This window comes from Sarcophilus harrisii, chromosome 1 (assembly GCF_902635505.1).
Source record: "Sarcophilus harrisii chromosome 1, mSarHar1.11, whole genome shotgun sequence".
In the NCBI taxonomy this organism is placed as follows: Eukaryota; Metazoa; Chordata; class Mammalia; order Dasyuromorphia; family Dasyuridae; genus Sarcophilus; species Sarcophilus harrisii.
Window position 1 is genome coordinate 123,701,878 of NC_045426.1, and position 144,179 is coordinate 123,846,056.

The window sequence follows — 144,179 nt, forward strand, 5'->3', positions numbered from 1 at the left end:
GGTTGATAGTGAATTTTTTTTTAAATCTCCAAAGGTCAAATTGAGTCAAATTTAAAGTGATAAAATTTAATGGGGATAAATGAAGTTTTGCCTGGGAGTTTAAAACATCAGCTTCACAAAACTAAAAAGGAAGAGGCATAGCCAGACAGCAATACATCTGGAAATACTTGTGGGTTTTAGTAGGCTACAAGTTCAATATGAGCCAACAGTGCAATACTGAGGACAAGAAATCTTTTTTGCTTTTTTTTTTTTTAAACAATTATTATTCTTTAAGGGAAATCAGAATAGAAATAAGCTTTTAGATAGATAAAAATAATTATGCCATGGCATTATGTTATTGCTTCCAAATAAATGCTTATCTGTTTTGTGCTATTGTTTTTTATATATTCCAAGTAAAAAGCCCTGTGAGTGATTATTTCACAATAGTGAGATAAACTTGGTAGATAACAAATCTTAGGCTGCTTTAAGAGGCAGTGTCCAGTAGATGATGGTCCCACTAATGGTCCCACTATACTTTGCCCTTCCAGGCACACATGAATACAGTATTCATCTATGAGTATCACAGTGTAGGAAGAGCAATGATAAATTAAAGAGGACCACTCAAGATAACTAAATCCTTGCCATATGAAGTTTGGATGAAAAAAATTGTAAAAGAAAAGGTTGAGGGTTAGGGAGACATAATAGTGATCTTTAAGAATTTGAAAGACAGTTGTCTGGAAGAGGTATTAAACATGTTCTCCTTGGCCCCAGAAGATAAAAATATGAGAAATGGGTAAAAGTTGCCAAAAAAGCAAATTTAAACCAGGAAAAAAAATTTTTCATTTTTTTTTTTTTCCTGAGGCAATTGGATTAAATGTTAAATGACTCGTCCAAGATCACACAGATAATAAATATTAAGTGTCTAAGATCAACTTGAACTCAGGTTCTCCTTACTTCAGGGGCCAGTGCTCTCTCCATTGTACCACCTACCTGCTCCGATAAATTTCTTAAAAATACTATCCCAAAATGGAACGGACTATCTTGGAAATCAATAGATCATCCATTACTTGAAGTCTTTTAAAAAAAAAAAAAGGCAGAACACCATTTGTTGGGTAGGTTGTTGTAGAAGAAATCCTTCTTAAGATACAGGCTAAATTAGATGTCCTCTGAAATCCCTTCTAATTCTGAGTATCTGAGATTTCTTTATTTGGAAAGTTAAGTGCCACAGAATATTGCTCAAGACCCCAAATCTTATTCTGCTCTGGTCCACTACACTCCACCCCAACCACATATACACATATACAGCTGTGTGGCTAGAGGACCTCTAAAATGAGATATGATTGGGTAATTAAAATTGCCAAGATTCACTCCCCAAAAGGAAGTGGGTAGCATTTACATTCATCTGCCAACCATATTCTTGTTTAAAGTCACTTATGACTATCTATTATCCACAAAATAATTCAGTATTATCCCAAACTGACAAGACATTTGCTCCATCCAAACAGCAAGAGGCCTAATATGATCCTATATACATCCCTCAGTGTACCCCTTGCAGCCCCACCACTCAGAACAATGTCTGGAAAATCAACTCTGCATTAGCAAAGATTAAGAGGCTCAAGAGTTAACTTTTAATTTCAGGGTTTCCAGATCTTCTGCCTCCTACTAGGTTTTCAGCATGCTAACCCACTAGGTATTATTTGTGGAAAGAGAATTAATTTTGCCAGCTTTTAAAACAACAACATAAGCATTTTATTTCCATTAAGCATCTTAGTATCACAATGGAATGATGAGAAAACAATAACAAAAACATAAGTCTTTCTAATCTCTGCAAATAGCAGAGACGTAAATGGGTAGGGAAGAAAGGAAGGGGAAGGGTGAGACAGGAGAGAATAGGGAGTGACAGAAGTGCCAGAACAGTTCTGATGTCACATTTCTCCTTCGACAGCCTTGGGAGGAGGGAGGAGGTGCAAGAAGGCGGAATGATGCGAAGGTACAAATGTCTTAAGTTGTCTTTGGCGTTTCTGCCTCATGATTGATATACACATGATCTGCACAGACCACCCACTGAAATCTCCGGACGTCACAGAAAGTGCTAAGACCCTAATACCTGACAACATGACTCTCCGTCCTCTCCAAATGCCCTGGTAACTACAATTGGTGTTAAGACACATCCTGAAGACAGTGCTGGTGAGTCACCTGGGGCTGAGGCAGGAACAAAGGGTAGGGCACAGGGGGTTAGGTTGTAGATGGAGCCCAGGGTGCAAATTCACCAACATGTGTCCATGGTGTGCCCCAAAGAGGTCTGAGAGAAGGGAGGTGGAGGTGGTGGTGGCAGCAGCGGCAGAAGTACAGATCTGTTGGGACAGTAAACAGAATAAGGGTCCAGTGCAGACACTATAGCTTCACTGTGCCAGGGGGCAAACTGTCATTGCAAAGTCTGTAGTAGCGAAGATCATTTACTAGTCGGTGCACATTCTGGGTGAACGATGGCAGGTCCTGAAAGATAGAAAGATATAGCTGTAGCAACTAACAGACCTGGAGGAATAAACCCCATTAACTCAAAAAAGAATGTGGTTTATAAATAGAGTAAGGATTCCCTCCCTTTGTCAGTCTCCCTACCCCAACACTACATTCTCTGTGTGGTCTTAGGATGGTCCAGATCTGTTAAACCATGTAGGATCAAGAGGGATTAAAAGCTTTGTCTACAATTCTCAGTCCACCTTCTATGAAAAATGAATTACCTTTAGTCTTCTAAATGCAATATATATTAAATCTGAAATTTAATCTATAATTCTTGGTCAGATCAGTATAAGTTTCCTCTCTAAACACAGGCTGCTCATTATATAAGAAAAATGAGTTGAAAAAATGGGAGTGAGGCCTCTTCAGATAAAATGGGACACCAGTTTGGAATTTTAACAACTTACTTCAGTCTGTCATCACAAAAGAAACCAGTTACACAAAAATACCACACAGAGAAAAAAAAAAAAAAAAAACTTCCTGAAAAAGGAATCTTTCTTTCCACCTACTTAGTATCCCCCCTTCACTAAAAGTCAAGTCCCTGCATAAGTCTTGCCCCTAAATAGTGTCTCCCAAAGAGCTAATATGAGCAGCTCCTTCCTGAGATAATAGACAAAGCTTTTTTAAAGTCAATTTTATCAATATAGATAGAAAAACAAAAAATTAAATACACACAGATGCAGGCACACACGCATGCATGCGTGTGAGCACAAAACTTAACACACAAGAGTCACAGAACTAAAGTTGAAAGATTATGTAGTGTGACCTTTCCACCCCATGCAAATTACTTCTACAACATTTCTACTGGGTAGAGAACACGGTTAGAAACTATATTTAAGTGTTAAAGCTCAAGGGACCAATCCTCACAAGAAAGGATTTGGAAATTTATGGAATTTAAAAAAGAAAAAAGAAAGAAAATAGCATTGGAAGGTGAGCATCAATAGTTGATGTAATTTGGACTTTGTAAAGGCAAACCACAGGGGTTTCAGCAAATCACAGCATCATAAATTCAACAAATATACCAGGCAACACTCCACCCCAATTTTTCCCCTTATTTTCCCTTAACAACTCCAGTTTCTTCTCACAAGCAAAGAATTACTGCCACACTACCTGACTTGTAGGGAGATTTAAATCCCCACTAAAGGAAATGGGTGAAAATTTCTAAGGAAAAGTTCAACTGTCTATCATTATCATTGCTGATTCCTTCTCCTCTGAGGCTTTCTCTGAACACCTGAAAATTTTCAGTAGGACAAACGAGGTGGTACAGACCAAAGAGCAGCATCTGGAGTTAAGAGGAATCCCAGTTCTGCTACATACCACCTGTGTGAGCTGGAGTAAGTCACTTACTAACTTCTCTGAGCCTTAGTTTTCTCATCTGTGAAATGATGTTGCAGATTAGATGAATTCTTGGGTCTTTTTCCAACTCTAAATCTGTAATCTTCGGTAGCCATAGAGAGGATAGCCAAAGGAAACAGGCATGGTGCACTGGGTTTTGCATCATAAAAGAAATATTCTCAATAAAATTCTCAACTGAAGTATTGAATGATATATAGGAAGAAATTCTAGCAACAGATAAAGTTGCTAGATCCTGAATACAAAAGATATGATCCTCTTTACCACGTGTCTATTAGACAAATAAGTATATAAATATGAGATATAGCCCACAGGAATCTGAATAAGGAAACTGGCTGTTCCTCAAAAATAATAGCGACACCATCTCTTGAGCGAACTAACATTCACAAGTGGCTACCAAGTATCTTTTTACTGATCTAATGAGCTCAAAAGGCTGATGACCATTTTGAGACTTCTAAAATTGATTGGAAATTAAGGAAGAAGAATCAAAAGTCAAAATTTCCTTACAAGTTTTTTCAGTAACTAGAGAAACCTTATGTTATTTGTGACAAGATATCATTGGATTATTTCCTAGGGCCTATTAAGATAAGAACCCATTTTGATGACTGATTTTGTCATCAAGTATTCCAAGGACATATACTGACTCCAACATATGCCCAAATGAGGTAGAAACCTCTTTGCAGTCTTTTTTTCCTAAGTCTTATATTCCTATCTGAGACACCTCTAACAATCACCATACCAAAAAAAAAAAAAAAAAAAAAGGTGGAAAATGAGAATTTGGAAATTTATAGAATTTAAAAAAGAAAAAAGAAAGAAAATAGCATTGGAAAGTGAGCATCAATAGTTGATGTAATTTGGACTGAAAATAATGATAGTACGGTGAATTTCAGAGCCTCAGTAAGAACAGAATGAATCATGTTCTCTATGATAAAGATCAGAATATCTAAGAAAAAAAGAGAAAACTGAAAACACATACAAAACTCAAGGAAAAAGAGAAGAAACAACTAAAAGATACAGGAAAAATCTCAAGTTTAAGAGCAGAGGGTAAGCCAAAAAACCAGAGAACTCGAAGAAACCGCAAAAGGCTATGGGAATAAAGAAAATCAAAGGAGAAAAAGAATGGGAGGAGGTCGCTGTAATTTATTATATACTATGGATATGTACTCTTCAATATCTATCAGACATTAAGAAGAAAAAAGGAAGTTCTATTTCTTTGTTACATAGGGAAAGAGAGATAAAAAACAGACTGCAATAAAGCAACAATGGCTTTCCCACAAGAGGTCAATAATTATGACCAGACAACTAAAACCAGTCTTGCCAAGGACGACAAGCTGGAAGTTAGGATAACAATGAGGGAAATTAGCTGGTGTGTCCATCAGCCTGAGGCCCAGTTAGCATGACATGTAGCCTGTGCTGCTAACAAACAGGGACTGCAATCTGTTTCCACCTCTAACTTTCCTGTGGCTACTGTCACAATGAAAGGGCTAAAGGAACTGCACAAGACACCTGCCTGGACCTCCTCTTCTTTCTTCAATGGCTCCAGTTCAGAAACAGTCAGGCAAATGGCAAAGGAGGCAGACAAATACTTCTCTGACCTGCATGGCTACATTAGTTAATAGTGTGAAGAATACTGGAAAGACTGATAAAGAACCCTAAGTAAAAGCCACGTTAAGAGACGAATCAGCTAACCTTTAATACCTAGGGAAATATATAATCAGTCAAGTATTTAATTTTCATGTTTTGATGACCATAGGGTCTGGAGTTAACATTACAACATTAAGGAATACAAATTTTATGACTAAATAAATGCATACCTATAACTTTTCTGGGAGACATAGGCTAGGTGATAATTTTAGCTTCAGCAAAGCTTTTATACTGGTCCTATAAGACACGCCTGTTGTTCAGATAGATAAATTTAGATAGCCTTTACTAAGCAATTACAATACGCCAGGCACTGGACTAACACCAGCACCTCCAAGCAGAGCGTTCCCGAAGCTCAGGAAGTGACTACCCCCCAGCAATGGGTCTCTTACCTAACGTGCCCCTCAAATTGGTTAGTTAAACTAAGTCAGAAACACTAATCAATTTCACAGAACGCTTCCTTCCTCAAAGCCAAAAGCAAGAGAAAGTGCAAAGTCAAGCTGAGAAAAGCTGGTAGGTTCTACATCAATCCCTGGCAAGCTAAGTGTTAGTAGAAGCTGACTATTCAGATCCTTACCATCCCTGGGACTGGAGTGACACAACCTCCCTCTGAGGGACCGGTGCCTCTGGCCATGAGGGTGCCCAAACCCGCCCTTCCCTGTGGCCTGGCCTCTCTGTCCTCTCACCCGATCCATTTTGAAATTCCTCCCCAGAACATTTTTCTGGTTGGCATCCACACCATCACAGCTAGCGAGAAACTCTGGGAGGAAGGCCGCATAGAAGCTGTCAAAGTCAACTGAAGCCATGTTGTAAATGGCAATCCCTATCTCTTCTTGTAGCAGGTCATGTGACTTGTGGACCAGGACTTGAAGCAGCACATTCACAAACTGAAACAGCATGGTGGTCCGAAAGATCTTCTGCAGGTAGAAAAGACAACAATTTTCAATATGTACAGCCACAGGTAGCATCAGGGAATCTCTGCTTTTTAGTCCTCCCCAGGCAGGTATGCAAATGTCAGACTTTCTCAAGTTCTCAAAAAATTACTAATCTAAAAGAATGGAATCTCACATCTACATATCTAACCAATAAGAACATTTCTAAAGGAAGAGCAGAACTTACTTTATGATACAACTTCTGCTTGGTGTTCAGAGTCTCCAAGTAACAGAGATTTTGTTTAAATAAATGGATATCAGGCTGGAGAAAAGATTGTCCAAAAGCCTAGGAAATAAAATGAACTTTTATAGAAATAGAAGCAAAAAATCTCAAGAACAGATTGAAACCATTTTGAAGGAATTTGTTTAAAGTTCACAAGAGATCTGAAGAGCACAGTTTTCTTGTTAAATCTACCTATATGACTAACTTTCTAACTATTCCATACTATTCTTTCAGTTTCAACTTCTCAATATTTTCTCTCATCTTAATTTTCCTCCTTCAGATGACCATATTAACATTTTTAAAAAAATGTATCTACGTTATAGTAGAGGATAAACTACTTGAGGCTAAGGACTACTTTTTTGTCTTTTATACCTTGCGTTGTGTCTTATATACAGTAGTGATTTAATAAATTTGTGATGAATTAAATTGCACTTGTTCAAATGAGATAAAATCTCCTAGTCCATTTTTTAATATTAACTTCAATAATACCTTGAGGAAGACCTGAGTCTGCAAGCCTATCCTAAAACCCTTATGTTCTACTCAATGAATATAACTCTCTTTAGATTGTATTATTTATATATTACCTCCTAACCATGACTATTATGAACAAACTTCACAGCTCCTCATCAGACTGCCCTATCACAATTTATAATCCTAGTAACTTCTTGGGTATGGAAATGGTAGAGATAGTCTGATTCTCCCTTCTCCCTGAAAAAATTATGGATTAAGAGTTATTACTCTAATGAACTGAACCAGCTACACCCAGCAAAAGAACTCTGGGAGATGACTATGAACCACTACATAGAATTCCCAATCCCTCTATTTTTCTCCGCCTGCATTTTTGATTTCCTTCACAGACTAATTATACACTATTTCAAAGTCTGATTCTTTTTGTATAGCAAAATAACTGTTTGGACATGTATACATATATTGTATTTAATTTATACTTTAACATATTTAACATGTATTGGTCAAACTGCCATCTGGGGGAGGGGGTGAGGAAAAGGAGGGGAAAAGTTGAAACAAAAGCTATAATTTAAAAAAGGAGTTATTACTCTTTGATGGGGAAAGGAAATTATGGGGATTTCAACTTAATTGATATAAGAATTGAAAATACAGGGGAGCTTCCTACGACCTTTAACATATTGTATCCTTGAACTATGTTAAGCCTCTGGGAATGGGACATTGTGAAGCTTGTTAAAGAGATAAATTCTATAAGATAGACCAAGAGGGCTGGAGTGGGAGGAGCAGGCTGCAAAGACACTTACTAAGTAATAAAAGAACTTTTAGTAAATCCTGTAATCTTTGCTAGTACCAAACTTCTTGTCTCCTTGGAAGAGATAACTACAAAAAGACAGGCAAGAAGTTTAACTTGTAACTTTAAACTAACTCGGAGGAAAAGATGATTCAATTATAAAATATAGCAAGACATCAGTTTAACTTATTCAGTAAAAACTAAATGTAATATTTTTTCCATTTTCATATATAAATAAAACAACAACAAAAATTAAATTAGCCTTATGCTTTTGGGTCTTAGTTCAAGGCAGCTATCAGACAAGGGAGTTATTTACCTAGGGTCCAAAAACTAGTTTTTTAAATACTTTAATAACTAAGTATAACTGGTCTCCTTCTCAACCCTATCTATTTTATGAACTTTAAAATATTATTCTAAGAAGGGGTTCTGAGGTTTCATTCAACAGAATCTATGACACAAAAAACTAATTCATAACTTTCTCAAGAATACTTTCTAAACTCTTATTCTACACTGAAGGGATCAACTGCAAGGGTTTTCAAATTACCTGCATGATGGCACTGAATTGTACTTCATTTTCCATCTGCTCTTCTGTAACTCCTCTATGGACACTAGCCAGGACACTAGACTTGAAGAAATACCTCCAGTTGTGATGAAGAATCCGGAAGAGTAGTTCAAATAATTCAGCTTTCACATCAGGAGAAGGACGCTGGAAAACATAGAAATGCCATTAAATTCTCTAAGAGGGATACTATTCACATCAAAGGCAGTTGAGTTGTCTGGTTACTATAAAACCACAACTCCTGAGAGATATGTTTTGGGGGTAAGGGGGGAGAAACTCCACTTGAATCCTCAACTGAAATCAACTAGGACTGTTTTGGCTTAATCATGAGTCAAATCTGGGCTAAGATTTGAAAACCAATTTAGAACTTTTCTTTTGAAGGAGTTGGCAACAGTCTCAACCTAATAATTATAATTGGTCATGTTCATACAGCATTCTACAAAATGCTTTCTTCACCAAAGCCCTGTGAGGTTGGAAAAGCAATAAAATTTATTTTTATTACACAAAAATTTACAAATGAAAAAGTCCAGGAGGTGACTTGCCCAAAGAACTAAAGAAAATCAGAGGGTGAGTAGGATGTGTGCTCAAGCTCAGGTGTATGCCTCCTAACTCTCCTATCTTACAGTTGTACTCAAGAGGACTTCTGAGGGGAGGCAGGAATGAGAGTTATTTATTGATTTCTCTGCTTCAAAAACTAACCAGATTACATTTAATACTCTTAGTAAATGTTACTGTCTTTTCCTTTCCTACCTACCTAAAGAAGCTTTTTGGCCATATGAAATATAAATTATGGAACCAGGTCAGCACTTATTGAATGAATATCCACAGGATAGAAAGATCTAAGTTTCCAGGAAAACACAAGTACTTGACAGTTACCAAGGTGGCCAGTGTAAAGAGATATTTTTTAAAGAGGAATAAATCCTCTTTGACACGTGGGGTGTAGATGTAACACTATTAGCCAGTTCTTAATGCCTTATAAAAATGATTAAATCTCAGAGGTAAAAAGCAAAGGTCTAGATTTAGAACGGGTGTCATAACAAGCACAAGTTAATCTCTAGCTTCTACTATACCAGAACATGCTCTCTCATACAGGGATAGGACATAACCATAATGTACAGAGTTTCTATCATTTAATAAATACACACACGTATATTATCACTGCAACAACAGCGACTTTCTCAATAAGCTGCCCTCCCCTCACCCTTACCCTAAGTCCATATTATCTAATTACTAGTAAGACACTATCCCAAGATAATGGAACATTTTATCTTAAGAATAGGTTTCTTGAGGGATCACATTAATTTATTAAGGTCCAACTAAATCACAGTGCAGAGGCTAAGAATTCTAAGATCATACTAGCTTTCACATATTTAACTAGCTTAAAGATATAATTATAGACTTGTGCATGAAAACCATATACACAAAACTTAGGCCAGCAAGAGTAGAGGAAGCACAAGTTAATGACTAAAAGCTATTAAAATCTTTCCCAACAATCACCACTGATCCATTTTTTTTTTATACAAGTTAAAATAAATTCATTTCTCTGTAATTTGAAACTTTCTAATGAATCTCTTCCCATAGTTAATTTCCAAACCAAGTTCCTCACCACTAAAAATGTGAAGGAGAGGAATCAGGAGGGATAGAAAATAAAGAGATATACACAAACATAAAATGAAGATCAGGAGTAGAATTTATTATGTAAAAAAGGCAGGAGTAGTAATCATGATCTCAAAGTTAAAATAAAATAAGATTTAATCAAGAGAAGAAACTATACTATATGTCAGCCATACTAATCAATATTGTTTTAAACTATTTAAAATTACTAGATGTATAAGGTTAGAATATTATATTGCTACAGTGTAGGAAATGAGTTGGTGGATTTAAAAAAATATAGGAAGACTTGGGATTTAGGAGGGAAAATTGTCTACCTTCAGAGAAACCAGGACAAATGGGCCCAGTTGAGTCTCACATAGACACATATAAATGTATCTGTGTATCAGTATGGATATCTATGTAACTGTGTATGTGTATGTGTATATCTGCACTTAATTACAGCTTCTTAGGAGGACGGGGAAGAATAAGGTAAAGATTACACAGCAGAGAACAACAACAACAACAACAAAAAACCTACAAGGAAAGCAAGAAAAATGGGACAGCTCTGAACATAATGTATTGTATTTATTATAAATATTTTCTTGAAATGGAAATTTAGTGCTTTATATTTTCAATTCTCTCATGTTCTACTGTGTACATAGTAATAGTTTTTTTTTTCCCTTTTCCTTTTTTGTATTTAAGATTAAAATAATTTTTTTAAAGAGAAAAAAAATGTGAAGGAGTGGTAGGCAGGAAGACTTCAAGCACTTGATCTAAAAACTTAAAAAGGTTTCCCCATCTGCTCCCAGGCTCTTACCTCAGCTATAATGGGGCAAACCTGCTCCATGCATAGTGAAATGATGCTTGGAAGGAAAGGCTTGAACACTTGGCCAGGTTCTTGCACTACCACCTGGAGGATCTTAAGAAATTTCTCAACCACCCGACAGCCAGTACTCCCTTCATGGAGAATGCTTTCAGCTAATTGTTCTCTAAAGAAATGAGAGAAGAGGGGAAGAGGGGGAAGACATTGAAACACAAGAAATTTTTTATGGTACAAATCAATGCAGTTCTCAAAGCAACAAGCAGAAGAATTAAAAACTTGTAATATATTGAGTTACTTGTTATAATTCAAACATTTTTTATGAAGCTTGAAGCAGCCATAGAAATATATAACTAATTTATCTGCAGTTACCTGGTAAACATGTTTAAAAAGGTCTGTATGATCTGTTCTGTAAAAGGCACACCCATCTGTACTCTAAGGCCTTGAAACAGGGTAAGGAAGAAACTCAGCATCTCATCAGTCACATCTAATAAACACAAAATAAACCAATCAAACTCAGCATCTCATCAGCCATATCTAATAAATGCCCTATGCTTCATGAACTCTCTTCTACAAACTCTATGGCCAATTCTAAGCCCTATGGTCATTTTCCCTGAATTCCTTATACTAAGACATCCATCCACTGACACTACTGTAAGCAATACAGGAAAGGAGAAAAAGACTTAAGGGCCACTGAGAGAAGACCTTTGGAATGATCTGTTTAAATACTCTTTGTAGAAATTAAAAGTTCCTTTGGAAGTCAAACAAATTCCTTAGTCCTTAACTATGATAGATCGTTTCCAATGCAGATTCCGTGGTGTACTCATACTGAGAGAGATGTATTTGTGTTAACATAGGAGAGGGCTTTATCAATTTCTATCTATAGTCAAAAATATCTGAGTTTAGGGAATAAGTAGCTAATGAATACATGATTCATATTTTAAAAATGAATTACATATGTTTAAAAGGAATAAATTATATTTAATTTATATCAAATTGTTCGTTGTCTTGGGGAAAAGGGGAGAAGAGGAGAGAGAGAGAACAATTTAGAACACAAAGTTTTACCAAAAATGAATGTTGAAAATTATTACATGTTTTGGAAAAATATAAAATACTATTGGGTGAAAAAAGAATTATAGAAAATATTAGTTACATGTAATGCCCTTCATTCCCTAATGAGAAATTTCCTTATTTGATACACGCTTTCCCAGATAATATAAATTCTTTGCAAATAAGAAACACTCAACAAATATTTGTTGACTGAAATATTCCTGAATTACTTTAATGTAATTCAAAATACCATGCCAAAAAGACATGTAAACTTAAGTTCATATGGCTAAAACACTTTACGCCTCTAGGACTAAGACAACACTTGCTGTATGTCATTCTGAAAATTGTCATTCTGAAGATAGAAGTTTTATTCTCACATTAAATCCAAATTATTTCATCTACCTCCATTTCCCATGTTAGAGATAACAGAGACTAAAGAAAACTGAAGGTGATAATGGTTGATAGAAAAAGAAGAGTCCTCCATTTGACTCATACTCATAAAACATAACAAATCTGTCTTATTAGATTCTATACTTTCAGAACCACACACCAAAGAGAAAATAATCATTTTTCATGTTGATTCTCATTCCATGTAGCAAGTTGAAGCACTGTACTTTTACTAACCCAGTTTTCTTCAAAGGAATTCTTAACAACTCTCATTCTCATTAGCCCCATAAATCACTGAAAGCCTTGGAGCTCATTCATACCTGACTGATGAATAAAAGCTGGAAAAAGAGCCAATGAGACCTGAACAGATTCTTGTAGCGATTGATAACAAATCTGTCGAGACTTTGTAGCTTCCCCAGAGATACTTTCCACGATATCTTCTAAGACACTAAGTGTCTGGTGGATAATCACTTTAGCTGCAAATCAAGATTTAAGTTACATATTATGGTGTGTTCCAAGAAGAGACCAAGTAAGTAATATGAGAAAGTATAAATTTGTTCAGTTATCAGGTATAACATTCATTCAGCAGCCTCTCTATGGGAACAAATCAAGTCTTTATTGACTAGGTATGTACCTTGCAAGATAAAAATGTTAAAACACACTCAATTGCAATCCACTTCTTAAAAAACTTAATTGCTAAACATCTTAGCATCCTGATCAATTCATTTGCTTGTTGAGCCCCACTCACCAAAACAAAGTTCACAGAAAAAAATACCAAAATTACCTTTAAGGAGGCAGATATCTACATAAATATAGTGGTAATCAAACTAACTAAAGAGACAAGGTAGCTATTTTAGGCAAGAGTACAGTAATCACATATATAATTTTTTCTTTCAGATCTAGACAACAACATGGTCCAGAGGATGAGCACTGGCTTCAGAGTCAGAGGCACAAGGATCAAATCTTCTCTCGGGGGTTCTCAACCCAGATGACCATACAACTCTTTTAATCTTCCTACTTAACACCCTAAAACTCTAGCTTCATCATCTATAAAATCAGACCTGTACTAGATGGCTTCTGTGGTCCCCTTTAGCTCTACATCTACCTCAACTCAACTCCAGGTAAATACTGACATTCAGAATATATTTCAAAAACAGATGGTCTTATGCCCTGAAGTCAGGAAGACCCAAGTTCAAATCCAGTCTCAGACACTTAATACTTCCTAGATGTGTGACCCTGAGCAAGTCACAACTCTAATTGCAACTCAAAAAATAGTAATAAAGATTAGATTCAAAAAGAGATGATCTTACTTGAATCTATTTGTACCTCTAAATTTAGCCTTTGCAAAGTAGACCTTATTCACATGCTTGAAAGAATGAACACATAAACACTAATCAAGAAATCCATCTCTCCTGAGTTCATCAACTCTCTTGACTGTTAGCTATGACATGGAAGCTGCAGATCCTCCTTATTCAGACAACTTTGCAGAAAGCAGGTACAATGATGTGGTAGACAACTTTTCCACTAACCTAGTTGTGTGGATTCAATGCAAATCATTTGATCTCTTTGGCTTATTGGTTTCCTCCTCCCATGAAATACAGATACATCTGTTTCTGCATAGCCTCCACATCTATTATATGGATCATATGAGCATGGTTGTGAAAATTTTTTGAACTATTATCAGGATTCCACTATATTAATCAGTAACCTAATACACTTACTATCTTCCAACTGCATCTTCCTCTGTGGGACAATGGCACTGGATTTCAGGTGGCGATAGTCTCGGGTCAGAGCTGAAATGAGGCTAGCATGGTTTGTTGAACGCACTGCCCACTGCTGCTCGCTTTCGGGGAGGTTTGGCCAAGGCAGCAGTAGTACATTGGAAAGGGCTCGGCATACCAACACCTGGGCCTAGGAAAGACAGCCATGAACAACTAATGTACCTTTTTTTAAAAATGGGAATCTACAAACATACACTGGCATCAGAATCACAAACATGGAAGTTCAACAAGTAATGCACATACATACAGACTCCACCCCACTCCTACCTCTTTGTAACTGCCCAAACAAGAAAGTTTAACCACCATGTTCCTGCCTTAAATTATTACTTTCTCTAAGTGACTAATTATACATTATGTCATTGGGGGACTTTCAAAGAAAATGTCCTTCAAGTTCCTTGAATTTATACTAAAGATTCTTATCCCTCCTCCAAATATTCCAAATAGTAACAGCTTATTTCCCCCACCCCAACTTTTAGCTTGAGACTTCTCATGAGATAACAAAGGAGGTTTATCTAAAATCTTATCAATCTCAAAAAACAGACCCTATACACCATATAGGAAGTGTAAACACTCTTACATTTGGAGTCAAAATACCTGTTCCTGAAGGAGAATGATGCGGCAAAATCTTTTTGTATGAGTCTGTTCCTAAACCAGAATTTTCTAAATAGTTTAGACTAGGAAGAATACTAGAATGTGATCACTTTAGAAGTTCAATCCTAACAACCTGCAAAAATTAGTCTTTTAGTGAAAGATATGAAAATAAATATCTATCTAAAATTATGAACAAGAGCTGGATTATTACCCAGCCAAAGAACTTAATTCAACTCTTACCTTATCCACAAGTGGCTGGGCAGAAGTATCTGTGATTCTGTTGAATACTTTCTGAACTGCTGGGATGCTGATAAGAAAGACTGGCCGCACTGTAGTGGCTAATGAGACCAGTAAATGGCACGCAGACAAGAGTAATTTCTCCTGTACCTGAGGAAGAATGACAAAATCCAATAATTCCATTTATTGGAACTAGATACAGGGTAGATACTAATTAAAAGACACACTAATTTTTCCTTTCTTTCCTAAACCAAATTCCAATTATAATGTTGCCTAATTATAACTCTCAAATCATAAGAAATTCTTCCTCTGTAATTTCTTTCAGAGTCCACTCTTTCTTATTATTTCCACAGACTTCACATCTGGAATACTTCAGAAGTCTCTGCCACACATTTCTGCCTGTCTTAATTCATCCTGAATAGCATAGCCAGGTTTTTTTCAGTCACCCTTTTTAAATTTAACTCCCTATAAACTTTACAATATAAACACTCAGTTATCTCAACTATGCACAAAATTCCCACTCTACCTTACTTACCTCTTTATACTCTCCCATCAAAACCTCTCTATCCAAATGAAGTCATACATTACAAACTTGATCTTACTCTGTCTTTTGGTCACATTACTTCCCTGCCTGCAATGACCTTTTCTCTTGTATACTCTCAAAGATGGGAAACTCATCTTTCCTCTAAGAAGTCTTCTCTAACTCTACCCAAGAATTATTCTCCAGGTTAATGCTTCAACACCACTCATCTACAATTTATAATTTATTGCAACTTTTTTATTTTTCTCTCATTTCTGTGCTCCCCCCACCCCTGCCTCTCCATTTCAAACTCGATCCATCCTCTGAGGCTTTTTTTTTTAAACCTGTCTCAAAGTTTTGTCCTTATAATGAATCTTATTCACATTAAGCACTTTAAGTACCTGATAATTAATACTCAAATGTGGGCTTTTTATATGCCCTTAGGATAATAGGGTAGTCTGAAAAACCAATAACTACTGATTACCTACAAAGAGGCAAAAGACAGTCCCTATATTCCATGAGTTTACAATCATTAAGAGAAAGGTATTAGTAATAACACAAACACAATTCAGTGATGGGGAAAAAAAAAAAGTCATTTTTAGATAAGGTCCAAGTAAGCAGCAAAGATAAATAATAAAGGAATCAAATATCACACTTAACCATGATGGCCATATTTACATTCAATTCAGATACTTAAGCACAATCTCAGAATTATGAGGGATTTGAGAGATCTAATCCAAAAGTTACCTAAAACATATATACCCTTTACAATATTTCCTACAATAATTATCCAAGATCTGTTCAAAGACAACATCCCTACACCTATAACAGAAAATACACTAGGACCAGAGGTAAGTCTATTTAATTTGAACAGCTCTACTATGAGAACTTTCCCCCTACGTTAAGCCAAAAATTGTTTCCCTCTACTTCTTGCCACTAGTCCTAGATAGTTTAGTTCTCCAAGGTAAAGCAAAAACAAATCTAATAATAATTCCTCTTCCACATGCTAATAATCTTTAAAATATAAGAAAGCACACATAGCACTTTTGTGACACACTACTCTCCTAACTCCAAGTCTTCGCTTCTTCTGGTTTCAAATAATCCTTTTTATGACATGCCTTCAGGACTTTTTACCATCACCTTCTGACTTACTGACCTTCTTAAAATAGGAAATGTCTAAGTCTTAGACATTTCCTATGTGACTTGACCAGAAGAAGGAGCATCATATTTTTTTTTTAATCTGAGGCACTACATATCTAACTAATGCAATTCAGAATCTATTATATCACATTGATGATTCCTGTTGATCCTGAAATCCACTAAAATACCCAGGTCTTTCAAATAAACTGCCATCTAACTATTTTTCCTATTCGATTCTTGTTCCAGTATAGGACTTTATATGTATTCCCATTAAATTTGATCTTTTAGAATCAGCCTATTGTTCCAATCTTTTGGGATCTTTTTGATCCCAATTTTATTTTAAATTTATTTTTCACAGTTCTGGGATAACAGTGAATATGGTAATCATGCTATGTCATCATTAAGTCCTTGGAAATGTACAACAGAGCCAGTAGTTGTCTATAGCTCTACTAAAAACCTACCTTCAGGATGACTTTGATCCATTATTCAATAACATAGGTCTAGAAACTTTAATCATAGGCCCACAAAGTCATGCCATATGGATCTGCAAGGCCCTGGGGGATACAAAGATAAACTAAAACCCAGTTCTCGATCTCAAGGAGTTTATAATCTAGTATTTCAAGCTGGATTCTGAAAGATGGATGGAACTTTAAAAAGTAAATAATAGAGAGATGGGAAAGAATTGCAGCTAATAAGTCCTAGGACATTTTAATATTTTAATATTAAGCAGTAACAGGTTGTACCACTTCTTAGCCTAGGACAGAAAGAATGACAAGACCTTTCTGGCACCAACCAAGAAAATTTTGCTTTGTTCACTCTACCTTTATGATTAACCCTATACTCATTATTATCCAACTGGCAGCTATTCATTTGGCTTGGTATAAGGTGGTGGGAGGTGGGTGAGAGAAGCAATCCTCAGTATATTCTATTATTTTTGCTGCTACCATGAGGCCATTGCACAACTTCCTTAAACCCTCTACCACCTTCAAATCAGCAAGGAAATTTTAACAAGAGTTTACTAATTCCATAGAAAAAGACAAGTCATTTCTAAGTATATTCTGAAATAAAAGTGATATAAACCAAGAATCCAGAAATAATTAAGAACAAAATCCTTTTCTACAATCATTAGAATCCCAACACTTTTGACATTAATAAATATTAATCAAAATCTTATTCTAATTGTTTTCATAGGCATCTTTTGCTTCCACCATAGTTTCCAATACAATGCTTCATGATAACTACATCTTTACAGTGAGGAAAAGTCCTTTACCATATCTGTATGCATGAAATCTGTTTTTAAGAGAATATTCCCTATACAATGCCAAAAAATTATGAAGTGAATACTTTCCATCTGTGATTATATTTCCTTGATTACATTTTATCATGCTTTCCTTCAGCAGAAAAACATTTACTCTATAAGCATGAATTCAGGAGCAGAAGTTCTGAGGACAATAGGTCCAAATCCTTATATCTAGTTCACAGATGTTTACTGAAAAATATGCGAGGTAAAATCAAACATAGGCATTTCCTACCTCCACTTCTCTTTTCCAAATATAAAATACTTCTGTTGAAATATTAAAACAGATCATTCAAGGTTAATAATAACTTCACATGGAGCACACTATCCTGAGTATGAATATACTGCTGCCTTTACCTATTCAAACATTACCAGAGACTAGCAAAAGATGAAGTCAAGGCAGCAAGAAGATATAAGCCTGAGGAGACATTATACTTTATTTGTAAAAAGAGCACCAGTCACAAAATCTCGGTTCTCCCAAATTCTAGTTCTGAAATATAAGGGAAAACACTTAACTTGAATAACACAATTTTGTTATTTTTTTGGATTGTTTTGAACAAAGTATCTATTATAAAGCTATAAAATATTATATATGGACGTGTAAGGACTGCCCATATATCTGGGTCAAATGCACAACAGGTGCACACAAACAGATGTTCAACATGAGCATTTATTGAAAATACTGGCCTTCTGCAAAAGTTTTTTGACCTTTCCACAAGAAAGTGGATTTTTAAATCATTTTTATTGACTCCCAACCCTGAGCCAAAACTGGCTCTCTATATTTCAATACCTTGGAACTAATAAGAGGTGTGACTGCTTCCATGGCAGTGGAGACCAGCGAGATGAACTGCTGTGGGTTCTGTCGATGAGCTTCACTATAAAATTGTGCTAACCAATGAGAGTAAGCCTGGAGCGCTGCCAGGGACTGAGCATGACTGGGAAAAGAGAAAGAAGACTACATTTTAAAGCTTATGGTAATAATCTATCACCAACTAAGTTTTCTTCTGGAACAGGAATTCCATCAACAAAAGTGGTATTTTTTCAAAATGTGACAGACACAGTGGAAAGCTATTACCTTTTCATGTAGCACCAAATAAATGAAAAATGCTGGATACTTTACAGTGTAATAATTAAGAAAATAGTAAAGTTATTTTTAAAAAAATACAACTTGTAAAATAATGTATAATGTTCAAAATTACTACCTTAATTTCACATCAACAGTTAAGGTTCTTTTTGGTGGCACAGTGGATAGAGTACCAGCCTTGAAGTCAGGAGGACCTGAGTTCAAATCTAGTCTCAGATATTTAACACTTCCTAGCTATGTGACCCTGGGCAAGTCACTTAATCCCAACTGCCTTAGCAAAAAAAAAAAAAAAAAAAGTTAAGGCCAGCTATGAAATATTATTAATTAACAATTACAATCAGCTTTAATTATACTTTTTAAGTGACAGGTATTTAAGGGAGCCTTATTAAGGCACTAAAATAGAAATAAAATTCTGGAGCTCTGGTGTCCTCCTAGCTACATGATAAATTTTAAAACCTAGGAACAGGTTTGCTTTCTCCAGAGTTTGCATTGTGCCTCATAAATCATTAAAGTTAAATAATTATTATTAAATAAAAGAGAAATCAAAAGTAATATTACATCCTCCTCAAGAATCAAAAAAGTGGAGATAGTAATCAAACTCACAAACAAAAAACAAAAGATACTTTAAAATTACTATCTTAAACCCACTTAAAGGAAATATAATCATTAGTGTATCTAAAATCTGGAGTACTATTCTAGTTATTTTGTGTATAAATCAGCTTGATAATTGTGCTCTTTAACCTCCTTATAAGAATAAATTGCTAAAGAAAAAGAAAATGACCAAGTTTATTTTTCCATTTGAAGATTTTACTTAATGTATCAAATACAAATTTATAAAATTACTAGATGAGTACTTGGAGAACCTGGGCAAGGGGTAAGAGGGAGGAGTGGGACAAGAAGAGATATTGGATTCACAGAATTTTAAAGCTGAGAAGTAACTTTACAAGTTACTTGTTCAACACTTACCCAAAGCATAATTTCTCTCTAAATTAATCCCTCCAAAATTTTCATTTAGTCATCAATTGAAAATCATCTGTGATACAGAGTTCATTACCACAAAAGGCAACATTTACAGAGAATTCTAATTTTTTAAAAGTTCTATCTTAAGCTGAAATATACTTCCCTGTAATTTTTAACCAATTGGTCATATGGTTCTACCTCCACTAGCTAGTATTTACTGATTTACTTAAATGAAATACATATCTCTGGCCAAGACAAATCAAAGTACCACTAGAATTACTATCACATTTTCCATGAATCTAACTTCAGATTTCTTTAAAAGCTGGATACTACTGAAAGCCATCATCGATCTTAGGACATGAGAAATTCATGCCTTTAAATTCTGCTCATACTCCTCAAATCCAGAAAACTTGTAAAGACTGCAGCAGGAAATGGAAAAGGAAAGCAACATATGTTCTTGGAAAAGCTGGAAAGGAAAGAGAAAGGGAAGAAAAATTACAGGTAGAGAGGAAAGTAGCACCAACAGGGAAGAAGGGGAAGAGAGATAGAAGATTATGAAGAAAAGAAAAGAGAGGGGAAATGGAGGACAGCAATAAGATGAGGCAAAGAAGAGGAGGAAGAAAGAAAGAAAAGAGGAGAGAAAGGAAAAGGAACAGAAAGGGAGAAGATTAAAAAAAGGAGAGGGAATAAGAAGGGCAGGGAGAAGGCAGAAAACTAGGAAAAAAGGAAAAGGGAAAGGAAAAGAGAAGAAAGGAAAGAAAGTACAGAGAGAAGGAAGACAAGGATGAAGAGTAAAAAGGAAGGAGACAGAGAAAGAATAAGGATAACTAGGGAAGACAAGAAAAAGAAGGGAAAGGAAAAGAAAAAACCTAAGGCACATATGTGTATACAGTGAAGAGGGGAGTACTTATGATTAATATTTCTCATCTCCATACCACTCTCATTCTTGGGCTTCTTTGGACTCTGTAAATTCTGTCAAGAGAAAATCTTGTACCTAAAAAATAGAACTTTACATATAGATGGAAAAAAAAATCCATACTCACACATCAATGAGGTCAGGTTTCAATACTGATGGCACAGCAGTTTCAATGTTGTACAATTTTATCTGGGATCCATATAAAGTTACTTTAACCAATCTGTTGGGGCAAGGGAGGGGAATGAGAAAGACGGGAACAAAAAATAGAAAGCAATAGTGAAAATAACTATATTATTCAATAGCTATATCAGAATAACAGAATAGGACACTAAAATGGCTTTCAAAAGTCAAAATGTGACTAAATTTGCTGTTTTGCTGAATTTAAATGGATAGGAGTAGGCATTTTTGTATAACACAGGGGCATTATGAAACTTAAATCTCTTTTATAAACTGTCTTGTTTAAATGTTGTTTGAAAATGATCTGTCCTAGAAGAAATACTGAATGTTTTAGAAGAGTTTCAATAGTAAGGTTAGATTTCATTTTAATCTGTATGATAGGCAAGTTATAAAAACTGTTGGTTGCTAAGGAGAACATTGCATACAAATTACCAGTAAATACCCTAACGGTAGCTAAATTTCTTTCCCAAGAGGAAAAATTCTGCCTCCTTTGAAGTGGAAAATTATTCCCTACTGATTGGGAAGAGAAAGCCAAAAAGTATTTACCCTGCTGACATGAGATATGCACCTAAGCTTTCCATTTCTATTCAAATGATTAAAAAAAAAAAAAAACCTTTTTTCCCCTCCAGAACTTCTCCCTCTGATAACTAAGAGAGAAAAGTATAAGTGGCAAACCAAACAAAAGCCTTGCGGTTTTAATAATAAATTAAGGAAGTAGGGAAAAGAAGCCAAGCATCTATTATTTTTTTCTTTGAAGCCATAAAAAGAGAAGATCTATGAATCATAAATTAAGAATTTATGAAAAAGGTAGCAAACCGTATGCTGGATTTGTTTAAGTTTTGCTCTATGCTAGCACTTTATAAATGTACTTCTTCAATACTTTGATCTAGTATACTCCCACCAACCAAGCAGACTGCAATCTATCCCTGTTTCTATCAAATGTCAACATCCTTCTATTAATCCTCACAATATGCTGGAAGCCTTCCTCTAGATACAGACATTGTAAGGATACCACAGGAATAATTTAAGCTGTCCATTTGTTATTCTTCCTCTTTCACTAGATGATTGTCTCACCTCCCTTTAAAATAATTTATCTTTCTGACAACATCCTTTATGCCCTTGGGGAGCACTCTACCAAGATCCCTAGAGATGATGACAACCTATTCTTTTCTCAAATATTAATGAACTCCCACCCTCTTCACCTTTGTGATTCTGAAGTTCCCCTCCCCAAACATGTTTAAACTATGTTCTCCATCCTGTAACTGACCACTCCATTATTCCCATCCATCCCCCGTAATCCAAATCCCAGTGTCTCACACTAAAATTACCCATGACTTCCACTGTTCTCTTAAAGTCATAAACTTCCTTTCATAATCCATTTTCTTTGTCACTCTTTCCATCTTCTTGTATTCACTGAGACTTGGCTCTCTTCCGATACCCTTTCTAATACTTTTATTCACAGCTCTAGGCATGGCCAAGTTATGGGAGCAGAAATATCACTGATTCCACTCCTCTGTTTCTACTATTACCACTCAATAACCTCTGCTACTTTGAAATTCATTCAAAAGAAATTTACCATTCAATCAAAATTCTGGCAGCTATCTACTAACCTCCAAGACAACCCTTTCCTCAATAAGTTCAGTATGTGACTCATAATTGTTTTCTCTTCTCTAATTCCTGGCCTTTATATAATACTAGGAGACTTCAATATACATAATAATGATGGTCCTTCAAATACCTTCACTTCCCAATTCCTCAATCTGCCTTCAGCTCTCCATTTTACCTCAGCTACATACAGAAATGGGTCACACCTTTGATCCAGTCATCACCCACAAGTGTTCCACTTCCATGCTCATCAAATCTTGAATTCTCTTTTTTGATTGTAAACTGTTGTCATTGCACTCTATGCCATGTAACTCCTAAACTGTCCTTACCACCAAATAAAATTTCTCCTTCCTTATCACATCTCTAACTGCCTATCAGATATCTAAAAGTGAATATTGCAGACATCTCAAAATTGAACTTAATCATCTCCCACCAAACTCTCCTTTCTTCCTAACCTTCCTATTACTGTCAAGGATATCACTATCCTCCAAGTCCCCCAGGCTCTAACCTCAAAGCTATCATCCTTGACTCCTCACTCCCTTATGTCCAATCTGTTGCTAAGATTTGTAGATTTTTACAACTGTTACAATTTTTATAACAACTCTCAAGCACTCTTCTCTCTAAATACTGGTGCAGAACTTCATCCCCTCAAAAGTCTGGAGTTCAAGTGGCAAGTCTTCTAGTTACTCAAGTTAACAAGTTAGTGTGACTTCCCTCAATTCTTTCTCCTCACTTTATACTGTCCTCCAGTCAACTATCAAACTGATCTCTCTAAATCACAGCTTTGATTTGACCATGTCACTCACTTCTCCATTCAATTAATTACAGTAGATCCTTATTACTATCTTTAGGAACAAATATACAAAATTCATTTGGCTTTTAAAGTTCTCCATAACGATTTTCTTATACCTTCTTTTCACCTTCCTCACCCTGGCATATATGTTATAATAATGGTCTCCTTGCTGTTCCTTGCACAAAGCATTCATCTCTTGACTCTGATCCTTAGCACTATTTGTCCCTCATGTCTAGAATTCTCTCTTTCCTCATCACCACCTTCTGACTTCTGTGCCTTTCTCCAAGATCCAGTTAACAACCATCTTTTAAGAGAAATTGTTCCTGTCCCTCTCAGTTCTACCACCTTCCTTTTGGTGATTATTTCCTGAATTATCTTGTTTACATACTACTGTCTGCATTTTGTCTCCCCCAATAGAGTGTAAGCATCTTGAAATCAGGTACTGTTTTTGCCTTTCTCTGTATGTACATCTCTCCTAAAAAATTTATTGTATTTTTTTGTGTTTGTTGTGCATATTACATTATATATGACTTAGTTACACTTACTGCCTTTTGTTAGACTACAGTTTTAATTCTTCAGAGATTGTTACAATTCCATGAAAGTCATTCATCAATAATAGAAGAACAGTGATGCTAAATAACTGGGCTATTGAACTAGGGGGGCTACTTGGGATTGCTAAAAGCACTAGGGAATTTCTAAAAGGCAATCCAGCACTCAATCCAATTTTTTTCCTACTGTTCATTTGTAAACCCTGTTAATTTGCACATTGTAGCCTGGACAATGAATGGGCTTTCTTTAATCACTGTGTTTTTTCCTGTATAACCAATGAGAGTTTTCTGAACTCCAGCGTGATTGTGGATCTCATTCAAAAGTTCTATAATGTTTGCTGCAACCACAATGTCATTCGTAAACATCTGCAGAACCTCCATCTATAATACTCTATACTATACTTGTACTCTTTGCAAAATATCCTCTATGGCAAAAGCAAAAGTTTATGGTGAGCAATTTCACCTTGTTCTATGCCTCCCTTGATGTTAATGATCAGAAGATCACTGAACAAAGTTGTTTCTCCTATATCTTTTGAGTAATTATTTATGATTTGGATATTTTAAAATAGCACTTGTTTTTCTGCATCAAATGCATTCTTACAGCTAATAAAAAATACAATGTTCTCTTATATTCCCTTTTGTTCAGTTGTATAATTTTAAAGATGTGGTCTGCTACGAAATACAATTTTTTTTAAATTTTAAAATCTGGTTGCTTTCTTAAAATTCCATCAAGGATACATTATGTGCAGATTATTCTCATAAAGATTTTGCAGCACTGGAAAAGTGTCTGACACACTTAAATAATATAATTTTTCCAGTCTTCTTTCAGATATTCAATAAGAGATTCCTAAATTCATTCCGAATTTGTCTTTTTCAGAAAAGGCCTTCTCCATATACTTGATCTGATTCAACTGCACTACTCACCATTTTCTTTTTTGTAAGATTTCAACTCTTTATGCAGCACTCCAGGAACTATGATAAAGTACAAATGTGCTGGTTCCACCAACAATGACAGAAGAGTTTATTTTAGCTGTTCTGACAGACCTACCTATATAATATAAAAACAAGATAATGGGGAAGGAGAGATACTAACAACTGAGAGGATCAGGTGATACTGGAGTTGAGTGAGCTCTGAAGAAAACTAGAGACTCTAGGTGATAGAGGTTAGAAAGAGGGACATGCTACTGGTGCAACATAGTATATCCTGACCCCAATATCATACCCCTTGGCACATAGTAGACACTTAATAAATGTTTATTGACTTAATGTTAAAACAAGCAAGGAGATGAAGTGCTGTGAGGGAAAATGAGCAAGAAGGCTAGTGTGGCTAGACTAGAGAATGCATGAAGGAGAATATTATAAAGATGGAAAAAGAGGATGGAGCCATATTATGAAGGACTTTAAAAAGCTAAACAGAGAAGTTCATATTTTATCCTCAAGGCAATATAGAATCATTAGTGTGTATTGAGTATGGAAGTAAATGGTCAGAGCTGTGCTTCAAAAATATCATTTTAGCAAATGCAAGAAGGATGAACTAGAGAGGGGAGAGAACAGAGGCAGGGAAATCAATTAGGAGTGTGCTGCAAAAGCTCAAGTGAAAGGTAACGAAGAACTAAAAAATTTGTGTGAGTAGAGAGAAAGGGACAGAGAGATGCTGTGGTGGTACACTTGCAACTATACTTGCAATTGACCATATATGTGAAATGAGGGAAAGTAACAAAACTTCAAAGACTGAGGATTTTAGAAACTACAAAGCCGGGTGCCTACAAGTATTGTTTTCTTAAAAGAAATAAGGAATTCAGGGGAAGCTAGGTGACACAGTGAATAGAGCACCAGCCCTGAAATCAAGAGGACCTGAGTTCAAATCTACCCTCAAACACTTAACACTTCCTAGCTGTGTGACCCTGGGCAAGTCACTTAACCCCAATTGCCTCAGCAAAATAATAAATAAAAAATAAGGAATTCGAAAAAGAGAAAGATTTCAGAGGAATGATAGTTTTGTTTTAGATATGCCAAGTTCAAAATGATGATAAGACAACTGGTTCAAAATAACCAATAGGCACTTAGGTATCCATGAAAATTAAATTCTATATCTTTTAAGTACTACCAATACATGAGAAGATTTAAGATGAGGTAGAAGAAGATTTTATTTGGAATTAAATACATTTGAACATATTTGCAGGCATATGGGAAAGAGCTAGTAGAAAAATTTATCTTGAATGTATAGCTGAATGTGGATGTCTATTTTAACAATCCCTAAGTAAATGGGAATTGGTTAAAAAAAAAAAAAAAAAGTAGACTGGCTATTGTTGAAGAGTATAATATGTCAAAGTTCTGACTCTTAGAAACAGCTCTATTTTGAAACATGCTAAAAATTAAACATACCTAAGTTAGTGTGTAATTAAATAAAGAATAAAGAAAGCTGAGAAATCATAGTCAGCAGATCTCCCCAAAATAACAAAGAATGGGGTAGAATTAGGGGGGAAAGTGAATCATGTATTACAATCATTGAGAAAATTAGGAGAATGCTCTGTAGGTCAGTAGAGAGCTGCAACAAAAATGGAACAGTTCAAAGTTCAGGATCCCTCTATCAAAAACCATGAAAGCATGGTGGCTAATATTACAATAAGAACAAAGAAATAATATTTGGGGAAGAAAGAGCTAAATATAAGTTTAAAGATCTAACATGAGAGTAACAAGATATCTCTCCTATACAAAATATCCTAAAATTTGTGCCACAGAATAATTAACTAGACTTTCTACTAAATAATGGACTAGCATAATGTAGGTGGGAAAAAAAAAAGAAAAAAGAAAAACAAATGCTGAGTGATTATATATAATGACAAGGTTGGCTCCAAAGGAGGGAAAAGAAAATACACTTCCTTCTCCTCTTTACAGAATGGGGAAGACTATAGATGTGGAATCTTGCAGCTATACAATCAAACTTTCATACAAAGATAGCTCTCTGAGGAGATGAGTTGTGAGAGATGGATTTGGAAATGAAGGTGAAGTAAAAATTAAAATATATTACTTAGCAAAAAACGACAACAAAGAAACAAAAGCAGCAACATTTTTTGTGCAACAAAATGCAAAGCAAAATGTTTTCATTTGGTTTCTGATGGAATTAATATCATCCTTCAGAATTTATATAAAAAGTTCCTCAAAACAGTAACAAAGCTACCAAGAGATGACTTACACTGTGCCTTTTGCTTACCTCTCCACAACCGTAAGTGCATCATTGAATCTGGCAGCAAACATATCTCCAATAAAATATTCAGCTAATCGGCCAACAGCCTGGAGGAGAGAGCTCAAGTCTCTGAGAGAACAGTGTAACCGTCGGCAATCATTCTCTGCTGTGATGTTCAACCTGTGACCTGAAACACACCATTATTGTCAGTTTCACAGGAAAAAAAAAATGCTTTGATTTACTTCCATAAATAATAATTCAGCTAACTCAGAAGACAGTCGAAGAAATCCTCAAAACAAAAAATTCCAGACAACTTAACTATGACTATGACTAAGGCCAACCTGGAAAAATTTTTGGTCAATAAATGTAGGATCTAGCTCTTGGAGACCATCTAGTCCCTGACTTTAGAAATGAAGAAACTTAGAACCCAAGAGTTAAAGTGATTTATCCAAGGGGATACAGATAATAGGAAAAAGGCAGGATTAAGAAACGAAAATAACAAGCACTTCTATTTCTTTTAAGAACAATCTACTCAAGCAAACAAATTCTATGCCCAATTCAAATTCCAAATTAAATAGCCTTCTTGCAACTGGAAATCTTTGATTTCATCTAATCATAAGAGCTAATAATAAAGAGGAGAAACTCATGACAAACTGCTTCTTCCTGTTTGTGGTGTAAACCATTTTTTCCTAATAGAATTTTATTAACATCCCTCTAACAAGTTTTTACTGCTAAGCAAAAAAATGTTACCTTGTCTCCCTCTGCTGGCTGTTAACAGTCAGGTATATATAGCATCATCCAATCAATGATTAGTGAGAATAAAAATATAACAAGCATTTAACAACATTTGTATTTAAATATTCAAACATTCTGAGAGCAAGAGCTCTCAGTAGAGAGAAACATTGTTTCTACTGGGCTTATACCCCAAAGAGATCATAAAGAAGGGAAAGGGACCTGTATGTGCACGAATGTTTGTGGCAGCCCTGTTTGTAGTGGCTAGAAACTGGAAACTGAGTGGATGCCCATCAGTTGGAGAATGGCTGAATAAATTGTGGTATATGAAAATTATGGAATATTACTGTTCTGTAAGAAATGACCAACAGGATGATTTCAGAAAGGCCTGGAGAGACTTACACGAACTGATGCTGAGTGAAATGAGCAGGACCAGGAGATCATTATATACTTCAACAACAATATTATATGATGACCAGTTCTGATGGACCTGGCCATCCTCAGCGATCAAGATCAACCAAATCATTTCCAATGGAGCAGTAATGAACTGAACCAGCTACGCCCAGAGAAAGAACTCTGGGAGATGACTAAAAACCATTACATTGAATTCCCAATCCCTATATTTATGCACACCTGCAATTTGGATTTCCTTCACAGGCTAATTGTACAATATTTCAGAGTCTGATTCTTTTTGTACAGCAAAATAACGTTTTGGTTATGTATACTTATTGTGTATCTAATTTATATTTTAATATATTTAACATCTACTGGTCATCCTGCCATCTGGGGGAGGGGGTGGGAGGAAGGAGGGAAAAAATTGGAACAAGAGTTTGGCAATTCTCAATGCTGTAAAGTTACCCATACATATAACCTGTAAATAAAAGGCTATTATATGCCCAGAAAAAGAACTCTGGGAGATGACTAAAAACCATTACATTGAATTCCCAATCCCTATATTTATGCCCACCTGCATTTTTGATTTCCTTCACAAGCTAATTGTACAATATTTCAGAGTCTGATTCTTTTTGTACAGCAAAATAACGTTTTGGTCATGTATACTTATTGTGTATCTAAGTTACATTTTAATATATTTAACATCTACTGGTCATCCTGCCATCTAGGGAGGGGTGGGGGTAAGAGGTGAAAAATTGGAACAAGAGGTTTGGCAATTATTAATGCTGTAAAGTTACCCATGTATATATCCTGTAAATAAAAGGCTATTAAATTAAAAAAAAATAAAAATAAAAAGAAATTAAAAAAAAGAATTGAGGGAGGGAGGGAGGAAGGGAGGAAGGGAGGAAGGGAGGAAGGAGGAAGGAAGGAGAAAGGAGGAGGAGGGAGGAAGGGGAGAAGGGAGGAAGGGAGGAGGAAGGGAGGAAGGGAGGAGGAAGGAGGAGAGGGGGAAGGAAGGAAGGAAGGAAGGAAGGAAGGAAGGAAGGAAGGAAGGAGGAGGGAGGAGGGAGGGAGGGAGGAGGGAGGAAGGAAGGAAGGAAGGAAGGAAGGAAGGAAGGAAGGAAGAGAGGAAGGAAGGAAGGAAGGAAGGAAGGAAGGAAGGAAGGAAGGAAGAAGAAGGAAGGAAGAAGGAAGGAAGGAAAAAGGAAGGAAAGGACATGAAGAGAAGCAAGGAAGGGACTAAAGAAGGAAGGCAAGAGAAAATGAAAGAACATTACACTTGAAGTCAGGGAAGAATAAGAGCCAACTAAAAGGGGCGAATCTCTTACACCAATCAATTTAGACTAGTGCTAAATAACCATGATCTCTCTCTCTTTCTCCCAGAGACCAGAAAAAAAGGGTACTCTTCCCTTCTAAAAACAGGGTTTCCAATGGAAATGAAGTCCTACTTTCCTTCTCTTCCTTTTCTGAAAGTTTTAGGGGGAAAAGCAGAGGGAGCAACATAGAAGGAGGTGGAATCTCACTTTCTTATTGTGATATAACCTCACAGACTTATAAGATCTGGGTTTGCAGATATTTTAAAGTCTTCTTAGTCATGCTACCTTCATTAAGGCAGGCCTGATTTCCCAAAGAATAAACAGAGCAACCAAATTATTTTTTAATGTTAAAATTATTGTAAGGCTTCCTAGCAAGCCTGAAAATTTCAAAGCAAGTTTCTAAGTTATTCTTTCACAAACTAGCAAAAATTTCAAGTCAATAAAAGAGTTTAAATAGTTAGACTGGCACTGTACTTCCCAATACAGAAAAGACTACAGTTAACTATTCAAAGTGATTTACTTAAGACATTCAATAGAGCACGGTAAAATAATACACTCTCCTTTCTTCACAATTTCCCTTCTTACCTGCTCTGTCCTCCATTCCTACTTTGGAAAAAAAAAAAATCATTTCTATATCAAAGTCAGATAATTTGTTATATTAAATGGAATTGCCTATTCATATAGGCAGTTCTTATAAAAGAACATATAAAAAACTTATAAAAACTCTGTTTCATTTAAAATTGAATATTACTGGATATGTAATATCCATTAATAATACTGGATTACTCAAATTTTTAAGTTTTACACTCTGAAATAGAAAATGTCCAAACTGATTTTCCTCAAGCATCATTCTAATCATGTCAATTTCCTGATCAAAATTCTCCAACATCTCCCTGGCTGCACACTATAACACAAAGTACAAACTCTTCAACATGGTATTGAAAACTTTCACATGATGGGACTAATACATGTCTTTTTTTTAATCTTACCTCCCATTATTCTCCTACATGTACTTAACAAGGACGAGCAAACTATACTACTTACTATCCCACAAACATCCCCCACACTTTGCAGGTAGAAGGAATAACTCAATTCAACAAACATTCATTAAATATTAAACAAGTGACCCTATGTACTTTATGATATTGATAATTCTATCTGATATCATCATTAATTATGTGTTTATCTCACCCAGTAGGTACTAACTCTTTAAGGACTGGTTATATGTGCTTCAACTTTCTATTCCCAAATTCTTTTAAGTAGTGACTTGAACACAATAATGATTCAAATATTTAATGAATTAAACAGTTAAAAATAAACTGTGCAGTGAAATGAGCAGAACCAGGAGATCATTATACACTTTAACAATACTATATGAGGATCAATTCTGATGGACGTGGCTCTCTTTAGCAATGAGAGGATCCAAATCAATTCCAATTGATCAGTAATGAATAGAACCAGCTACACCCAGAGAAAAAACACTGGGAAATGAATATGGGCCACACCATAGCATTTCCACTCTTTCTGTTATTATTTGCTTTCATTTTTGTTTTTTCTTCTCAGGTTATTTTTACCTTCTTTCTAAATTTTATTTTTCTTGTGCAGCAAGATAACTATAAATATGTGTACATATGCTTTATTTAACATATACTTTAACATGTATGGGACTACCTGCCATCAAGGGGAGGAGGTGGAGAGAAAGAGGAGAAAAGTTGAAACAGAAGTTTTTGCAAGGGTCAATGTTGAAAAATTACCTATGTATGTGTTTTGTATATAAAAAGCTATAATAAAACTATATATATAACAAAATAAAAACATTAATTAAAAAAATAAACTGTACATAGGATTAACTATGGATGGCAGTGATAAAAAAATAGAAAAGCATTCTTTTTTTACATGAATGCTTAGCATAGCACACTGTAAACAATAGACATTTAAAGGTTTGTTGAATGAATTAAAGAATCACAAGCAAGGAAAATTATATAAAAGTTTAACCAAGTTCTGTAATAATTGATAAAAGTAGAAAAAAGTGCTAACTTGGTATAGCACTTTAATTATCTATAAGGAAAAGACAGATGAGCTGAAACTGTGGTTGACTTTTATTTTTTAATGTTTACAATGATGACAAAGTCATTTTTGGATGAGCATACAAAAATTGAATCTATAAAGTCAAAGAAACCTAAGGTTCCACTAATATATAAAAATTAATTATCATAAAATAGGCCTTGCACCTAATAAACTGAGGAAAATGAGACAGACACAGACACACACGGTTTATATACTTCATTAGAGATTTGTTCCACTCACATTTTTCCCACACCAAGGATGAGAGAATTCTCACCATACTCTCCCGCCAAAAAAAGAGGAGGAAAAATATGGAACATGTTTAAATGAACTCTCCTTCATCTAAGAGTACTGAAACATAAGAGCACAGATTTAAAAAACCAAATCATCTTGAGTTTATGTGCTTTACACCACAAACTGGGAGCAACAGCTGGCAAGATACACTGGTGAACTATTTGGCCTGACATTACTACATCCCACTCATTTTAACATTTAACTAATACACAAAGAAGTGAAATAGTACAAACATATTCCATTATGGAATACAGACCTTTGGTAACTCAAATAATTAAAGTCCAGTTATATGTGCACTAATAGTTGAAATTAAGCAATTCAAAAAAGAAACCAAGACCAAAAATAGATGAGAAAAAACAGGCACAAAATCATTCTTGGCTAACTGGCAAAACTCCCTTTCCTAGAAAGCATCCCCTTTATGCAGAGAACAAAATGCCCACCCAAATGAGAACAGAAGGATACAAAATGTCTTAGGTCAAATACAAACTAGATATGACTAGATAGACAAACAAAGAATCTGAAATTAACTTTACAAGAAAACTCACAAGTCAACTCTAAGTTTACTGATGGAATAAAGCCATCAATCAATAAGTGAGAATACTTAATAATCATTGCCTCTATAAATTCAACAATAAAAATGGAAGAACAAATGGCCTGAATAAAATCTTTCATTTCAATCCTTACTGAGAAAAAATAGAAATAGAAAAACAAAAAAAACTGACTTCCCAATTATCTTTTATAGCATCCAGATTAAATAGTGGTAAATATAAAGGATATTCTAAGCTTAACCATCTAAAACTACAATTACAACTATGTATCCTTCACTGAAAAATTGAAGAATTTAAAAGTGAAATTGTGGAAAGGTTGGCCAAAATGTACATTCTATGAAAAAAAAAAGTTTGTAACAAAAACATTAGCCCAATATACCAGCAATATACTAGTATATTGCAGTATATACCAGAAGCCATACTAGATCACAAAACATGTCAGTATCAGGAATAATAAACAAACGAATGAATGAATAAATAGATGTTACTCTACTCATGAGCAAAATGATGCTGTGTCTGTGTATTCCAGGAAATCAGTTACCAATTCAAAATAAATAAATCGAACTGGAGAAAAGGAACTAAAAGGACAAAACTAAAACAGCATTCTTCAATGAGTGGGGGGAAAGAGGAGAGGGAAATCAGATTTTTCACATGATGAAAAGTATCAATGGAGTGAATACTGACTTCTCCAAAAGAAGCCAGATAAGAGGCTATTTCAGGAAAAATAAAACCAAGTACTACTTTACATTATAGATGGCAACATTATCAAAGTCACTTAATACATAGTGGTTCAAGAAGAGTTTAGACAAATTTCTGGATAATCCCTATATGCTATTATAAGAGAATAGATATGTCAGGCATATCTTTTTTTAAACTTTTCCCAATTACACAGTTTATAATTTTTTTTTAATTTTGAGTTCTAAATTCTCTCCTTTCCTTCCTTCACTGAGAAGGCAAGCAATTTCATTTTAAGTTATAATATAGTCATCCAAAACTTATTTCCATATTAGCCTATTTTGTAAAAAAAAAAAAAAAAAAATCATTCAATACTTTTTTTTTTTTTTTAGCAAGCTTTGATATGCAGATTACATTTGTTCTTTCTCTAGAGATGGACAGCATTTTTCATCATGAATCTTTTGGAATTGTCTTGGATCATATTACTGCAAACAAAAAGGTATTGTGGTATATGAATGTTATGGAATATTATTTTTCTGTAAGAAATGACCAGCAGGATGATTTCAGAGAGGCCTGGAGAGACTTACATGAACTGATGCTAAGTGAAATGACCAGGAGATCATTATACACTTCAACAACAATACTATATGAGGATAAATTCTGATGGAAGTGGATATCTTCAGCAATGAGAAGATCCAATTCAGTTCCAATTGATCAATGATGAACAGAACCAGCTACACCCAGAGAAAGAACACTGGGAAATGAATGTAGACTGCTTGAAGTTTTGTTTTTCTTCCCAGTTTATTTTTACCTTTCTAAATCTGATTTTCCTTGTGCAACAAGAGAACTGTATAATTATGTACACATATATTGCATTTAAGATATACTTTAACATGTTTAACATGTAAGAGACTGCCTGCCTTCTAAGGAAGGGGGTGGAAGGAAGGGAAAAGGTAGAACAGAAGTGAGGGCAAAGGACAATGTTGAAAAATTACCCACGCATATGATCTGTCAATATAAAACTATAATAATTTTTAAAAATTTTATATATATGTCAAAAAAAAAAAAAGATGCCCAGACTCGTTTTTTGATCGTGGCTTTCGGGTAGTCTAATAATTCTTAAAATTAATTCTCCTCAATCTGTTTTCCAGATCAATTGTTTTTCCAATGAGGTATTTTACTTTTTTTTTCCTATTTTTTCATTTTTTTAAAATTTGTTTCATTTTTTGTTGAGGTCTCATGAAATCATTTGCTTCTATTTGCCCAATTCAAACTTTTAAGGACTTATTTTCTTTAATCAATTTTTATACCTCCTTTTCCTTTTACCTAATTCTATTTTTTAAGAAAGTCTCTTCTTCAATAAATTTTTGTTTATCTTTATTCATGTAGCTTCATTTTTGGAGAGCTTTTCACTGAATTTTTATTTATTTTTTTTCCGTTGTGCCAATCTGCTTTTTTCAGGTGTTCGTTCTTCAGTGGACTTTTGTAATCTCTTTTACCATTTGGCCTATGCAGTTTTTTAAGGTGTTACTTTCTCCTATTTCTTCTTTTTGTGCATCCTTTACCAAGCCATTGACTCTTTTTTTCATGATTTTGTGGTATCACTTTCATTTCTTTTCCCAACTTTTTCTTCTACTTTTCTTATTTGATTTTTAAAATCCTTTTTGAGCATTTCCAGATATCCATATTTTTCATTTAGCTATTTTGACTTTGATGTGTTCTTCTGAGTTTCAGTTTAAATTTTCCTAGTAACCATAGTTCAAATTCTTTTTTGTTGTTGTTTGCTCATTTTTTCAGCCTACTTCTTGACTTTTAGGTTAAAGTTGTGTTCTGCTCTCATGGGGGCCCCAGTGTCAAGTTTTTGTGCTGCTATTTTGTTTTGGTTTGGGGGGAAGGGCTATAAAGTTTTCAGTTTTCCAAGATGGTATGATCCAAGGAGATGTAAGGGCATTCCTCTCCTGGCATTGTTCTATTCAATGAGAGACCACAAGTACTCTTTTTTCTGCCCTAGAACTGTGGTCTTAGTCCAATTCCCCCATGGCCTCCTCTTCACCCTAGGACTGCAACCTAGAACTCGCAAAGAGGCAATGCAATGAATCCTGCACCTGGTGTCAGCAAAGGGTCTCCTGTACAATATATTCTTCTGACTAATGTGATATCACCCCCTCTTTACCACCTATGGGCAGATAGCTCCAGAAACCATCCCCACCAATTCCATTGTATGCTGCTGATTTGTATGGGGCAGCCTGTGCTGGATTGCTCTCCACTCTTACCCCAATAAGACAGAGCTTTTCTGCCAAGCTTCTAAGTCGTCATAAGCTAGAAAACTGTATCACTCCATTCTTTTGTTCTTTCTGCAGCTCCAAAATTCATTTTGAGGGGTTAGAGTTGTTTGGAGGGGAATTTAGGAGAGCTCAGTTGAGTCCCTGCCTTTCCTCTACCATCTTGGCACTAACACCCCCCCAGCGTAGTCAGTCACATTACTTTAGTCTATGCTTGCCAACTTGGAAAACCTCTCCAACAAAATGCCCCTTGACAAAATACATCCCAGAAATAAAACAGTAACTTGCTGGATGTCTAGTCTGAACTAATCTACCACCATTTTTTGCTCAAATTCAGAAGCTTGAAAAAGAAAAAAAATTAAAGTCAAGATGGTTTCCAACTAAAAGTTTTGTGTTTTTTTTTTAACCAATCTAAAAAAACAAATTGTGTACATTACTGGCATTATTCAAGAAAACATTTACCAAATATACATAGATAAGGATACAACACTATGAGAGGATGTAAAGACATAATACAATACTGTGAATCTGGAGACCTGAGTTCTGGGACCTCATCTCTAAAGTCTCTAAGTGATCTCTAAAGCCCCTCTTGGGTTTAAGATTCCATGACATTTTATCTCAGAATCATGCTTGAATAATATAGTGGGAAAAGTGCCGTACTTGAAGTCTGCAACTAGGTTTAAATTCTCTTTCATTAATTTTTACTAACTATATGGCTTTGGGTAAGTTACTTTTTAGACTTCAGGTTCCTCATCTATAGAATAAAGGGTGAATTAAAAATTTCTGAAATGTATATGAATTGCCTAAGATTTTACTGAATTGAAATGCCTATGATCTTCTGCTTTTTCAGTCTAGCACTCTTTCCAATTTGCATCCCTAAAAACAACAGAGCCCCACCAATTCCTATGTAAATTAAATAAACAATAGAAAAATAACCCAACAAATTCTGCAGAAAAACAGAATTATTAGATCATAATCTTATTAGATCAAAGCTAAAGTCTTTGATCTTGAGCACTCAACAAAATGTGTGGGACATAGTAGGCACTTAAGACTTGTATGACAAATAAAACAACTTTGACATAAATAAAATTGATTCTATTTATCTCTGAGGGAAAATCTGATATTTTATACAGGCTGTAAATGATATCATTCTTGACAAAAGAACTACAGATCTGATGTGCTTAAGTCAAATTCATTCATTACAGATTAAGAGATTTCATGAAGTAATTTGATTCGGAAAGTAGTCTAACAAAAGTCCAGTCAAATAACTTTATTCTCATCCATTACCTGTTTGAAGGCATTTATCTAACTTGATGTGTGCCAAAGTCATATTAGAGTCCATGGGGCTGGCTAGTTTATTTAAAAGTTCCAAGAATAACAAATAAGTTATTATGGTTCATATTAAATCAAAAGACATTCAAAAACAGTCAGCTTCCTTAAGTCGAATTTATTGTGCTCAAAAAGCCTCCCCAGGAAACATTTCCTCTCTCTTAATATTTATTTCTACTCCAGTCATGACAAGACTAAGTAGGCAATACTGATCATTCGAAAAGAAGGGAATCCTAGGACAGAACACTGTACATGACTATGACAGGTAGGATGAATCAAGTGTTAGAATTTTATTAGAAAAGCCTGTACTGTGTAAAGAATAAAAAAATGAAAAAATCAGAAATATAAGATTGAGACTTGGAAAGGAACTTAAAGATCATCTATCTAATAAAACGTTCTCCTTTTACTGATGAGTAAACTGAGGCCCAGAAAGGTGAAGGCTCAAAACCAACCAAACAGTAAACTGCCATGCTGAGATTTTGAACTGAGGTATTGCCTCCAAATCCTTCCTTCTTTCCACTTCTTTCCGCATAATCTTCACTTTACTCAAAAAAAAAAAAAAAAAAAAAAAAAAAAAAAGAGGCAAATTTTGTTTGGAATTTTGATGGATTTAACTTTTCATTTACCACTTTACCAGCTCATGAAGCTAAATGTAGATGACAATGATAACTTCCTTACTTGACATTTTTAATTAAAGTGTTCTATTTAAGAGTGGAAATTTATAAGCCCTAAAGAAAAGTAAGAAAGAATTGAAACATATGATATTAAAGAGAGGAAAAGAGTATAGAGGTTTGACAGGGAAAAAAGGAACATGAATGGCTAAGATTTGAGCAGAATTATAAAACTGAGAGATCAATGATTAATATTTTATTGTTGTTAGGGCAGGGAATGGAGGGGGACTTCAAGACATGGAAGAACAATTACTAATGCTAAACTAAACCAAAATACACACAGTTACTAAACTAAGAAATTAAATAAGTCATTAGCCAAAGCAATTTAATCTGACTAAATTCAGAGACTTCTCAAGAGAAGTTTAAAATAAGGTGGACAATTATTAAGTCGTAACAGAATAATGACATATTTGCAGAATGTTATCTGCAAATGCCTAAATTCATATTCTGTTGGTTCTAAATATTAGAAAAGCAGAAAACTACATCATGCTAAAGACCAAAATAACTTTTTTTCTACTACCCTAACTTCAAAAAAGTCTTCCAACACAAATAGTCTAATTTCTAAAAAATGATCATGTAAATATTTTAAGACTATGAAAATCTGTACTTGCCTAAAAGAAAAGGTCTAAACCAAAAATAGAGCATGTCAGTCAGTATTGTAATAAGCTCTAAATTGGCTTCCTGTTCTTCATTCACTAAAGTACATCCCTTTGAAATAGATTGTTGTCACCTCATCTTTTATCCCTTCCCTCCTGGTTTTACAATTTTTTCAAGTTTATTTACAGGGGAAAGGGTTATGAGGGAACATTATGATAGAAACAGAATCATTAATTAGAGAAGTATCTGCTTATATTAGAAAATGAAAACAGATTTACCTGACCCTGAAGTAACTATAAATTGCTGTAACCCCAGATAAACTTCTAAATTGTCCTGAAGAACTGGAAACTGAAAGCAAAGAAACAAATATGAAAGTCACAAATGTGTGTTAATCCCATTAACATCAAATTATACAATGACCAAAGTATCGAAACAGAATCAATCAAGCAACAAGCATTTCTTGAGCCATCTATTATGTCCCTGGCATTATGATCGGTGCCTGGGATACAAAGATAAAAATCCTTTCCCTCAAAGAGTGACATCATATATAGGGAGACATGAAGTTCATATGTAAATATATATAAAAAATAACTTCAAGGTAATTTTAGCAAGGAAAGCAGTAAAGCTAGGGGGATTAGCAAAGTTTTCACTCAGAAAGTGGCACTTAAGCTGAATCTTAAAGCAAACTAGGGATTCTGAGAGATATTAATGAGAAGTGAAAGATACATTCCAACCACAGAGGACAGTCACTTCAAAGACAAAAAGAGGAGATGGAATGTCATATGTGAAGACTAGGTAAGGTCAATTGGGCTGTAACCTATAATTTGTAAAGGAAAACAATGAATAATAAAGCTGAGAAAAGTAGAAAAAGAAATTATTTAATCCATGAATCCTGATTATTTGTAAATATATATGGTCAAGAAAGTCTCTCAATTCAATTTCCCCAATGATTTCTACTACTAAAATTACTTTAGTGATTAACATTTAGTAAATAAAGGGAAATTACATCGATTTCACAAAAAAGCAAAGTGGATGAAAAAGATCTGACAATCTAGTTGTTGAGAAGTGAGGATACCCTAACAGCGATGGAGGTCCCCAGGCCAGTGATGCAGGTTTTGCTAAAGAATTCGCAGTGCCAGTCTGCAAGCCAGGTTTTTGGCAAAAATGGGTTTATTTCGCTGAGAAACTATTTCTCTCGGTGGGCCACTTCCTCATTAGGAAGATAGCGAAGTTTGGGGTACAAAGTCTTGGTTTTTATTTAGCCTTCTATGGTTTGGGGCTAGGAAGCGATTAAGGCTAATTTCCAAATCAATAAGGGTGGTGATTTGTTTCCCAGACCAAAGTGATTCCCAGATCAATTGGAGGTGGGAGTTTACTGTGGGAACCAGGTAGATGGATGGGAGTGGGTTGAGATTTAGGTGGGGATCATTTTTAGGAATTTCCCCAGGCCAGGTGACCCACCCTCCACAAAGATCGGGGGACACAGAATCCTATTACATCAAAATCACTTCCTAAGCCAAGATCTGTTTTGCTCTAAAGTGTCAGTACCTACCCTTGTATTTTGATAATAGGTTTACCTCAGACTACAAGTTCTCCACCAAAACTAAGTAAAATCACTTGATGACTCAACTCAACTTTCTGATGGGGGGAGAAGCCTGACAAAGTGACAAGAGAGAGGTCCATTTATTCAAAAGTCCATTTCTGTTGCTAATTTTGTTACCACCTGGAGATGAGGCTACCTTTCATTTCATAAATTACTTTACTATTCACTTACAATGAGATGAAAAAAAGTATTTTAATGGAATAGAAACTAAGAAAAGCAGAAGACAAAGTAAAACACAATATTCCCTAGGAAAAAGAACACAAGAAACCTCATAGCTAAAAAGGTAACATAAAAGCTGATTGTATACATTTTTATTGTTTCCTTTCTTTAGAAGATGATATGGACTTAACATGATCTTTTCATACAATATTGCTTTCAACAGGAACTAAATTAGGTCATGTGATTAAAGATCCCAATAAATCAAAATAACCATAAAGGATCACACCAGGAATGCAATGCTGTACAATCAACTCCTGAATAGGATACGGTATAGTTAACTTTTTTCTCTCCCATATAATTAGGGGAACAGTAAGGTATACTCTCTCAGTCCAGAAAGCTACAAAAGAAAATGTGTTTATAAAAGTTGAAATCCAAATTCTTCTATGTACACAGGAGTAAAGCTATCCTAAATGTATTATTTATGTTGTAAATCAGACTATTTATAAAAAGAAAGACCTATGAACTCCAGATCCTTCCTTTTTAGAGATATACAAACTCAGTCCAAAGATCCAGCAGTCAGTCAGTTTCAAAACCAGGGCTAAAGCCTCAGTTCTGGGTTCCTTATCCTCTCTGCCATGTTACTGTAGTGAAGATAAAAAAGTGACTACTAATTTTTCCCCAGATGGTTAATTACCAGTGTAGAGAACGCATGACTGGGAAGGAGCTCCATGACTTTGGCCACAACTTCCAAGCTCTGGCGTAAGTACCGCTGCCACTCTGTTTGTTGCTATAAAAAGAAATACAGGAATGAATTCTCCAAAACTGACTAGTAACTAGAAGCATTTGTCCTTTTGCACGTTGTCCATAGAATTTACAGACAAAATTTAAATCAAATGAAAAATCAAATGAAAAATCACATATAACATTACTTGGTCCTTTAAAAAAAAAATTACATTAATTATAACAGAAAACCAATAACTAATTCCAAAATATTTGCTTTGTTTCCTAATATGCAATTCTATTACACTGAAAATTACAAAAAAGCAATTTTTATTTTTATAAAGGGCTTCATAAATTGTTAACCTTCCCAAGATCACATAACTAAAACTATGAGGTTTTTTTATAAAGATACACAAAAGCTACAGTTACTTTCATTCTGGGCCAAGAAGATGTGATGTAGCAGCACTAAATAAACCTCAGAGATGGTTTAAAATAATCAGAAATACTAAAAGCAAGTGGCTAATTAATTCTTATTCTAGTCTCTTCCCCTCACCTCCTCTTTTCATTCTTTTCTCCCAAGATTCTCCAAATACCAATTTTGCAAGAGGTATTTATTTAGGAAGGAAACTCAAATGATAATAAAGACATCAAACCGAACAGATTTATCAAAATCTGTATTGCAACCTATCCTTATCAATTACAATGGAACTACTATATCTGGATTCTATCACTTCAGCATGGAATATGCTCTGTAAAGAAATAGACATGGCAATTCATTGTTGGAAAGAGCAGTAAACACTAAAATATGAAGACATAATCAATAAAAATGTGAAAATAACCACGTAGACTTTTGCATATAATTTTCTAAAGAAGACTATCAGGTGAGAAATACAGACTACAAGATCTCTGTGTTTATCCCTCACTGCCAAAAAACATATTTAGTTCAACAGAACAAAGCTGAAGTCTAAGAGTTCTTCTTCAGCAAGTTATCTCCCATGTATGAAAATGAAACAGGATTTCTCAATAGAAGAAACCACAGAAATAACTTTTCCCCAAAATCCTCTGATTATCAATATTAAGTGAGGTTTAACACAAGAGACATATATTCATCAAAGTTATTTGTCAACATTCTAGATCGTCGAGTGCAATGGTTCTTAGGAGTAACTCTTTATAGAGAGTACTGTGCCAACTCTATCAAACCACAGCACACCACAAAGCCTCTACAATGAGCTCAAAAGCCTTGCAGAAGAGAGTGGTATAGGATTTGAGTATCATAAGTAGATTGAAGCATACTTTCAAAGATCATTTTGTATATAAAATTCACTATCCACACTGTGTGAAAAACCAAGTGGATAAAAACTGCATATTCATCTGATTATAATGTGCAAGTTAAGACATCAAAATACATATTGATCTTGGAGAGGAGCTACTGATAGACAATAAATTAAACCCAGAGCTGGATAGGAAGTCAGCTAGTTGAATTAACATTTAGGAAATTAGGCAATGTTTCCAATGCTCTCCATCCCCCTAAATATCTATTTTTTGTTCATTTTTTGAGGTAACTGAAGTTAAGTGACTTGGCCAGGATCACACAGCTACTAAGTGTCAAGTGGCAGATCCTCCTGACTCTAAGACCAGTGCTCTATCCACTGCACTTCTGGCTATCTCACACCAATCTTATTTTTAACATCAGTATTTCTATATCAGTATTTCCCAGAAAAATAAAAAATGCAAGGTAGTCAGTAGGTCAAAGTAGATGAAAATATAATGCAGCTCCTTTCCAGAGGCAATTTGCATATTTTAAGTGGTATAAAAGATTAATCATTATTACTGGGCTTATAGACCAAAGAGATCTTAAAGGAGGGAAAGGAATTCCCATGTGCAAAAATGTTTGTGGCAGCCCTTTTTGTAGTGACTAGAAACTGGAAACTGAGTGGATGCCCCTCAATTGGGGAACGGCTGAATAAGTTATGGTATATGAATGATATAGAATATTATTGTTCGTAAGAAACGACCATCAGGATGATTTCAGAGAGACCTGGAGAAACCTACATGAAGTGATGCTAAGTGAAATGAGCAGGACCAGGAGATCATTATATACGGCAACAAGAAGACTATACAATGATCAATTCTGATGGACTTGGCTCTCTTCAACAATGTAATGATTCAGACCGCTTAGTGTGTTTCACAACATAGCATTTTTACTCTTTTTGTTGTTGTTTGCTTGCATTTTATTTTCTTCCTCATTTTTTTTCTGATCTGATTTGATTTTTCTTGTGCAGCAAAATGATTGTATAAAAATGTGTGCATATATTGGATTTAATATATATTTCTACCATGTTTAACATGTAGTCTTATATATGTTAGGGAGGGAGTGGTCAAAATGGGGGGGAGGGATTGGAACACAAAGTTTTGCAAATGTTAATGTCGTAAAATTATCCATGCATATGTTTTGAAAGATAAAAAGGTTTTTTAAAATATATGTATATATGTATATATTTTAATTAACTAATTTTTTTAAAAAGTACATGGATAACCAGAAAAGGAATCGGAGAAAGAGCAAATATGGCATTTAAGAGCCACAAAACAGAAAATGCACCAACACTGAGTAAAAACTCTTTGGGGATTCAATTTATAAACATATACATACAAGAATTACATAAGAAAATGAGACATATCTGGTATACAGACAAACTGTAGCAGTAGAGGGCAGACTCATATCAAAAATAGATCCACTGACGTTTCTCACATAACCCAACATATTTCTCAAAAATAATGCTTCTCCACTCCCACTCATGGTATGCTGAAAATGCTTACAAAACCAAATTAAGAGCAGATTAAAAAAAAAAAAAAAGCTTAAAAATGAATACTCTACCCATGCTAAAAAAAATTAAAATTTGCAGATTCCCATTAGTGATTTAAATTAATTACTAATTATATTGAAATTTTAATAATCAAAAAGTCTTCTACAATGTATTACTTACATCATCATCAAGGGTTTCATCATCCAACTCTTCCAACTGTGCCTGGTTGTACCTGAACTGTATTCGATTCAATACCTCAGTAAGCAAGAGGACCAGGGCATCTTTGTACCTGAAAGAAAAAGAAAATTAGATGTAAGGTAGAAAAAGAATTGCTTTCACCCTTGGTTCTTGGAATCTAATATTAAGTACCCAATGGATAAAAATAAATGGAATCCTGAATTCTGGAAGGCCAGATCTACAAGGTTTCAATTTTATGAGGTAGAAAAAGGTCACAATTCACTAAGCTTTATTCCAAAAGAACACCCAAAATAACCCTAAAGAAGAACAACTAACTACATGCATTTACTAAGAAAAATACCAGGTAAAATAGCAATTACAGTATTTGAAGAAAAATAATATAGAGATATCTAGTAATATAGTAAAGAAAAATTAAAGAAAAGCCAACCAAAATCTACAATCTCAAAATGTCCACACACCAAATGTAAAAAGTACTAGTAAATAAACAGAGTGAACTAGATATCCTAATTATAAGAGGGAAAGTTTATGTCATAGGGATCATTGAAATTTGGTGAGAATCATAACTAAACTATAGGTCAAAATGAGTATGCCTTCCTGAAATGGGACAAGATAAATGAAAGGAAATGAGAATAGAGAGATATTATACATTAAGATAATACATGCATGTGAAAAAATTTAAAAAACCAGAGGGAAAGGGGGATCAAAGAACTAGAGACATTCAGAAAATACATCACAAACTGGCATAGATACATGATGTTTAAATTATATAATATAAAGTGTTTTGTAAAATTTAAAGTACTATATAAATGTTAATTATGATTATCAGTGATACAGAGATTCAATTCTCTAGACACCTGCTTGACCATTCCTTGTCAGAAGCTAATGACTAATAAACTTCTAACTTAAGCTTTATGATGATACCCATCATTATTATATAGATGCCTTTAAGTTTAGAAAGCACTGTGATCATCACAACAATTCTGTGAAGTAGGTGTTATTATCTTTTCCATTTTACATCCAAAAAAACTGAAGCTAGGAAAGGTTTTTAAGTGATTTGCCAAGAGACACACAGTAAATATACAAAAGAGGTTTTCCCGATTCTCAATTCAAGCATTCTCATTACTGTGGCCCCAAGGTGAACCTAACTTCATCATTCTTCAAAAACTGGAGAAGGGTAATAATAGGAACTGTTATTGACTAATGAAATACAAAGCATGTAAGCTCTGGGGAAAGGCAATCTTAAAAGAGGAAAGAAAGAAAGAAAAAGAAAGAAAGAAAGAGAGAGAGAGAGAGAGAAAGAGAGAGAGAAAGAGAGAGAGAGAGAGAGAGAGAGAGAGAGAGAAAAAGAAAGAAAAGCCACGTATTGTCTAACATACCCTCTAAACTTTTTAGGAGAGTAAAAAATTAGGAAAGAGCCAAAAGTCTATAAAAGTCATCCCAGGAGGGATGGGGCACTGTCAAGAATAAAATCAGAGAAAGAATTCTAAATGAGGAAAGGTGGTTTTTTTGGGGGGTGTTTTTTTGGTTTTTTTAAGGATTGTGTATGCCAGGCACTGTGCTAAATTATTTTTTTACAAATGTCTCTAATTCTCCCAACAACCTGGACAACAGATATTATTCTGAATCCAATTTTACAACTAAGGAAACTGAGGCATACAGAGAATAAATAAATGACTTGTCTAGAATCAATACAAAAGGATAGAATGGTGAAATGGAAAAAAGGAAAGAGGCTTGAGATGTGTTAATTCCCCCTTCAGGAGAGGGCATGCATAGATGCCTAACCAGGACTCTTCACCAACTGCCCTTAAAGGCCCTACTTGGTACCCACACAAAATAAATACAGGAAAAACTATACAGATTCTCTAGTGATATCACCTTCCATCCCTTGCCAAACCTCAACCCTAGATTACCATCCACCATCTGCCTCCTCTATTTACTTGCAGCTAAACAGAGGTAGGGAAAGTCACACAAGTCTTTTAACTGGGTACAAATATTCCTTATTTATGCCCAAAGGGCTATGAAACACCACATACCCTTTGATTCAATCATATCTCTATTGGGCCTGTATCCCAAAGAGATCTTAAAGGAAGGAAAGGGACCCATTGTTCCAAAATGTTTGTGACAGCCCTTTTTGTAGTGGCAGGAAACTGGAAACTGAGTGGATGCCCATCAACTGGAGAATGGCTGAATAATTATGGTATGTGAACGTTAGGGAATATTATTGTTCCGTAAGAAATGACCAGCAGGATGAATACTGAAAGGCCTGGAGAGACTTACATGAACTGATGCTAAGTGAAGTGAGTAGAACCAAGAGAATACTGCATACAGTAATGACTAAATTATAAGACAATCAACTCTAATGGATGTGGCTTTTTTCAATGGATGATTCAGGCCAATTCCAATAGACTTGTGATAGAGAGCCATCTGCATGCAGAGAAAGGATTGTGGGGACTGACTGTGAATCACAACATAGCATTTTCACCTTTTTTCTTGTTTCCTTGCTTTTTTCCTTCTTTTTCCTTTTTTCCTTTTTGATCTTATTTTTCTTGTGCAGCATGAGAATTCTGTTAATATGTATAGAAGAACTGCACATATTTAATCTATATTGGATTACTTGCTGTCTAGGAGAGGGGGGAGGTAAGGAGGTCGAGAGAGAAATATGAACATAAGGTTTTACAAGGGTGAGTATTGAAAACTACCTTTGTATGTATCTTGAAAATTAAAGGCTATTGTAAAAAAAAAAAAAAAAAAAAAAAAAAAAAGTTTAAAAACCATGTCACATTGTATCAAAGATATACTATAACATATTTAACACATATAAGACTGCCTGGCATCTAGGGGAGGGAGGGAAAGGTAAAGTCAGAACCAAAGTGAGTGCAAGGGATAATGGGAAAAAAAATTACCCATGCATATGTTCTGTCAATAAAAAGTTATAATTTAAAAAAAAAAAACCATATGCTATCTAACTTTAACAAGGACCTATCCTTTTATTACTCTAATCAATTTCCTACTCATTCTCCACAGTTAACTATCCAGTTCTTTCATTTCTCAGGCCAAACATTTCCTACTTCTCCAGTCTCCTCAACCAAGGACCTTTTCATTTACTTTACTGAGAAAACTGAAGCCACTCATCATAAGCTTCCTCTTTCCCCTTTCTCTTCATTTCAAAATCCCTTGGCATTATCCCTGATTTTCCCCTTTCATTCAGTTTGTGATAATTAGGTATTCTTTTTCTTTGTCAAGACCAAATTCTATTATCTGTCAGTCAATAAAAATGTATTAACCACCTGTTAATAATGTCAGAAATTCTGTTAAGCACTAAAAGACAATTCTTGCCCTAAATGAGCTCACAATCTAAAATAGAGACTTTTAGTTGGGTTTAAAAAGAAGTCAGGGAATCCAATAGGCAGAGATGAGAAGGAAGGACATTCTAGGTAAGGAGGATAGTCAGAAAAAAGACCCAGAATCAAGAGATGAAATGTCTTCTTCACAGAGCATCAACGAGATCAGGGTCACTGATCAAATACGTGAGGAAGATGAAAAAAGATTGGAAAGGCAGGAGGAAGCTAGATTATGAAGGACTTTGAACACCACAAAGAAAATTTTGTATTTAATTCTGAAGGGAATGGAGAACCACTAAAGTTTACTGAGTAGGAGAATGCATTGGTCAGACTTGTACTTTAGTAAAATCATTTTGGTGACTAAATGGAGGATGGATTGGAGCAGGGAGAGCCTTAAGACAGGCAGACTCAACAGCCCGTTATTACAATAGTCCAGGTATAAGGTGATGAGGGCCAGCACTAGAATAGTAGCAGTGTCACAGAGAAGGGAACCTATTCTAGGAGTGCTTGTTTCATTTAATATACTTGTATCCCCAGTGCCTAGAAAAGTAAGTACTTAATAACAACAACACAAAGATGGACAATCAAATCTTTACACTTGTTGAATGTACTGATGGGCTAAAAATAATAATAATAATAATTTCATAAATAAAAGACAACCTTTTATTCAACTAAAATCAACAAATTATGTGGTATTGTCTTTCCTGGCTACACTACAAGTCTTTCAACCAATTCAACATTATTCATTTCTAACCTATCAGTTAACAGGTCATAAACACTAGGGTTAATAATCTATTTAGAGTATAAAAATCATCAGCAGGCACATTCATTGCAGATCCTAGAAATCAAAGACTAATGAAAAGTTTTCTTTCCTTTTTAAAAGCATAATAACACTGAGACTTTTCAATAGAAAGTATTTTACATTCCTTTCCAGTAAAAAGACTAAACATCTAAATATAAGAGTTTTTCAATATTTCCTACCCTCCTCCACTCTCCTCTCTATTCCTTCAGAGAAAAGAAAGAATTGCTTAAGAGAAAGGGTAATTTCATTGCATTCTTAAGTGTGTCTAGTAAACAAAAGGAAAGCATCTTGGCATATATTTATGGCAAAAGAAGCCAAAAATGTTAACAATCAAAAAACACTACTACATACTCTAAATCATTGTGTTTCAAATTTGGTCCTCTCAATAAAAAAGGATAAAGGCTATACTATTCTTGACTAGCTAAATAGTTTAATGGAAAAGTGTTATTCAAGCCATAGGGCAAGAATAATACAAAATTAAGAATAATCTCCACCGAGTTTTTCTACCTAGCATTACTTCAGCAAATATAGGAAATAGCCTCTATTAATTCTCAATTTCCAATTTTTGTAAAAAGAAAAGATGTCCTATATGAGGGCCCTTCCAAATCCAGTTCTGTCAATAAGTAAATATGCATGTGTTCAGCATTTTGCTAGGCACTGGGGATACAAAAATAATCAATAAAACAAGCACTTCTAGGAAGAGGCTTACATTCTAATATGAGAGAAATGAGATAATCATTATTTCTCTTTATGTGTCTCTCTCTCTCTTACACACACACACACACACACACACACACACGAATACATACTAAGTAGATAAATAATATAAACTGAAAGGAAAGGCACCAGAAGTTGAGGTCATATGGAAAGAGCAGAATGGGTTTTTAACTTTTTTTATGTCATGGATCCCACTTTTGGCAGAATGATGAAGCTGAAGATATCCACTTCCATCAGAATACATCTTCATACAGTATTGTTGTTGACATATATAATGATCTCCTAGTTTTGCTCATTTCACTCAGCATCAATTCATGTAAGTCTCTCCAAGCCTCTCTGTATTCATCCTGCTGGTCATTTATTACAGAAGAATAATATTCCATAATATTCATATACCACAATTTACCCAACCATTCTCCAACTGATGGGGCATCCATTCATTTTCCAGTTTCTAGCCACTATGAAAAGGGCTGCCAAACATTTTGGCACATACAGGTCTCTTTCCCTTCTTTAGTATCTCTTTGGGGTATAAGCCCAGTAGTAACCCTGCTGGGTCAAAGGGTATGCACAATTTGATAACTTTTTGAGCACAGTTCCAAACTGCTCTCCAGAATGGTTGGATTCATTCACAACTCTACCAGCAATGTATCAGTGTCCCAGTTTTCCCACATTCCCTCCAATATTCGTCATCTTTTCCTGTCATCTTAGGCAATCTGAGAGGTGTGTAGTGATATCTCAGAGTTCTCTTAATTTGCATTTCTCCAATCAATAGTGATTTGGAACCTTTTCATATGAGTGGAAATAGTTTCAATTTCATCATCTGAAAATTGTTCATATCCTTTGACCATTTATCAATTGGACAATGGCTGGATTTCTTATAAATTAGAGTCAATTCTCTATATATTTTAGAAATGAGGCTTTTATCAGAAACTTTAACTGTAAAAATGTTTTCCCAGTTTATTGCTTCCCTTCTAATCTTGTTTGCATTGCTTTTGTTTGTACAAAAGCATTTTAACTTGATATAATCAAAATTTTCTATTTTGTAATCAATAATGATCTCTAGTTTTTATTTGGTCACAAATTCCTTCCTCCTCCACAATCTGAGAGGTAAACTATCCTATGTTCTTCTAATTTATTTATAATCTTGTTCTTTATGCCTAAATCATGAACCCATTTTGATCTTATCTTGGTGTACAGTGTTAAGTATGAGTTCATGCCTAGTTTCTGCCATACTAATTTCCAATTTTCCCAGCAGTTTTTATCAAATAGTGAATACTTATCCCAAAAGTTGGGGTCTTTGGGTTTGTCAAACACTAGATTGCTATAGTTATTGACTATTTTGTCCTGTGACCTAACCTATTCCGCTGATCAACTAGTCTATTTCTTAGCCAATACCAAATGGTTTTGGTAACTGCTGCTTTGTAATATAGTTTTAGATCAGGTACAGCAAGGCCACTTTCATTTGACTTTTTTCATTAGTTCCCTTGAAATTCTTGACCTTTTGTTCTTCCATATGAATTTTGTTATTTTTTCTAGGTTGGCCTCAGATACAACACTTCCTAGCTGTGTGACCCTAGGCAAGTCACTTAACCCCAATTGCCTTGGAGGGAAAAAAGCTTACAATTTAATAAAAAGTCATTGCAGTTGATTAGAAGAATCACAATGTCAAATCTTAAAGAAAATCACTTTGGCAAGTATGTGGAAGAGAGACTGGAGAAGGAAAAGATCTTTTAACAGAAAACCAAGAGAAAGCTATTGCAATAACCTAGGCAAAGAGCAAAGAGGACTTAAATGAAAGTCTTACATAAGGTGGCAATTATATGAGTGGGAAAAAATCAGATTCAAAAAATGTTTTGGAAATCAAAATTACAAGATTTGAAAATTATTTATATGGGGGGAAGGGGAGAACTGAGGGAAAGTGAGAATTTGAGAATGAGGCCAAAGTTATCAACATGGGAGACAAGCAGAAAAGTGCTGAGAAGTTTGGGAGAAAGGCAATTTTGGTGGGGGGAAAAATGAGTTTAGGTCTGGTCTTTTTTATGTTTGAGATGCATACTAAAATAACAAGTCTGAAATATCTTAATAGGCAACTGGTAATATAAGATTAAAATTAAGGGGAAAGACCTGGGCTAAATTAATGAGATCTAGAAGTCTCTCTCAAACTACCTTTAATTTATTGCCATTTATTCTCTACTTATTCCCTACATACATATATATGTGTATACTACATTATTCTCTACATCCATGTCTGTGTACACTACACACATACACACACACACACACCTACCTGTGTGTGTGTATATATTCATTCATATCTTCATGTTCTCCCCAACTGTAATTGTAAGTCTTTTTAGACTGAAAAAATTGAGCACGTTTACTGGCAAAACTAAAGAATAATGAAATTTTCTCTAAATTATCTTGGTTTTCAGGTAAAAATTGGAAGATTGGCATTGTATAGGGAAGTGCTATCTAACTCAAACAGAAACAGAGGGCACTGAATCAAAGATAAGGATCCTATTAGTATCATCTATCATTTCCTTCAGCTAGAGCAAAGAGATGAGAAAGACTCCAAAACAGACGAATCTGCAGCACAGACAAATCTGCAGCACAGACCGACCATGAATCAAAGTTTAATCAATTTAATGCAACAAGTATGACTCAAGTCCCAAGATCCCAAAGATTTCCATCAAGAACAAGTGTAGGAATAGCTAAGGAACAATGTTTTCAAAGGCTATATAAAATCATGAAAGTACCAGCCCTATTAATTATCAAAGGAATAAATGTTCAATAAGCTTTCTCCTCTATAAATTCATGAAGCTAAAGAGGTTAAGGGCCATTCACAATACCTTAAAAAAAAAGGCAGAACATTAAGAACTTGCCTCAAAAGAAGTGGGGGGGAAAAAGAGAGAGAGAGAGAGAGAGAGAGAGAGAGAGAGAGAGAGAGAACGAACAAAGGAAACAATCCTTTATTAAATACCTGCTATGTGACAGACACATGTAATAAGTGTCTACACACTACATTTGAACTCGGGTCTTTCTAATACTAGGCTCAAAATTCTATCTACCTTGTTAGTTAGCTACCTTAACTCAGCCTAAAATCTTAATATAATTTCCATTAAGCTATTAATAAACACTTCAGTTCATAAAATGAGACATTTTTAGCATTTACATGCTGAGCAACAGGTGATAATTCATCCACAAAAATGTGCCAAATGAGAACAGTCTCAAAATGTAGTTGTATTTTTTTTTTAAAGCAGCAGTAGGAAAATCATTAGTCCCTAATAAAAACTAAATGCTTATCTTTATTATTACTACCAAAATTGATGAAACACTGTGCTAAGTACCGGAAGTGGAAAGAAAAAGCCAAAAAAGAGCTTTCTCTAACAAGATGGAGGACTAGACATTATCATCTCTAATCCTCACAACCACCACGAAGTAACTGCAGTTATCTCAACCACCTAGGATACCAAAGGCCCTAACAACATAACAACCAATGAACTACCAGCAGAGAAGGTTAGCTACCAACAATGAATAACACTTCAGACATGGGGTCAGCAAGCCCTAAATTTAAATCTAGCCTCTGACACCCACTAGTTGTGTGAGCTTAAGAAAGTCACTTCAGTTTTGTTTGCCTCAGTTTCCTTAACTGTAAAATAGGGATAACTAACAGCACCTGTCTCCTAGGGTGGTTGTGAGAATCAAGAGAGATAATATTTGTAAAGTATTCAGTTCAGTGTTTGGCACATAGTGAGCATTAGGTACAACTCTTAGCATTATTATTTAACACCTCTGTACAATGTTTTCTGTAATTGGGTCAGTGGAAAAAACCTCATCCCATCCTTACAATTAATTATTTGATATGTTCAACAAAACAATTAGGGTATAGAGCATGTTATACTAATGCACTGTTGGTGGAGCTGTGAACTGATCTAGCCATTCTACAAAGTAATGAGAAGCCATGACAAAAAGTCACTAAACTGTCCATGTTTCTTGATCATTATGAAATTACTACTATGCCTATACTTCAGTCCAAAAAGATCAAAGAAGAAAAACTGACATGTCAAATGTATTTTAGCAGATTCTTTTCTTGTAGCAAGGCAAAGAACTGGAAAACTAATGGAGTATCCATAAATGAGGCAGGCTGAAAAAATGGCATATCACTGTAATGCAGTAATATACTTAAGAAATAACAAATGGAACCATTTCCAAGAATCATGGGAAGACTTGTATGAATTATTGCAGAATGAAGCAAGCAGAACCAAGAAAACAATTTAAATGATAACAATATAAAGAAAAACAACTTTTGAAAGATTTAAGAACTTGATCAATGCAATATTCAACCACAATTGCAAAGTTCTGATTATAAAAAACTCTCCTGACACAAGATGGACATGAGAGGCAGAACAAAACATACATTTTTCAGATACAGCCAGTGCAGCAATCAATTTTATTTAATTATTTATGATTTTTAAAAAGAATTTTGTTTTTCTTTCCTTTCTTTCCCCATCTTAAGATGGAAAGACAAGGGGTGCTACAGATATAGTAGTCAAAAAAAAAAAAAAAAAAAAAAAGAAAGAAAGAAAGAAATAAAGAAAGCAAAAGAACCAATAGTCTTTAAATGAAAAGTCCAGAAAAAAAACTACAAACAAGCAATATTGCTTTGAAAGTTTCATGTTGAATTTGCAATACATGTAAAAAGAAAAGGAAACTGAATATAACAGACTCACAATTTCATGGACAATCTTTGTTTTTCTGTTTTGTTCTGTACATGGCAATACTCTTTTATTTGATAAATGTTCAGAATTTTTTTTTAATTCTCTCTTTGCAATTTGGTTTCTGACTTCATCACTGAACTGAACTGAATTATCCTAATCAAAGCTAACATTAATCTTTTTTATTCTTAATTTAGGACATAAAACAAGAATTTCTATAACAAGAAAAAAAAAAAAGATGATTATACATGAAAATATAAATCCATCATGCACAACTTGATATTCTTTTTAAATATGTAATAAAGTTATCATGTAATTTTTCTCCCTTTTTTTATTCCCTTCCACTCCTCCCCAATTCTAGAGATGCCTATCATTAGACACACACACACACACACACACCCCTATCTATATATGTTAAATCCTTCTATACATACTTCTATTTGCCAGTCTTACCCTGGATACAGATACTGTCTTCCTTTACAAGTTCATATTAACTACAAACTTAATTTGGGTATTCAAAATATTCAAAAAGATTTATTCACTCAAAATTGTCCTTAAAGCAATATTGTTGTCACTGTACCATAAATGACTTCTCTTGGTTCTGCTCATGGTACTCTTCATTATTGTGCAAGTATCTCCTCAGAAACTCTACTTCTCATATTCAGCCTACATATTTAATCATTGTAAAATCTTGTTTTTATATTTACAACACTGCTCCTATAGTCCCCCCTTCTTTCTACCAAACAGCCTGATTCAGTTTTCCACAACCTCTTAGTTTAGACTATTCCAACAGATTTCTAACTAGTCATTGTCTCAAGTCTTCCCTTACTTCAATCTATGTCTCATTCAGCTATCAAGATGAATATGTTAATGCCTGCTCAAAGACCTCCAATGGCTCCCTACAACTCCTAAGATTGAAAAAGTTGTTTCAAAAATCTTAGAACCCAAGGTAGTATTCTGGAAACCCAACAACAGCAAAGTCGGAGACTCAATCTCTTATTGAGGAGGAGAAAAGACATTATTTAAATGACAAAAAAAGTTGGAACTGCTGCTATGAAACATGTTATAGTCAATCAAGGAAGAATTTTAAAAATAATAATCATGTAGCAATGAGGGCTGAGATTAGACTACTAGCAGATCGAGTCAGCAAAGTCAAAGGGCTTTCTTTTGCAATATTCATTCAGTAGCATTCAAGTAGAGGTAATGGGTGTGACTAATATCTTGGGTTGGGAATATGACAAGGTACAAGTGGTAATAGGACTCCAGGACAAGGAATTTAAGGGTGACATACTGCTGACCAAAAGGTTGAGATGAAAAAAAACAAAATAAGACTGTTGTGATAAACTGGAAGAAAAGGCTTTGTGGTCATGATAAGAACAAATAAACTTGAAAGCAATGAGACTAAAAGGGAGATAGAAGGATAGGAGAAATTTCATGATCAAGATACATCTTCATGGAATTGATCATACAATTATGAATAATGGTGAGATTACTCTGTTATCATCTATGGGTAGCTTAGAGGGAGTGAAGAAATAAAGAACATGAAAGTTGAGGAGCATTTCTAACTAAGAGGTCAAGGTGATCAAAAAGCTAATGTGTATACTTTAGTACACTGATTATGAAGGAAGGTGGCAGGAAGGAAAGCTGTGAAGCAGGTACTAAAACTTGATAGAATAAGAATGACCTACAACACACACACACACACACACACACACAAAAAGAATCTAAACTAAGTGATGGAGATAAAAACTGTGAACCTCAAAGGTAATAACTACCACTAGTATTATCTTCATTTTACAGATAGGAAAACAGAAATTCAAAAGATATATAAATAATTCCTCTATAATGACAATCTAGGAATCCTGTCAGATCAGGATTTTAGCCAGATTTCTCCTGATGTCATGCCCACTACTCTCATGCACTATACCACTTTGCCTCTAATGGGCTACTAAATAAGCATTATTTCAAGTAAGTTTTGTTTTTGTATTTTTTTAAAATTAAGTCCATCTTATATCCCAAGAAAAAAAATAGTACACAATATGGAAATGGGACATAGTAACAGACTAAAAGACAAGTCACAATAAGGTTATCAGGATGGCACCAATAAGATTAATAATACTAAATTTTTACGTAGAACCTAAAAGAGTTATTACTTTTTTCCTAGAATTCTGAATAAGCATTAAGTAAAAATAGGCAACATTTAGGAAGACCCAGATACTGACAAATTTTGAAGTGTCTAGTGAAGGTGTCTTCATTGTATCTTTAAACTGTGGTATTGTATATATGTCAATAACAATAGGGTTTGCATATGGCAAATGAACAACAGGAGACAAAAAAAAAACAAAACAAAAAAACACCTCTATTTATTTCAGAATTTGGAGTTACTTTTTAACCACATGAGTCAAAATGCCCACATTTTGCTAAAATTAGGAAAATGAATGAGTTACTAAAATAACCACATTTTAGGCCATCTATAAGTATTTAATTAAATGAAAATATAAGTAGTGAGATTTTTATGTTGCCATCTATGTTAAAATGCTATACTCAAAGTGCCTAAGCTGGAAGCGACTTTTATCAGTCATCAGTTATCTTCATTTTACACATGAGGAAATTGAGGTCCAGGAAAGCTAGATGTGACCAACATCACACAGTAGTAAATAGCAAAGGTGGAACTTGAATTCAAGCCCCGTGATTCCAAGTTCTGGAATCTATACCATAATATTGAAGCTAGCTAAAGAAAAGTAGAAAGTCAATGCCTTACATTTTATATAATACTCAACAAATTATATAACGTTTTCACATAATTCTCTCATATACCTAGTCTAAACAAGCAATAACAAAGAAGTTTGGACACAAACTTAGCCAAAAACAAAAACTTAATAATCAAAAGTCAGCAGAGTGGTCATACAAAAAAAGATTTCTTCAAACAAAAGGAGGAAAAATAAGCATAAACAAACCCAGACAGGTGTAAATGGGTATAAACTAGCCAATGACTGAAATCTCATTGGATCTTATCATCTCTGTCACATATCTCTCTATTCTCTTTTTTTTTTTTTTTTCAGCCAAAGGCCTTTTCAAAATTAGAGCGAACAGAGTGCCTCCACTACACTGGTACTTCCTCCTCTTCCTTTCCTCTCACTAAATTCTGAACCTTCTACAATCTGCCTTTTAACTTCAATCAGCTGAAATTGCCCATTCCAAAACTACCAATGATGCTTTGAATTGCCCAATCTAATGGAGGAATCTCCATCTTTATCCTCAGTATCTCTGAGGCACCTAACTTTGCTGTCCACTCTCTCTGGCTAGACCTAACTTTCTCTGAACTTTTTTTCTTTTGCTGTTCAATTGTTTTCAGTCATGTCCAACTCTTCATGATCCCATTTGGGGTTTTCTTGGCAGAGCTACTGGAGTCGTTTCCACTTCCTGCTCCAGCTCATTTTACAGAGGAGAAAATGGAGGCAAACAGGATCAGGTCATCTGCCCAGAATCACACAGCTAGTAAACTTCATGAGACCAGATTTGACCTTGGGAGCCTTCCTGAGTCCAAAACCCAGCACTCAGTTATCCAGAGGCCTCAAACTGCCTTAATTTCCCTAGAGAGGATAAAGAATTACTCTAAAATATAGCTGCCTGGTCTTCACCAGGCAAAAAAATTAGACAAATGCAGCAACTGTCAATTGCCATCTAAACTGCTTACTTTCAACTTTCAACAAAGGGAAGCAAGGTAGTACAGTGGCTAGAGCACTGGAAAGAGCTTGGCTTCAAACACCTAATAGCTGCATGACCTTGAGTAAGCCCTCAGTTTGCCTCAGTTTGCTCATCTGTAAAATGAGCTGAAGAAGAAAATTACAAACCCACTCCAATACGTCTACAAGAAAATCCCAAATGGGGTCACGAAGAGTTGGACATGACTAGAAACTGAACAACAAAAGAGAAAAAAGTGCAAAGAAGCCATATCTAGCCAGAGAGTGTGGTCAGCAATGTTAGGTACTACAGAGAAATGATGAAACAATATTTCTAAACAATGGATTGATATATTATTGTCAATCAACAAGATCAACACTATGACATCTCTGTGATATAAGTACCTTAACAACTCCAGTTTTTTCTGAGCTTCTAGAATAAGTCATGTGCCACACATATCTCTTGGCTGCTCCCTTTGTATACTATAATGCCTAAGACATGAAATAAAAACTTTAAACCACAAGGGACAGGATGTCAGTGAGGGCTTGTGGTATAACCACACCTACATTTTCAAATTATGACAAGAAAACATTTAAAAATACATCCTGCAAGCAGCAGTTGCTACTAAAACTCTTTCCTAAAATTTAACTTCAAAAACATGAATGGACACGTCATTCTGTACTGCTGCTTCTTAGAAAACAGTTTGGAGAAAACAAAAATGTATTAAACTCTGGGATTACCAATATAATAATTACTATAAACTATTTTTCCTTTTGAGATAAATACTGCAAAGAAATCAGACGTTCAAAGTAAAAAGATATATTTTATCTAGGGAGTTCTATTGACTAATTGTTGCGGGGAGATGTCCCCTGGCAAGACTATAGCTGTAGTATCTGTGCATAGGACTTCTGATGGCCTGTCTAGTCAATGCTTTATCACTTTTTCATTTGACTGCAACAGTACTAACACTATAAGGAGTCTCCTGATTGTCTTAAGCTGCTAGGGAGACTACTCAAGACCTCTGAAACCTTAGGTGAGGAGGAGGGAGGCAGAAACTATATAAACAACTAGGGTCATGCAAAGTAGCAATAAATATCACAGCAGGTAATATGCTCACTTAACAAGATAAATCAAAACTTAAAAAAAAAAAAAAAAAAAAAAGAAAAGAAAAGCTAATGCCCAGAATACCTAATGTGATGATAGAATCACAACTTATTTAGGATGAGAAACAGATTATCAACAACGAGAGAAATTCCTATTCAAAACAGACAACCAAGACCATCAGTGACAAAAGTTAAGAGGGAAATAAAAGTCTAAGCATTTCCAGAGGCCAAACGTTTTTCAGGAAGCAAAATGGTTCTGGTATTTTAAATCCTATCACCATTGTAATCAGGAGAGAGCAGCATTTTTCAAACTCCAAAGTCTGTACAGTAATTTATCTGCAAAATCAATTATTATAAGTTGATTAATATTTTCTCAAATAGAAGGAAGACCCTTCTAAAACCCAATTCTGGAACCAAGAAAACCCAGCTATTCTACATAACTGTGACAAAGAGAATCATATTAGTTTTTTTAATAGAATAATTTAAAAACCTAAACATTAATGTTAAGATTAACATAAGATTAACATTAATATAAAATGGTGTTGGGTTTTTGATTTGTTTGTTTGTTTGTTTGTTTTGTTTTTAATCTCTTTAACTCTTTCAGAAATGGTGTTGGTCTTTCGTGTCCCATATGCATTTTTCTTTCAGGCTTTTCTTGTAAATGTTTTCAAATCATTGCCTTCTGAGTTTATGTCTTACATTTCCTTGTCATTATAATAGCTCTTCCTGTTCTTTTTTATATTTTCTGGTTCTTCGAGCTCATTTCTTGATTTTGGATTTTAGGTTAGTGCTGGGCTCTGCTAACCTGATGCAAGGGCATCTGTCCTGAGCTTGTTCTTTTATATCCTCCTGCTACTTTCAGAGTTCGCAGTTGGGAGTCTGTAAGTTACAATATTTCCAAAGTGATGTGATGTAGGAAGAGGTCAATTTGTTCACTGTTTATCTGGTCTGCAAGTTTCTGACTTCAATTTGATAGAATTGGTTTGGTTTCTTAACTTATGGTTAATTTTCTGTTGACTGCTGCTGGATTCAGCAGCACTAGCTATGTACTGCTGGTTGACAGCAAATGAATTGGAGGCTTCCCTTTTGTTTTGATTTTCTACCTTGGTTTATTCCACCATAAGTTTATGTTCAAAGCTAAAGATCAGGACTGAGTTTCCCCTTCTTGGGCTCAAAGCTACATGGCTATGGTTCTGGAATTTGTTTCTTGTTCCTCATACAGGTAGGTATTCTCCCTCTCAATCACAATCACTCCTGACAGAATGTGTGACCTGGAATCAGGTAATTAGTGGGAGAGAGGTGTCAGATGGCATCTATTCCTGTTTCCAGGACCAGCAGAGAGGCAGAATTCTTTCAGTTCAGGTCTTCTATCTTCTTAATGTCCTTGGATGCTAGGCTTCTGTGTGGTACTCCTGATGAAATTGCACTGTGCTTCCCGGCCAGGCCGTACCTCAATGTCTGCAGACAGTCTTCATCTGCTTTCTTAAGATATCATAGGCCAAAAAAATTCACTTTTTCTTGGTTTTCCTGATTAGAATTTGAACTGATGCACTCTTATCAATCATTGTAAGAGGAGAATGTGAAAGAGTTAAGGCAGACAAAAGTGCTAGTTTTCACTTGGCCATCTTGACTCCATCTCAACATTAATGATTTTTAAGCACTCTGGCATGGGTTCTGGATAATGAATGATGTCCTCATGCTTTCCCAGTCCCCAACAGAGTGAAGCAAGGATGTGTGCTTGCTCTCATGCTTTTCAAGCATGATGCCTTCAACAATGATATCTGATGCCTTCAACAAGGACGAAAATGGCATACGTCTACCATGATAATGGTAAATTATTTAACTTGAAAAGACTACAAGCCATCACTAAAGTAGAAAAAGAGTTGGTATATGACGTTCCGTTCATAAGTGATTAATGTACTCTTAATGCAACCTCTGAAGCTAAGATGCAACAATATATAGATGGATTCCCTGCTGTTTGTGCTAATTTTGGCATGCCATCACCAGGACTACACCATCCATCCTTTCATCCATGGAATGATCAGGTAAGTTCACTTACCTTGACAATACACTTTCTAAGAAGGTCCACATAGATGATGAAGTTGACGCATGCATTACTAGAGCTAGTTCAGTGTTTGGAAGGCTCCAAAGTATGGGAGAGAAGAGATATTAGACTGTCTTACCAAATTGAAGGTCTACAGAACTGCTGACCTCATTGTTCTATGCCTGTGAAATCTGGACAGTACACCAGGATCATGTCAGGAAACAATAATTTCCATTTGGACTTCAGATTTAGCAAGTCTGAAGAGGTCTTTTCTTGAACTGAACTGCCAAGCACTCAAACTTGACTGCAAAAAAAACAACTCCATGGGCTGGCCAATTACATGCTCATCTATAAGAGTACTCTACCAAAAACCTACACAAGGCAAATGTTCATCATAAAGGTCAGAAGAAGCAATAGGAGAACACTCTCAAGGTCTCCCTGAAGAAAATTGGAATCAATTGTCATTACATGGAAGACATTAGTACGGTACTACTCAGTATGCCCGCGTCAGAAAAAGTGCTATACTCTATGAGCAAACTGCAGTAGCTCAAAAGAAACATGAGATGAGCAAATTTAGAGACATCTCCACTCCAAATGTTCATATGAACTATTTGTGTGCCTGACTTGTGGCAGTTTTCTAAGCTTGCACTGGTCTGATCAGTCACAGTCAGATAAACTGTATCTTAACTCCAACATAGTAATGTCATTTTTGTCCTCTCTGAGAATGAAGAATCAACCAACAATGATTTTTCAAAGATCATCAGCCAGAGAGAGGAACTGCTGTTTTGCAATAAGGGTTTCTGATACATGAATATACTTGCAATAACCCACATCTGAACCAACATTATGGTAACTTGGGACTTCCCTTTTTGTAATTAAAAGGCAGCATTTTATGAGTATGGAAAGGAATAAATGTTAATATTTGTGTAATAATTACTCTTGGTGGTTGTTTTTTAAGTATAGTTTTACAGCACCTAATTCCAATAACCTCATTTACAAGTCTAAAATATGAGATGGATTTGGCCTTGGTGGTCACCTAGTTCAAACTGTCATTTCATATAGGAATCCCCTTTATAGCACACTTAACAAGTGATTATTCTTGCACAATTCCAGCAAAAAGGAATTCCCTACTTTTAGAAGATAATCCATTCAAATGGAAGCCAGTTTCACATCTAAGCAATGTATCTACCCAGTATTTTCTATGTAAATGGGTTATGAATAAATTATGACAAGTGCTAATTGAACAAAATCTAAACAAATCCCATTGTAATGGGATTTTTTTGGGACAACAGTGGACAAGAGCCAATATTTTTAGTCTGATAGAAAATTTTAACAATATCCTCTTGCTTCTTTCTTATTATCATCTCATAAGTGTCCAAATTAGTTCTTGTTCACCTCATGGAGAGGTTTATTAAGCTTCTATCAATTAAAAAATACTAAGGTATTAATCTTCTAATATGTAGATATTCTAAAATTCAGTCAAGTCATATTTTAAGAGTCTGTAAATCCTTCGATTGAATTTGTCTGTTTAACTAGCAGGCTGAACCTTGCAACTAACCATAAAAGAATGCATTGCATTAGCTCCAAGAATTTCTCCACAAGACAATTCAATATCATGTTGGTGAGCTAAAAAGAAAAACTGGGAAATGTGTTAAGGGGAGGTAAATAAAGAAATAAGACTTAAGGAAAATATGTGCAATGGCATCACTCTTCTTTAAGCTAACATGATCTCGTCTAACAACAGAGTCTCATCTATGTCACTTCTTTTAGGCTACAAGGAATATTAATGAATGCCATTTCAACTTCTAGCAATAAGTAGTTTTGTTGTTTACCTGCTAAGTACAGCTTCCTTATCTGCCAAACGACTTTTAATTTTACTAGTCAGGTAGTCCAAAAAAAGAGTCCAGATATCCAAACAAGAGAAGTAACCTTCATGGGTAGGCTATAATTCAAAAGAAATACAGAAAATGAAATTAATAAAAACAGAAAATGCTTATTTTGTAAAAGGCTGAATTCCCCACAAATATTTACTCTTCCTTTAAAAATTTAAAAACAAAAGCATGCTACTTCCTAAACAAATATTCCCCCAATATGTGAAATCAAAAAACAAATTCATTTTTGTAAAAACAGTCTCTTAATTTTTTCTTCTCTAGACAGCCATTTAATTAAAAGCTTTATACACAGTTATGGATAAACTCCTTTAATAGATATTATATAGAAGGGGTGTTATAAAGGAGAATAAATAAATCTTCTAAAACCAAAGGTCTGCTTCAGTGAATTTTAAAAAAAAAAAAAAGGTACAGAATTGAATTTAGGACTTCTGATTAAGTGGGTAATGTAAAAAGTTGCCCAAAAGTTCAACTCTTCTACACACCCCAGAAAATATGTGAAAAGGACCCTAAATGATAAATGATATCAATGAGAAATGATAAAGAAAACCAAACATCTATCTGACCCACAAGTGTACAAAAATATAACCAGAACTATGCAGAGATTGTGAGTTAGGATCCCATCAAGAAAGCCAACTCAAGCCCCAAATAATCAGATCTGAATACTACCAGCACAAAGAGAAGAGTTGTGTCAAGGAACAAAATGAAAGTTCCATAATAGGCCTGAATCCAACAGGTGTTCTAAATGAAGACCCTCTAAATGAAGCGCCTCTCAATCCAGTAAGAGAACCATGACGGGAGCCTAAAGCCAGATGCTAGGCAAGGTCTAACCAAAAAGAGTTGAGAAACAAAGTATATCTATGTAAGTAACTGTACAGGAAGATAGGGCCATTCAGCAGATATAAATACTAGATAAAATCCTCTTATATCCTGAGTTCTGAAGCAGACTCCCTCTTATCATGTATCTTCTGACTCTCCCTATCTCCTAGCTTCTTCCCTGCTGCCTACAGCAAGGGAGAGATAAAAGCATAGGCCAAAGTTCTTTAGTCATGAAAGTGATGCTCGAGTCACAGAATTTCTTAATCAAAATAAATAAAAAATAAAAAGATATTAATTTTCAAGTCTTCTTAATGGTCCTGATGAAATGTTCCAAGTAATTTGGCTACTTCTCAACATTTAAGCATATTAACAAAGAGCAGTTAACAGCTTGAGCCATTTTCTTTTGCACCAGGTTCTCTTCCAAATCTCTCAAGTTTTTGCTTCTAAAACTGGTCTAAAGAGTTTAAAATCCATTTTTGTACTACTATTAGAAGGGTTAATCTCCTCTAATCCAAATCCTGCTGCTGCAGACATAATGCACAAGGGTACTAGTTAGGTTATTTTGTTGGAAATTCTTTAAAAAAAAAAAATCCTGCTTTAAATATTTGACCTTCTTGCTAGATAAAGTCCTATATCTCTCCTTCTTTTCATGATTGAACACTAAGAGAAAGCATCTATACTAAGTGCCTCCATTTCTTTTCCTCTCTCAATTCTAAATCTTCTGCAATCTGACTTCCAACTTGAATCATTCAAATGAAATTGCTTCTCCAAAGTTATTGGTGATCTATTATCTAATATCCTTTACTCATTATTCCTTGTCCTCCTTCACCTTATACCCTCTGACATTTTTGATTGTCCTCTTCTCAAAAAATTCTCATTCTCTGTAGCTTCATGACAGTACTCCAGGTTTTTCTTCTACCTGTGGGTCAGCTCTTCATCCTTCTTTGCTGGATCTTTTCTACTAACAGGTCTTTTCTACTAACAAAGAGGCTCCTCCTCGGCTCTGTCCTGGGCCTTTTGTCTTCTCTCCCTAAACAACTTCACGGTGACTCACTGGCTTCCAAGGGTTTAATATCCATTTCAAAGAAGATGATTCTAATATCCTGCCCTAATCTGTTCCACACTAGAGTCAAGCATCACCAACTGCCTCTAAATCATCTCAAACAACATATCCTATAAACCAGGGATCCTCAAACTACGGCCCGCGGGCCAGATGCAGCAGCTGAGGACGTTTATCCCCCTCACCCAGGGCTATGAAGTTCCTTTATTTAAAGACCCACAAAACAAAGTTTTTGTTTTTACTACAGTCCAGCCCTCCAACAGTCTGAGGGACAGTGAACTGGCCCCCTACTTAAAAAGTTTGAGGACCCCTGCTATAAACTCAAACTCACTATGTTAATCATTCCCCATAACCATTCCCTTTTTCCAAACTTGCTTATTAGTGTGAGAATACCCCTATCCTCCAGTTACGAGGATGAAAACTACTGAGTCTGCCTTAAGACTTCATTCAATCATCCCATGTGTCCATCCTTTCCCTAAATCTTGTCTACCTTATGTGCCTTTCTCACTACTCAGCTACCACCCTAGTGTAAGCTTTCATTACCTCACAACTGGACAATCTCAATAGACTTTGGGTGAGTCTCCTTACTGCAAGGCTCCCCCCATTCCAGTCCATCCTCATAAAACACAAGTCTGTCCATCCTTCCCCACCCCTACTCACATAAACTTAAGTGTTCCCCCACTACCTCTCAGACCAAATACAAAATCCTATTTGGATTTTAAAGTCCTCCATAAGCTGGTCCCTTTTCTTATCACTGCAGATTTCTTATACCTTACTCCTCCATCCAAATACAATAAAGGCCTTCTTGATGCTTCTCACACACTGATATTACTCACACACAATTCTCCATTTCCTGACTCCTTTCACTGGCTATCTCCCATGCTTAGTTAGCTCTCCTTCCTCACTTCTGGATCCTGGAATTCCTTCAAGTCTCCTTTCTTCAGGGTCTTCTGCAAGAGTCCTTTCTCGCTCTCCCCACCCCATCTTGATCCAAACTATTCCTGACACCCAGCTAGTTCAAAGAAACCTGAACGTAAAACTTCATTCCCAGACATTTGCCAGTATCTATGATGTTAATGGATCTTGAAATGTAAGAAAATGCTGTAAGGATATGCTATAAGGAAAGCTAACCTAACAATAAGCTTTAGGATAATTCCCTCCTTGATAAAATATAAATCAAACACAGGTTATTTTGTTAATGTTTACACTTAATAGCAGAGCTGGGGTGACAATTCAGTTCTCCTCATTTCCACTCCTTATCCTTAAATCTTATCTCCATAAGTATATATAGAACATAAGTACACATAAGAACATAACTCCTGGTTTTCACCTTCATTTCCCTTACCATCTCCATTTCCCTCCCTATTACATAAACAGAATTTCAAAAGAAGAGAGCTCAAAAGACACTTAATTTTACCAAAACTTGAGCAAGAATCTCTTCCAAAATGTACCCAACAAGCAGCCATTTGTCTCTGAAAACTTGCAGTAACAGAAAAACTTACTACTTCCCAAGGTGGCTCAAAAACTTATTCTGACATTGAATCATGTCTTTAGAACCCAATACAGTTAAGTCTCATCTCTCTTCTACAGAGCAACACTTCAAATCCTCTCATCTGCCTCTCCTGACATCATCTCTTCTCCAATATAGTGAAGGTTCTTCAATCAATTCTCCTATGATATGATCTTAAGGCCTTCCATCAGATTCCTCTCTTCTGGATATGCATCATCTTGTCTACAACATCTGAAAATATAGTACACAGAACTAAACACAACATTCCAAATATGGCCTGGCCAAAGTAAAATAAACAGTGAATGATCATTCACCTCATTCAGAATATTTTGTCCTCAATGCAACCTAAGACTACAGGAACTTTTGAAATTCTGTTATATTATACTATTGATTCAGATTGGGCATGCAGTCTACCAAAGCCCTTTGATCTTTTCCAAATGAATTGCTTCTGGGTATCCCTTCACTATTTTTTGTCTATGAAATTCATTTCTTTTAATTCAAGTATACAACTTTACATTATTCCCTTTTAAATTCAGCCCAAAAGCCAACCTGACTATTTTTTGAGTCTAAGCAATTATAAGATGCTTAAGCTATTCAATTACAATTCTCCACTTTGCCCACAAGCATAAGGAGAGATTTTTTTCAAATGTTTGTTAAAATCTGAGGTATGTCTAGTATTATCCTGGATCATTCAATCTAGTAACTGTCAAAAAAGAAAACTAAGTTAGTCTGACTTGTTTTGTTCTCCATGAACATGCTGACTGAACATGCTGACTGTTGCTTTGCCTTTACTTTTCTAGATGTTCTATTTTTTTCCAATAAATTTAAGAACAATACTAGACCCTCCCCTTTTTTAAAAGTTGAGAATTTTTTCCTTCTCCAAACCTGTAGTACCTTTTTTGTTTTCTACAATATTTCAAAGATCATTGACAATGGTACAGAATAATATCAGTCAGTTCTTTCACTAACACAGAATATAGTTCATCAGAGCCTGGTGATTATCTCCCTTTATTATACACTGATAATAATACTGCTACTCTTTCTATCTACATTGATTTTCATGCAAAATCTTGCTGAGATGCCGCCCCTCTTTACCCTCCTCCCCATACACACACACACACACACACACACATATATATTCTACCAGTTCCTGGATTTCTTTATATGCACATATACCTTTCTCAGAGCCATATTTCAATGAGTGTAATCACATAAAAGTATCTATGGTAATTACAAAGTCAAGGTTGCCACCTGGTTTTGAGATTTATCTAGTTCATATTGTTAGCCATACTGTACATTTACGTACAAACATCCAAAGCTATAGTTTTGGACTTTTGTCTCTTGTGAACATCTGAGTAGCTTTATTATTCTTCTTTGAGAGCTATAACCACCCTAAGTTATTATCCGAAAAGTTTCTGTTAACTTTACTTTTTAGTTTAAAGTCCTTTTGATTAGATTTGCAAGACTATACAAGCAAAAACAATTAATAGTATTCCTTGTTAAATGCAACCCATCTCTTAGCCAAAAGCATAAATGCAACCCATCTCTTAGCCAAAAGCATATTATTCCTATATTTGAAACCCTTATTCAGAGCTCTAAATCTTATTCTCAGATACTAACTAGCTGTTCACTTCCTAAAGCTGTTGCGCCTTCTGAAGTCCTGATCAAGGAATAACAATAGTACAATAGTGACATCAATGCTCTCTCTTACACTAGTCCCATAAAGTCTGTTCATAATTTTTAGCAACATTCTCTAAAGAGTCATTCTGGTAGCTTCATTTGTGCCCAAATGTATCACCAGATGTGGACAGCAGTTAGGCAGAGCAATAATCCTTAAGTGCTTTCCTGATTGGTTTCACCTTTCTATTTTTAAACAAGGGCACAAACAGCTGCCCTTACTTGCCTCATCTTCTTCTGACCCTCATTATAAGATTTCTCACCTGACATCTGTGGATCCACATCATTATTCCTTGGAGTACAATGCAGTTCCTTCCTCCTCAGAAACTTCAGCTCCCTCCTCCATGGGAGAAGAAGTCTCTTGTCTGGTACTTAGCACCCAATAGTCTCTTATTTGTCACAATCTTCGACCCTCCAACCTCCTTATAAAAGTCAGAAATCCTTCCCTTTTGTTTCTTCAAGATCCCTTTCTTGTTTTCCCACTGATATCACAGGATTCTGTGACCTTGTATCCTTTTTTTCCATTTTTAAAGAAACACTTCCTTTTCTCTGATGATCTGGAGAGATGGGGCATTCTTCAAGCCTCCTTAGCTTCTCTTCTAAGAGGGAAGACAAGCCTGCATAGTTTGATTATACCTTCTCCCACTTAAGCTGAAAGTAAAATCGGGGAACAAGGCTGCTTATATAAAAGCATACCAGTAACAGGGCAAGTTTCAGAGATATGCCCCCTTTCTCAATCCCTTGAATGTAATTTTAGATGGACAAGTACAGTCTCCCACACGCAGCCAAAAATAAAGAACCTAAAGTATGAGAGTCTGAGTATAAAGGCGGAAACTCAGCAGGCAAAAGAGAAGAAATAGAGCTATTTGTTTCATGACCATATACCTATGAACCTTCCAAAATACAGAAATTCTACTTTCACATTTTCAATTTAATAGAATCAATAGAATTAAAATTCTAATAAAAAGGTGAGAGCTTCATTTTTTTAAAATATCTAGATCTTATGTTGTTTTGTATCCTACCTACATAGTAACTAAAAGAGTCACATAAAATATATGGGATCCAGATTTAAACATTTTCACCTTATTCTCTTATACCTAACTCTATTGCTTTCTAATTTTAGTGCCCATTTCTTCTTCCCAAATTCGTGATTTCTGAAACCATAGTCCACAGAACCCTGGTTCTAGATAAGGGGAATATAGGTTGCACACAAGAAAAATTCAATGCCTTCAGCATTTGCACTCCAAAATATCAAATATGCAACTATACAAGCATTAAAACACAACATATCATAATTTTGGGGTACGCAAAACTTCTATTTAGTTTCAAAATGTCTCCAATTCCTTCTTTTCCTAGATTACTGCATATCCCCTGATTCCCATTTACAGATTGTCAATATATTTCAAGTCCAAATCAAATTAATTTGAGAAATATTTCTCTATGCTTATCATGGGGTTCTTAGCCTAATCAAAAAAGACCCAGAACTAGAAAGAGAGGCTGGAGTTATGGATTCTAGTTCTCTTACTTAATACCTGTGTAACAATAACCATATTAGTTCTCCCCTCTAAGCTCTACTTTCCTGAACTTGTAAAAGAAACAGGTTGGACTACGTCATTTTTATGACCCCTTCTAACTCTTAAATTCTAGTTCCTATTTTAAATTCCTCAAATTCTTTTTCTCTTCCAATCTCCCTACCTCCATTTCAACATTTCCAACCTTTAGTATGTATTCCCCAATTCATTTCCAGTATCCTAACAGTATTTTCCTTCCAGGACCTACAAATAAACAATGGTGCTCCATGCCCTTCTCTTACATGTAGTTAGTGCTTCTTTCTGTAAATCCCTCTATAATTGAAATCTTTCAGTTCTTCAATCTTCTAATCTTCTTAACTTCATGTGACCTACTATGTTCCAGAAAAGTCTCATCTTTACCACTCAATGCCTTTTTTTCTCACAGGTGTGGCCTGTACTCACAAGGACTGATCAAATTTAATTAAAATTATTTTAATTTCCTTTCTCCCTCTAAATTTCCTTTTCTAGTCTCACAAAAGAATATTTTTAATCTACTTAAAATTAACTGCTGTTATAAAATTTTAATTCAATTCAATGAACATCTACCAATATCTACCATGTGTTCAAAGGCACTATGCGTTCAAAGACAAATAAAACAGTCTCTACTTACATTCTACACCTTAAACCAAACACCTCATATTCTACAAAGTGATATAATAATATAGATGTAAATACAAAATAATCTGAAGAATAAAGCACTAACAACTGGGACATCAAGGGAGAGAGGAATGAGAAGAAGCCTACTTCTTAAAGAAAACAGCACCTGACATGAGCCACAAAAGAAACTAAAGACTATGACTGAAAGAGATCAGAAAAGAGACTTGCTTATTATAACAAATGCATGGAGATGGAATATGGAATGTCAAATTCAGGAAACAAAGTATAGTAAAGTTTGGCTGGATAGAGTTCTCAAATGTAATTTAATTCAAGAAGCATTTATTAAGTGCTCACTATGTGCAAGATAGGCTCTGAGAAGACAAAACAAAAAATAGTCTAATCCCTGGCTTTAAAGTACTTCCTTTCTAGTGTTAAGTAAATCTTGGGCCTTGAAGGAAATGACACAAGGTATAGCAGACAACCTGAAACAAAGTCACAGGTAAAAGGGGAAATGCTATATTAGGAGGAATATGGAATTTATTTGGTTGGAATAATCTAATTTGGCTAAAAAGCAGATGGTGTGAAGGGAAGTAATTTGAAACAAAGTCTGGAAAGTTCAGCTTGGAGCCAGACTATGAAGACCTTTAAATGAAGTTGAGAATTTTCCGTCTTATGCTTGAAAGAAAAAGATAGCCACTCAAGATTCTTGACAATGGGAATGACTTCATCAGATCTGTGCCTTAGGAAAATTATTTTGGCAGCTCTGTAGTAACTAGTAAGAAAGAATTTAGAAGCAGGGAGGCTGACAAAAGAATACTGCATCTATTCAAGTGAGAGATAATAGAATGCAGGAACTAGGGTGATAGCTGTAAGAATAGAGAGAAGAGACTAAATATATGAGAGGGAAAAATATGTAGATTAAGCCCACAAAATTTGGCAATTGATTTAGGAAAAGAAAAGAACTGAAGATGACTCCAGGTTGCAAAATGGGATATCCAGAAAAGTCAAGGTGCCCTAAACAGAAAGACAACTTGGAGCACCAAAAGATTTGCAGGGGAAAATAATGAATTCTACTGCAAACTATGTAACAACCAAATGACATATGACCATTTAACAATCAAATCAGTAAAAATAACTCATCAAAACAACTCATAATATTCACCATACACGCATCAAATTGGTAAATATGACAGAAAATAAATACTGGAGGAAATATTTGAGGGAAATGTATATACACAGACAAGCAGTCCAATGCACTTAGTGGACCTGTGAACTGGTACACTTGTCTAACTAACTATTCTGGAAAACAATTTGCAGTTATGTTTAAAAAGTAACTAAAATGTTCATACTTTCTGACCCAGAAATTCTATAGAGGAGTGAGAGTGTGTGTGTATACTATGTGTTTTTATATACAAACACACACACACACACACACACAGAGGAGGTCAAAGAAAAAAAAAGATCTATTCACACCAAAATACTAACAATAGCAATTTTCATGGCAGCAAAGTATTGGAAATAAATTCAATAATAAAAGAATAATTAAACAAATTGTAATTTATAATATAATTAATATAATGTTAAAAAACAATGAATATGAAGGATCGCAAGGATAGGAAGACATAAAAACAGATTAAAGCATTAAATCAGTTAGTCAATAATCTATTAAATGCCTACTATGTGCCAGGCACTGTGCTAAGTGATAGAGATTACTCTATAGTCTCTGCTATGTGCAAACAAAATATATACAGGATAAAATGAAGATCATCTCAGAATAAAGACACCAAGAGGACTTGGAAGTTCGTCTTGCAGAAGGTGAGACTTTAGTTGAGGATCAAAGAAACCCAGAGAAGTTAAGAGGCAAGAGATGATGAAGGAGAACATTCCAAGTATAGGGCAAACCTGATAGACAGGAATGTCCTTTTTAAGAAACAACCAAGAAACAGAGCTTACTCTGTTTTGGTAGTGTTCTGAGCAAAAGCCAGTTGCAAGGGGCTGAGAAATAAGTAGAATGTGAAGAGGTGGAGGCAATGCAGTATAAAATAGCTTAATCTGCTAATCTAGAAATACAGAGAAGAACTTGAGGAGAATTGGAAGAATAAAGTAAATGGTTTGATTTTTCCTTTTTAAATCTGGGGAGATGCAGACATGTTTGCCAGCAATAGGGAAGCAACCAATAATAATGAGAATAAAATGACTGAGATGGGATAATTAAGGGTGAAAGCTCCTGGAGGAAACAATAAAATAGTGTCAGAGACAAATAAAAGGCCTGACTGATGTGAGAGCCATCTTTTTATCAGAACAGGAACAAAGGGATAGAGACCAAGGGATGATGATGATGATGAGGTAGGGATGTGTATGTGTGTGTGTGTGTGTGTGTGTGTGTGTATGTATATATATATATATATAATTGAGTTGGGTTTTGTTTTTTTTTTGGTTATTGTTGTTGTTGTTGTTTTGCTGAGGCAATTGGGGTTAAGTGACATATATATATCAAAGTACAGAAACTGGGAATGGAAAGAGTTCACAATAAATGAACTGAACTCATTTTCTCAAGAAGGGAAGCAACAGGAAATGATGATTAGATACTAGCATATCTGTATCCTGACTAGCATATCTGTATCTGACTCCTCTACTCTAAAGTGCTTGTGAAAAGAACTCGGGAACTAAAGTTTCTGAATTTAAGACATTTTTGAAATTCAATTCTCTGTACCATTCAATTTAACGGCATTAATTACAAAATGGAAGGATTTATAAGTCAGCATTATGTAATGCTTTATGGTTTGCAAGGTTATGAGAGTAAAAAATACAATATTAAAACAAATGAATATTAAACAAAAAGAGTTATTTCATGCCATACCTGATGAAATGTGTACTTGAATAACAGCGTCAAAAACTCTACCACTGGGAATTGAGAGTAGGACTCTATCCTCCTCAAATGGACACTCACAAAGAGACGAAGAAAATCAGTAAACTTCTCGATGTAGCTAAATAAGAAAAAATATTACAAGATAAAAATCTCAAATTCTACCTTCAATGGAAATAACTTTAATAAGATAAATGAAATAAATCCAAGATTAAACAGTTCAAATCTTTTACATTATCAAAACACACTAATGCAAGCAAAATATTTTCAATTAAAAACATAAAAGCCTGCATCAATTACCTACAAGACGCAACCATTCTCTCCATTAACATCTGAAACATAGCAGAAAAGTAATTTTAATGCTTAGATAATAAGGCCTTGTCAAAAGCAACTGCTCTCATATTTCTCCAACTACTATGGCATGACCCATATAAAATAAAAGGAAAGGAAACTGAGCTAACAAATTGATAGGTAGGTCATATCACTTGTATAGTGCATCTCAAGGTAACAGCATTTTACTCTGTGATTTCCAGAGGCAAAGAGTCATTAAAAGTTAGAAGACATAATTATGAAAATATATGTACCAAAAAACCACGCGACAAGATGATAATCTTCAAAAGGATTAGCAACCAACTAAAATATTCCTAAATTTACAATACAAGTAGATTTTGTCCTTTTATTTCTAATGATAAATATACAATGCCAAATATCTCCAAGAATTCTTTACAGCAGGAATGAATTATCTTAGTGCTTAGAAAGATGAAGCAACCTGTCATCAGAAGGACTAATAAAGCATTAGAGCCTCAAAAGGATCATAGAGCTCATCAAGAAATCTGAGACCCAGAAACAAGAAATGATTGACTTGCCCACTAACTGCAGTAATAAGATGAGGCCTCAATATTTCTAGATTTTTTTTTGTTCCCCAGTTCAGAATTTATTCCACTATATGATGCTAGTCATAGGTAAGTATGATCCACAACAGGAATAATAAAATTCTGATTAAAGGCATAGCACATCACTCTCACATTCAGAAACTGCCATTTCAAGTCCCTAAATACCAAAAGGTGATTGGAAAATGAGATGGATACACTTTTTGAAACTATAAATTAAAGATAAAAAGAATCATCTGGCCTACAATAAGGCAAGTCTACTTGTAAAAGAAATCCTTCCCTAAAGTCACTAGGCACCACACTTCACTTTCAGTCAAGTTCCCTCAGGCCATCTGGAAATGACCAGAAATCAAACTTTCTCACATTATCACGGGTTCTTAAACAATTTGATCATGGTTGGTCTTTGCTTACATAAGGACCTATATTAATTCTAGAAAACAGAGATAAAAATGAGGATTTGCAATTTATATGGTATTATTTCATAAAGATAAAAGCTCAGAGAATCACTGGACCAAATACTTAGGAAGACTAGCATTAAAAGTACTTTATGCTATTATTTTGCCCCTTTCACCAGAATCTCCAGAAATTCTGAAACATATATGGTCTTATATATCAACTAGAGAGATTTGTCTGAAGGTATATGTCCAAATCAATCAGAATAGAATCTTCTCCACCCTAATCAAGCTTCTTATTAATTAAATTTATATGTGTAAAATGTATCCATTTTCTGTACCTCAGAAAATAAAAGGGGCAGCTAGGTGACACAGTGGATAGAGCACCAGCCCTGAAGTCAGGAAGACCTGAGTTCAAATCTGACCTCAAACACTTAACACTTCCTAGTTGTGTGACCTTGGGCAAGTCACTTAACCCCAACTGCCTTAACAAAAAAAGCAAAAAAAGGAAAAGAAACTCAATTCTCAGTCATGCAAATTAATGGAACACAAAAATTGAATGCAAGGACAAATAAAGTACAATATAAAAATCATATTAATCTCCAGGCCACCCTCTTTATTTAAAATTAAAAAAAAAAAATGTACCAATACTAACTAAACTTTATTCACCTCATTTTCCTTTCCTTGCCCACCTTCTAGTTCAGGTGCTAATGAACATTAAGAGTTAAGAGATAAGAAGTTGTAGAAAGAAGCAAAGGACCCAGTTAAGCAGCTCCTGAACAACTGAGAGATGACTATCAATTTTTTTTTTTAGAATTTGTTATAACAGACTCTTAAGAGTCATAAAGCAAGCACACAGTATTTTTCATATCACCTGTCTGTACTTGTCAAGTTCGCCTTTCACAATGCAACTGGAAGCATATAATTGAAATAGAAAATTAAAGAAAGCAAAAAAGTTAACTTTAAAGTTCATATACAGATATACTATGATTTTTCACCCAAATCTAAGTCCAGTCTGTGAAAATGGCATTGTCCAAAGAATAAACTGTAAAGTAATTTTTAATGACATGTTTCACAGTAAAAACTCAGAAGACAAAAAATAATGAACTCAAAGAAAGCAAAAAGATATTTTTAAATAGAGAATACCATTTCCAATCTCAAATTAGAACACAACAATAATCTTTTCATTAACCTATAACAAAAAATTAGATCAAATTAATTGATCTGTTACGTATTCTCAAAGTCTTTTTAATGAAGCTAAAAAAAGAATGTTGGAAAAATTGTATTTTCAAAAAAGCACTTGTATTCTTAATTGATCCTATCAGTTACTACTTAAAATGACATCAAATTAAGAGGGAAAGAACTTTATTACTGTAACAGGATATGAGTTCTTCCATGAGTACACTAAGTTTGATGTTTAGATATATCTGGCATATTCCTACATCAGTTTTATTTCTCTTAATGTAATAAAGCCTATAAAATTAAATTAGCCAAGAGTCAAATTTTCAAAGTAATCCAAAATTACACTCCATGCACGTGAATTTATATATCAAACAGTTAATAACCCTATGAAACTGCTAATGGTACTGAAAAGGGCACAAATTCTTCAACCATTCTTCAAGTCATTAAAAGCGACCAGGGAAAGTGGTTAAAGTAATAATCATTTTTGCTTCCAGGCAAAGTGCAAATGCCTACTAGTTCAATATAATACACCCAGTTGGAGGCTTCCAAATACCCTCAACATGAATGTTCTTAAAATAAGCATCCAATTTCCCTCTTGCCTTTACACAGCAATGTAGCATCTTGTTCATGAAAAGTGTAAGATACATAAACTGACATCGCACTGAAAGGGAAAGAAAGAATTAGACCTGACAAAGTGCTTCCATTTATCCTCAAATGGATTTTTAAGGAGGGATTGGGGGAGTAATAGGCAAAATAAAGACCAATAGTCTTATTCCTGGGTTCCACTCAAAAGAATGATAAAGAAGCCATAAAGCTTTCAAAAAAATATGTCTATCTTTTGGTGAAAATTCACCAAGTAATATGCATAAAACTGACAATACTCTATACCTTGCAAAATATGTCCTACTTACTCCCTTTTACTTATAAAAAAAAGTGCTCAAAACTAAAAGGCAATACCAACTGAAAAGGGGGCTGGATTGCAATTCTTGTACCTCCACATGATTCTTCTGAAGTTTCTGGCTATGAATGAGAGACAGTTTCAGTTCTTGAACCACCTTATACCTGTAGTCAAATGAGTAAGGGAGAAAGGAAGAGGAGGAAAGGAGTGGGAGGAAGATGGGAAATATAACAAATCCTAGAACCACCACAATCACTTTTCAAACTCAATCCCTTTCCCCTTAGCCACCCCAGCCCTTTGAGCTATCGACAGGCCTGTACCTACCATCACACACACCTACCTTTCTGCTCTTCTTTGGAGCTCCAAATTCTGAAATCAAAGAGGATTAAAGACACTATGCACAAGAGCAATGAATCATAATAATCCTTTCTGAGTACATACTTCTTACTCTGCTTTGGCTTCTCTTACCTTTCATCTAGTTCTTCTAGTCTGCTCTTCACTGTGTGAGAATTATTATCCTTGGTGATTTTCTGCAGGAGGTAAAAAGTCTGCTGGAACATTCGCAGTAAATACTCTTCAAATTCCATAGGCACACAGTTCTTAGACATGAGTTCATTGATGCAAGACATGGCCAGAACTCCAAGCCTGCCACGTTCCTGACCAAGGACACAGTTCTGATTGCTGCCATTGACTGATGCCATCTTTCTGGCCCGAATGTCACAGCCAAATCGAGCAAAGTGGAATATCGTGGTAAGGAGGGATGGGGTGATGCTGGTAGACAGAGGAATCCAGCTGAAGAGATGGGCCAGGCACTCCAAAGCCAGGGAACAGATATACTCACTCTCTGAATCAAGGATAGGGATTGGCTGGTTTAACAGTTTGGCTGCACTAGGACTCTGCAACAGGTTACTTAGTAGGTCACCTGAAAAATTTAGGGGAAAAAATTTTGGAAAACTATATTCAAATCACCTTTAAAGAGTAAGAAACATTTTAATAATCTAAGTCATTTCTCAATCAGCTTCTAAAATTACTACACATGCTACTGCTAGGTTTTTTTTTCCTTTTGAGAATGTGAACCAATATTTAAAAATCAATTAAGATTAAAGTAGAACATCAAATCTGAAGAAGCTACTAGAGTAATAATCTAAGAAAGCTAATTCTCATTTTTTCCTCAAAATAATTTCCAGGCACCTGTCAGATTGGCTAAAATGACAGGAAAAAATAATGTTGATTGTTGGAGGGGATGTGGGAAAACTGGGACACTAATACATTGTTGGTGGAGCTGTGAACGAATCCAACCATTCTAGAGAGCAATCTGGAATTATGCCCAAAAAGTTATCAAACTGTGCATACCCTTTGATCCATCAGTGTTTCTACTGGGCTTATACCCCAAGGAGATACTAAAGAAGGGAAAGGGACCGGTATGTGCCAAAATGTTTGTGGCAGCCCTGTTTGTAGTGGCTAGAAGCTGGAAACTGAGTGGATGCTCAAAGCAATCTACATAAAAACTTCCTCACTCTGCCTTGTGGCAATTTCTATGTGCTCAACTTCCATGGCAAACATTCTCATACAAGTCACCATTTCTAGTAGAAGGAAAACTGAAACCACTCTTTCCAGCAAACACTTGCTCTCCTTGCCAAGCAGAAACACTGCACAAGGCCACTATCAGTAGAATGGGGAGTGAAAATAAAATGACAGACATCAGAAGTGAAACAGTTTTCAAAATAACTGCAAACTTTTAACAATCATATGAAAAGTTGCTCAAAATCACTAATAAGAGAAATAAAAGTCCAAACAACTCTTAAGTTTTACCTCATACATAGTATAAAGTGACAAAGATGTTTAAAGATATAAATAATCAATATTTGAAACACTGTAGTAAAGCATTGAAATGCTATCTGGTAGAATGCCAAATTGATCCAGGAATTTAGAAAAATCATTTGTAATTATGCTCAAGTAAATAAAATGTCTATACTCAGATCCACTGTTAAGTATAGATCCCCAAGGGGTCAAAGATTTTTTCAAAAAAAGGTCCCACATACACGAAAATATTTATATAATAGAATTTTCTATAGCATAAAAAACTAGCAATAAATTAGAAAGCCAGTGATTGAGAATAGCTAAATAAATCTGTAACAGATGTACCTGAATACAACTACAACATAGGAAACAATATGAAGACTACAGAGAAGCATATGAAGACATGAAAACTCATATAAGTGAAGCAGAACTAAAAAATAATAAACAAACGGACCACATAAAAATGAATGCTTTATAACAACTAAGCTTGTCCCCAAAAAAGAAATGAGAATATGCACCCCTCTCTACCTTTCATTGGAAGTGTGAAATGCTATAATACACTATCAGATTCTGATGATATATTCATTTTGTTTTATGGAACTGCTTTTTTTCTTTTTTACTCATTACAAGAGATGACTGTCTAGGTAAGGAAAGTGGAAGATCCATACTTGAAAATAAAAATAATATAAAAATCGAAATAACAATTAAATCTTTAAAAATTAATAGGGGAAGGAACTTCTAATGTATATTTCCCAACTCTTCAAGCTGTTTTTTTTCTTCAAACATCAATCACATAAGTGGCTGTGCTGCAACCTTAGCCTAAGTAACCTATTAACAAAGAAACAAATTCTAGTCAGCATTATAAAAAATGGCTCATGTAACCAGTTAAAAATAAGTAGCTCCAAACTTTTTATGAGTGTAACTTTGGCAAAATTATGCTTGTTTCATTGCCAATATTTTGTGTTCTTCAATATGGCAGCATACAGAGACAAAAGGCAACACTATGAGGCATGGAGGCTGAAAGAAAAATAGGAAGACAAATAGCAGGGTAAATGCTGACAAAGAAGAACCAACAGAGAAAGAAAAGTTGCTGGCCCAAGATGAATCCCTCAAAAAAACTTAGTAATTATTTTGTTGCAAATAGTTAAAAATTGCCATAAATTCAATCTTTGCAGACAGATAGCTCCCACTGTAGAGTAGCATAGCTTCTGGACAGGAGTTGGTCTGGTTCTCTCAAGTCCAACAGAGCTACTGTCCATGACAAGCTTCCAATGGATCACTGACTCACATACAAAAGGTAACATCAAAAATAAGTTAGAAGAGCAGGGAAGAAATTACCTTGCAAATCTATGGACAGAAGAGTTCATGAACTTAAACCAAGAGAGATCACAAAAGATAAAATGAAATTTTGATAACATAAAGGTAAAAAGATTTTGCACAAATGCGGTTAAAGAAGAAAAGGATTCAAATGTACAAAAATATAGCAGCTATTTTTTGTGATGACAAAGACCTGGAAAATAAGGAGATATTCTGCCCTGGAGGATGGCTAACAAATTATGTTATATAAATGTAATATAAAACTATTGTGCTATAAGAAATTATGTATAGTTTCTGAGAACACTGAAAGATATGTATGAACTAATAGACAGTCAAAGAAAGAGAACTGGAACAAGTCTAATGACATAAATATTGAAAAATAAATAAAACAAAAATGTTTTGGTGTCAAGAAAATAGGCCAGAAAAAAAAAATCATAGAAATATAGGTTAACTTTGAAAGTTATATGTCAAATGCATTGCTTTTTTTTTTTTAAAGCAAGTTGTGCATAAGAGATTTGCAGATTCATGTACATTCTTGTTCCTGTCCTGTATTTAAGAAAATAACCATTTCATTTGGTGTCTGTTTGAAATTTTTTAAAAACTTTAAATGCTACTCCTTTCTAGGTAGCTTGATAAAGGAGACAGAAAACAAATATATAAAAAGGATAAAAATGTTACCATCCTTTTAAATTCTATTCTGATGTAGAAGTAAAATAACCCCAGGTCCCTGTCTCCCCAATTTATAAAGGTTTCAGGTCCAGAGTTTGTGATGGAATATATATCTATTGTTTTAGCCAGAGCCAGCCTAGCTAAGTTCAGAGAAGTTCTATCACCAAAATGTTGACTAGGTAATGACTTTGTCAATCACAAAATTCACAAGGACTATCAATTTGGAAAAATGCTCTGTACCAGCAAAATGATACTCAAACCAGCAAAATGATAAATCTTGACATTATGAAGCAAACAATGACATCAACAGGAAGGGAGAAATCTATGCCAGAGCAAAAAAAGCAAAAGTGACCACCACAAAAGGAAGCAAACCAGGAAAATGGAAAAGTGTGTTTAGAGTCGTAAAACTCCTCCATCATTTAAATAGAGGAAATGGAAAGGCAAAATATCATGGTTATAGATCCTGATCCATTGTCTACTAGTAAAACTTCCATAAGAAGGAACTCATTTTCTTTTCATTTTTGATCTTCCAAATATACCCATCTTCATTCCCTCACTCTGACATCTCATTTCTAAAAGATTGTAGACTCTATTTCCAACTGCTGTGATAAGCAAAGAAATCACAGAAGGACTCTGATAAGAAAGAACTTCAATTTTCCTATGCCTTGACAAATGAAAAGTGTATTTTCTTCCTTTCACATCCTGTTTCCATTATGGCCCATATTATCAGTGGCTATCTAGGATTCATCCTTTAGCTTCACAGGTATGTTTTCATTCTCCATTCTTCACTGAAGATCAGAAAAATTAATTAGTATTTTTTAAAGAATGTAGGTAAGAAATTAGATAAAGCACTCAGGAGTCAAATTTGTTATAGCTAGCTAAACCAGAATCTAAAGCAGTAAATAAAGAGCCAAACTATTAAATTTAATGGGTTTAAATATAATTCAGTTTATTCATATAAATAATAAGTATTTCACAGAACATGAATTTCCTTGGGTTAAGATTAAAGAAATTTACACATAGTTTTCCTTTACAAATAGGCCTGTGGTGGGAGAAGAACTCAATTTTCTCCAAGTTACACATATAGTTTAACATAAGATTTTGACAGATCAAAAGATGTCTAATAATTAAATATATTCTTTTTTCTTTTTTGAGAAAAATATTAAGTCATCAACATTGTGATCAAATGATGAAGGTCTCATGACCTTATTTGTAAGGCTTACTTTTGGGAAAGAAATATTGCAGAAGTTACTCCTTTCCTCTTTTGAATGCTTGAAAAAAGAGGAGGGGAGAATCATAACAAATGAATGTTATGAGTTTTTTTTTTCTTTTTTTAAAGGAGGAAGAAAACTTATGGGATTACATAATTCCTTTGGCTTGTTATTGAGACCAGTTCCTCAAACTAAAATTGCAATAAATTCAAGTTATGGAGCTAATTCTAAGTAGAAATGACATATCTACACATGTGACCTAATTTTCCCTACAGAGAAATGTCTATTTGCATATTTACACTTCACACTTCCAACTATAAATTCAAAAATTCACTAATTTTCTGTTATATGCTACAAAATGAGGTTCTTAGCATAGCTGCTGAGTAACCAGCACATACCATTAAAGGAGACAATACACATAGTTCTTTCATTTAAAAAAACATTTTTAGTAAAGTTAATTGCTACAGTAAATATAAATAAAATTTGTTTTAATGCATCTAAAGATAAATCTAGTTTGAAAGCCACACCACAGTAACTACTAAAAATATTTCCCTCTGCAAGCTACAGAAGGAAAGGAAAGAGTTTAATGGTATCTAAATGTGACAGAAAACAAAATTGTCACTTTCAAAATAGGTTTCTATTTTCTTTTTTATTCTATCAACCAACATTATGAATCTTTTAAGCTGTATACATCTATCCTAAAATTAAAATCTCATCACAATTATATAGAATTTTCCTATACTAAGACTCTCTAAAGTAAACTTTTTTCAAAATAGTGACTTAAACCAAGAGAGATCACAAAAGATAAAATGAAATTTTGATAACATAAAGGTAAAAAGATTTTGCACAAATGCAGTTAAAGAAGAAAAGGATTCAAATGTACAAAAATATAGCAGCTATTTTTCGTGATGACAAAGACCTAGAAAATAAGGAGATATTCTGCACTGGAGTTAAGAATAACTTAAGTATCTATAAAAGAAGCAGTCTTCAAAACACTTAAGACTTTTTTTTTATCTTAAGCTTCTCACAACTCCATCTTTCAACTGTTAAACCAAACAATTTGAGCTAGAACTTCCTAATGTCAAAAGGTCTTTTCCTTATGGGAAAGGTGTAGAAATAATTCTAACATATCAAGTTTTACTACAGAGGAAGCAATATGTGCTAATTCACAGATTGTAGCTACTTGAAAAGGTAGCTTTTCACCACTTAGTGTAAAAACAAGAAAATTGTCATTTTACTTGTAAGACAAATAAATACAATTTAGAACTATATAACCATCACTGCATATGTACAGGTTTTATTCAAATTATACACAACTCCAGAGAAAGAACTCTGGGAGATGACTAAAAACCATTACATTGAATTCCCAATCCCTATATTTATGCCCACCTGCATTTTTTATTTCCTTCACAAACTAATTGTACAATATTTCAGAGTCTGATTCTTTTTGTACAGCAAAATAACGTTTTGGTCATGTATACATATTGTGTATCTAATTTATATTTTAATGTACTTAACATCTACTGGTCATCCTGCCATCTGGGGGAGGGGTGGGGGGGTAAGAGGTGAAAAATTGGAACAAGAGGTTTGGCAATTGTTAATGCTGTAAAGTTACCCATGCATATATCCTGTAAATAAAAGGCTATTAAATTTAAAAAAAAAAAACAAAAACAAAAACAAATTATACACAACACAAAAATGATTTGGGTCTAAATAAAAACAAAATAAATCACTATATAATGTTCCAATCTGCTTTGGCAGTTCTAACTCTAGGATAAAAGAACACTGGGCTATATAATATCAATCTCTCTGCTGGTTAAGTACTGAGCAGCAGTTCCAAAGTAGAGCTACAAAACTGATTGTCAATCTCACAGCTTTACTGGCTTTAGGAAAGGAAAAGGCAGCATGCCTTGATTGAGGGAGGAAAGCAAAAGTTCAAATATGTCAAACTACCAGAACTAAAAATTCAGAATGAAATTAAATGAATGAGCAAAAATGGAAGAGAAGACATTTTTAGATGAAATAATAGGAAAAGTAGTTCATGTTATAGTATTTGGAAGCAAAAGACCTGAATCTGAATCTTGACTCTGCCAATGACAATATATATGTCCTCAGCAAAGGTCCACATTTACAAAAAGAATTAATCTCTACAGAGCATTATGAATCTAAGTCTATATATTTCCTTTATAGTTCCTTGTAGGTAATTAAGAAAATACATGTAAAAAAGCAAAAAAAATCAAGGAAGTTATCTTGACTGATTTGGCTAAGATATGGCTTCAAGACACAAGACAAATAAAAAGGATATCACAATATGGCAAACCATACCACTTTCTCCTGAAGTTGGGGATGGTGGTGGAGTGGCAGCAGTAACACTGTGTTTGTCCCAAATGGTCTCCAAAATACCTGCAAAAAGAAGAACATCGAAGTCTTATCAATCAACATTTATTAAGTGCTACCATGTGACAGGCTGGAGACAAAGAATCAAAAGATGAGTAATCTCTGCCCTCAAGGAGCTATAAATTATATCTAAGCACTTACCATGAAAAATGTGATTAGGAAAACTGGAGGAGGGGAGAGGAGACAGTGAATAGAATAATTCAGTAGTAATTTTAATCAATTAACTTGTGGTTGGAGTGGGACAGGGAGAAAGGAGCTCCAAGACAATCATCCATATGATCACTGTTCCCCACTGAGTTTAAAATCTGGCTGAAAACTAGCACACATAAAGCTATACTATTACTACATTGTAGAAGGTCACAGACAGTGGGGTAACTCTAGGTACTCTAGGTGAGGTCTGGTTCCCTCTGGGCTGAAGGAGTTCCCTTCATTCACCCAGAGTCCCCCCACTCTCTGTGGCCCTCTAAAATACATAATAAAGTAAATTAAGTATTCATAGGATCATAGCTTTAGAATTGGAAGGGATCTAAGAATTCAACTTCTTCAACCCTATGATCCTAAGACCTGATTTGTCAACAGGCAAAAGGGAGCCACTGAAGGTAAGGTAATGCAAGTTTAATGTACCAACAATACTCTGTCACTCAACATTTAAGTGCCTATAATAAATTAAGATACAATCCCAGGCATAGGGAAACAAAGATGAAAAAGATTAATGATCCCTGATCTCAAAGAGAAAATATACTATTGGAATGAATGTAAACTGTTTGCATTTTTGTTTTTCTTCCCAGGTTATTTTTTACCTTCTAAATCCAATTCTTCCTGTGCAACAGGAGAACTGTTCGGTTCTGCACACATATATTGTATCTAGGCTATATGATGACATATTCAACATGTATAGGACTGCTTGCCATCTGGGGAAGGGGGTGAAGGAAGTGAGGGGAAAAGTCGGAACAGAAGTGAGTGCAAGAGATAATGTTGTAAAAAAAATTACCCAGGTATGGGTTCTCTTAACAAAAAGTTATAATAAAAAAAATAGTAAATTTAAAAAGAGAAAGAAAGAAAGAAAGAAAGAAAGAAAGAAAGAAAGAAAGAAAGAAAGAAAGAAAGAAAGAAAGAAAGAAAGAAAGAAAAGAAAAGAAAAGAAAAGAAAAGAAAAAAATATACTATTGGGGAGGGAAGAAAGGGTAGAACTGGAAAAGATACATATACAAATAAAACACAACAAAATAAAGACAAAGGAAGAACACTTAAGAAAATCAGATCAGGGAGACATTACCTAGAGGGAAGAGGGAAATTAGGGAGGCTACAGTGAGGAGCTGTACTTAAGCTGAGCCCAGAAGGATTTCAATGGACAGAGATGGGGAAAGACTAGAAAATTAAATGCATGAATGTACTACTGCTGTAAAGAACAGGAAAGGACTGAAAAACAAGCATTCTAGTTTGAGTCAGAGTTTATGCATGTATGTGACATAATGCTACAAGGGTAGGCTGAAGCTAGACTGTGAAATCCCTTTAAAAAATATGAAGATAAGCAGAAATTTCTATAATATGTCATGGGTAATAATGAGCTACTGAAAGTTTCTAAGCAAAGTAGTGAAATAAACAGTCATTCTTGACAATATGAAAAATATTTTTGGCAACTATATAAAGACTGAACTAGAGAAAAAAGAATTTATCCAACTAGACATCTAGTTAAAAAGAGTTAAAGTTAGGCATGATAAGGTGAAACATAAATGGTAACCAGGCTGAGAGAAAAGGGAACATGGGATCAGTTTTAGAACTAGGAGGCCTTCTGGCCCATCCTCCTCATGTTACAGGTCAGCAGAGCCTTCATTTGAACCCACATCCTCTAAATCCAAATTCCACTACAGTGTGATGACTTAGATCCAAGACAAAGATGAAGAAGACAGAATAAAAGACACCAAGATTTAGAGCTTAGATAACTGTGAGAATGGTGCTATTATCAACAACAGTGATGACTAATTGAAGGGACAGCTTGAGGAGGAAGGAAAAGTAGATTTTGAACAACATATAATTGAGGTGCTGCCAATGGGACATGCAGGCAGAGGTTGGGGTTGAATAAATCTCAGTCATACACACATACACACACACACACACACACACACACATCTACACAGTTGATAACTGAACTCAAAAAAGTGGATGATTATCTTCAAGGAGTAGAAAAGAGTCAAAGGCAGAACTTTGGAGGAAAATTCACAGTTAACATTTAGGAGGAAGAATGTCAAAGTAGTTAATAGAAAAGAATATATTCAGGAAAAGTCCATGGTCAACTGTGCCAAATGCTGCAGAAAAATCTAAGAATTAAAAACTAAATCAAGTCACTAAAGACTTTAGAGGAAACATTTAGTAGAATGAGAAGGTCTGAGGTCACACTAGAAAGGGCTAAAAAGCAACAGGATGGTAAAGATGTAGAAACATAAAGGGGAAAAGATAACAAAGAATGATGGTTTAAGGAAATAATAGTGTCACAATAAAGTTTTAGGATAGGTAAGCAAATTAGTGGACAACAAAGAAAGGAGAGAAATGAAAGAAGTGAGAGAGAGAGTCTTAAGGAATGAATCAAGAATGGATGTATGAGATGACTAGAAAATAGAAATGATATTCAATTTCTGATCAAAGCTAACTTGCAATATTCAGGACACAAAAAGGGGGGGGGGGAGTAAATCTATTTATTAAGCAAATACTTTGCAAAGAATCTTCTGCAAACTAATAAAATAAATACAAAATTAACCTTATTCAAGCATAATAATTTCTGAGCAATGATTTGGGAATTCCAATCTTAATTGCTTTCTAGCTATGTGACTTTGAGCAAGTCATTTAACAACCTGGCTTTAGTTTCTTCATTTCTAAAGGAAGGAAACATTCTTTCACTGCTAGTTTTGTCACATCTCATTTTCCCAGGGTCTACAGGAGACCCAAATCTTCTTTCAGCAGTAATAGAACCCAAGATTTAGAAGGAACTTCAAAAGTTTATTTCCTTATCCCAACTCTTAAAGTGATCCTCATGTACATATTTACTATTTCTTCTAGTCTCATAAGCCTCATTGAGTACTACTCAATAACATTTAAACTCTACTGCTTACCAGACCCTTGTTCACAAGCACGCACATTTCTCCCTAACATTCCAGCTTCAAATTCTATCACTTTAGTCTCCACACAGAGCAAAACTTTGTCACAGAGTCACAACCCCATGGACTGAACATGAGGATCGTAAAATTATGATTTGTAATCAGTAAACACTTGAGTTGTATACTTATTTTATATATCTACATACCCAGAGTCGTGTAAAATTTTCTTGGGATAAAAGGGATTGTTAAGTGGGAAAAGTTTAAGAAGCCTAATAGAGTGGATAATCTAGCCAAATGGATTATTCTGCAACCTCAGAACGTTCCCTAACCTCTCTGTTCCATATACTAAAAATAACCTCCCTCACTCCTTTACTTGCTGCCAACTGACTGATAATTATCTTTAAAGTTAAATTCGAATGCTTTCTCCTCCATAAAAACTTCTCCCCTGAGAAAGATGACCTTCCTTTGTTTTTCAATTGTCTAATGTATTTAACTATATCTGTCTAGTGTCTTTCTACTATACCACAACTACATTTTTTTTTTACCAAACTCCCTTTCAATCAAATCATTTAATATATTCTGATTTAATATATTAAATATATAAAATAATATATCCCTGATTGAGTTTAAGCATCCTTACACATCTAAATTTTTTTAAGTGAACTGCAAATAAACTGCAAACAAAAACGCTTTTACTTTAGGAAAATGTTAACTGGCTTATAAATTCTCAGTGGTGCCTCTGAGTCACCAGGAGAGATGGTTTGTTGGGTTTTTTTGGAAACTATAATCACATTTACCTGTAAGTAATCCAAGTACAGTTTGTACCTGGTCCAATAGCAGCTTTCGCAATTCCTCTTTCCGAGCCACGCTGAGGTCTTCCCGGGGGCAGGCCAATTCTTCTGAAGTAGTTTTCAACATGATCAGTCCAAGGGGAGTGGTCAAAGGGGACTGAATCAACTAACAAGACAAAATGCAAACAAGTTTTGAAGAATGTTTATAAAGATTGGAAAGAATTCTAAAACTTCACTTCAACAAAACAGATTAAAATAAAGCAAAACACAGTTTCAGGTGAATTTAATCTGAAAAAAAGTTACATATACATAAAACAATTTTATCTCTGAATAATACTAGCTTTTCAAAACACACATTTTTCTCATTTAAATAAAAAATTCTCAAATTAGAAGCTAAAATAATCTATCCCTAAGAATTTATAACAGATGAGTTTCATTCAGGTAAAGGCTAATTATTAGGGCAAGACATTTAAACCATGAATTTTCATTTAATGATGATGAAAAAGTGTTGAGGGATTTTTTATGGCTCTTTTTTCATTTAGTCCTAAATGAGTCATCATTCTATATTCTAATGTCAGTTACTTAGTTTTCCTGACGAATTTTTTTGAGAGAAGAGACACTTTATTGTAGACAGCCTTTTCAAGGACTTTAGCCACAGAGGGTAGAAGACATATAAGATGATAGTTAGCAGAGACAAAATGAGCAAGGTTTTGAGAATGAAGGAGACTTACAGGCAGAAGAGTAGTAGTCAGTAAAAAGGGAGAGATTAAAAATAAGTGGTTTTAAGACTAGCGAAGACAGAAAAAGCAATCTGTTGAGAAAAGATGGGACGGAATAGAATCTCTTGAGCAGGTAAAAGGATTAGCCTTGGTAAGGCCATTTCATCGTGTGGACAGGAATGTAGGAGAAATAATGGCAGGAGGCATACAAGTTATATGAGATAATAAATGAGAAGAAACTCATACAAAATAATCTCAATTTTTTTCTATAAAATCTTAAGCAAGATAACTGAGAGGGTAAAAAAGGAGCCTACAGATACTTGAGGATGGATTTATATGATATGATTTAGATGAGCTATGAAGAAAGCCATGGTTGATGAGGAAGATGTAGGTTGATGATGAAGAGTAGGATTATCTCACAGGAGTGAGGGCCCAGTTGAGATTGTTTAACATAAATTTAGGTGAACCCCATCAGAATTTTCTCCATATCTTCATTCAGCAGCACTTGTTTAGAAGCAAAGGAAAGGTACAATTGATGAAATGATAAGAGAGCTAGAAACGCAAGAGAAGAGGGAAGTATAAAAGTGAAATGATTTACCCCAGGGTCAGAATAGGGAAAAGAGGAGAGTGGGAATATAGGGGAAATAGTCTAGGAGAAAACTGAAGGGTCAAGGGACTAGAGATCACAGTCAGCATGAAGAGTAGAGTTAAGTAAAGGAAGGTAGAGAGAAATGGAAAGTCAATAGACTATGGTCAAAGAGATTTTGTAATTCTTAAATAGAGGTGGCACATATGTAGGTAACATCAAGATCAAAAGTAAAATCATCTTTATATATAGCTGAAGTGAGATGGGAAGTGATGGGTTGGGGAACTGAGTGGTTAATATTTAAGGGTGAATCCATGTGCGTGCTGAAATCCCCTGATAGGAGGGCAAGAGTTTAGGGAAGAAAGAAAAATTATGAGCCAGATAACAAACAAAGGAGCAAAGACTACTGCGACTACCTCTACCTCAACTAGTAAGCTGAGGGAAGTAAAGGTACAGCTCATAGTAGGAATGGTGGCCAAGGAGGCTCAAGAACGAAGGAGTCACATTACAATAATATCTGGAAAATTGATGGAGTGGGAAAAGTTATTAAGATGAAGGGAAAATTTGTTCCTTATGGAACAGGTTTTTCAAAGGACACAGTAAAATGGTAGGGTTGGGGTTGGAACTTTGGGTAGAAGGATTGACAGGTGACAGGAATATAGAATCAGGTGGCAGAAGATAAGGCATAAGATTTGGATGATGACCTACAGAAATTCAGAATCACTGAGATGTGTAGGATATGACTGAAGTGAGATAGTAACATGCTTCATTCTAGGCCCTCTACAGATAAAACTGGCCAACTTTCAAGGTTTTTTTCCTTACAAAATTATTTCCTTTGTATAAATTATTTTCCCAGTTCTACTCAATTCACTATTCATCACTTCACATTATCCAGGATTATCTGAAATTACTTTATCATGTCTCACAACACAATAATATTCCATAACATGCATATATCATAATTTGCTCAGTCACTTCCCAACAGTTTTAAAGGGCAATAGCAGAATATTAAGATACTGTTCCTTCCATATCTTCACTTCTTTCCCAGCTGAGTTTCATATATTTGTAAATCAAACTGTGTGTGTGTGTGTGTGTGTGTGTGTGTGCTGGAGGAGAAGAGGGGAGGAGGAGTTTCCATTCAACCCTCCTTTGTACATTTCAAGAATGAGGTTCATCAGTCATATGCCCATCAATTGGGGAATGACTAAATAAATTGTGGCATGTGCTTAGGATGAAATATGACTATTCTTTGGGAAAAGATAAGCAGGATACTCTCAAAAAAAAAAAAAACTGTAAAGTCCTACATGAACTCAAGCAAAGTGAAATGTACTGTGTACAAAGTAATAGCAAAGTTACAGGATGACCATCTATGAATGACTCTGCTAAATGATGCACGACTACTCTAAAGGACTTTTGATGAAAAATGCTATCCATACCCAGAGATAGAAGTCATTGTATCTAAACACAGATTCTAGTATATTCTTTTTTTTCATTGTTTTTTATTGAGGGTTTTTGGAGGGAGGGGAGTGGGGAGAGATCTATGTTTTCTTTCACAAACAATTTTATGGAAATGCTTTGCATAACTTTACATGTGCCTTCACATGGGGGGATGGGGAAAAAGAAAAATAACCTGGAACTCAAGAGTTTTTAAAACAAATGTAAAAAATTGTTTTGCATGAAACTAGGGATAATTAAAATATTAATATGAAAAAAAAGAATAAGGTTTATCTGATGCCTACTCTCTCTTGCCTTCCTCTCCATATATTCTCATGCACACAAATCACAAGAAACAGACACTGCCACATACAGCCTCTCCCCATTCCTTCCTCCTTTCTACAGTAGTGTGTATTCTTCCTTTTACCTTCCCTTCTCTTTCAATCTTCATATTCTCAAAATAGAATTAATCTTCTCCTGGGATCTGTTTTTCTTAAAATCCTCCTCAAAATCCTTTAAAATCATTAAGTTTCTGAAAACACACTTGTCTCTTCTTCCCCATTAGAATGTTAGCACTACATCAACCTACAGCTCCTTCCAACTGCTCAAACAAATAGCTGATTTACTCTCAGTTTTTCTCTTTGCACTTCAAAGTTTTTTCTTAGCTTCACTCTTTTCATCAGAAATGCCTGGAAGTACTCTATTCCAATAAAAGTCATTTTTTTCCATGTAAGATTATACTCAATTTTTCAAGGTAACTTATTCTTGGCTATAAGCCTCTCCTTTTTGCTTTTCAGAATGTTGCATTCCAAAATCTCATCTCACTCTTAAAGTAGCCAGAACTTGTGTGACTATGACTATGCTTCCTTGAAAACTCCTTTCTAGATGCTTGCAGTATTTTTTCTTTATTACAGGAGCCCTGGGTATTGACTATATTCTTTGAGTTTTTCTTTGGGATACCTTTTAGGATATGATAATGGGTTCCCCTTCTAGATGTACTTTGCCTTACAAATCTAATAGAGTGAAGCAACTTCCATTAATGATTTCTTGAAATATAGTTTTTTAGCATGGTTTCAGAAAATTTAATGATTCTTAAATTATTTCTCCTTTATCTGCATTCCAAGGCAAGTTATTTTTGATCAGATATCTTACATTTTCATTTATTATTTTTCAATCTTTTGATTATTATTTTCCTAGTATTACTCTAGCATTTTCTTACTGTCTTGTGGAGACATCTGTTGATCTGTTTTAATTTTCAGGAAGTCTATTTCTTGGCTAAAGCTTATCACATCCCATCATAATTTAAAAGCTCAGGACAGAATTCTTGAAACCCCAGGAACAGAAGCTTTAAAGATCTAGGGGAGTCTAACCCAAGTTATTTTTTATTCTCCTAACTCTTTTTTCTACAGAATTTATCAAAATTTTTACTTACAGGCTGTAGTGCAAATCTAATTTATCCTTTAAGTCCGCTTGGAGTTTTTATAAAGTTACTTTGTCTTTTGGTGAAATCTATAGATTTAATTTTTAATTCTACTCGGTGTTTTGATTTAACCAACTCTACTTCTCTAATTTTCCTGAACTAGAGTTTCATGCCAGGATCAGGTCCACCTCTACTCCCCATCTTCCACTTTAGTTTTTAGTTGGGGTGGTTTGGCTTTATTTGATCATGCCCTCATTTCCCCTGAGTTCCTCTACTGACCTCCACTTCCCTGGATTAGACTTCCCTAGATCTTCAAAGTTCAGAATTCTAGATTTTCGGGATCTTCTCAGCTTTGGAGACTCTGGGCACCTAATATCTCAAACTAAAAACTACAGTAACTCATCTAGTTCTCATCACTGTAGCACTCTGCAGGTCGTTGGGTAGTCCCTGATTACTATCATTTTCCAGGGCTTTAGAGGTCCATACTCCTGAACCTTTTAACCACAACAGCACTTTTTAATCACCCTGAAACCCTGAAGCCTTCTTATGGGTTCCAGATACAAAGCCCTGTAGGTTACATGTGTTTTACCTCTAAGTCATGCTAAGAAGTAATTCTGTACTAATAATGGCTGCCTGAATAGGTATCTTTTTCTATTGCCCATGTACTTCTGGATGACTCTTGTTAAGTTCTGAACTGGAAGAGTTACAGTTATACTAGTTTCCCATTTGAATACTTGATCTTTATTCTCTCTAATACAAATTTCAGAATTTTGATAAGGTAGATATTTGGGAGCTGTGGAATCTGCCTCTTACTCAAAAACCATATGGGCAAAAAGTCAAAATGGGAATATTTAAACTGTAGAAGAGAAGATTTAGCTAAATAATAGTTTTCTTCAAGTATTTAAAAGGCTACCAAACAAAAGAAATACTTTTACTTATTATTCTGCTTCATCTCAAAAGATGAAACTGAAATCAAAAGAGTAGAAGTTACAGAGGCAAATTTAGTCTTGATGTACAGAAAAACTTTCCAATAGTAAAATGGACGGATAGGTCTTCTATCCAAGGCTAAATGGCATTGTAATTTATATTACAATCAAGACTTTTATCCAGATAACAGACTGAACTCAGTGACCTCTGACATCCCTTTTCATCCCCTGGGATTCTGTGATTCTCAATTTTCAAATAAAATTCATTAAACATATTAATCATTCCAAATGAGGATTAATTCATGTACATAAAAACAGAATCTAAAGAGCTTTCAGTTAGAGAAGTAGATTTGTTCTACTTGAGCCCAAAGAGGTAGATTTAAGTTTGATACAAGAAAAAAAAAAATCTTTCAAACAATGAGAGCTCTCCAAATGAAATGAATGAGTCTAGCTGCCCTGGGCATGGGGACTAAAGTAGAGAGAATTAGATTCCTTTATGCTAAGACTCTTCATTAGCATTAATCAACTACTAACAATGTGGCAAGATATACAACTTAAATGGAAAACTCAAACATGACTTAAAACTAGACCAGAAAAACTTTTAGTAGATTGACTGAAAAGATTTTATGATAACCAAGTTGACTCTAAAACCGGTTTTGCTTTGCTGCAATTATAACTGATAAAAATTTTTGCTTCATCACCAGGAATGCCAGTAATTAAGCAGCCGTCTTTCCTTGCATATCTTAAATACTAACCAATCACAGAATTTTAAAGTTTAGTATGATCTTCTCGTTTTATACATGAAAAAACAAATACAGAGAAGTAAAGTGACTTCCTCAAAATTACAAAGCTATTTAGGGGCAAAAGTGAAACTAAAATCTGCCTCCTTACTCCCAAATACTGTGTTTTTTATGCAAGTACACTACAAATATTTTAAAGTTATTTAAAGTTACAAAGGCAGAAGTTTTAAAGTCTTTATTTACAACTATTTAAAAGCCATTTCAATTTAAAAAAAAGATATCTTATGAGTTCCATGTCCTACTACAATAGCCCCTTATTACTGAGCAGACTATTATATTACTCTAATAGATGTTCCTTTCTCCATTGATATTACTGTCAAAAATAATCTTATTTATTAATGAATTGAATAATGAGACTGCTATATTCAAAAATCTTCAGTGGCTCTTTTTTGCCTAGTGAATTAAACTCAAATTTCTTTTTCTGGCATTTAAGAGTCTCTATACAACCTGGAAAAATTTACCTTCTTATCTTTATTTCATAACACTCCCCTCTATGAATTTTATAGTACAGTTAAACTAGAATTATTATGCTCAACCACTCTGATTATACCCTGTAGTCTTTTACTTATATGCCTTTATTCTCTTCACCAACCCTGACACACACTCTCTCTTTTCAGCTAAATAGTCATTTAAGTTACTTCCTCCATGAAACATCTGATAAAAAGCCCAGGACCATAAGGACCTTTCCCCCATTAGAAGTTGTGTAACATTTTGTTTTGGAACTCCCAAATGCACTTATGTAATGTTATAAAGCAGAGATAAAAAAATACAAGGCCCACAGCCTGCAATATTCCAACTGCAATCTGAAGAAGACTACAATGTAATTGGGAAAACAGTTAACAAAATAAATTTTAGAAGTGATAAAACATAGGTAACATTAAATTTAAAACTAGCTCAATATGCAGCCTGCAGGGACCCTTATGTATGGATTAGTGGTTCCCATTTCCATGAGTTTGACATCACTATTATATAGTTAGTTGGGTTGATGTCTTTTGCCCAGTACTTAACCCAATAAACATATGAAAAATATTTGCTGAAATTAATCAATTAAGACAAGGTGAAAAGGGGAAATTGGTAAAGAAGATAGAACAACAGAAAAAGGTTAGTGATTTTTTTCAGGGAGATAGCTAAACACTAAGTCAGCTTCTCTACTGACTGAGAAATACTGACAGGATTTCCAGTCAAAATGGTGTCTGATGTACACGGAATTCTTGGAAACCAGAATATATCAAATTGAAATCCATAACTCCAGTAGATGGCAAGAAATATTAGAAGAAAATCAAAAGCTGTTCCCTAGATATCTTAAGATATAAAAGATAAATAAAATGGTGGACAAGCACACTTTAGTTATAAAGTTTTAAAATCCTAATTAATAGACATTCCATTCTTTGGTTGTTTTTTTTTTGAAAATGCCAAACACATATGCCTGAGGCCATTCTACATTGCAGAGACTCAGCTACTGCTACTCATAAACTACTGAATAAGTCTTGTTTGTTCTACTGGCACCTTACTATTTGCTCTGGCCACTTTCTTCCATGACTAAAATAAGAAACGATGTATTTTTTAAAAGACTTATTCTCAGCTGAAACAATGCTCACTTCAAACTCTTTCCAATGCCTATTATATGAATTGAAAGGAACTATTATTTATCGAGAGATAACAAGAAAAACCTTTTTAATAGATTTTTTCCCCAAATAAAATTTTCACACAAAAAATAAAAATTTGTCTTACACACAAATCTTGCTGATATACTCCTAAAATATTTAATCTTAAAACTTCTTTACATGTCAACAAGAAAAGTCAAGAAGTCAACTTGAAAGTTGTCCAGAAGTCAAGAAGAAAAGAATTTATTTAACAAGTTTCTCAGGATATCAAAACTCCTGAAATGGTTCATCAGACTTCCTTTGGCATATTCTTACCTGTAAAATGTTTGTAAAAAAGTCATGGTAGAACATAGGCCAATCTTGGCGGCCAATATCAACAATAACTTTGCAGAGCTTGTTTCGGATAAAATAAGGTAAGGTTTTGTGGTGAGCTAGAAGGAGCTTGGGCAGGCAGCTTCGGATTTCCATCTTATCCTGGGATGGGACTCCCAGCCACATTTTATTGATCAGATTCTACAAGATAAAGAGAATATCCCTTTATATTAGCAAAACACATATACAAATAACTGATTTTAATCACTAAACAAACAAAATTTTCTTATCTGAAAAAATTTAAGATTGAGCAAGCTTATTAAAAATTTGACTTATAATTAGAAGCTGTAGAACTTCTATTAGAATATTTTCCAAAGTAGATGAAATACAATGGCCTTCAACTTTGCATTTGAATTAGGAATGAACAGTATATGAAGCTGCTATCTATCATTTTTCCATTGTAAAATGGAAACAATACTCACTCTATAGCAAAGGCATGCAAGATTTTGCCTAAACCATACTACATTATGATACCCAATGCTGAATAATTTGAAAAGTATGTACTAAATTTGCCAGAGAATCACAGCACTTATACTTTGCCTGTTTACTGATTTTCTTAAAATGTGCAGATTACAATATTAAAAGTGTCACAAAACTAAAACAGTAAGACTGCTTGTCTATTATAAAGTATGAACCACCTTAAAATTTAAAATGTTGGGTTAGCCACATGAAAATCTGGGAAGAATTAAACCAAAACTATGATTAAATAGTCACATAAATCCTAACTATTCCCAAAGTTACTTACCCTCAGCTTCTATTGTTCCCCACTGACTAGAAAAGATTCCAGTCACCTTACAGAGGTATTTAAACAAAGGTCTTAACCATGTGTTTACAAAAGCTAGACTTCCAATAAGAAATACTATTATTGAAATAATATCAAAGGCAAAGTAAACACAAAATTTTGTGAAAAGAACTGTCTGAAACCTTACCTCAAAAACCGTTAAACTATACATCATTACATAGTCATTCCGTGTGCTAGAGAGAAAATAGAGGCAGAATCTCCAGGCTCCAATCTGTTGAGCAAAATTATTCAGAAGCTCCTCTGGAAAAATTAAAATGTCAAAAAAAAAGTCATAAAATTTCATAAATCTATTTTAATACTAGATGATTTTTTTCTCCCAAATAATTTTCCCCATATTGACTGAAAGAAGGCTCTAGTACAGCAGGTAAGCATTAATATATCTTTGCCTTACAACCAAATTTTTTTTTTTCTGTACAGGTTCTGGACAAGCATTTTGCCTACTAAATTTCACATACTGTCTCACTACTACCCACATAATTTCTTTAAAATACAGGTAGGTGAATAAAGACTTTTAATAGCTGATGTTACAATCATCAAAGAATATCCAAAGAAGTCCCAGGTGAAACAAAAATACCATTAATAAAAAAGATAGGAGACAATTAGGGACATTTGAATTTTATTTTTTTTTTTTTTGTTCTTAAATACCTACAAATTTTTTGTCCAATAAAAGTAATTAAAGAGGCACTGAAAAGCTACTGTGGTTCTTGATCATTATGTTTCACATGTCTTAAGTAGTTTCTGAAACTCCTCACACAACCATTCAAATAAGTTATTACTCTAGTCAGGACCTCAAATTCAGCAACAACATAGTTCACCTCATTTATTTGTTTGTTTATTTTGTAAGAGTGGAAGGAAGAGTCCCAGCATTCTATCCACTACACCATCTAATTACCTTAAAAACAACAAAAAACTCACAGAATACCAGTAAGTCTTTCCCTAAAAGATAAGGTATCGAAGGATATGAAAAATAGTTTTCAAAAGAAGAATTGTAAACTATTAATTATATGAAAAATTGTTCAACATTCCTAAAAAGAAAAATGAAAATCAAAACAACTCTTGAGGTTTCTTTCATGTCATACTCAGAAAATGGCAAAGATGAGAAAAGGCAGACATAATGTTGAAGAGACTAATAATGCTTAAGTATGCTAACATATTGCTGATGAAGCTGTGAAATGGTCCAACTATTCTGAAATTCAATTTGGAATTATTTGAAGACAATAACTAAAATATCTCTACCCTTTAACAGAGAGATCACATTCCAAGGTTTATGCTAAAGGATGTCAAAGAAAGGTTCCATGAATAATAAAATATATACAGTAGTACCATATAGCAAAAAACTAGAAATACAGTTGATGCCCACTAATTAAGAAATAACTAAACAAATTATGATACATGAATTTAAAAGAAATTGCTATATCATAAGAAATAATGAACATAAATTCAGAGAATCACAGAAAGACTCATGAACTGATAATGAAGCAAACAGAATCAGGAAAATAATATACACAATAACTTCAACAAAATAAATAGAAACATAAAAAAAAGAAACTGAATAATGTATAAATATAATAACCAAATTTAGCTCCACAGAAGAGATGAGAAAATGTTTAGGGAAAGTTAAGGGAAAACTCTTTCCCTTTCTTTGCAGAAGTGAAAGACTTATAAAAAAGAGATACCAAATATGTGGCCTGCAAAACTCTGCCCTATCCCTTGCAGCTAAACTAGGTTAAAATGTAATTGGGAAATACTTGACAAAATAAAATACAATGAAACATATTATTACATTTTCAAACTAAAGTAAAATGCAGACAACAGTATGGCTTAATAACACTGTTTGCAATGGAGTTTGACACCAATGGTGTAAAAACAGCATATACTGTCAGATTGAGCTCTGTTATTAGTTTAATACTTTTAGTATTTTAGTACTTTTTCTCCTTTCTTTTTTAATCTTTGTTACAAAGAACAAGTCACTGGGGAAGAGATGGACCTAGTCAGACATGAAAAGAAATTAGTATTTTTTTTTAATTGCTAAAATCTCCTTCAACCCTACTCTATAGGCATTGTCTCAGGCAGGTTCATTTTTTTTCCTCCACTCCCAAAAGTAGACTATGCCCAATGCCTCAACTTCTTTTCCTTAATTCTTGGCAATCTAGTTCCAATAATCCAATCAATACTTCAAAACCATGTTCTTGTATTTAAAAAAAAAAAAATTTATTATTGTGACTTCCAAATTTTCTTTTCTCTCACCCACTGGGGAGGCAGGCAATATGATGTTCATTATTGGCTCAAAGCCAGGTCCCTTCAGTTAAAAACCATCTTTTGTTAAGGACCATGCCTAGTGCAAGTCAATTCTCAAAAGTCCCCACAGCTGTGACTCATAACACCCCTGAAGGAATTGCAAATCAGCCTTTACTGCAGCAGATGTTGCTTGTGGATTGGGAATGAAATAAATTGGAGGCAAGAGAAGAGGAGAGAGGTCAGAGAATACAACTGCCTCTCAGTCTCCTTGTATCCTTATAGTCCTCTCACATGAAAGGATGTATTCTGCTGATTAGAATTAGATCCCAGCAGCCACTAACAGGAAGCTCCTGTAACAAATGGCACCCAAACAGGGACACAAGAAGCATGAGAAAACAAAGAAGCAACAGCGCTCTAGAGCTGTTTGTGAGTAGAATCCTCTCAAGAGAGGTTCTTCCGTAACCCGAGGGGAAAGAAAGGAAGAAGAGACACGGTAAGACTTTTTCAGTCAGGGTAATTAAAATGGGCCCACACATCAAAGGGCTGAGCCAAGAGACTGATGATGGACTTATGAAAAATGCCTGTTCAGACTACAGTCCTCTTCTCTGTTTGTCAAAAAGTTTGCCTGCATGACATCTCACAAGATTCAACACCTGCTATAGCGTCTCACCCTGCAACCATCCAGAGGAATAGGATGGAAAAGACTTTGTTAGTGCTGTTTGCATTCCTCAGCGTGCAGACTCCAATAACAGCCGCTCCACAGTATTGGACAAACTTACTGACCATGCTGTTGGGAGGAAAAATATTTGTGTTCCCATAAAACAGAAATCGGGGAACTGTTAAGGATCATACCCAAGTGTGAAAGGGCAGATTGATTCTACCAGGGCCTCCACAGCTGTGAATCATAACACACTTGAAGGAACTGCAAAATCAGCCTGTACTGAGGCAAATATTGCCTGTGAATTGGAAACAAAATAAATTGGAGGCAAGTTGAAAAGGAGAGAGGTCAGAGAATACAACTGCCTCTAAGTCTCCTCCTATTATCATCCTCTCACAGGAAGGAATCTATTCTGCTGTCAGAATTATATCCCCAGCAGCTAATAAGTGACTCCCATATCACTCAGCAGCCACTAGCAAAAGGCTCCTGTAACATCTTTTCTACTGTACTTTTAACCTCTCATATATGTATTATCTATTTACAAGTTATCTTATAAAACTGTATACTGTTATTTATGTGTTATATCCCCTTCTGCTAAATTATTATGAATTCTGCAAGGGCAGGAATCTTATTTATTCTTATATTTCCCTAGTACCAAGTAAAATGCTTTACACATACTATTTGTTTTTTCAATGCTGGCTGCCAAAGGAATGAATGGGTTTATAATACAGTAAGGAGATAGGAAATATACAAAAACATCCTAAAGTATATATTTACTAAAAAAAAAAAAAAAAACCATACAGCATGGTAGAATGAAAAATAGCACTAGATTTTGAGTCAGGATAGATTCAAATTGAAATCCTGCCTCTGGATTTCCTGACAAAATGGATAAATGAATAAGCAGTAAGCTGCCCAGCTTCCCCACACCAAATGTAATAAAACACTTAAGTTCACACAAGGTCCATGTATAATGAGCAGCATATTGCTTGCCTCAATGAGAGAAGAAAATCTGGAAGTCAAAATAAGTTTGTTTGCTTTTTAAATACAAGAAAGTACAAATGACATTTCACTCCGTACCAAACAAAAAAATCAGCAGGAAGTCCAATAGCAAAAGGAAAGCCACCATTCCCCAACCCTCCAAAGCACAGCAAGGGCCAACAAAAGTGAGACACCTGTAGCCTACAATTCAGAGGCATTAGAAGTGGAGTCGTCCCCTGAGAGAGGTCTGCAGTGCTTAGAAAGCCCCAGTGTGGAGGGACTTTGAAAGCCTAGAAGATCTGCAGTGGTGCCACAGTGGTCAAACCAAGTCTCCTAGTTCTCAAAACACGCAGTACTAGAGATGCCAGAGAAGGCCCTGAGAAGCCAGCACTCTGCACTTCAAAAGACTCAGGAAGGCCTAAAGCCAGCAAGGAGACATTGGCCTCAGGGTGAAACCAAACATTGCTAATCACCAGATACTAGCAGGGGGAGGAGCCGCTTTAGTCCAAAGCTCCAACTTAGTAGATAAAGCTGAAGAGATGGGTACATTTGTAAAAGTTATCAACTGGTATCAAAAACTACTGCAATTCAAACTCTAGAGTAACTACAAGTAGAGAAAAAAGAAGCACAAAAACTATAGAAATACCTAAAAGAAATAAAGCAAGAAAATAAAATAAAAGCTCTGAGAAAAAAATTGGAAGAAAAAAAGTTCAGATTATTGGGTCAAATCTGACCCAAAAAACAGACTTCCCAAAACCTAGAACAGATGAAACAAAAATCAATGACTCAAGACATCAAGAAATATTAGAACAAAATCAAAAGATTACTACAAAAAAAACCTGGGTTATATAACTATTAAGTTACTTTTGAATTCCTTCCTGACTCCAAATCCAGTACTCTATCCACCATGCCACTTACTTAGACTTGGAACTGGGAAGATCAGTCAGTCTCTGACCATATCTGTGGTAATTCTGAGCAAATCTATCCTCTAACACCAGCTCTGTGATCCTTAATCTATAAGGGCTTCAGTATGGCTCTCTAGCTTATCTAAGTGATACCTGATAAAAATTAAAGAGCCTTAATATGTTGTTCATGTAAGAAGGTAAATATAAGAGAAAAGAAATAATATTTAAGGAGTTGGGGTTAGAAATAAAGAAGTTTCAAAAAGAACATGACATTTAAATTAGGTTTTAAAAAAATGATGTGCAAAATTTCAAAAAACAAAACTACACGTGAATAGGAATATGCAATGGAATGCACAAGGATATTGTGGCAATTCCAGAAGACTCATGATAAAATACATTATCTACATCCTGACAAGTAATGGACCAGACAAGATAATTTTTTTGAACAATGTGGAAATTAGTTTGCTTGACTATACACATTTGGTACAAGGGCTTTGTTTTTCTTTCTTTTTCAAGAGGGGTAGGGTGGGAGGAATAAAGAGTAGATTTTAGTTAACTGCTAAAATTTAAATTTAGTTTAAATATTTTTTTTAAAAAATAGGAAAAAATGCTAAATGAAGCTAAGAGGCCTAGCATATAGCTAGAGTGGAATACACACTGGAAGGAATACAAGAGGTAAAAATTTGAGAGGATACAATCTATAGAAAGCCTTGAATATCAAGATTTTATTCAATATAAAATAAGGAACCACTGAGATCTTTCTATAAAGTACTAATGAAAGCTTACACTAGGCTGTACTCAGGGAGAAAAGGAAAAGACAGATGGAAGAGAATGTCAAAAGAAGACAGTCTATATTTCTAAGACTATTTCCATAAACTTTAGAGCAGAAGTTAATTTTTTGTTTGTGTCATGATTAAGTCTATTGACCCCTCTGATAATGTTTTGCTCCCTACATTCCTAACTGAAGTAAATACTTCTCCTATAGTATTAAAGAATCCCTAAAATCTAGTCATAGACCACAAGTTAAGAAGACCTGCTTTAGAAATGATAGTATACTAGACTAAAAATCAGAAGTTCTCTGTCACTAGCTAGCTGTATAACTTTGAGTAATCTCAATCTTTCCCTAAGCCTCTATTCCCTCATCTATAAAATGAGGATATTCACTTAAATTGTGACTTTTTAAAATCTGTTTTGGGGCTAAAATAACATTGATTCTAATCAAAGGTAAAGTAAGGAGTTCTCCAGCTCAAAGTCAACAAGTTGTAGCTATAAAGAATGGGAATAAAAAATATCATGTTAATATAAATAATATTAAATAATGATATACAATATATAATAATTAACAAATAATAAATTAATATTTAAAATAGATATTTTTATAACTTTATTTAGAAACCTCGTCCCTTCCCTGTGATCACTTAATCAGACATTCACAACAATCACTTTCTTAGTTTCTTCAGAATTATACTAAAGTGTGGATATGTTAATAAGATTCTATTTCTAAAGTCACAAATAAGGAAATTAAATATGAATAAGCAATAATAAAAAGAAAGCAAAAGTACAACAGCATTATTCAAGTCAACATAAGTTCAAGAGATCAGAATATAGGAATTTAATACCTATTATGCCACAAAGAGGGGAAATATCTAGCATTAAATATGTCCCTTTATAAAAAGGGACTAAAATCAATTGCCAATTCTCAACAAGTCTTATCTTCACATCTCTCCCAACCATCTTCTCTCTGTTCACAAAGCCACCACCATATTAATTCAGATCCCTTCTCACACACACTTTCTCATCCCACCTTTCATAAGAAGTACTGCAGCAGACATACTTTGTCTCCTCTCCAAATCCACCTGTCACACAACTGCCAAAATGCTAAAGTGGCTCCATATCACCTCTAGGATCAAATACAATCTCTTCTGTTCATCATTTAAACCCCCTTCACAATCTGGCCTCAATCTACCTTTCCTGCCTTGTTAAGCATTCCTGCACTTCTTGCACATCAAACTGGCTTTCTTGCAGTTCCTCATAAGTGATAAGTTGTCTCTCAACTTCAGGATTTTTCAGCAATTTGTTTCCTTCAAGACTAAGTTCAAGCACTACCTTCTATTTGAAATCTGATTACTTTCCCCTCCTCAACTCCTACTGCCCTCCCCCCACCCAGTTGTTTTATTTTTATTTTTTATATCCTTTTATATATGCACATTATCTCCCTCAAAAAGGGAGGAACCATACCAACTTTGTCTCTGTATCATCAGTGTCTATCACAGTGCTTGGTATATAATATGGATTTTAATGTTTACTGGAAGTATTTTTTTTAATAAATGCACATTTTAAATGTCAGAAAATTCTTCTCTCCACAATAAATTTCTGCCGTAAGTCAAGGTATATAAGCAACAGTGAAGATTCAATATCTTCAAGAGCTAATATCATACAAATGCAAATATTGCCGACAGGCAGGCATAAAAATGTTTTATGCTCTAGCTCCACAAGAGAACCTAGACATAAGCAGCAGTAACATGTTCTAATAAAGGACAAGGAATCTCCCACATGGAGAAAGACTAATCAAAATCTATCTCAGGCTGGAAGTCTGAGCATCTTTATCATAAACGTTAGATTTTAGCAAAGGGAAAAGGAAAAAGAACTAGTGCCCCATGATTGTTTCAATTTATCCCAATCTTTTTTCTTTTTTAAAACTGTAACATCATCTTGACTAAAACTAAAAAGAACAGGAATTTTTCCACAGACAAGAGAAAAGAACAGTATGTACTGCAGACATTGGAGAGCAGTAGGAAAGCTAAAACAAAACAGTGGAGTTCTAGGGAATAGATGGGATCAACAGTTGGTGCCTATCTGACTAGGCCTTTCTCACAAAATGGATGCTTATAATCACATTAAATTCATATAATCATCTTACCTATTTCACGTTTTCGTTCATTGGTTGTGCAATCATGGAAAAACTCTGTCATTAAACTTTCCAATGCCCGGAGGGAGGCTTCTTCAGATGCCTAACATAAAATTTGAGAAAAAAAATAACAAAATACATCTTTAATTCCCTTCTGTTCTTCAGTTCTCTTTAGGTCACATGCAACAGCAAACGTAATATACTTCCCCTAAACAACTGGATACAAGATGTCAATATCAGTAGTTCCAACTGAGTAACAAGTTCTCACACACACACACAACAGACTCAGGCTACTATATTACACTCAGGCTACTATAATCTCTGGGCTAACAAGAGATAGCAGATCATAAAAAATTTACAATAATAATAGCACTTGAATGGGAAGGAATTCTAAAAACCAGTCAAAAGCAAAAAAACAATCTTAGACTTGAATAAACAAAGGGATTAGATTCAGGGAAACGGCCATAGGAATTTCCCAATCCACAATGCTAATACAAAAAAGAATAATGATTCTCTGATTTAAAGAGATTCAAGATCTGATTCAAACAAATTCAAGAGAAAAAAAATAAATCTCAAAAGTTATTTCCTTACTTTTGGTAAGAGAATGGTAAATATTTTTTTAAAAAAACTTTATGATTTTAAATTTTTAAAAAATCAGTAGCAGCTCTAAAGCAAAAATGAATTTTCAAGAAATTCTGAGCAATTAATTTTCATCATATTAGACAACACCTTACTGATTTGTTTTTAAAAGTATACAATGTCTTAAAATCATATTCATAAGCCTTTATACTCCAATCTTATTACCATACCTAACAACCAAAAAAAATCCAAGTTTTTGCCTTCTTTAATACACAGCCCAATATAGCTTTCACTTACATTCCCAATATATATATATATATATATCAGTGCCTTTGTCTTTGTTCCCTTCAGAAGCCGCAGAAGGGCAAGAAGAATCTTACTGGCATGAATGTGACCTCTCTCAGGAATAGCAATATACTCATCATGTTAATATCCAAACCTCTAAAAACTGGGAAGAAATAAATTCTGTCCCTGTCCCCTAACTCCTTCCCCAAATGGAAATACATAGGAAAACCAAGAAAAGTTGAGTTAGAAGGTGGTTCACTGGAAGATGTGGTGTGTAGGAGAAATATACCCTCCCAAAGAAGTATAGTTAAGAAATAAGAGAGAAGGAAACACCCAAATAAACCTGATAATATAACCACAAGCTCCTAAAAACATATAAATGTCATGGTAGAGAAATACTACCAAGTTAGTTAAGAAAGAATAGCATACTAGTCACAAATCAATTAAAAAATACTTGAGAAATATAAACGAAGAAACTTGTCCATATCTTCACCTTTACATACCAAAATAAAGAAGTAATATAACTAAAGTAAAATCATTTAGAAACAGAAATTAAATGAGTCGCAATTTAAAATAACAAAGGATTCCAAAACTTTGTCCTCAATATTTCTTATAAGTCTCTGATATGTCTACATTCCTTGATAGATTATTATATTAAATATAAAAAAAGTTCTACAGACATGTACCAGAAAAAAATATTCATAAAAGTATGCTGATTGGAGCAAATTCATATTAATAGATTATTACCAAGACCCTCTTTTTTGCACACAATAGAGACTTGATCAAGTTCTGTTTTGTTCCCTTCAAATCCACTGAGAAACTAGCACTCAAGATAGTATTATTCTATGCACAAAAGCACTTTTAAGAAGCTTGAGGACCACCATTTACTTTCTCAGTGCCTTTAAGTGGCCCTCAGTCTTAATTCTTCAGAAACCAAACTACAAGTACTAGATGAAGACTGCAATAAATACTGCTGCTGCTATTAAAACAAAAAATACCCCTAAACGATTTCATTTTTGTAGGGTTAATTTAATCTAGGTGATCTTAATTAATCCAAGTCTTCAGATTTTTTATTTCAAAATAATAAGTATAACTTCACAATCATTTTAAAACATCCTTGGCTTGGTAATATATGAGCAAAGAGGATAAATTTCTAAACTTAATGGTCAAGAAAATTCCCAAGATTCACCTAGAGGTTTCACAAAGCCCTCTTTTAAATCTTGTTATCTCTTATTTTCTATCAATTTCTTTTTCCCATATAACCTTTCATATCTCCCATCCAAATAATTATCCCTTATAACAAAAAAACATAAAATGAAGAGGAAAAAAAGCAGTTTGGCAAAAGTAACCAATAGAATCATGAACATGTTCAGCAGAATGTTATATTCCACCTTCATGCTCTCCTACCTCTTATTGGCCTTCCTACCATTTTGGAGGCTTTTAATGGCACAATGTCAAATGATCCAAAGAAGACAGAAGGAAAGCAAAGTTACAAAGGTAGCAAATTTTGGGGCTGGTTGAGATAAGGTTATCTTGTCCAATCCCCTGATTAAACAATCAATTCAAAGATGAGTCAAGTCACACATATAGAAGAGTTGTGCCAGAGAAAGCTGGAATTAGAGTTTGGGTCTAAGATCCATGAAATATTTGAAATCTGGAGATTTGAAAATCAGGATCAGGATAATACAAAATCATCTCATATTTAAGGAATTCATATTCTCTAAGAGGAATAAAATGTTAACGAAATAATCTGAGGAAGAGGGAAAAGCTCATGGGGCAGGGGTAGAAAGGGTTTAAAAGAAGAGAATCACAAAGGTCTTCTTGGCTCTTAAGCTGATCCTTTAAAGGAAGTTGAAGAATCTGAGAAATGGAAAGAATGGCTCTAAATATGGCAGATGCCCATGCTAAGGCATGGAAGCAAAAGATGAAATCTTGACTTCAGGGAACATTCTTGATCCTCCTGGAATGAAATTATCTGTGAGATGTGGCTGGGTAGGTTAAAAATCAATTGTGAAGGTTTTTAAATGCCAGGATTAGAGTCAATAGAAAGCCACTGAAAATTTTTATTTGAATAAAAGAATGACAATGAAGGGAAAAGAGACAAAAGGAAGACATTGGCAAAGGATGGTGCTAGATGAAATTTTTGTTCACAGAGTGTTTATTGGACAGTACTTGTTAGTGTAAAAGTAGTCTAGATAGGGAAAGAGTAAAAAGTCCAAAAAAAAAAAAAAAATGACTGAAGAGGACATGGGCTTGAGGGCTTAAGCAATATTGGTACTGGCAAGGAGCTTGGCCTCCTCTTCCTGATAGGATGGACCAAGATGGAAGGGTTTTGAGCATGGTGTAGGGGAGCCAAGTGAGGCAGTCCTCAGAGCATAATGGGGCTCCTCTGCTGAAGAGCCTTAAGGGTTTGAGGACCAGAGGTGGTATGGAACAAAGCTTCTTTTCCCACTCCTGATCTCTTTTCATTTGAGAAGATTTTATGGGACCCCAGTTATATCATTATATAAAACAGGTGTACAAATCAAACATTTACTGATAATAAATCATAATTCCACCATTCCCACATTCAAGTTACATGACTCACAATTTAAGAAGCTTTAACATAGAAGAGATGAAAGGAAGAAATAGGAGAAAAAGTTAGTGAATAGATCACAATGCAGCACAGCCCTCTTTGAGTCGGGAAGGAGGGCAGACAGATGGAAGGGGCAGTTCCAGGGTTAAACAGTGGCAGGTCCCAAACAACCAAAGGGCAAGCAAGGTGTCTGCAAAACTCTGAGATATATTGTAACTATGGCTACTGGATAACTTAGATCCTATGGTTTCTGCTAGGTCCAGTAGAATGGAAGCTGCTTCAGTGCAGGCCGAGTTTTTTTTTTTGTCTTGTGTATCTCTATAGCCCAATTCCATTTCTTACCTATCAGTGCTGCTTAAATAGCAGAGCTGGGAAATTCTAGATTGTTAGATTGGTAGTCTATGGGCTAGATTTCTTTCTTAAGGACCACACCCTAAACCGAAATCACTCAGGCTCTCATAAATTGACAATCACTAGATCTCAGGCCAAGCCCCAATTGGTCACTGTTTGGATACAGATTGACTCAGAGCGAACATATATAGCAATGATTTCAACTTTGGCCAGAAATCTCTCCCAGACTTTTTTTTTTTTTGGGAATAAGTGTAAGAGGCTATTCTTTGCCTCAGTTATTACCTAGACTTAATGGAGTTGCCTCAGTCAAACTGAGAACTGTTAAAAACCTTAGCTTAAAAAGGTCAAGTTCTCCCACTACATCTGATGCCAATTCCATTCATATTGATCTATAACTTGTCACTGGACCCAAATGGTTCCAAGAGAAAGTGAGGCTGGTGACTTCACAGTTCCTCCTCACTTAAATTCAATTCATCTGCATGTCACTATAACCTGGGTATCAAGGTTTACTTTTAAGAAGGACACACAAGTTACTACTGGGCTTATATCCCAAAGAGATTATAAAGAAGGGAAAGGGATCTGTACGTGCACGAATGTTTGTGGCAGCCCTTTTTGTAGTGGTTAAAAACTGGAAACTGAATGGATGTCCATCAATTGGAGAATGGATGAATAAATTGTGGTATATGAATACTATGGAATATTACTGTTCTGTAAGAAATGACCAACAGGATGATTTCAGAAAGGCCTGGAGAGACTTACACGAACTGATGCTGAGTGAAATGAGCAGGACCAGGAGATCATTATATACTTCAACAACAATACTATATGATGACCAGTTCTGATGGACCAGGCCATCCTCAGCAACGAGATCAACCAAATCATTTCCAATGGAGCAGTAATGAACTGAACCAGCTACGCCCAGAGAAAGAACTCTGGGAGATGACTAAAAACCATTACATTGAATTCCCAATCCCTATATTTATGCCCACCTGCATTTTTGATTTCCTTCACAAGCTAATTGTACAATATTTCAGAGTCTGATTCTTTTTATACAGCAAAATAATGTTTTGGTCATGTATACTTATTGTGTATCTAATTTATATTTTAATGTATTTAACATCTACTGGTCATCCTGCTATCTGGGGGAGGGGGTGGGGGGTGGGTAAGAGGGGAAAAATTGGAACAAGAGGTTTGGCAATTGTTAATGCTGTAAAGTTACCCATGCATATATCCTGTAAATAAAAGGCTATTAAATAAAAAAAATAAAAATAAAAAAAAAAGGGACACACAACTCACACCTCTACAAAAGAAGGAAGGATTTACATGCCAAAAGCTTTACATGTAACAGAGAATTATTCCCTAAAAGACATTCACTTTTCTGTCTCTTCAGGATAAGTTCAAGTGCAAAAGAAACACAGCTACAGATAGTTACTGATGGGAAAATGATCCAGTAAAAGGAGTCTTCAACTAAGCAGAACTTGTAAAAATCCTAGGGAGCTGTCAACTAGTTCTAGGTTAGCTAAAAGGAAAATAAAAAGTGAAAACTAGCTCTTCACATGAAATCAAAACCAAATGAAAGCATCATGCCAATGTAACAGAGATAAAAATTGTATATGTATACCTGCCCCCACTTAATCTGGCTTTCAATAAGAAGCCTTCATTTTTTTCTCCTCCTGAGAGGGAAGCCCTAAAATGGACAAGACAAAGTCTAATTTACCGAGTAATTCATCCTTCCCAGTAAATGCTCTAACATATTCTAATAAATTATTTTAACTACATTAAACACATATACTGCATGTTATGCCAAGTGGGGGGGGGGGGGGGGGAGAAGGTGAAAAAAACCAACAAGCTGGTCTCCAAACATCAGGAAATTATACTCTAACTCAAATACAAATATGGAGCCACACATAGTCAGCAAGAGTAACAACTAATAACAGCTGGCACGTAAATTTCACATTCAAGTTTGCAAAGTGCTTTATATATATATGCTAACTCAAAATTTCTTAAACTGTGAGTCATAACTCCATAATGGAGTCTTATAACTGAATGTGGAGGTCACAAAATAATGATTTATTATCAGTATATCTATTTTACATACATACACCCAGAGTTTATACATCTACTTTATATACCTATATATCCAGGAGTGTGTAAAAATTTTGGAGGCAAAAAGAGGTCACAAGAGAAAAAGTTTAAGAAGCTTGTACTAATTTATTTGATCATAAAAATATAATGCAAATCAATGAACAGTCTTTACATAATTATGACAATGCATTTTAGAGATGAAAGCAATATTAACTACATAACCAGAGGCCAGGAGAATTAGCTAAGAATTCTCAAAATAGTCAGTTCTTTTCTGACCAATCCCGAGAGATATGGAAGAAATGAGAATAGTATTCTTGGCATAAAACAATTTGCTAGAGAAAGTCAAAAGATGAAAGTGAGATGAATAGAAAAAGGTAAATAAATAAAAAAATCAAAGAAGTGGACCAAGAGAGCCTAGGGAAGGCTTATAAAAAGCACAAAGTAAAGATTGATGAGCATCTGATAAAGCACAAAGTTACAAAGAAGAATTATTATTATCAAATCAAACAATTTTGCAAAAAGGCTTACTAAGAGCAGCTATGCTTTAAAAAAAAAAAAAAGCAGCCTTAGAATTTAAAAGCCCTGGCAAAGAGCTTGCTAGTGCCTGAGGAAAGAAGTGGCAATAGAGATAAAGAAGAAAGGACTAAAAAGAAATCTTGGTAAATGATTCAACTTTCAGAATAAAAACTATAACTGGTGTTTAAACCCCAACAGAGTTGACTGGCTGCCTCTTTGTCTTAACCTCTGATGGATGACAAAGCACTGAAGTAGCACATGTAGTACTTGCTAAATAAAAATCTAAAAAATGCTATTCCCAATTTGGAATTTTCAGTATTCTAAAACAAAAGCAAATGATTAAGAGAAATCTCTAAAAGAGCTAAAGACCTAGAGATATTTTAATTCTAGGCATTTAGAGACAAAAATAAGTACAGGAGTATTTATATATCTTCTGATAGTCAATTCCTTTGATTCATAGGAAGAAAGATGTAGGGCTATTCATTTTTCAGTCTCTTCAGGTTAAGTTTAAATGAAAAAGAAAAGGACAGCTAAGGATGGGAAAATGTTCTAGTAAAAGGAGTCTGCATTAAGCAGAATAAAGTAAAAATTCTGGGTAGCTATCATATAGTTCTTGTTAGTCAATGATTATTACCTATTCTTCTGGTAAGGACCATAAGCCAAAAAGGGTAGAAATGGGTGGTAAATGTTCCTACTATGTCATATATCCAAGGCTACTATCCTTAATCACAAAAATAAAAACTTTAACTTTTAGCCCAATCCCTCAAACACTAATAAAGACCACAGGATTTTTAAACTGGAATTGACATTAAAACCAAGGCAATTAAAACCCCTTCCTTTTACATATGAAGAAACAAAATCTCAATGCCATTCAACTAACTGGTGGCAGGAGGACTACAACCAAAATCTCCTAATTTGAGTAAATAAGTATGGCTAGTTTATTAAGGAACTTTTTATTCCAACAGTACAGTTATATTATTTTTAAGTATGAAAAACACTAACAAATATTTTACAATAACTTTTGTCCAGACCTTTTGACAGATGAAAAATCAGTACACTGAGCTACCAAAGAATTAAAACTGTTAATAGCATTTACTTTATGCTTTTTTTAAGCACAGATCAACCATATGTTAAAAGTTAAAAGCATCAATCCATTGATATCCAGAGTATATAAAAATGTAGTAGACAACAAAGAAATGGTTAAGTATGAACCTAAGGAAAGACTACAGATTTGCTCACAAATTGCAATTCAACAAACACCACAATTGCAACAAATGCACCACAGCTAGATGCTAGGGTTATAAAACCAAAACCCAATGGCCTTATCTTCAAATCCTATCAGAAAAGAGATTCAGACTTAAATGGCCCTCAGAAGTCATTTAGTCCAACTCCTTAGAGATGAGGAAAAACAGAAGCCCAGAGAGCTTAGGTAACATTTCCAAGGTCATACATGAAGTTCTTGAATTAAGATTCTAACTTCAATCCCCTGACCCCCAAAGTGCTTAATCTTTGCACTGTACCAGTTGCTGGAAATATAAGCAAAGAGTGTCTCCCAGACAGAAAAGAACACCTATTCCAGAAGGAATTCAGAGGCTGTCTCCTACAGAAAATAGTCCCAGACACAAATTAATTTGCCCAAAGCCTGTCAGTACATGTCAGAGTTGGGATTTGAACCCAGATCCTCTGAATTCAGCACCAGTATTATTTTTATCGTACCATGTACTGATATTTTAAAGAAAAGAGAGAGAGAGAGAGAGAGAGAGAGAGAGAGAGAGAGAAATCAATGCAAAGACCAATCCTGATTCCAGAGGACTAAGGATGAAGCATATCTCCCTCATCTGAACAGAAATGATGGATTTAAGTGCAAAATGACACATAGGTTGTCAAGCACTGCCTTAATACTTGAGTTCAATATCCTTTGCTAAAAGAAAAAATTAGGGGAGTATTAGGAAAGGAAAAAAACATCAATAAAACATCTTTTTAAAAAAATTTTTAAAAAGTCAAGTGATACGATAAGGATAATGGACCCTCAGTTTGGTGTGGTATTCAGGCTCTAGGGAGTTACACAAAGGAATTCATAACACAGATTCAGTGCTTTATAAAAATGCCAGACAAAAATAAACAATATCTACCCATAAGAAGTTAATATTTAAAAAAAAAAAATCACCAAATTCCCAAGATATTGATTTCTAAATCAAAATATCCACTTTTTTTTTTTTTCCCATTTGTGATGATATACCTCTCTTAAGAACCAGGATTGGTCATTTACAAATTGTATTTCCTTCCTCCAGAGTAAATCCACCCAGAAAACTAAATCATAAAGTTATTTATCAAAGAAGCAGAATACTGGAGATGGATATTCCTAAGGGATCTCAACTTCAATCAAGCTTGAGATATGGTAAATGAGAGAGAAATATAATGACATGGTGAAGAAAGTTGGATTTGGATTCACAAAGACCTGAGTTTGAATCTCAACTCAAAAACACTAAGCTGTGCAACCTAGAACAAGTCATACAGACAACATTCACACTCAATGGATTGTTACAGAAAAACATCCAACAAACATTCAAGTGCTATTGAAATGTGAGCTTTATTATTACTGACCTTTCCTACTCTAGGGCTATTTCTGTGAAAAGAATGAAGATCCAATCACTAGAATAGGATACCCTGTTCTTCAGACACAGATAAAGAAACAATACTATTTATTTATTCCAAAGCTTTTTTTTTTTTTTCCTACAGTTCATTAAGGCACCCTTCTGATACATTAGTATAGTTCTAAGCTGTTCATTTAATGTGCATAAATGTCTAGTTGAATGTTTTTCCTTTAAGATATCATAATAGATGCACAGATTATTTTTCATGATTTTCATGATTATATTTCATGATGTGGCTTCCAGATGATCTATAGGGAAGCACCTAAATCAGTAGGTATAAATCCAGTCACAGACTGTGGTATTTTCTTTCATTATATCATGCTTTTCTCTGTCAAGTCCTTGGACCTTGAAGTCCTAACTTACCTAAAGAACATGTGGCATTCACCTCAAGTGAACTTCTCAATGGTTGAGAAAGGGTACAAAAATTTAATTGGAAATGACTATAGTTTATTGATTTTTTTAAAAATATGAAAAAAACTCAAATCTAAAAATATAATAAACACAAATAAATTCTTCTTTGATTCAAAAAGCCTGAATACCTGAGTACCAAGGGAATCACCATTTAAGTCAATTATTGTATAATATTGTAAATATAAAGATGCAACTACACTGTAATGAAACTCACCTTAATGTATTGGGGTTTTTTTGTTTTTTTCTTTGGGAAGAGGAAGGAGTTAGACAAAATAAATTGCTATCATCAGCTCCTCTTTTTCATAAGAAGAGAACACACAAAATAAATTGCTATTATCAGCTCCTCTTTTTCATAAGAAGAGAACACAACATATAAATGCAAAACCTCATTGGCTAAAACATGACATATAATCTCCAGTTCTGTTGTACCCACAAAAACTTTTTTTTAATATTATTACCATTTGAATTTTCAGCATTCAAAACATCCTCTAACCTTTCTGTGTTAGGAAAGCACAATGAATGGATTTCAGTTGAGAAATCTGAATTCCAGACCAGGTTGGCCACTGCTTTAGCTATTCAACTGTAAGTAAATCATTTTACCCTGTTGATTATGATATCTTGTCTGTAAAATATGGCGAATGAACTGATGATCTGGTTTCATAGTTCCATGGAATGTTTTACTCTTTTCTGCATCACTCACCAACAACAAAATAAATCAGCTACTACAAGTAGCAATATTCAAACCAACATACAAGAAAAATATTAAGTAATTTCAGCTGTAGTTTTGCCTTAATAACAAGGGACTATAAACAGCAATTGGGTCAAAAGAAGCTATTAAAAAAATTTCTTGATAAAATAGGACTTTTCATTCATAGTGTAGTATGTACTATTAAAACACATTAAATATGCAATCCATTTTGCACAAAACTTCGATTTAACTAATTCCTTTAAGGTAGCACCAAAAACACAAAGCAGTAATTAATATTGATTTGAAGACAGAGAAAATAAGACTATGAAGTAGCTCAGTATGCTAGTCAATTACATTTTCTTCATCTAAGTTTGTAAATCAAGCGTTGAGAAATTCAAAAAAAAGATCCCTCATCTAAAACAAGTGAAACCAAAAAAGCCGATCAAGATCATAATTTCCAACCTTATACAGTCTTATGTATGATAGACAAAATTTTAGAAGAAAATATGGAGTGCCCCAAAAGTCTTAGCGCAGTTTTAAGCTACAAAATACTCTGCATTAAAGAAAAGTTCAGGCATTCTTGCCACAGCTTTAAATCTAAAAGCTTATTAAAGCTGTTCTTAGTTTCAATAATAAAAAGGAAAGGTCTGTGAAAGAAATACATATCAAAGCCCTGTCATTTCATCCAAAAAAAAAGATGGGGAGGGGTTAGAATTAAGAGACACATCCACCAATTGGCCAGAAAGGATCCACTTGCTTAATGATCACCTTGCCTCATAGGTCCGGAGAAGGGACCTATGGGGGTGGAGGGAGGGCACTAAGTAGAGGCCATTGACCAGAGCTGAAACAGACGTGGATGCTACAGCATAGGGCACTCCATGCCCAGGAAGCTCTCCTTATTGTCAGTGACATAAGCAAAAAGCTATTAGAAGGCGAGCACGCTTTATCAGCCTCAGCACCCCTGCAAACTCCCCCTTTGGATCAAAGGGTTTTTAAGAACAAAGCCTGGCTCCTGGTACGGATCAGTATCAAGATGTCAAGTCTTTCGCTTTCCATATTTATGCAAAAGGTAGTCGCCCTTCCAATCCAATCCCTTCAATGACAACAAAACCCCAAATGGAAATGAGTCCAAAATTCAGGGTCAAGTTTCTAGGGATCCGGCACTAAGCACTGGTCCAACTCACAAGGGGCTTGCGCATTTATCGGAATAGACTGCAACCTACTTGAGGGCAGATAGACACCCCATCTCCAACTAAGAGAAGCTCACAGCTAAAGCCTGCAGATGCTAATGATGAGACCGAGTCGTTTCGTCACCGCCTGCAGCCCCGAGATCAGTGCGCCCCTTTCCCGGCCGTGCACTGATGCCCAGATCCCCACGCTCCCAGCCCAGAGAGGAGGCTCTGCGTGATGCAGCTCCCCTGCACGATGCAGCTCCCCTGCACGCATGTGTGTCACCAGGCATGCTCTGCACACATCCCTCCCCTCCCCCTCTCGTGTCACAGAAGAATGATGTTTCAGCACACCAGGGTTCCCTCCCCACCCCCATTCGGAGGACTGATGCTGCACACACTTACCATGGTGGCCGGGAGGCCTTTCAGGTGATCTGACTCTTGAGCTTCAGGGTCCCGCTCTCACAGTTCATGTCATGGTCCAAAGCAGGATCGGGAATTCCCCCACCCATCCAAATTAAATGAGATACTATTTCCCCCGCCACCAACTCCTCAAAACCTACCCCGGGCCCTCCTCAATCCCGCATCCTGGCACATCAGGAGACCATTGGAGCCCCCAGGAAAATTCATCCAAACCCACACGCCCCCCGCCCCTAAAGTTACACTAAAAAGACGCCAGCAAACATCAATCCGGGGGGGCTGGAGTGGCCCCCGAGCCGGCGGCCCGGTGGGTGGGTGGGCTTCCCCCGGCCGGAGGAGGCCCTCGATCCTGCCCCTGCCGCTCGCTGGCTGGCCTAGCGTCGGGCCCTGGCTGCCAAGCTACTCCCCCCCGAGGTCCGGTCCGCACCGACCGGCTGCGGGCACCAGACGCGCCCTCCCTTCCCCAAGCGGCGGCGGCAGCCAGCCGAGGCCCCGCGGCCCGCGGAGGTTCAAGTCCACCTCTCGAGGGAGGGGCGGACGGGCCCGAAGGGGGTCCCCGCGGAGCTCCCGGAGCTGGGAAGAGAGGCTTGTGGCCGTGGCGTTCAGCGCCCTGCCCGGCTAAGGGAGACGCCGCCGCAGCAGCCGCCGCCGAGCTGTCCGGAGTTCCGGCGCCGGTACAGTCCCCAAGCGCATCCCGCTCGCCCTTCCCCCCTCCCCCCGAAGCCGTTCGCTAAGCCTTCTACCCCAACCGCCCCTCCCCACCGGAAGTGGCGAGAGCCCGTTGCCGACCCCACTCGCAGGCCGGCTAGAGGTGCTGGAACCGGACCAATCCGGAATCAAGCTCGGAGGCGGGTGGGGGAAACCAGTGCTGGGCGGGGGAGGGGCGGGACTATAAATGTCATGTGAGCGCTCCGGAACGATTCGGCCTGCCCAACTTCCATCTTGGTAGAGGGCGGATGCAGCCTGCCATCTTTGTAAAGGGATCCTCTTCCCTTTCGTTTTAGACACCCAATGGCCGCTTCCTTCATCGGCCCCAGAAAACAATCGCGTTGACTAAATGTAAAGGAAAATATATTTAAATAACAGGACGAGGAAAAGATTGCCACCGGAAAAAAGTCTGAGCAATGGATAAGTGGCAGTAGAAGGAATCTGGATTCAGAAGACCCCTGATTGATGACTGCCGCTCGCAGGCTGTGGGATTAGGAGCCAGTCTCCTCTCGGGGCCTCAGCCTTTTCATCATCACAATCCACAGCCACCATAACGGCAATAGTTTTTGTGAAGCCACAGGGTGACGTTAACAAAGATTCCGTAAGATGCTCTCCACTGCCGCCGTGTGGAGCTGACGCGCGCACGAGTAACTGCGGAACAAAGATGGGTCACAGGTACCTGAACGTTCCAAAGCAAAATCCGCCTCGGGAAAAGGAAAGGGATCGCTTCCGGCCCCAAAATGTCGGTCTGCAAGCCAGTCAGCAAGGCCCTGGATTGTGCATGAATGACTGCAGAGCCTGAGGGCTGCAGCGAACACGAAAGTCCTGGCGTCTATAAACCACTTTGCCACATTTAACTAAGGACACCCAAACCAATTAACTGATGCACTACATGATTTCGTTATGCATTAGAGCTGATGGATAGAGTTGAAAAGAAAAACTCCAATGACTGCCTGAAAGAAAGGTGGAAACAAGGGTCCGATATATATCCCAAAATACAGCGCAGCACTCTTTGGGGTGGCAGAAAACGACAAACAAAACAGCTGTCCATCAATTGGAAAATAGCTGGAAAAAGCCTATGATATATCAAAGGGGTGTGTATTAGATCTGAGGCATTACTATGCAACAAGAAAAAATGAATATGAGGGATTCTGAGTAATATGGAAGATTTTTATGAATAGAGGCAAGATGAAACGAGCAGAATCTAAAGAAAAAGGCATAATTGTTGTATATATATATATCCTATACATAATCATTTATATATATATAATATGTACATATTATATATTCCTATACATAATCATTTATATATATAATATGTACATACTATATATTCCTATACATAATCCTATACATAATCATTTATATATATATAATATGTACATATTATATATTCCTATACATAATCATTTATATATATAATATGTACATACTATATATTCCTATACATAATCCTATACATAATCATTTATATATATGTAATATGTACATATTATATATTCCTATACATAATCATTTATATATATATATAATATATACATATTATATATTCCTATACATAATCCTATACATAAACATATATATATATATATAATATGTACATATTATATATTCCTATACATAATCATTTATATATATAATATGTACATACTATATATTCCTATACATAATCCTATACATAATCATTTATATATATATAATATGTACATACTATATATTCCTATACATAATCCTATACATAATCATTTATATATATATAATATGTACATATTATATATTCCTATACATAATCATTTATATATATATAATATGTACATATTATATATTCCTATACATAATCCTATACATAATCATTTATATATATGTAATATGTACATATGATATATTCCTATACATAATCATTTATATATATAATATGTACATACTATATATTCCTATACATAATCCTATACATAATCATTTATATATATATAATATGTACATATTATATATTCCTATACATAATCATTTATATATATAATATGTACATACTATATATTCCTATACATAATCCTATATAATCATTTATATATATATATGTACATACTATATATTCCTATACATAATCATTTCTATATATATTATATATACATATTATATATTCCTATACATAATCATTTCTATATATATATATATACATATTATATATTCCTATACATAATCATTTATATATATATAATATATACATATTATATATTCCTATACATAATCATTTCTATATATATTATATGTACATATTATATATTCCTATACATAATCATTTATATATATATATAATATATACATATTATATATTCCTATACATAATCCTATACATAAACATATATATATATATATAAGCTATCCAAAAAGGCTCTATGGAAGTGGATGCATTTTAATTTCAAAGGATGGGTAGGATTTCAACAGATTGAGAAGGGTAACAAGTCATTATAAGCATAGGTTACCAGGGCACAGAGAGAGGAAAGCACAAAACTTTTATGAGGAATAGCAAATAACCAGGTTTGAGTGAAGCAGAAAAAGTACATGGTTACAAGACTGAAAAAGTACTGTGGTCATAGACTTTTGAAAGTTCTTTAATTAGGAATTTAGACTTAGCAGTAGGGAAAAGGTGAAAGCATTTGATCAGAAGAATGACATGATCAAGTTCTATAGAAAGATTAATCTGGCAAAAGTGTAAAATAATAATTGAAGGAAGAGATTAAGAAATTAGAGACAGGCCACTTAGGAGGCTATTACAATAATTCATGGAGATAGCAGTAAGGACATGTGCTATGGTGACAGTAATAAGATTAGACATCGTAAGACAATTAGACAATAGTAATATTAGAATTTCAAGAACAGAGAAATGTGAGAATGTTATGGAAGCAGAACTCAATTTCATGGGCTAAGAAAAAAGAGAAAATAAACAATCATGCCAAGGCACCTGAATAACAATTACTTTTAAGAAAAATAGGGGGGGAAAGAGGAAGAATAGGTTTAAGAATCCTTTTCTTACTCTATTTCACTTGATGATTATTCATCATCTTTAGCAGATTCAAATATCCCTATGCAGATAATAATTATAATTATAATAGCTAACATTTATATGGCATTTACTATGTGCTAAGTAATATACTAATTATTATCTGCCTGAAAAGCATATTATTATTATTCCCATTATACAGATGTAAAAAGTGAATCAAGCAGAATTTAAATAACTGACCCAGGATCATACAACTGGTAAATTTCTGAGGCCAAATTTGAACTCAAAAACTGACCCAGTCAGTCCTGTTTTCTTATTCTGACCTCCAAGCTCACATCATCAACTGCCTATTACACATCTTGAATTAGATGGTACCAAAAACATTTCACACTCAACATGCTCAAAACATAATTCAATACCTTTCCCCAAAACCCTCTACTCTTCTGAATTTCCCCACTATTGTCAAGGAAATCCTAATATCCTTCTCACTTGTACCCACTTCATATATCTAATCCATTTCTAAGTCTTGTACTTTCTATCTTCATAACATCTTTTATATACACTCTCTTTTCTCCAATTATACAACCACCACTTGTGTACAGAATCTCATCATCGAAAACCCAGACAACTGTATTAATCTCCTACTTGGTCTCCCTGCTTTAAGTCTTTCCCCACTGCCAGCCATCCCACATCTTTCTAAAGCATATTCCTAATATCCTGCTTTCCTTCCATCATAAACTCCAATAGATATTTATTACTTCCAGATAAAAAATAAAATCTTCAACTCTCCTTTATCCCTGAAATTTTGTCTTTGACTCAGCCTGTTGGCTTCCCTGACTTTCTGAAGGACACTTTTCATAGATTTCCTCCCACCCAACATTGCTAGTATCTTCCCTCCCTAATTACCTTTTATTTACTCTGTATTAAATTCAGTGTTAGAGTAAATTTAGCAAATGCAAAATATATTTATAATTATTTGTATATTGTCCCCCTAATAAAAATGTGAGTTCCTTGAGGTCAGGAACAGTATGTATCTCCAGCACTTAATCTAGCACATAGTAAAAATATTAACTTAAAATAATCAATGTCTGGTAAATGAAGGAAGAGAAAAATGAGTTCAATATTCTTTGATCATTTATCCAACTGGGATAATCTTACTTTTGAATATTTGTATTGGTTGATTTAATTTAATGAGTTTTTAAAGTTTTAAAGTATTTGCGATAGTAGTAGTGCTTTCCACTCTCTGTGCCCTGATAACCTATTCCTATAATGACTTGTTACCCTTCTCAACCTGTTGAAATCCCACCCATCCTTTGAGATTAAAATGCATCCACTTCCATAGAGCCTTCTTGGATAGCTTATATATATATGTTTATGTATAGGATTATGTATAGGAATATATAATATGTATATATTATATATAGATGATTATGTATAGGATATATATACAATTATACATTTTTCTTTTGATTCTGCTCATTTCATTTTGCCTCTATTCATAAAAATCTTCCATATTACCCCCTACTTGATACAAAAAACTTAATAGTCTCTACCCTCAAGGGATTTACATTTCATTTGAGACATAAAGCATGTTGAGTCTGAGGGGATAGCAGTACACATAAGTAGAAGCATTTATAAAGCACTTGGTGATGCTGAGGTAGAGTGCAGAAGAGGGGTCAGGATTTGAGGTACAGGATTGGAGACCAAACTGCTGACCCTTAAGATAAGTAAAGTTGTATCTATGGAGCATACTCCTCCCCCAAACCCTATGAGGAAAGAGATAGGTGACCAACAGTTATTTCCCATTTTCAGCCTACCCAGAGAGTATGCTTTATAAACAAAACAAAACCAAAAAAAAAAAAAAAATGAAGGTGGCCATCCCTTTTCTTTATAAACAAATAGAATTTAATGCAGCCACATGGCTCTAAAGCATAGTTTAACGTAACCTTAATTTGTTTGCCCATAAATCAATGTGAATGAGAGAGAACTTCATATTTAATGTCCATGAAGTCTCCCAGAACCACATGCCCTTTTTTTGTAGAAGAAAAAGATCAAAACAGATAGTCATGTTTTTGTGTTGTTGTTTTTCCTCTGAAGTCCTACAGAAAAAAGGAAGTGGAGTCATTTCTTCACAAGCTAAAACATAACCACAGCAAACTATACAAAAGATACAGGATAATTTGATGTTGTGAGTAGAATGGAAAAGACATTATATTTGGAGTCAAAAGATCTGGGTTTATTCCATCCCCAATTCCCACATCACACTGGGCAATTCTCATCATTCTTTCAAATCTCATTTTCCTCATCATATTGTATACAAGTACACAATTATACTTGTATATCTTGCTTCACTGGGTTGTTTTATGGCAAACTCTTTATAAAATATAAGGCATTAGAAGACTATATGAAATATTTAAAAAGAGAAAGAATGACATCCTGTCTCAATATATTTCTCTGCAAATCCTAGTCCTCTTTCATGAAGAAGAAAAGGAAGGAGAAAGGGAATTAACTGGCACCCTAAAGGAGAGAATTATAAATCCCAAAGTTCAACTTCTAGTATGAACTGACAACAATACATTGACATATTGTGATAATTCCAAAATTGGAAGGTACTCATCAGAGATGAGCAGCAGCATTGTAGTTCAAGCCTTAGAATTAAAAGATAAAGAAGATATAGGGTCACAATCAGCTGAACAATCAGTAGAAAAAGTCCTAGCTGAGGACTAGTTGTCAACTTAGAGAAGCTCTTTTAGAAACAAAACATGGTGTGAGGCTTGAGTTACACCACACTCACATCACAGGTCTTTTTCAGCCATCCTCCAAATGGCTAATATTGGCATTGAAATGGCTCCCCATTTGATTTCCAATTATTTACTACTAATTAATGTACTATAATATATTGTGAATATTATATAACATACATATGCATAATAATATATTATTAATATGTTACATATTTGTTGTCAAGCTCTTCTACAAAAGGATAGTCTTAGGCTAAAAAAAATCAAATGGAAATCCATCTGATACCAAATAGTTGTTCAATATGTAATAACTGGTCAGCCTAAAATACGGATTCAGAATAATCAAGGCCCTACAAAGACAATGAATCACAATTACGTGTTACCTGCTAGGCTTTTACTCAAGTTCCCTGATAAGAAAAAGAAAAGAAGTGATGGAGTGTCAGCCCTGGAGAGTCTAAGAAGGAACACCCTTTGCACAGAGCTTGAACTTGATAGTGGCTTAGAAAACTGTGACTCAGATAATAAAAAGTTTGAGTGTTCATACCCCACTAGAAAGATGGAGGGGGGGAGGGAATCTAGCCTGTGTGAGCTTCAGAAGGACTTCTGTTTAGAAAAGAAATGATGAAACAGGGGCAGCCACTTCCCTGTCTAAGCAGTTGGGATGTCTAAGCAGATTGCCCAAATCCATATGGTGTCATTCAGCCCATATGTACGACACTGTAACAAACATTTATTAATCGCCCACTGAGTACAGACCACAATGTTAAGAACTGGAGAGTTTAGATAAGATACATTTCCTGCCTTTGAGGGAGTTACACAACCAAGTACTTTGTCAAGTGAGTTCTGAGACAGTACTGAGAGTTGGAGGAAGAGATCAGGGAAGACTTAGTAGAGAAAGCAGTATCTCAATTGGGTTTTAAAGAACAGGCAAAAAGGATGTACCATACATATGAAATAGCTTAAGTAAAAGTTTAAATATGCATAAGAATGCATGAGAGTTTGATGCATTACTTGTTTGATTGAAGTATAAAGTATATTAAGGAGAGTTGTTTGTCTTTGTTTTCAAAGCAGACCAGGAACATCTCTGGTGAGATCTTGACTTGCATGTGGATTGGATTTAAACGAGACAGAGTTGCCCAAAGTCATCAGTTTCACCCCTTCTCTTTCAGACTCATTGAAGTGAAGTAAAAAGGGGGCCTAGGATACAGTGGATGACATTTTTTTGGTGTTTTTAGTATATTAAATAGTATATTAGTATAGTGGTATTAATAATATAGTATATTAAAAGGGGTTTTTGATGCCTGACCAAGCTCTAAGCACTTCATAGCCTCTGCTTCCGCTGCCTTAATAGCTTTTGGAACAAATTATTCTCACCTACCCATTACGACTGGGAAGTCTTTGTAGGCTTAGAATAGACACCCCCTTAACTCACCAACAGGTATAAGGCTTGTTGATTACCCTCAACTTGGTTTAGCTTGCCTGTCAAGACTGTTTACTAGATTGTGCTATAGCTTCTTGGAGTAGCCGATAGAATTGAGTGCCAAATTAACACCAAAGGTGATGAGCTGCCCTGAAAAGAGCTAAGCAAACCCTCACAACAGAGTTAGTTTTCCTTGAACACAGATACATTAAGGGGAATAATATGAGATAATCCTGCTCCACCCCAAACCTAGAACCTTGATAATCTCTTTGTAAGTAGCATAAACTAAGCCCACTGCACAATATATAAGGGATTCTGCCAATCAATGTGGCTTTGGGGAGGAGGGATGGGACTGAGTAAATCAATCAAGCACCCCACTCTACTTATTCTACTTAATAAGTAATGTTAAGATACCTCAATAAGGTAAATCTCATTCACATCTCAAATGACCAGTCTGGGATTTTAGATTAAGTGAAAACAGTCTTTGGATGAACTGGAAGAGTGTTAAGGTTGCTGGAGGAAATTTAATCATACCCTGTGGCTTGTTTAAATAGTAGAACACTAGTTTCTATGGAGGGGTAAAGGAGAAAGAAAGCACTTATTACTTGGGGGACAGGAAAGGAGAGGAGTTCAGCTTTGGCCTTGATCTATTCTTCCCTCCCCCTTTGGTGAGAACACTTTTTAAACTTTGAAGGTCTAGAGAATCCCCCATTTCCCCATTGACTATGTATTTAGACCAATTGGCAACAGAGCTTGCATTAGAAGATAAGGGTGAACTGGATGTAGATTCATAGTCCTATAAAGAACTCAGCAAAGAAACAACACCATGTCTTGGGTGAACTTCTTGAGCACCCCACAAAGGAGAGCTCCAAGTTACCTTTTTGCAATCTGTGTCATGTCTCTACTGGTGGGAGAGCATGTCAATTTTGGAAAGTGGTGGGGAATGAGAATGTTTTGTACCAATTGAACTACTTTAGGAAAGACTCTTTTCTAAAAGCTAATTAGGTCTGGTGGAGTAAATGATTTTCAGTTGATAATCATGAAAGGAAGAATATCAATAGAGAGGAAGAGCTGTGAACTATATAATATTAGAAAGAGAACCTCTAACCATTAAGGGATATTCCTAAAATCTTTGAGGGATTATAACAATCACTCTGAGCACTGAATTTTAACATTTTTAATTTTAATAATTAAATTAATTTAATACATAATAATATTTTAATATTAATTAAAATTAATAATAATAATTTAATACATTTTAATAATAAAAATTAATCATTTTAAATTAAAATGAATTTTAAATTTAAGTGTGATAGCCACTTCAGAACAGCTATATCTTTTTTCCTTTTTAGACTTTCAGTGTTGTGATCAAGAGAAGAATAATATGGACAGTAAAGAAAGGACACACAAGTACCTAGCATAATTTCTGGCACATAGTAGGTAAATGATAAACATCAATTAGAATTTGCAAAATTTATTAAGGATAGAGGGGTGTATGATGTTTTACCCATGACCTGAAGTCAATTCCATATTTTTTTTTTAACAATATATCATCTCTTGGACCATTCTCTGGTTAACAAACGGATAAGAGCAGCTTTTGCTACAAATAGCTATGAGATGGTCCAATACTTGGGAGAACAGCTCAAGGAGAGGCAAACTTGTTTGTCACTGGAGATTCTGTAGCCTATTAAAAAGGGTCCACCTCTGCCTTGCAGATACCCTGCCCACGCCAGAGAAAAAGAGCATTGCCAAGTATACCATTACCTGGTGTCTACCTCAGGTCTTAACATTTAGATCAGCACAATTCAGTGCAATTGAAAGCAATGCAATTTAATTCAACAACAAATTTATTCAATGCCTGCTATGAGCCATACATTATTCTAAGCACTAAATATCTAGAGAGATGTATCAGTATACATCTAAAATGTATTCAGATAAAATAAAATATATCTAAAGTAATTATGAGTGGAAGACTGAGAAATCAGAAAAGATCTCTAAATGGCACTTGGACTGAGTTTTGAAGGGAGTTAGGGTTTGGAAATTAGGAGATGAGAAGGGAAAACATTCTGAACATGGAGGACAGCCTGAGCAAAGAAGGTAATTTGGTATTATTACTTCAATATCTATGTGAAGAATGAATCAGAGAGAGGAGAAAGTAGATAAAAATAAACTACTTAAGAAACCTTTAAAACAATAATCCAGATAAGAGGTTAATATGATGCTAGTGTTGTATTGTGAATGAACGGAAGGGGATGAATATCAGGAATATCATGGAGGGAAATTAATAGGACCTAGCAACTGATTAGACATGAGAGGTAAATAAGAGGTTTTTTGTTGTTGTCCATTTCTTTCAGTTGTGCCTAGCTTTTTGTGACCCCATTTGTGGGTCCCACAGGGTCACACAACTAGTAAGTTTGTGACCGAATTTGAATTCAAGTCTTTCTAATTTCAGGCCCAGAATTCTATCCACTGCACCATAGCTGCACTTCCATGAGAAGAAAGAGCCAAAAATGATTTCAAAGTTGCAAATCTGGATGAAATGAAAAACAGTAGTGTCCTTGATAGAAACAGGGAATATAGGATGAAGGATGGGTATAAAGGGATAGAGTACTATATCCAGTACTCTATTGAATATGTTGTGTCTCAGGTGTCTATGTAAACAAGGACAAAAGGTATCATCAAGGAATTGTGTGACAGAAGATAGATCAGTGACATGGAAAGGAATAACAGGTGAATCGCAAGCCTGGTAACTTTTTGATGGCAGGAGAAAGTGAGGAAGGCCTCCAGCACATTAGGTACAGCCCCACTGGCAAATTTTGAAAAAGACATAAACAAAAGTCATGTAACATTGGGAAAACATGTATGGGTGGTAATCTGTCATTGGAGGGAATTCTACAAGCAAAGATAGCAGAGATCCATTTAAGTAAATAGCATCCAGGTGGAGACGTCTAATAGGTAATTGGAAATGCTGGCCATAAGTGCAGGAGGCAGATGAGGATTAGATATGTAGATTTAGGAATCATGTACACAGAGATAATAGTTGAATCAGGAGAGGGTATCAAGAAAAATAAAAGAAGGACCTGTGACAGAGTCCTGTACTCTGCTTATTCAAATCCCTTTACTGGATATTATTTACTATATTTATTATTGTACAAGTACAGTACACCAAGCAAATATCATAGTTATTTATTGTTACAAGTTGTGACATCATGGAAAAAATGAAATTTTGTCCCACAAGATTAATTTCTTCAAGGCTGGACTCTGGACCCACATTCTTGTTGCTCTTCAGGAACATCTCCATAGGACAAGGCAATCAGAAAATTTGAACCATTATCTGGGTGGTTTAGACAAAACGTTTGGCAACTTTTCTCTGACTCATCTCCGTGATATAAGCCAGAACAGTGGTTTCTATCAATGATCCTAATTGCACAGTGTTATATAGTATATGAAGCAGCTAGATAGTGATGGTAGAGAAAGTGCTGGATTTGGAGTCTGCAAGACTGGAATTCAAAGATATATTAACTGTATGGCTCTGGGCTAGTCACTTAATCTCTTTCAATTTCAGTTTTCTTATCTATAAAATGAGAATAAAAATTACACCTACCTCACAGGATTGTGGTAAGAATCTAATGAGATGATGTGAGTAAAGTGCTTGGCAAATCTTAACGCACTATAGAAATGTTAGCACCAGCACTAGAAAGCCTGCCCAATTTGGAGTCGGTGGACTTGAATTCAGATTCTGCTCCTGCCATTTAAGTACTTTGTATAACCCTGGGCAAGTTCCCTCTCTAGGTCTCCATTCCTTCATCTATAAATTAAGGGAGTGGTCTTAGATGACAGCTGGGATCTCTGCCATCTTTATATCGACAAACCTATGAACTTCCTACATTTCCCCTTCACTTTCCAGATGAAATCCACATATTCAGTGAGTACCTAGTATATACAAGGATCTGTGCCAAGCACAAATTGCAGAATGGAAAGATTGGAAATACAACCCCTGCCTTAAGGAGCCTAAGATCAGAGATAAGAAACAAGAAAAGTCCAAAAACAAAATAGGTTGAAATCACAGTTTCTTCTGTGTTAAAGCCCTTATCTCTTTTCTTTTCTTTTTTTTTTTTTTCCTTTTCTTACACAAAGTTGGGGCTGGGGTTTTTTTTTGGAGTCAGTCAAGATTAAGTAATTCACCTAGGATCACACAGCTGGTAAGTGTCTGAGATCATATTTGAACTCAGATCCTTCTTATCCACTGCACCACTTCTTTGCATAGGGTTTTGACAGTAGGAGAAATTCCTTGTCAAATTCTCTAGCTTCTATAAATTTAAGATTACTTTGTGTTTCTATTTCCTTATTTTACATATTTTATAACATAAATGTTATTTCTCCCCACTTGACTGTTAGTTTCTTTCTAACCCTCAGCATACAGCTGGCATTTGGTAAATTTTAGTTGACTAAATAAAAACAAGGTCCTGGTTCCTCAGTCAGCACCAAACGCCCTGTGAAAGAAGTCCTCTCTATATCCACAATAGTATGCTTGGAAAAAAAGACAATCACCATCCAGAAGATGAACTCAATCTATGACCAGGATTGCTGGAAGACTTGGACTAGGAGGAGATTGGTTTGTACAGTGCAGAGTCAAGGTGAAATTTAAAATGCCAGCTTTTTAGCACTTCCACAAACTGCTTTTGATGTTTGATTGTTTTACCTCTTCCCAAGTTAGTAGAACTGGTACTGTGAGTTATTACTTCTACTTCTTTCAGTTTTCTGTCAAAATACCCTTAGGAGTCCTTGTACTTATTAGCATTTCTTTTTTGAAGTGGAAATAAATAGCAGTCCATTTCCTCATTTATATTATACATTGATTATATTTCTATTCCCTACTTTGGAGACACCCTAGACGACATAACCATAGCCTAAACTTTAAATAATTTTCTCCAGAGCTCCAGGGCAAAGGTATAAAGAACCGAAATGTCTGAATGAAAGATCCTGACTCTACTTTTATGTGGACATGTTCCCCTAGGACTGAACCTAGCCTATATGCATGAGTCCAGAGTTAAGAATTAGTTCTTCTGTGGACAGATCCAACCATTCTGGAGAGCAATTTGGAATGATGCTCAAAAAATTATCAAATTTGCATACCCTTTGACCCAGCAGTGTTTCTATTGGGATTATCTCAAAGAGATCTTAAAGGAGGGAAAGGGACCTACATATGCAAGAATGTTTGTGGCAGCCCTTTTTGTAGTGGCCAGAAACTGGAAACTGAGTGGATGCCTATCAATTGGAGAATGGCTGAATAAGTTATGGTACACGAATGTTATGGAATATTTTTCTGTAAGAAATGACCAGCAGGATGATTTCAGAGAGGCCTAGAGAGACTTACATGAATTGATGCTTAATGAAGTGAGCAGAACCAGGACATCATTGTACATAGAAACAAGATTATATGATGATCAATTCTAATGGATATGGCTCTCTTCAACAATGAGATGATTCAAATCAATTCCAATTGTTCAGTGATGAAAAAAGCCATCTACACCCAGAGACTGTGGGAATTGAGTGTGGTTCACCACATAGCATTTTCACTCTTTTTGTTGTTGTTTGCTTGCATTTTATTTTGCTTCTCTTTTTTTCTTGTGTGACACAATAATTGAATAAATATATACATATATTGGATTTAACATATTTCTACCATATTTAACATAGATTACTTGCCATCTAGGGGAGGCTCTGGGAGAAGGGGGGGGGGGAATTGAAACACAGGGTTTTGCTAGGGTTAATACTAAAGAATTGTCGACAACATGCATGTGTTTTGAAAAATAAAAAGCTTTAATTAAAAAAAAAAAAAGAATTAGTTCTTATGACATGAAGGGGAAAAAAGGCAAATTCCTTTAACTCCCAGGAGACAGAAGCAATTTTTAAAAACATTATACTATATTTATTTGTGTATCTTTTCCCCCTTGCTAGATTAAAAACCCCATAAGGGTAGGGACCTACTATGCATTATTGATTTTTGCCTGTCTCTTAGCACTGATTTGAATTGAATGAAGACCTTTCTTCTTCACCAGCAGTACCTAGTGGCTGTTCAGCTTTGTGCCTTTAGACTTTGCCTGGTTCATTTGCTGCTGGTTCATTGCTGTTTGAATGCTACCCCCTACGCTGTTAGCTAAAATATTTTTAGATAATGAATTTAAACCATACTGCGGGGGCTGCAAAACACTTAGTCATCACTGTCAAGGTACGTGATCTCCCTTCCTGGAGATTGGACTGAAGCTTTACAATTTGATTTTTCTAGGGCAAAAGTGAAACCCCAGGCAAGGCTCAGGCCAAGCAAGGTTCTTGTTTGATGGATCCTTTACTTCTAAGTAATTTGGTCAAGGATGTCCAGTAAAGTGTCTAAATGCACATGCAATCAGTGCTTACCTGGAATGATTAAACTCAAGAGGCAGCATGCACCTGAGTCAGGGATTGAAGAAGGCTCAAATCATAATGCTGCTACTTCACCTAGAACAAGTCACTTTACTTCTGGGCCTCAATCTCCTCATCTGAAAAATGAGAGAAAAATTCATTACATCTATATATCATAAATCTATTTGGCTGGTCATTCTGCCCAAAGTCAAGGGATAGAACCAAATGACTTTTTACTCTGAGAATTCTATTTCACATTTTTCTTTCCTATGAATCTCTTGCATAATCAATTTATTTGTTGATGGCATTTCTACTCTTAAAATTATTATTTAGTAGCATAATTTCATTATGACTGCTTCTCTTCTGCATTTGCTTCATTTTTTCTTTGACATTTTGTCTTTTTCAATTTTTAAAAAAACATCATTTTTATTTGTGACTTTTGCTTTCACATCAGTCATTTCTGGATATATCTTTCCCTCAAACAGAATAAGCCCTTCCTTTTAGCAAGGGAAACTACTAAACAAAACCATCTGGTACTATGACCACATCTGTATGCACCTCTTTATCAAAAGGAGGAAGGTGTATTTCCTCATTTCTTCTCCAGGACCAAGATCAGTCATTAGAATTACTCGTAATTCTGCTTGGTTTCAGTGTCTTTCTCATTTACATTATTGTAGTCATCCTGGTTTTTTTTTCCCTCCTTGTTAAGTTAACTTCACCTAGCTCTGCTTTTCTTACTAGTCATTTTTATATTCTATCCAAGAGTTCAGATTTCATCACCAGACTATTATCATTCCTTATCTGGCTCCTTTCAAATGTACTTTAGCCTCCTCTCCTCATCCTCAATATCTGTGTCTGTTGCAAGATGCCACCTGCAGCCCATATATTAGTTTCAAGCTTTTAAAAATCTGGCATTTGTCCCGTGTTCATTTCATGGCTCAATTTGAGGGTTGAAAAAAGCCTTTCCTACCTCATATCACAAGTCTTCCTTTATTCCCCCCACTTTTTGCTTGTAACTGATTCATCCCCACCCCATTAACCAGAGAGGCAGCTCATTCAGTGGACTTGGAGTTAGGAAAATCTTGTTTGTTTGTTTATTCTCATCTCCCTTTATTTTGAAATATATTTTTGAACAAGCATTTTTGCAAATTTTAAAGAGTTATATAACTATGGCATACTATTAGCCAGACTATGGTCCTGCCATACCTAGTAACAGAGTTTTATCTAGTGATCTAAGGCAATCCCAATAAACTTTGAATGCAAAAGTCCATCCACATCCAGAGAGAGAAAGAACTATGGAGACTGAATGTAAATCCATACATGCTATATTCACTTGTTTTTTCTTCTGTTCTTTTTTTTTTCTCTTGTGGTTTTTTCCTTTTGTTCTGATTTTTTTCTCCCAACATGATTCATAAAGAAATATGTTAAAAAAAAAAAAAAAAAAAGAATGTTTATATATAACAAAAAAAAAAAAATTATCTAGATCCTTTTCCTCCCCCTAATCTGGGGCATAGTTACAAAGGCAGCCCACCTGTGAAGAAATGCAAGCACAAATACAAAAAGAGTACAGAAAAGAAGCTAAAAGGAGGGAGGGAGGGAAGTTGATTCTATCCATAGTGCCTACTCAGTTCTCTGCCTCGAGGAAACTTCCATTTTAGAGAGCCTTATCTAAGTAGAAACATGATAAAGAGAAAGACTCCTAGACTGGGAATCAGAAGACCTGAATTTGCGTGTTGGTTCCTCCACTAATCTACTTGGAGAATTTAGACAATTCACTTCCTCTTTACTGGACTTACTTCATTATCCATAAAGTGAGGAGCCTCAATTTTCTCTTTCAACTTAAATATTCTATAATTTTATGACTCATTCCTTTTAAATCTTTTTAAAAATCTTTCCAGGCTTTTGAAAAATGTAAGCTCCACCAGGAGGGCTAACACATCTGACACCACAAATAAGTCCCACCCAATTTGTACTTTTCCTTAGGTACTCTATAATCCGACAGAGCTGGACCTTCTCTCCCATACCACCCACTTCCCAAAAGGCCTTGAAGTCTCAGTTGAATCCATCCAATTTAAACCAATTGACATTTGCTTATCTGTAAATGAAACGACCTCCTTATCTCTTTAGCTACTGAATTGGTATTGAGATTTCATTGCCCAACCCAAACACCCCCTCCTCCAAGAAGCCTTTCTTGACTCTCCAGGCCCCAGGGACTAATACAATTCAATAAGTATCTATTAAAAACTTATTTGTCTAATAGCCTGCTAGGGTCTAGGAATTTAAAAGGCAAAAATGAAACTGTTCATGCCCTGGAGGAGCTTACAATCTATTTGTGAGGGGGAAGGTGATACCATACATAAACAATCAAATAAATAAAAGATGTTGAGAGAGGGAAAGAGCTCCAACAATTTTATCTGAAGGCTTTAAAGAGAAGGTGCAACTCAGCTGAACCTTGAAGGCAGTCAAGGATTCTGAAAAACAGAGGCATGAAAGAAGTGAATTCCAGACATGGGGATAGGAGAAGAGATGCAGTGTCCTAGGGACAGCTCAAAGTCCAGTTTGCTGGAGAATAGGGGAGTGAGCATGAAGGAAAGTAAAATGAAACAAAGTTGGGGAGGTGGTTTGGAGCAACACTGGAAAGGGCTTTTAAAAAGAAGCTTGTTTTGGGGGGTTTTTTTGGGGGGGAAGGGGGGAGGGTTGATTTTTTTTTAGCAGACCATGATTTTTTTTTGTCAGCTGTATCAAAAATTAACTAGAGTAGATAGACTGAAAGTAACAAGATCAGTTAAGAACCAGTTAGTCCAAGTGATGACTGATAAGAAATTGGGCCACAGTGATGGTTGGTGGGGGCAGAGGGAGAGAAACAAAGTTGAGAGCCCTTGTTGCAACAGAATACATTAGATTGGATGTGGGGATTGAGGGAAAGAGAAGAGTTCAGAATGATTCCAACTGTACAATCCTGTGTGAGGTCTGTGTTACTCTCCCCCCCCAAAAAGAAGTAAATGGAAAGAGGGCTTGAGGGAGGAAGATTAATGGTTCCTTTGGGGATATATCTGGGCCTCAGTTACTTCATGAAAAATCAAGATGAAATTAAGTGACCTCTAATGTTTCTATGATTATTGATTATTAATCAACAAGTATTTATCAATTTATTTAATTATTATTCAAAATATTAATATATTTATGCAAATATATAAATATTAATAGAACTAATTAAAAAATTGATCCTTTGTTTGAGCATTAATTAACAAGTATTTATATAACAAGTGTCTACTATGTGCCAGGAGCAGCTGGATGACACAGTAGATAGATAGTGCCCTGGGTCTGGAATCAGGAAGACTCATCTCAAGTTCAAATCTGACCTTAGACACTTTCTAGCTATGTGACTCTGAGCAAATCACTTAATCTTGTTTGCCTCCATTTTCTCAGCTGAAAAATGGGCTGGAGAAGTAAGTGGCAAACCATTCCAGTATTTTTGTCAAGGAAACCCCAAACAGTCATGAAGAATTGTACACGACTAAACAAATGAACAACACTATGTGTCAGAAACTGTGCTAGCTGTTGGGAACACAAATACAAAGAATGAAACAATCCTTATTTGCAATGAGCTTACATTCTAATGGAGGAAACAAATCCATTAAAGAGTGTGTGTGTGTGCGTGCAGGTGTGGGAGAGAGAGAGAGACAGAGAAAGAGAGACAAAGAAAGAGAAAGAGAGAGAGAATAAACATAAAGCTACATACACAAATACATATAGATGTATACGTATACATATATATAATGTGTTTATTTTTTGTCGGCTTATAACGTCAACATTTTCTTCTTTTGCAGAAAAAATATAGTAATTATTAACAACCAAAGTGTAAACACATTTTGGGTATACTCATATTTTGGAGATAGTGTATGTATATGTATATATGTAAATGTACACACATATATAATATGCACATGTATGTACATAAATTTATATACACACATGTATATATACGTGTATATAAATAAATATAAATATAAAGTATGGGGAGGCACATATATACACACACAAAATAGATAAACACTAGGCAGTTCCGGAGGGAAGATAATAGTTAAAAGGATAAGGAAAGGCTTCATGCAGGAGGTGCTTCCTAACCTACATCTTACAGGGAAAAGATTCTAGAAAGGGAAAGGAAGAGAAAAAGGGACTGTCTTCCACCCAGTTTAAAAGCACAGGAACAGTAAGGAACAGCTGGATTATAAGTCAAGGGACGAGGAGGTGTTGGAGGGAAATGTCTAATAAGGCTAGAAAGGTCAAGGCTGGGCCAGGTTGTATTGGGCTTTGAATGCTAAACAACAGTTTATAATGATGCCCTTTCAAATACTGACAAATCCAGGTGGAAATGGTTGGCAGGCAGTTGGTGATATGGGACTAGAATTTAGCACAGTGATTAACAATGGCCTTCCCCTGAGATCTCACATAATACATTGTTTTTCTACTTTCTAATGCATTTAAGTAATATCATTGGTGCTCATGATATCCCTCTTTTCTCTCAAATTATTATTTGCCCTCAGGCCCTGTGTAATAGTTGTTCAAGGAACAAAAAGAGGAATAATAAAATAGTTCTAGCAATTGTCTTACTTTATTCTGTGTCTCACTGACTATACCCAATAGGCTCTCTTCAAAAGATGGAGTTGCACAAGAGAACGAGGATCCCTGGCACAAAGGTACAATTTTGCCTCTTAGAGATTTTGTTATTTGACCTTGAGATAGGAAACTTTCATGAGGGTCATGCAAGTGGTAACCATAGCCTCTGCCGTTGCTGAGGTACAAACCAGAAGTGTAGGCCAGAGAGAAAGAAGCTGGACGCAGGGGGAGGACCAACAAACAAGGAGCATCCTAGAGTTGAATATAAGCCAATTGGGAGCCAACTCACAGAGATGAATACAAATTGTGTGGCTAAGGCAGGAAACTTCCTCAATGTATTGACTGATGAGAAATCTGAGATACTTGTTTTATACTCCCAGTCAGTAATACTTTTGGGTTTTACATTACAAACACTTAAATTCACTCACACTTCACAAATGATCTTTTGTAACAAAGTAAAACCATTAAGTAAACAGGTTTTTTCTCTCCATTCTACCTCTTCCCCCCACTGAAAAAACATCAAATTTCTTATAAGAAATATGCATAGTCAAGCAAAACGAGGTCCTCCAATGGCTGTATACAAAAATATGCATTTTATTCCACGCTTTAAATCCATCAGTTTCTTCTTTGTTTTTACTGTCCCAATTTAGAATTCTGGGCTAAGTCTCGGGTTCCAGCACTTTTCCTTTTTCCATGACTTGCTGGTCCAAGATGAGATTTGGAGACTTGATGAAGGCAAAACATTCATGAAAAAACATATTTTTTGATGAAAAATCAGATATTACACCTTTTCCTTTGCATCTTTGCAATGTTAAATAAGTTATGTGAATATACAAAGTTAATAATTTATGTTGTATAAACAGTGAGTTGGGATTATGATGGAGAAAAGATATGATGCAGAGTATTGGTGCTGAAACCATAGATTTATTCTATTTTAATAATCCTTAGCTATATTTTATATTAATCCCAATGTGGGTTTATTATTTACCCAGATCTTTGAAGTCACCCAGCACTTTGTAATATACTTAAGTGTGAACACACCCAAGGGAAGGTTCTCATATGTGTCTGCCGCACTGGCAAAAACTACTTGGAAGATGACTTGAATATAGTGCCAACTGGGGGAAAATCAAATATTATATTCCTGATTGTAATGATTAAATGATATACAGACTAAGAAAGGCAGTCACTGCATAGGTGTTACTTTAGCACTTCAGGTTTTATGCAGCTTACACCAATTGTACATATGTATTGTATTTGTAAGCCTCAGTATCTAGCATGGTCCCTGGCAAATTCATTTATTCTGACTTTCTATCTTATCCCCCTCTTCAACCTTAACTTTCACAAAAAGGAGAGGTTTTTCTTAAATAAATTTTTTTATATCTCCTTCAGTATATAGCACAATACTCTTCATATAGGAGTCACTTAATAATGGTTAATCTAATGAATGAGTACTTTAAGTTTCCAGTCTCCATTAAAAATGGGAGTTTTCCTCGTGACCAGAAAATCTTTGCACAGCATGACAACAGGACTCCCTGGAATACCAAAAATGAAGATTATTCAGATTATTTTTTTTTCCTCAATAATATTTCACATTTCCAGTTATATGTAAAGATAGTCTTCAACATTCATTTTTGTAAGATTTTGAGTTCCAAATTCCTTACCTTCCACCTCCCAAGACATCAGGCAATCTGATATAAATTATACATGTACAATCATTTAAATATATTTCCACATTAGTCATGTATCAACTACAAATGATGAACAAAATGAAACAAAAATCAGAACAAAAGGGAAAATGACAAGAAAGAAAAAAAGGGTGAAAATAGTATGCTTCAATCTGCATTTAGTCTCCATAGTTCTTTCTCTGGATGTGGATGACATTTTCCATCCAAAATTTATTAGAAATGTTTTGGATGACTGTTTTACTGAAAACAGCTAAGTCAACCATAATTTAGTACCATATAATCTTGTTTTTACTGGGTATATGTTCTCCTGGTTTTGCTCACTTCACTCAGCATAAGTTCATGTAAATCTTTCCAATCTTTTCTGAAATCAGCTAGCTCATCATTTCTTATAGAACAATAATATTCCATTGCCTTCATATACCATAACTTATTCAGTCATTCCTCAATGGATAGTCATCCACTCAATTTTGCAATTCCTGTACACCACAAAAAGAGCTGCTATAAATATTTTTACATGTGTGCATCCTTTTTCCTCTTTTATAATCTCTTTGGGATACAGACCCAGTAGGGTCACTCAGATTCTTATGAATCCTGCCCTAATGGCGAGAATGAGGAGCCTCAAAAACAGGCCTGAGAGAGAAAATCCCTCGTATTATTCAATTTTACTGGTATTGTATAATTTTGCTAGTACAAGTTTACTAATACAATTTTACAAATTGGGGAACTGAGGAAAATGAAATGCCTTGCCCAAGATCAAATAATAAGTTGATATCAGAACAAGGTCTTTGGATTCCTAGTCCAGCACTTTTTTGTGACACCATACTGATTGCTTATGGTAGAATTTCAGGTATTAAGTAGGTAGTAGGAAGATTATTTTTGATGGACTGGGAGGGAGGGAAAATTCTTTCTCAATGGTTCTTAAAACTCATATGGCTGCTCTCAGTAATCTTTGAGACAAAATGCAAATAGCAAAATGATCCTTGCATTAAGATGTGACATCTCTTGTGGTCATCCCAAGGCCAGTCATTAACCCACTCTGGAGTCAGGAGATCAGATTGGACTTCTAATTTTCCTTCCTTAGAAATTTAGTTGTTGGGTCTGAACCATGGTTATTGAGAGTGTTTGTTGTTGATATATATTCTTGATTTTACCCTGCTTTGCTATTTTAAGTAAATTATTCGTTTTCACCACTAGAAAAAATAGAAATAATAAAAATAAAATCATATGGCCAACTGCCTCCTCCACCTCTGCATAAGACCAGCTTTGTTTCCATTAACTCTTTCCTATCTCAATCCACAAGAGAGCATCCTATGCCTTAAGACCAAAATCTTTTTCTTCTGATTCAAGATTCTTCCCAGGATCCCAGTCTATTATGTAATAACAGATATTTTTACATTCAGATGCAATTGTCACCTTCTCCTCAGGCTCTTTTGTCTTTGTTATGTTCTGGGGACTCAGAATTGTGCCAAATCAGATATTACATCTGCCTAGGCTTTGTCGTTAGAATCCCAAAGGCTGCTACTGTGATTATTGACCAGAGACCTAGAGATCTCAGTCACTCTCATAGCTACTCAGGCAAGGTTAACCTGCCTCTGGAGCCATTCTCTCCCCACTTCCACACTTCCATCCAGTCTGACAACGCCAACTCAGCGGTGAAAGAAATTTGAATTCTCTGTGAATCTCTAAGATTTTAATTTAATTTGCAGAGATGCCCATCTGCTTACCTCATGAGGAAACTCCAATGCAATTATAGAATTCTAGGAAATATAGTAAAAAGAAGAAGAAAAAGGGAAAAAGAAGAAGAAAATCTGCACTATTCAGGTTGTTGTGAATTGTTGTGAAAATAAAATGAAATAATAAAAAGTACTGTGTAAGCCAAATATCACTATGCATATATGTGTACATAAATACACATGTATGTGTATTTATATAAACAAATATTTGTATTTATATTTATTCATTTGTGCATATATATGTATAAATACATATATATATATATATATATATATATATATATATATATTGCTTTTAGGATTACAAATATTCCTGTTCCCTGACTGCTCATGTTGTTCCTGATAATCTCATTCATAGGAATTCTTCTTCTTTCTCCTCTGTTCTTCCACTCTCATTCTCTCTCTCATACCATCTCTCTTGCCATCTGTGTCACTCTTTCTGTTCTTTTAGGGACTTTCTATCTATCTGCCCCTCTATCCTGGATAATTCCATTGGCTCTGGGCAGAGGTAACCACTACCCAACCTTCAGACACTCCTGACCAGTCTCCCCTCTGGTTTATGTCATAGATTCATCAAATTTACAATTTGTTACAAATTCATGAAATTATAGAGTTAGAAAAGATAGAAACATCAAAGTTCATCTAATTCAGCTCTCTCAATTTAAAGAGGAGGAAACTATCCCCTGTTTGCTCATCATTTATGCTTCTCCTTCACCTCTCAAAAATCACCTAAAAGTTTCCCCTTTCTTTTCGTGGGAATGTCCCAAAGGTACAAAAAATACAGCCTTAATTCCAATAGACTTGTGAAGGAAAGTGCCATCCACATCCAGAGAGAGAACTATAGAGACTGAATGTGAATCAAAGCATAGTACTTTCATCTTTTTGTTTTCATTTGTTTGCTTGGGTTTTTTTTTTTCTTTTTCTTTCCCTTTTGATCTGATTTTTCTTTCACAACATGATGAATATGGACATATGTTTAGAAGAACTGTGTGTGTTTAACCTATATCAGAGTGCCTGCTATCTTGGAGAAGGGACAGTGGGGAAGAAAGGGAAAAGATTTGGAACGCAAAGTTTTACAAAGGTAAATATTGAAAACTATATTCAAATGTATTTGGGAGAACAATACTATTAAAAAAATTTTAAAAGATACTAAGAAAAGAAGTACAATTTTAATAGGGACCGATGAGGAACAAACCACTTCTGAAGACAGCTTTTTTCCACTTTGGGATAGCTCTGATTATTATTACACTGTTGTTCGTCTTTCATTTTCAAAAAGGACCAGTGACATCACAGGTGATACCTTCACTTGTGCATGAATTGGATTTAAGTGAGGCAGACGGAATTGCACATAGCTCTCACCCTCACTCTCTCTTCCTGAATCATCAAAGACCAGTAACAGGACAAAAGTCAAGCTGATTGGCAATGCCCTAGGATGTAGTGAATGATCTTTGATGTCTAACTAAGCTCTAAGTGCATCGGCTTTGGCCTCCTTCATGGCCCTTGAAACAAACTGTTCTCATTTGTCCATCCACCGGGGAAATCTGATAAAATGATTGGGATAGCCACCGCCTAATTCACCAACAGGTTCAAGGTCTGTTTGTTACTTCAGCCCCATTTAGCTCATCTGCCAAAACAATTTACCAGGGTGTGGCTGCTGTGCATGCTATGGCTTCTTAGAGCCCCAGGAGAGAATTGGTGAATCACAGAGGTACAAGCAACCTGAAAAGGCTTCAGGAAGCCCTCACATTGGGTGTGCTCACTTTCCTGAATCCCATATACCCCTATTGCCCCACTGTACACAGGAACAAGCAAATTACGTGATGATCAACTGTGACGGACTTGGCTCTTTTCAACAATGAGGTGTTACGAGGAAATTCCAATAAATTTATCATAGGAACTAGAGAGAGAGAGAGAGAGAGAGAGAGAGAGAGAGAGAGAGAGAGAGAGAGAACTATGGAGACTGAATGTGGATCAAAGCATAGTATTTTCATCTTTGTTGTTGTTATTGATTGCTTGAGCTTTTTATTCTTTCTCACTTTTTTTCTCTTTTGATCTGATTTTTATTGTGCATCATTTTAAAATATGTTTTAAAAATTGCATATGTTTAATATATATCAGATTAATTCCTGTCTAAGGGAGGGGAAGGGAAAGAGGGGAAAAAAATTTGGAAAACAAGGTTTTACAAAGGTGAATGTTGAAAACTCTCTTTGTATGGATTTTTAAAAATAAAATACTATAAAAATTTTAATAAGAAAAGAAAATAGCACTCCCCATAGCATGCTGAACCTAGACCTTGGCTACTTTTGGACAAATATGACTCAAGATTGAAATACTACAACTCTAACCCATGTCAGTAACAAGGGTGGAGGAAAGGGAAGGTGGAGGTATTGTATCAGTTAGAAAGGAAAGATGACTTCCAGAGCTCTTTTTTCCTTTCAAACTTGCAATAGTATGGTGAGCTGTTGTTGTTCTTCAGTCTTGTACAACTCTTCCTGATCCCATTTGGGTTTTCCAGGCAAAGAGACCAGAGGGATTTGCCATTTCCTTCTCTGGCTCATTTTTCAGATGAGAAAACTGAGGCAAACAGAGTTAAATAATCTGCCTAAGGTCACACAGCTAATAAGTGACTAAAGCCAGATCTGAACTCAGGAAAATGAGCCTTCCTGACTTTGTACCTGCTGTCCTCTTTACTGTGTCACCTAGTTGCCCACAATGGGTGGTGGTGGTGGTGGTGGTGGTGGTCCCAGCAGTACCTGATCCTTCATAATACCATTTGGAGATTTCTTGGCAAAGATACTGGAGTGGTTTGTCATTTCCTTCTGTAGGAACAGGTACATAAAAGCTAAAGCAATGACTCAGCTAGATGAACTAAGCTTGGGCAGTGGGCCCCTGGCTGACTTTTCTACATTGTATTTTTTTTCCTGAATAGAAGGGACTGAACAATGATCCGGAGATGGACTCTACCAGTCTTAGAAAAAGCCTCATAATTTGGAAAATTGGAAACTCCCAGGGCCTCTCGATCAGAACTGATTAGCAGAAGGAGAAGTTTTCACAATGGAGAGAATGACCACCAGTAAGGGGATGAGCCCAACCTCTGGACTAATTTCTCAGAAGGTTCAGACCTGGAGGAACTGTTTTGACAGAGCAAAGCAGAAGTAAAATGTGAAATGCTGATTCAGCAGTATGAAAACTCTTTCATGTTCTCCTGCTTATGTCTCAATCTCCTGGGAGAACATGATAGTAATTATATCACTGCTGTTATTTACGTTTTTCTGGTAATATCTGATTTATATTGTGAGACCCTAGACCTACCCACACTACCCACACCCAAGCTATAAGTGACAGGGACGGGTATAAAAAGAATAAAAAACTCCATGAGATATGAGTCTGATGCCCTTTCTATGGAGTCCAAAGCTAAGTGTCTCTCAGTGAGAAAGAAGAAGTCAAGAGCCTTTTATCTCCTGAGCCTAGCAGCCCTAATATCACTGGGTGTTACACTCGTATTGGCTTTTTTAAACTGACATGTCACACTTAGATTCATATTGGGTTTGCTGTCTACCAAAATCCCAAATTCTGAAGAGGAAGTCCTTGTCCCTCTCTGCTTTCTATTTTCTCTCACCTTCATAGCCTAAGTGAAAAGGCAAAGATCTGATTCATCTCATGCTGGAGAATGGGACATAGGAACAATTGGAACTCCTCCTTCTTCCAGGGATTTCACTAGTGTCATGATGTAAACCCTATCCTAGGAAGATAGAAATATATTCCTTACCCTTATCAGGACATGTTTTCCCATTAAGCACCCTTTCTCCATTGCCTCTTACTTTTTTTCCCACACCCTGTGCTCAGGGGCACATCTGCCAAAACACATCCCAAATGATTTTGCTAAAAACATTGCTTGTTTAGTCACAAGGAAATGAAATGCAGTCAAGGAGAAACCATTTGAGGAAGTTAAAATTGCCAAATATGTTTGTTCTAGGATATTGTTGAGAGGAATGGTAGCAGAACAGAAAGAACTGAGAACTTGGGGTCAGACACCCAGCTTTACACCATCACTTACCAGGTGATATCTTCAACAAGTAGTGTCAGCAATCTGAGTCTCTGTTCCTACATTTATTAAACTGGAAATAATGCCTACATTACCTAATTCAAGGAGATGCCCAAGTACAGATTTCCTTTTCTTAATTTATAATGAAGCACTGCATTTTACTTTGACACAAAGATGCTACTAAGATGGCTATTCTGAGTGGCTCTGTGACCCTGCCCCATTTCGTACCCCACTAATTTGCTAGACATGCTCAAATGAATGGTCACCCCAATAGTTTGCAATATCTGATCAAGAAACTGGAAAGTCCTCAAAACTACTCCCCCTCAGTACTTTTACGTTCCTGATCTGCCAGTTTGGGTTGGCCTCTGAAGTTCTTATGCTTTTCAAGGCTTTCATCTAAGAGTATGATTTAATTCTGTCATAATTCATAGTTAGCTTGGTTCATGAAGCCTTACAGGAATTCAATCTCTGACCCAACTCTATCTTACCCAAAAGGAATACTTGTTCATATGTAGAATTGAATGGACTCCTACTACAGTGAAAATGAAATGAACAATACTGGCTTTCACACTCCTACAGAGTAATTGGCTCACTCTTCCTGGTGACATCTGAAATTTCAATCTTTCTAGGATTCTGTACTGTACTTTTTGTTCCCTGGGAATATCCCCTAAATAGTATTGCATCACCTCCCAACCAAAAGTGAAGAAGGTACAAGGAAAGTGACTAAATTGTTTGTACCTTTTGACCCAATGATTCCACTATTGGTCATGTAAGTCAAGGAAATCAAAGACAGAAAATTCAGGGACAAGATGGCATCTATTTCTCATGCATATCTGCTATTCCAAAGTCTGTCTCTCTCAAAGTATCTCTGAAGTATGTATGGAAACAATTCTGGAAGCAACAATAAGTCCCTTAGGTAGTCATGCAATGTCGTTCAGCATCCTTTCCCCCATTCAGAAGTCACACAAAGAATAGTGCCTAAAACCACTCTAGATTTATGTGGAGGCCTGGTTATATTATGCATGCCTTTATTTGTCAGCCTGCATTCTCCCAGGCCTATTCTTTAAAGACTTTAAAGACTCCTTATCTTCACATTAAATACATATATATTTCCTTCCATGTCTTAACTATTAATCTTCATCAAGTCATATTATATTTACTTATCTGTGTAAATATCATATCCCGAGGCAGAAACTAATTTTCATATTATGTTTGTGTCACTAATTCTTAGCACATACTAAGTATTTAATACATATCTGCTGAATTTAATTGAATTGACCCAGGCATAGCTTTTTCTTTGAGACTTTGGAAACTTAATATTTATTTTTTTCTTTTGTTATATTACTGTTCGTTTCTAAATTTTTTTATAATAGCAAAAATCCTTCAAAAAAAAACAAAAAACAAATTTTTTGTTCTTAGGGACAACAGAATGGCAGTTTAGTTGGCCACAAGATTTTATTCAGCACCTTCTGTACATCAAGAAGGAAAAGAATTCAATTTAGAATTTAAGGGTGCTAGTAAAGGTCATGTTAACAAGAAAAAAGAATATGCCCCTAAGTCAGTAGTGGGCCAAAACACCCACAGGATTGCACCTGTTGTAGGGTGGTGGTGACATAGATATTCATGTGTTAATGAAATAAAGAACATGCAGCTTTCAAGTTTTATTCATTCTTTGTAAGGCTTATAATTGGAAACTTGTTTTTGCAAAGCTGTTTTGCAATGCTAAACAGAGTTTGGCATGATGAACAGGTTACATTTTTTTATTCTCTTTGTAGTCAATGCTAACAGAGCCAGAAATACCAAAGAGGTTTAACCCTCAGATTTGAGGGTTGAGGTTAGGAAATGTCACCCTCTGAAATCTAAGGTAATAAAAAAAATGAAAATGCATATTATAGAAAACATCCTGCTTCTGGATCCACTCTGCTATTAACTATGTCTGTGGATTACTTACTTAACCTTTCTGGGTCTCAATTTCCTCCTTTATAAATTAAGATAACCATAATGGCCCCTTTCTGGTCTAAATACTCTATGATTCCACTGTACTATATGGTTAAGGATGAAATTAGCTATTGATAGAAGTAACCCACAAACAAAGGGCTGCTGATAAAACCAGGGTGAATTCTCAAACCTCCTCAAAAGATTATGATGTGCCATTTTGCAGACACTGCCATATGAAGATCATGGCTTCTCCAGACCCTCTGAAGACAGTAAAAAAAACTTCCTTGCTCTAAGTACTGGAAAGGGAGAGATTTAGTAGTAAATAATGGTGCTTTCAAAGAATCATTCCTGCGTTCATGTGTCCAAGTAGTGTCTTCATAAATCACAATGGCATTAATGGCAAATCTACACCCGTGGGGAGAACTTGGCTGATGAGAATCTCATCTTGAAGCACATCACCCTGTTAACCATGTTGAATTCTGGTCCCAACGTAGCAACAATTTTTTCATCAGCACGTCTAAGACTAGTTAGTGGGCTACAAAATGTGTGTTCTTTGACCAGGTTCCCCCCCAAAAAAGGTCTGAGCATTGTGAAGGTCATGGGGCACTTCTGATCCCAGGATGACAAAATCAGCAAGAATCTTACCCTTGGCAACTATAAACAATTCTGAACAGTTTTTTGATTGTTGTTTTTTGGAGGGCAAGGTGGAATTGGTCTTATTCACCAAATGACTTTTTCTGTAGCTGGGGAAAGCATTTTCTCCCTCATCCCAACCCCAGTCTGCTCGCTGATCTTTTAATCCTTGTGTCTCACTTGCTACAATTCTCTTTAGATTTCATTTTCCTTTTTCCTTTCAAAAATCTAAGCAGATTAAAGAGTTAAGTTTGGAATAATGAAAGAGGAAAAAAACTAAACTAAAAAAAATTAGTAAGATTAGGATGGAGGAAGGAGTGAAAAGATAGCACAGTGAGTAATCAAGTTTGAACCCAATTCCTCAATGTTCATCTCAAAATAGCAACAGATGCACCAAAGCAAAAGAACAACCTAAAAAAAAACCAATTTTAGCAAAATATAGACTTTTAGAAAACGTCCTTCACAGAAAAAGGAAAAATAGCAGCTAGGGAAATAAGTAAACAACATTGAAAAAGAGGCTCCAACATAGTAAATAAGTGTAATGGAACTTAAAAACAATTAAGAGAAGATACAAAAAAGAAAAAAGCTGCCAATGTGAAAATGGATGCC

General features: G+C 35.2%; 1 protein-coding gene across 2 annotated transcripts; it reads right to left on the bottom strand.

Annotated features, from left to right (window-relative positions):
* Window positions 1-1,704: 1,704 nt before the first annotated feature.
* On the bottom strand, window positions 1,705-115,388 carry XPO6 (exportin 6). Of its 2 annotated transcripts, none has more exons than XM_003762081.4 (24): window positions 114,630-115,385; window positions 102,924-103,014; window positions 95,352-95,464; window positions 94,366-94,563; window positions 86,568-86,727; window positions 82,607-82,684; window positions 75,753-76,206; window positions 71,917-72,043; window positions 61,766-61,875; window positions 43,513-43,621; window positions 40,503-40,595; window positions 38,325-38,394; window positions 27,173-27,332; window positions 20,963-21,055; window positions 18,666-18,810; window positions 14,922-15,068; window positions 14,031-14,220; window positions 12,630-12,785; window positions 11,245-11,359; window positions 10,870-11,041; window positions 8,445-8,606; window positions 6,610-6,708; window positions 6,177-6,407; window positions 1,705-2,475 (listed from the first exon to the last, which is right to left on the bottom strand). In XM_003762081.4, the coding sequence occupies exons 1-24, from the start codon at window positions 114,630-114,632 to the stop codon at window positions 2,374-2,376; spliced, it is 3,378 nt and encodes a 1,125-aa protein (XP_003762129.1). In that variant the 5' UTR covers window positions 114,633-115,385; the 3' UTR covers window positions 1,705-2,373. The 2 variants fall into 2 exon arrangements, with proteins under 2 accessions (XP_003762129.1, XP_031818689.1); XM_031962829.1 differs by lacking the exon at window positions 1,705-2,475 and adding an exon at window positions 4,670-5,452 and having other exon boundaries at window positions 114,630-115,388.
* Window positions 115,389-144,179: the final 28,791 nt, after the last annotated feature.

Excerpts from the sequence above, each read along its gene's own strand:
- XPO6 (XM_031962829.1), bottom strand. Across the intron at positions 15,069-18,665 it reads CACCTCTTATTAGTTCCAAG|GTACAGGAGAAATTACTCTT; the intron begins GTATTGAAATAT and ends ATTCTTCCTCAG. Across the intron at positions 11,042-11,244 it reads TTTTTAAACATGTTTACCAG|AGAACAATTAGCTGAAAGCA; the intron begins GTAACTGCAGAT and ends TCATTTCTTTAG.